This window comes from Anabrus simplex, chromosome 14 (assembly GCF_040414725.1).
Source record: "Anabrus simplex isolate iqAnaSimp1 chromosome 14, ASM4041472v1, whole genome shotgun sequence".
Taxonomy (NCBI): Eukaryota; Metazoa; Arthropoda; class Insecta; order Orthoptera; family Tettigoniidae; genus Anabrus; species Anabrus simplex.
The window spans coordinates 55887145-56031323 of NC_090278.1; the positions used below are offsets into that span (position 1 = coordinate 55887145).

General features: G+C 40.0%; 1 long non-coding RNA gene across 2 annotated transcripts; it reads left to right on the top strand.

The window, feature by feature from the left end:
• The first annotated feature begins 433 nt into the window (after positions 1–433).
• LOC136885345 (uncharacterized) lies at positions 434–80001 on the top strand. 2 transcript variants are annotated; one of them, XR_011018995.1, is made up of 4 exons: positions 434–497; positions 20945–21027; positions 70074–70203; positions 79906–80001. It is a non-coding gene; the product is annotated as an uncharacterized lncRNA (long non-coding RNA). The 2 variants fall into 2 exon arrangements; XR_011018994.1 differs by lacking the exon at positions 434–497 and adding an exon at positions 5757–6095.
• The last annotated feature ends 64178 nt before the right edge of the window (positions 80002–144179 follow it).

A 144179-nucleotide genomic window follows, 5' to 3' on the forward strand; every position in this document is an offset into this window, starting at 1 on the left:
GTGCGGCATGGGCTCATCAGTTGGATACCGCAGTTTTTCCAATTCACTGGCCGGCTAGCAACACCACTGCAAGCCATCCCCCACCTCTCCGCTTGCTATAGCAAGGTGGGGAATGAAAGCATTTGTAGTAGTAGCAGTGGTGTCTCTACCGGCGTGCTAGCCGGCCAGTGTCTTGTCCCACCCTGTTTAGATTCCCTCCGCTCCCAGTCACTTCTCCCTCCCTCTCTTTCTTCCTATCCACTACTCTATATTTTGCTTTCCTCTTGTCCCACCGCTCCTCTGTAAGACCTCCTTCTACTGATCTTCCTGCAGTGACTCGTACCAATCTCACCTGGGCCAACTCCCTAATGATAACCCTTACCTATTGTTGTCCTTGATCTTCAGATATTTGCCCACCTGTCCTCCCTTCCCTCTTGCCTACCTACCAGCTCTCTGAGTTTCCGTTGCGGGCACGTTGGTGGCCAGGAAACAAGAAAATGCAGAAGCAGAGTAAGAAGGTACCTACTCTATAGAGTAAGTGATTGAGGCCTGGATATTACCGACAATATGTAATTTCTTCAGTTTAACCCGGCTATAATTGTGGTCGCTGGACCTACTAAGTATCAACGGGGATTCGATCCTCAGCTTTCCAGGTGGGAAGTCAGCACCTAAGCCACTAAGGTATTCACACTCCCAATAATAATAATAATAATAATAATAATAATATGTAATTTCTATTATACGAAGAACTGGATCGTAAAGTTCAGTCAGTTGTGTAAGGATACGGAGTCTTGAACTACTTTTCTTTACTATGTAAGGTTTTTTGTTTTGTTGAAGTTGGTAACATATGTACATAGCAACAAGCGTGTTAATCTTGTTTAATGATGAGTTGTTAATAGTGTCAGTGTAAACATTTAAAGTAATAAAAGGTCTAGGTGGACGTAAATATTATATTGGACCACATCCAGACAATAATATTAACAAGAGTGGTACATATTGGTGACCCCGACGTGATCTAGAGAAGATATGGCGAATAACGAAAGCGTGCCCGAAGATCGACCAGAAGCAAATAAGGTTAGCGTAAAAATTCCACCTTTTCGGACAGAAAGACCGGAAATTTGGTTTTATCAAGTGGAGGCTCAGTTTAGTATTTGTAAAATTAAGGCAGAAGAAACTAAATTTAACCATTTAGTGTCTCAACTAGATCCTAAATATAGGCTATAGAAAATATATGGGACATTATTAAGGGTAGTGATGTGAACAGATACTCGTTGGCTAAGGAACGACTATTAAATATATTTAAGGAAAGTGAGGATAAACGCATTAAGAGACTAGTTACTGGAATTGAGTTAGGAGACCAGAAGCCTAGTCAGTTATTGCGCAAAATGCAAGCTTTAGCCGGAGTAGATGTGTCAGATAAGGTCTTAAAAACTCTGTGGTTAGAGAAACTCCCTGATTCCATTAAGAACATTTTGATTGTTAGTGATGAAGGACTTGATAAAGTGGCTATCATGGCCGATAAAATAATGGAAATGAATCCCCGTCATGAATCATATTCAGTTAAACATGGTGACCGGGAACAACATCCTGCCTTCCCTGTTACGATGGACGACATCATGGCTCGAATTTCGGGACTGGAGGAACAAATATCTTCATTATCCATCGGTCATCAGAGTAGATCTCAGCATAGGGGTGAACATCGCCGTCGGAGCAATAGCCGTAGTAAATCCAGGAAGAGGTTTAACCCCGGAGGCAAATATTGCTACTACCATTTTCGATTTGGACGCCACTGTAAACCAGAAAAATGTACTCCTCCATGTAGTTGGTCAGGTCAGGGAAACGGGAAATCGCAGCTGAATTAGCGGCGAATTCCGCTGCTCAAGTCAATAGTCGCAAAACTCGCCTATTTGTCACGGACAAAAAATCGGGATTGCAATTTTTAGTGGACAGTGGGGCTGATGTCTCACTGGTACCAGCTACACCGAAATCTAAAATTGATTTAACTTATAAATTATATGCTGCTAACGGGACCGAAATTCCTACATTCGGAATTGAAATACGTACTATTGATTTAGGACTTCGACGCAATTTCCAGTGGCCATTTATTGTAGCAAAGGTCAATAAGGCCATATTGGGAGCTGATTTTCTGAGTAAATTCCAGTTATTAGTGGACGTGCGTAACAAGAGATTGATAGATGGTGTAACCAAGCTCTGCACTGAGGGTGAAGTTATGCCAATCTCAGAAGAAAATGCTGTCAGTTCTATGAGTCAAAACATTAAATTTTCAGACCTATTGTTGCAGTACCCAGATATAGCTAAGCCGAATTTAATTCCTGGTGAAATTAAGCATGATATCAAACATCATATTACCACTGAAGGTCCACCCGTGTTTTCTAGGGCTAGACAGCTAGATCCAAAACGTACGGAAGAGGCAAAACAAGAATTCAAATTCATGATAGACAATGGAATTATTAGGCCATCTAAATCCTCATGGGCTAGTCCTCTTCACATGGTTCCCAAAAAGGACGGCACAGTACGCCCATGTGTTGATTATAGGCGATTAAATGAAAGAACAGTTCCAGACCGTTACCCTGTTCCCAGGATAGAAGATTTCCACTGTATCCTGCAAGGCAAGAAAATATTTTCCAAAATTGATCTATTCAAAGCATACTTTCAGATACCTATAGCTGAAGAAGATAAGCCTAAGACTGCTATCATCACACCGTTTGGACTATATGAATTTAACGTTATGAGTTTTGGCCTTCGAAATGCACCTTCAACATTTCAGCGATTTATAAATGAAGTTCTGTATGGACTGGATTTCGTGTTCCCGTACTTGGATGATATTTTAATTGCATCAGCCAGTATAGAAGAGCATAAGTCACATCTACAACTAGTCCTGGAACGACTTTCTAGGTATGGACTTCATATCAATATCTCAAAGTCAGTATTTGGAGTAAATGAATTAGGCTTCCTTGGATATTGGATAACGCCAGAGGGCTCTCGTCCCCTACCTCAGAAAGTGCAAGCAATTCTGGATTACAAGTTACCTGACAAAATCCATGAGCTCCGTACGTTTCTTGGTGTCGTCAACTACTACAGACGTTATCTGAAACACGCTGCACAAACTCAAGCCGTTCTGCACGACTACCTTAAGGGAGCAAGAAAGAAGGACAATAGACCTATTCAGTGGACTGAGGAAGCGAAGAAAATGTTTGAAAAGTGTAAATATGATATCGCAAATGCAGCATTATTAGCTTTTCCTAACCCTGACCTGCCGCTAGCACTGTTCACTGATGCATCAGATTTTGCGGTTGGTTCTGTACTCCAGCAATTGGAAAATGGAAGTTGGAGACCGATTTCATTCTTTTCACAGAAGCTGGGTCAGTCACAGAAGGTTTATAGTACCTACGACCGAGAATTGTTGGGAATTTATCTTTCTGTAAAGAAGTTCAAACATCTACTGGAGGGTAGAAACTTTATTATCTTCACTGACCACAAGCCGCTCACGTTTGCTTTCAAGCAAAGAAACGAAAAGGCATCTCCTAGGCAGATGAGACAACTGCAGTACATATCGCAGTTTTCAACCGATATTCGTCATGTCAGTGGTCAAGACAACATTGTTGCTGATGCATTATCTAGAGTTGATGAAGTATCAATAGTGGACTATGACAACATTGCTAAAAGCCAGCTTCAAGATGAAGAATTGCAGCAACTTCGGAATGACAATAAATCCCTACATTTTAAGCAATATCAGCTTCCATCAGGAGCAAAGCTTTGGTGCGACACTTCCACTGCAAATATCAGACCTTACATTCCGAAGCCATTTCGTCGCCAAATATTTCTGCATTTACATGGTTTCGCTCATCCTGGAATAAAGACTACAGTGAAGATGCTAACTACTCGATTTATTTGGCCTAGCATAAGAAGTGATGCACGACAATGGGCTAGATCCTGTATCAGCTGCCAGAAAACAAAGACCACTCGACATACTAAATCGCAACTTGAAGAATATGAGGAGCCTGATGATCGCTTCTGTGTTGTACACATTGACCTCATCGGACCACTGCCACCCTCCAATGGCATGACCTACTGTTTAACCTGTATTGACCGCTTCACTTCCTGGATGGAAGTTATCCCCCTTGAAGATGCAACAGCGGAAAAAGTGTCAAAAGCTTTCTACCATCACTGGATTGCAAGATTCGGCGTTCCGTTACGTGTAATCACTGATCGAGGAGCACAGTTCAGATCTCAATTGTTACAAAACTTGGCTATAATTTGTGGGATAAAACTTCAGCATACTACACCATATCATCCCCAGTGTAATGGCAAAGTTGAGAGACTGCATAGGACTCTGAAGTCAGCTATCAAGGCCCATAATACCACTAAATGGACAGAAATCTTATCTACTGTCTTACTAGGATTGCGGACTGCGCTTCGAGAAACGTCAAGCCACTCAATTGCACAGATGGTATATGGGAAAACTATCAAACTTCCAGGTGAATTTTTTGAGGAACCAACAGCCAAAATTGATCCTGATACGTTTGCATCTGATTTACAAGAGCAAATGCTAAAGCTAAAACCCAGTACACATACATGCACCACGTCAAGATCAGTGTTTGTTCCAAAAGATCTACAGACCTGTACTCATGTATTTCTAAGATGTGACAGGGTCAGAAAACCCTTGGAACCCACTTATGAGGGCCCTTTCCCTGTTATAACACGGCACGACAAATATTTCACCATTAAGATCAAGGGAAAACTTGCTAATCTATCAGTGGACAGACTGAAACCAGCTTACCTGTTGCAGGAACAAGATGGTTCATCTGAGAGCAACTCTATACATCTTCCAAAGGACACCCAACCTCAACACACTGTTGATAAGTCAGCATCAACCACCAGAGTGTCAAAGTCAGGCAGAACAATAAAATTTCCTGCTCGCTTCTTAGAGCAAGTTGTTCATTTTAAGAATTAGTAACTAGTATCATCAAGATTTTTTTTTTTAAAACATTGTGTTATGTGTATTTATTTTTGTGTTTCTTACAGACACACTCCTCACTATCATGAACTATAATTTGTTCGTAACACAGTTACTGGAGGGGGAGTAGTGTAAGGACACGGAGTCTTGAACTACTTTTCTTTACTATGTAAGGTTTTTTGTTTTGTTGAAGTTGGTGACATATGTACATAGCAACAAGCGTGTTAATCTTGTTTAATGATGAGTTGTTAATAGTGTCAGTGTAAACATTTAAAGTAATAAAAGGTCTAGGTGGACGTAAATATTATATTGGACCACATCCAGACAATAATATTAACAAGAGTGGTACAGTTGTCCCCTCCTTCCATGGCTGTCCACATACGTTACGACTTAAGGACCCGCTGTCGAATTATTTTTCTTCTCTGAAGCAACTGATGTCCAAAATGTGTATTCCCGTCCGTTCATACCCGTCGATATTTTCCGGAAGAGGGGGGGGGGGGGGGGGGTGCGGATGCAGCTCGCCCCGCGTGGCAATCAGCTCAATCTTCATTGTCTCCGACATGCTATTCATTTCTAAGAAGAAAAGAAATATTAGGGAAGAGTGGGAAGTGATACAAGAAGTATCTGCCGATTTCCGAGTTGGGCTCGCTACCACGGCGAGAGTTTGTGTTGGTAAGGTGTGGTCACGGCCGACTTGATGCGTCGCTCTAGCTAGCTCCTTATAAGGAGCGCAGCGAGGTATCCAGTCGGCCGTGGTGTGGTATTAAGAGTCGGAGAAACCACATAGGCAAAGGTTCCTTCTCTCTTACATTTCCTCTTTGGGCCTGACATAGCGGCACATTACACAGAGTGCTCTTTTCAAGTGTGGTATACTTCGGGGTGTTAAGTGATAATAAATCATTTTCTACATTCAGCCTGTGCTACGGAATGATAGAAATCTTCTACAAGCATTTGTTTTAAGTGCTCAAACTACATTAAAACATCCGGTTTTGTTTCGAAGTGTTGGGTTTGTTGTTATATGAGACGCGTATTAGCCAGTTGTACAGCTTAAACGTTAATTGTGTTACAGATTTTCTTCATTGAGGAATTGTGATTTCCATCATTGTACAGTGTGTTCACAACCTCTAACATATTGTAGGTAATGTTCAAGTTTCAATAATTTACTTTTGCCAAACTTATGGATCGTAATTGGGAACCGTATTTATTACTAACATAACACTAAGATTTCTCAGTTTCAGCATTCTAGCCTACATATTTTTTATATTTAATATTTTTAATTTGATAACATTTTATTTGTGGATGGTAGTTTCAGATAGAAGTTACAAAATGTAGTGAACAATTTTAATTATTGTGTCGATATGTTATTTATATCTGTGTGCGAATTAAAAGTGACGTTACCGAGCTCGATAGCTGCAGTCGCTTAAGTGCGGCCAGTATTCAGTATTCGGGAGATAGTAGGTTCGAACCCCACTGTCGGCAGCCCTGAAGATGGTTTTCCGTGGTTTCCCATTTTCACACCAGGCAAATGCTGGGGCTGTACCTTAATTAAGGCCACGGCCGCTTCCTTCCCACTCCTAGCCCTTCCCTCTCCCATCGTCGCCATAAGACCTATCTGTGTCGGTGCGATGTAAAGCAACTAGCAAAAAAAAGTTTTTCTTTACACTGTAGGCTGCAGAAGAAGGATTCTAAATCTTGAGTTGTTCCGTTTAGGATATCTGTAATATTACCGTATCTGAATATGTAGAATTCTTGGTGTATAAGTGTTGTTATGGAGATTCCTCTGTATTATATCACTACACCACAACAGCTATATCCAGTATTTAGTCCTCATGTTTTACTTAACAGTAGGCTGCCTCTCTTTTGTAACATATTTCCGATAATTATTGGTGTGTAAAAGATCTTTTTCAGGGGCGAGTGGCGGTGAGTTTGCATGGGTTAGAATGCCACGATCGGCAGCCCTGCAAATCGTTACCGTGGTTTCCCCATTTTCTCATTAATTAACCATAATCTTCCTAATTCTAGCCCTTTCCCTTCAATGTATTAGTGCGATATTATACTATTAGCAAGAAAGGGAGAAAAATCTTCAGGACTAAATTATGGATATGGAAACTGTAAAATGCAGTTACTTGAAAGTATATTAACAGGATGACCAGTGATGGCCAGAACAAGTAAATGTGGCACACTTAAGTAGTGTCCCCTATGTTGAAATATACAAAAGACAATTAACCATAGTGTCCTGAATAGATATGTTTTTACATAGAAATCGGTTTCCTGGCAATGAGTAAGAATCGATGCAATTGGCCACAGGAGCGAAGCTCGTATTACACGTGTAAGAAATTGTAGTATTCACTGTTAGTGCAGTAAGTTTACATTTACAGTAGAATATCATAAAGTGACTAACAAACACTGTTCTTGGCTGAAATGATTTCAGTGAGGCACCATTCACAGTATTCAAACAGACAAGTTACATACCACCTGGGGAACAATAAAAACTGTTAAACATTTAAACCAATTGTTTGACACTGTACTCCTTTCAAGGGGCGCTCTGGTAAGCAACCCTTGGTTGTGTCATTAGTCATGACATGCACAGACAGATAAAGATAGGACACTTAAATAAAGGTTGATGGCATTGTTCAATGAAATGAGCTGATAGCAGTGTTGTATAAATTTTAGTCTTCAGTTCAACGGATTGTTCTTCTCATTTTCCATTTCCAGTCTTCTGGGTAGAGTTGTGAATCAAGGACCTCCTCATTTTTCTATCTCTCCTCCACTCCCTTCTTCCAATATATTTTCTACATTTACACCTATCTTCTCTATACTCTCTTACACTGTATCCATCCACATCCTCCTTGGCATTCCTTGATGTCTTTCTGCTATCAGTTTCTCTGTAAATACTCAATTTGGAACTCTATCCTCTTCCATTCTCATCATGTGTCCATACCATTTGAGCTTACTTGTCTCTATACTGTCTTGCAGTTTAGGGAATCCAATTATCTGCCTGATTTCTATGTTTCTGATTTTATCCCTTCATACCTTCCCTATTATTCCTTTAAGGAATTTTATCTTTGCCCCTTGGATTCTGCTCTCATCATGGTTTGTTGTTTTCCATGTGCCCACTGCATATGTCATAATTTGTGTGGAATACAGTGGGTGCAATATTTTCTTGCATTCCTGTGGGATGTCCCAGTTCCAGACTACACTTCTCACACATTGGTAAAACCCATTGTCTTGTTCAATTTTCCTTCCACTTTCTTAGTTTATTTTCTCATCTTCTGCAATTATTCTCCCCGAATACTTGAAGCTTTGCACAACTTCAAATTTTCTTCCCTTTACTTCAATATTCCCTCTTCCTTCTCTATTACCTCTTGTCACCACTGTAACCGAGGTTGCACTGTTGTTCCCTTCGTTAACATTTTTAGATATGGCATTCTGCTGTGGAAATTTGTGTTTCCGGGAATGCACGCCTGCATGTCTGTATCTTGTGGGAATGATTTACGTATCATGGTATGGCTGTCCTATTAACTGTAAGTAACTGTAACTGTAAGCAATGCCTTGATTAAATATTGGTGTGTTTTGGCATTGAATTCGAAAATCCTTCTGGACAAAGACATCGGCTTCTCGTGGTCATTCTTTTTGAACAATGTCGCTGAGCTTGTGAATATCATGTCTACGTTGCGAATCTTTGAAAATGTTTTCTTCTTAAATTTATTTCTGGTGTAACTAAAACCTAAAATTTAAGCCTGCTAGCAAGTTATGTGATTTCCATTTGGGTCGAGTTAAACTGTCTCACTTGTGTGAAATTGATTAATTAAATTTTTTATTATTGTTATTATCATCGCAAGCAGGCTCCTCTTAAAATATTATGTAATGCATTTTTAATTTCAAATTTATGTTAAAGGTGGTTTAACTACCATGTGAGTTTCTGCAAGAGTTTTAAACTATTATCTCATCCTGTTCTTGATATTAATGTTTTTTCGATTTTCTTTATTTTATATTAACATGTATTTCTTCAAGTTGTAGGATCTAACTGATTCGTTTTGTTTCATATCGTGTGTGCTTCTCATTGTTGCGCAGTTTTTTGGGGTTGGTCGTTGCTATGGTGATGGCAGCCGGCGTTGAAGTTTTGTCTGTGGATATACATAGTGTTAGTGGCGTATTTAATGTTAATTCTTCATTTCCAAGTGATGCTTGCGCTTTTCTTTTGCTTCATCATGGAAATATTTTTCTGGTTTATTTACATTTTACACTCAAGGAAAAGGAAATTGCAACACCATGAAGGCATTGGTCGTTTGTGTTGATTTTCAAGATATGGAACGATGCCATATAGGTATGTAAACGATCAAAGTTTCAGACCCATTGGATTGTTGCTACAGGTCTCCCCACATGATTGGTCGCGGAGGAATCAGCTCCACTATAAGGACTCTGGTGTAGCGTAGTTGACTTGGAGTCTGTGCAGTGAAGTGTTCCCTGTCAAATGCCTCAGCGACAGAGAAGAGCACGCTATCATCAACTGTCGCCGTTTGAGAGGGCTCGGATAATTGGGCTGTGTGAGGCTGTATTATTGCTAAGGACGGTCGCTGCACGTGTTGGCCGACAGGCATCTACAGTACGTGTATGGCAGCAGTGGTCAAATGAAGGTACCCACACGCGTAGACCTGGTACAGGCCCAGCGCGACAGACAACCGTGAGGGAGGATCGCCGCATCATTCGGATGGCCCGGATGGAACCCCATGCAACAGCAACGCAAATTCGAGCAGCTGTGGCACCCCATGTTACACAACAAACAGTTGGTAATCGCCTGCATTCAGCTGGCTTACGAGCCTGTGTCCCTGCAGAAGGTGTTCCATTGACCGCAAAACAGCGACGTGTAAGGCTGGCCTGGTGTCGAGATCAACGTGGGTCGACGAATGGCATAGGGTCGTCTTTAGTGATGAATCCCGCTTCTGTCTTGTCCGCAGTGATCGCCGGAATCGTGTTCGCCGACGTGCCGGGGAGAGGGGCCGCCCAGATCTTATTGTCGAGAGGCACACAGGACCAAAACCAAGCATTATGGTCTGGGGAGCTATTGGCTTTAATGTGAAATCACAATTAGTGCTTGTTGAGGGCACTATGACTGCTCGACAGTACGTTGATAGGATACTCAATCCAGTGGTTGTGCCTACGATGGCGAACAATGCTAATGGGATGTTTCAGCAGGACAATGCCCGGGTTCGCACCGCACGCATTTCCAGGGAAGCTCTCCACGACATCACAACCTTAGAATGGCCCGCCAGATCCCCGGACCTCAGTCCTTTTGAGCATGTGTGGGACATGATGGGTTGACAACTGGCCAACCATCCGCAGCCACCCACAATTCTGGAACAAATGACCCGTGCAGTGCAGCAAGCATGGGCCACAATTCCTCAGGAAGCGATCCAGGGCCTTATTGACTCCATGCCTCGACGAATTCATCAATGTATTGCAGCTCGTGGTGGGCATGAGGTCAGATGGACCTGAAAGTGTAATCATCGAATCACAACCGAACACTCGTCCTGCATGTTCAATTGCAGCAACATAGCACCACTCCTTCTGGGTGTTGCAATTTCCATTTTCTTCAGTGTAATATAACTGATGTAAACTCAAACTAGTGGATTATTTTGATGATATGCCTCACGGAAACTCAGTAGGACGTCTTGTAACCAGCAGAACTTAACTAAGGCTGAGAATTAATTAAAAGAAAGATATTAAGATTGTACCTCAATTTATTTAATGTTAATTTGTGTTTCCGGGAATGCACGCCTGCATGTCTATATCTTGTGGAAGTGATTTGCGTATCATGGTATGACTGTACCATAAAATGTAAGTAATGCCTTGAATTAAACATTGGTGTGTTTTGGCATTGAATTCAAAAATCCTTGTGGACGAAGACATCAGCTTCTCGTGGTCATCATTTTGAACTATGTGGCGGAGCTTGAGATTATCATATCTACTTTGCGAATCTTCAAAATTGTTTTCTTCTTAAATTTCTGGTGTAACTTAAAATCTATAATTTAAGCTTGATACCATGTTATGTGATTTCCGTTTCAGCTATTTCCATTTTGTTTCAACTATTTTCCTTCTGCATTGGCCAATCATGTTTCAAGTAGGGTTAGTCTCCTAGTTGTTAATCTTGTTCTCATTTTCAAACTTGTTATTGATTATACCTTTTTTTTTCATTTTTATTGAAGATGACCTTAATTTTTTTCCTAAATTAAATTTTGTTGTTCATTTTTAAGAGGTGTGTTCTTTTAATGGATATTAGACTGATGCTGTATAGGTAAGTTTCCTGATCCACTCCTTCCAGGTCTCTCTGTGGGTTTTAGAGTAAGTTTCCTTCCTTGTTTTTTATAGGCCTTCCGTTTTATTTCTGTTTTTGTTATCCTTCTGTGTTACTACTTCTGTCTGCTCATTTCAGTACCGTTGCAGCGCACCACTACTATCGTGCACTTCTGCACACTTATTTTGATTCCATATTCTTGTATTTCCTGATTCCATACAGTAATTTGTTCTTCTACTTCTATATCACCTTCTCCCCATATTACTGTGTTATCTTACTATGACTCCTTGGTTTCCATTTCCGTTGTATACTCTTGTGAATTTCATCTATGACTGTAATGAAGAGTAGAGGGGATAATGCACATCCTTGTGGAAGTCCTGTTTCTACTTTGAACCAGTTTGTTAGTTCTGTCGTAGTCTTCATACAACTTATTTTCGTTTTTGGCTTTCGTAATTGGTTCTTCTCCTCTCCCTGCCTTCTTTTTTATCTGTAGAGCAACCGACGCGAAATCGGGAGGTTGTGGGTTCGGATCCCACTGGTGTCCGGCTAGCCATTTTTGTTCTGTACTTAACATCTCTTCAACACGTACTACATGTACGTAACACGACCTAATACGTTGAAAGTCTGTTTCGTTTACAATGTGGTCGTGAAAATTCAATATTCATTGACATGCCCCACAACGGGCGACTTAAACGCACTCTACAGTGTGCTAGCAGCAGTGCCAGACCTGTATCTCAGATCCTTTCAAACAGAACAAAGATGGCCTAGGCCACCATAACTCAATTGGTAGAGCAACCGACGCGAAATCGGGAGGTTGTGGGTTCGGATCCCACTTGTGTCCGGCTGACCATTTTTGTTCTGTACTTAACATCTCTTCAACACGTACTACATGTACGTAACACGACCTAATACGTTGAAAGTCTGTTTCGATTACAATGTGGTCGTGAGAATTCAATATTCATTGTAGATAACTTATTTACTTATTTACTGATCCGACGGAATAGCAGGCTTCATAGCCTGAGTCCCGCCATATAAAACAAGACAATAAATAAATAAATAAATAAATAAATAAAAATATAGATCTAGGAAGATTCTATCCAGTTGGAAGGAGACAAATAACTGCGCGAATGGAGTTTTCAGCTCACCCTCGCGATGGCTCTGACTGGGTTCTAGATAGTCATTGGCTTGCAGTTGGCTGTAAATAGATACAAGTCACTTAATGTGGCATCCTATATAGTATATAGAGTTGCCAGATGTAATTGAAAATAAACAAGCTCTAATTAATGTAGTCAATTATGATCAAACATATTTCGCATGGTGTTTGTCATCAGCGCTACAACCTGCAGAGCGTAACAAATGCAAAAATCCAAACAGACTCAGCTACTATAGAGTTAAAATGGAAGAAATTGATAAAAAAATTCAAGAGTTTGGTATCAACTATCCGATTACAATTGACTACATCCCCAAAATTGAACGCGAACTTGGTGTACGCTTACGATAATGATGATAAAGAGTGTACAATATATCCCTTAAATATTACAAAGAAAAAATTGAAGACTCACATTAACCTGCTCTACATGAAAAATAAAGTCAACTCGCACTTCTGTTGGATTAAGAATTTGTTTCGATTAGTTTCCGCTCAGAAAAATAACCATTAACACAAGATGTTTATATGCGATGTGTGCTTGCAGCATTTCAGTTCACAAGAAGAACTGAGCGCCCATGAAAATGACTGCTCAACCAATGAGCCAGTTAGAGTTGAAATTCCAAAGAAATGTGAAGAAATACAATTTAAAAATTACCAGCGCACCATGAATGTTCCAGTCACCATCTATTCAGATTTTGAAACCTCGCTGAAGAAAATACCAGGCTGTCAACCAGACCCAAAATTTATAAACAAATATGAATTAATGAAAAAGTCTGGAGTACTAACGGAACAAGATGTAGATTCGGGTTTGTACAAAGAAATACTTCGAGAAAGATAGCAGCTAACAGATGAACAACTCAACAACGTTGAATGAAAATTAAAAAGCATGTCTTACACAATCAAGTACCAAAAACATGAGGCTTCCGGCTTTTGATACTATATCAAGTCTAGCTATGGCGATTACAAAGCACCCGTAGTTTACCGAGGTCCAAATCCCCATAAAAAGTTTGTACAATTAATTAAAAAGGAAGTTGAAACAATTGGTTTTCTGTAAACGCAAATAGAGCCAATGGAGCCTTTAACACCGCAAGAACAATCCTGGCATGCGAAATGTAAAAAGTGTACGTTATGTGAATCTCTGTACACAGACAAGAATAAAAAGAAAGTACCTCACCACTGTCACTCTAGCGGTCAATTTATAGCTCCTTCGTCGTAAACCTAAATTTGTACCCATTTACTTCCATAATCTAGCTGGAGCTCACTTATTCGTCAAGCAACTCGGTTACGATGACAAGAGAACTCATCTCATAGCGAACAATGAAGAGAAATACATCACCTTTGGAAAGCAAACAAACAAAAATGAGATTTATTGATACATTCAAATTTATGGCATGAAGCTTGGATAAAATTAGAATCGAATTTATCGAAAGATCAAATGTTTAACATTAAAATATTCTTTCCCATAGACCAAGTAGATTTGTTAGCTCGGAAGTGCGTTTACCCATACGATTACATGGATAATTGGAGTAAATTTGAAGAAACTCAGCTACCGCCCGAAATAGAATTCTACAGTCGATTAATTGAAGAAGAAATAAGCGATGAAGATTATGAGCATGCAAAACTTGGGTGAATATCATGACTTGTATCTTAAAACTGATGTTTTGCTCGTACCTGATGTATATGAGAATTCTTGAGAAGACTGTATGAAGGCGTACGAATTCGATCCGGCGTGGTATTTTGCCGCACCAGGATTAGCCTTGGATGCCATGTTAAAAATGACCAGAATAAAATTAGACTTGCTGCACGACTACAAGATGATTCTCATGATTGAAAAAGGAATTCGACGTGGAATATCTGTTTGTAAAAGATATGTAAAGGCAAACAATAACTATCTTAAAGACTACAATCCCGATGAATCCAATTGTTTGATCTATTTGGATGCTAACAATCTCTACGGATGGGCTATGTCTCAGTTGTGGTCTACTGGAAAATTTGAGGGGGTAGATGTAAAAGGTATTGATGAAAAATACATAACCAGCTTACCCGACGATTCTAAATTCGGACTCGTTCCTGAAACGGATCTAGAATATCAAAAAGGACTACACGACCTGCACAAAGATATCCTACTAGCTCCAGAAAATAAAATTGTACCAGGTACTACGGAGTCAAAATTACTTGGAACATTGCATAACAAGGTAAAAAATACGTACTCCATTACAGAAACCTGAAACAGTATCTCGCTCTTGGTTTGAAACTAAAAACAATTCATCGAGCAATAGAATTCGAGCAGTCGGACTGGCAAAAGAAATATATTGTTTTGAATACAGAGATGAGAATGAAGGCAACTAACGATTTCGAAAAGGATTTCTACAAGTTAATGAACAACGGTGTTGGGAAAGACGATAGAAAATGTTTGGGACAAGGTTGACATAAAACTAGTCACTAATTGAGAATAATGTTAAAAGTTGGTGGCAAAACCAAATTTCAAAAAGAGCACAATATTCAATAGAGAGCTGGTCCCCATCAATATGAACACGATAAGCCGATTTATGTAGGAATGATCGTTTTGGATATTTCAAAAACACTAATGTATGACTTCCATTACCATGTAATGAAACCAAAATACGGCGACAATATTAAAGTATGCTAAGGGGGGACGGACAGTCTCTTTTACAACATAATAACTCTAGATGTTTACAAAGGTATAAAAACTATGAGCAATCATTATGATACAAGCGACTATCATGAAAGTAACATTTATCAAATGCCTCGCGTAAATAAAAAAGTTTTAGGCAAAATGAAAGATGAAATTAGTGGGCAAATCATTGAGGAATTTGTTGGTTTGAGATCTAAGATGTATGCCTTCAAAGTCTCTGGAAAGAAGAGAAAAATCTATGGGAATAAAGAAATGTGTAGCTCAGAAAAGGATGACATTAGAAGATAACAAAAATTGTTTGTTCGGTAACAAAGAAGAATATCGGACCATGAATTCATTTAAAACCGAAAAACATGAGCTTTATACCGTCGAAGTAAATGAAATTGCCCTGAGTCCGCATGACGACAAAAGGAAAATTCTAGATTGTAAAATAGATACTCTTCCGTGGGGTCACTATATTATTAACTGAAGATGCACATTTTTATCTACGTAAATGGAACAGCAAGTCGACTTCACCAAACAACTTAAAGATGAACTTAATAAGTGGAATAGTTCTACTTGTTATCGCTATTTGCTGAGCACCTGGTGACGTAGAGTTCAAAAAGGACAAATCTTACAGTTTTTCACCCGCAGAAAATCTTGAAAGAGTTTACATTTCAAAACTAGTGGCTTTCGACAAAAAGCACAAAGTTATTCTGCCTGACCGGTATTCGAAGTTATTTCTAAACTGCACTGCCTTACTAGTTTAAAAATAATCTACAGAGGGAAAAGACAATGAGGAGATAACTTTTCTCAGTTTTGCCATGCGGTCATCTAGCCGCAGGGTAACTTTCACTTTATATCTTTCTCCATAGTATAGTGTAGCAGCTAGTTGAGAGCCAACTAGGTAGTAGTAAAAAAATGCAAAACCTCTTGAGGACCTCAGTCATCAATCCTACTATCTTTCAGCACTCACCCATGCACTGCTGCTTAATATCCAACGTTTATAGTCGGGAGCATTTTTCGGGTGAGATCCCAACACGACCTTGCCTGCTCAGTCATTACGTCAGGCTTAAGTCGGTGATGGAAAGAAGGTGACCTTATCCCCAAGAGAGGAAATAAACGGTGCATACCACAAAGCTCTTAAATACGTCTAAACCTGTGGTCACTCAGTCTTGGAAAAGTACGTCAGCAGTCTTTACGGCTTATTTCCAATAGATGTTGTCATCTCGAGTCATGTATATATTTAGTTGAGGCGAGTGAAAATCACCTATGGATTGTTAGTATATTTAGAGCGCATAGAACATTGATATAAAGTAGCTAGACAAAAATATTTATGATGGTTTGGTGAAAAAAATTCAACAATTACTATACGTAACTATAATCACAGTATTTTGGCATTTAAAACCTATAAAATAGTTTTGAAGAGCACTGTTTTTTAAAATGTTAAATTTCTCACGACCGCTTGAGTAGTGACTAATTCAGGGAAATATGGTAGCCGCCATTCTTTGCCAACGTCAATGCAAACATGATAAAATATTAATGATGGTTTTGCGCAAAATAATTTTAGCAATGACAGTAACTATAATTACAGTATTTTGGTATCCATAGCATCTAAAATGGTTTTTAAAAGAGCAATTTTTAAAATACTAAATTTGTCAGCCACGACCACTTGATTACTTCAGGGAACCATGTTCGCAGCCATCATTTTTCCTGACGTCACGGGGACGTAGTATCTTGAAGAGAAGAAGTGACAGCACTTAGAAGTACTCATCGTAATTTATGAGCCGAGGTCATCGGAAAGACCTCAATATTGTCCCCAAAATGGTGGCATGCCGCTCTGAATTAAATAATTGCCAAATATTATTCTTTGCGTTAAATAAGTCAACTAAAATATTGTGCATTCTGTTCTTTCGGTATGCAAAATTGTTGTGTGGATTATTGGCAGCTAGAGAACAAAAAAAGCAACGGTAGCCAAGTATACTCCAAGTCGTTCAAGTCTCACATAATTCAGCTTCTTCTTCCAGTTCACCAAATATTTCGTTAGCGTAATGTAAAAGGTAAACTAGAATAGACGAAACTTATTAATTTGGCCCGACTCATCTTTGTATAACCTTTTCATTGCCTCTTCTTAGCTATCTCTCTCAGCTCAACGGTTTTCATACTGTGCAGGTTCGCCATTTATTAAATATATAATTTTCAAGTATTTTTTCTCCTCTACTAGGAAAATAGTTTATTTAATTTGGGGGCTGTCCCCAATTTTGCAAAATATTTCAGGTAAAAAAACACTGTTTTCCCAGGTTTGAAAAGTAATTGGGGTAAAAACTACTGTTTTTCTTAGGAAAACACCCAAATAAGCGCTCTTTCGTATGCATGGGGTCTGTCCCAGATTTAACAGTTATTTGAAATAAAATAAATAGTTTTTTTTAGGAAAAATGATACTTTAAAATTGTCGGTTTTTCAGTACAAAAATATATACAGGGGACAGGAGTTTCTTAAATATCTGGTTTTTCAGTACAAAAATACACAGAAGGGCAGGCTAACCAATTCTTGGAAATGGAAAATAATGAAAAGCTGTGCGCATTCCCCCAACATGGGAGAAAAATATAGAAGCAAATACACTTCGATATTCCATGACAATATCGTTTTCCCATATAAAAACATAGGGGTTTCAAATTTGGGGCCGTATCGTCATTATACCTCTCCTCCAAGTGAATGTATTGGACGATCAAATGCCCCTCTATAAATTATGCTGGTATGAGTTACGGATATAAGAAAGCGGTAACAGAAGAGAAATTTAGGCGTAGGGATTCTTAGGTAAACAGATAAGAAGATGACTAATGGTGCTGTTACTTAAGCTATTCGAGGACAATTGTAACCTGCGACGATATTCTTCCAATATCTCGCCTCTCTTGCTTTCTGCACAAGGAACAACCACGAATTTACGGGAATGATGACTGAAATGGCAATATGTTCGTTCCCTGCTGGCAAGCAGTGCAAGACTGTCTAGGATCGTTGTCGGCCTGCCGGTCACTCAATACAGAGCATGATATCCGAGGAAAATGGTAATTTTCTCTGTCATTTGAAGAGTAAGGTAAATTATGAACATAACGAAAGTTGTTTATAATTAGGAGACGTTTCACAAACGGTCCACGGAATTTACAGAAAATTAATAGTTTAAGAGAAAATGGAGGAAAACCATTCTGCTTTACCTAAGAACCCCCGTCTATTCAAATATTTTAAAATGATATGCATATAAAAACCTTCCCCGGCATGAGTATACACCAAATACAAGGTGTCCGAGTTAAAGGTATAATAATATAAAATTGAATAACATAAGAAGTAGTGGAGATATTTACTTGCGGTTTGTTTCTACAAGTAGGGTAACTCAAAATGTTTGTTTACATATTTAATAAACCTCGATATGCGCACCATTAGTGGCGCGACAGACATCTAATCTGTATTCCACTCCTCTCCAAGTGTTCTTCAGCATTGTAGGCGTAGCTGCACGAATGCGATGGCACAGATCTGGTAGATCACGAACTGGTTTCTGGTACACTTGATTCTTGACAAAGCCCCACAGGAAAAAATCAAGTGGCGAAATGTCGGGGCTTCTAGGGGGCAAGTAATTGATGGACTACCTCCCCCAATCCTGCGATCTGGGAACTCACGATTCATGATATCTCTCACAACTTCCCCATAAAGGCATGGTGCACCATCTTGCTGAAGGATCACGTCACGAGGAAGTTGCGGCACAACATACTGCTCCAACATGTCTAGGTCAGTTCCATTAACTGTAGGCTCCGCGAAGAAGAATGGGCTAATAACCCTGTCCTTTAACAATCCACACCACACATTCCCATTCAGAGAGTCCCGTTCCAACTCTATCACTATGTGGGGAGTTTCAGATCCCCTTATGTGGCAATTGTGCTTGTTTACCGTGCCGGAAGCATGGAATATAGCCTCGTCCAAGAAACAGACCTAATCGAGGAATGCCTCGTTTCCATCAATTTTTGCCAGAATTGTCTCCACGAATGCCTTCCGTAGTGGCCTCTCCTGAGGTTTGGTTTTCTGACAAAGCTGCAGTTTGTACGCCCGTAGGCGTAACCTTTTGTGGACGACATCGTGTACTGTCGAATGAGGTAACTGTAACTACCTATTTGCTTGTCGAATTGACTTACGGGGACTCCGCTTGAAGGACTCACGGATTAAATCTGAAACTGCGTGCTTGGCATGGCGGCCCGACATCGACAGCAAGGTCCCAGATTATCGAAGGCGCCTGTCCCATTTCATGAATGTTACGTAAGTGGGAACATCATCAGTTGGTAACAGCCCATACTCACGCCGAAATCTACGTTGTACAAGAGTAACAAATTTTATCTTCGCGAGCGAAGACACACAGAACACTTTCTGCTGTGGAGTCCACATGGTTACTGGCGCGCTTCTCATGAACACTGCAGTTACGCGCATGCGCATGTGGTACAACTGCCACCGCAAATGAACACAGAAAACGTTTTGAGTAACCCTAGTTGTAGAAGTAAACTGCCAATAAATATCTCCATTATTTCTCAATTTATTAAATCTTATATTATTATACCTTTAACCTGGACGCCTTGTATAACGTTTGGTCGAGATATATCCAGCCGTTTCGCCGTGATGGTGGGAAAGACGAACAGACACGAAAAATGTAAACGAATGATTCGGTCTTGAGTTGGCCTAAAACGGATAAATATCTGAAAAATTGGCTAAACAAACAAAATCACAGGCAGGTGACCCCTAGAACTTTATATAGATATAGGTGCATGGGAAGTAACAAAGAGGTGACAAGGTAAGTCATGCATAGAATGATGGGAACAGGGGAATGCGAATTTAATAGGATAAGGATACTAGGTAGTCGGTGTGGATATAGGGATGAAAAGAAAGAGAAAGAGAAGCAAGGAGTTTTATTGAGTAAGGATTTGGAGATAGTATTTGTCCTTTCATATCGTTACCTTGTCTACTGCTATTCTGTTGTATATACCTTTTCATGTTCTTATCTCTCTTATCACTTATCTGAAAAGCAGTGGAAAAAGGGGCCCTGGTTAAGACATAGCAGGTCATTATGCTAGTTAGGTTCCAAAAAGGGTAAAAATGAAAATAAATAAATAAATGGAATGTAAATTTTAATCTTGTAGCAGTTGTGTAGTATTATTTAAAGTAATTCCACATACTGTACATGAGTTGATTGTATTTATAAGTGCAGAAGAATTTATGAGCAGAATTTTGTAAGTAGTATACATTTATTAATTTTTTTGCTATTTGCTTTACGTCGCACAGACACGGATAGGTCTTATGGCGACGATGGGATGGGAAGGGTCTAGGAATGGGAAGGAGGCGGCCGTGGCCTTAATTAAAGTATAGGCTAGCATTTGCCTGGTGTGAAAATGGGAAACCACGGAAAACCATTTTCAGGGCTCCCGACAATGGGATGCAAACCCACTATCTCCCGATTACTGGATATTGGCCGCACTTAAGTGACTGCAGCTATCGAGCTCGGTATAAATTTATTAAAGTTGAGGTGTGTGATTAATAAAAAATTGTTAGTGTAAATTGTATAACACTATATTTTAGGAAAATATCTTCTTCTCTTGTCAATTTAAAGTTTAATGCTTGATAACATTGTGTTTTAATGTTCTATTTGCCACTGAGGTAGACAACTCTTTTGCAAATAAAGTGATTTTGATTTGATTCGATTTAATTTGATTGTTACTTTCCATCCTTAAATGTTTATATTTTTCATTGGGAGATAAATGAGTTATACTTTTTTATTGTGCCAATATGAAATTTATTTTCTCAGCTGTTTCTTGTTTAGGCCTGTATACTCGCATTCCTTTACTAATTTATTCTACTCTTCTTATTTCTTACTTATAGCCTTCTGAAGACATCAAGAAGGAAATATTCATAGAACAAAATACTGAGTATCAGCTGCTGGCGTACATCAAAGAAGAAACAAAGTACGTACACCACAAACCCTATACGGTATGGAATATGTTGTACTTATTCACAGTTGTGTTCAGCAGTGGTTGTTATATCTTTGAAACTTACCATTCTTATCAATTTATTACATTTAAACACTAATATCTTCAAATTCTATTGGTTAAAATTGTCTAAAATGTTCAGGGAATTTAAGATCAAATTTAGTGTTCCTTCAAATAGTTTTATTGAATATGTATCTACAAAAAGTAATCTCTACAAGAATTAGATATTTCTGAAGTATATTTGTTTACAATACCTTTGATCTTCACCCTAAGACCTACCTGTGTTGATGCGATGTAAATCAACTAGCAAAATAAAACAATACCTCTAAGCAACCGTTAAAAATGTACTCATTCTTTCACTTGTCACTGCATTATTTGTCCATCAGTAGTGCTACATCTTGGATATCAAAATCTTCGTATAAAACTTACACATTGCTGTAAGCATATAAGGATATCATTGTATTGAATTTATGCTTGTTCCAGTGTTGTCACACTTGCTGATTGTCGCCATTTCCCACTTTTCATTTTAGGGCTCATTTATTTTAATTTGTTAGGGGTTAGAGTCTTCTAATCTGTTATGTGATGCTTTGAATTATTCCTACTGTACATTCACAACTAGTGGCAAGAAATTTTCATTTCAGTCCTCAGAACTGCTCAGTATCAGCTTACACTCTCTTATTATACAGAGCAGAACCATACACACAACTGAAGAACGCCCAAATATGTAATCTCTTCGATGTTCAAATTCTGCTGCTTCTTTGTAATTCTTGTCTTACAGGACACAATAGGCTATGTTAGAGAACAATCTTGTAATATAACCACCAATAAAAATGTTGCTTATGAATACTTTTCACACACAAAATGACGATTACTATTTTTGGATGGAGTTTAATTTAGCTTTGTTCTCCCTAAACGTATCTTATGCAGAGGCACTCTCGAACCGGCAAAGTGACAAGCCTTTTGTGTATTATTTTATATCTCACCACTGGCGCTATGTTATCCTGACTCATTTCAGCAGTCTACAAATATCATGCAGCAAATTAAATGACTTCTTTCAAAATGTCTAAGAGGTTTGTTGTGTCAGTTTGGTACTGAATTACATAAGAACATGTTTTAATATTAATGGAATTTGCTAATTTCTGACTATGGAAAGACACGTATTCCTGAGCTTACCAATTAGTGATGAGGTTAACTTTCATCTGTGTAGAGACACATGGCCCTGTGTTAACCAATTAGTGATGAGGTTACCTTCCATTTGTGGAGAGACACGCCGCCATGAAGTAAATAAATAGTGATGAGGTTAAGATCCGTTTCTGTAGGAATACATGGCCCTGAACTGACCACTTTGTGCCACTCCTCCATGGTCTTCATTTTTATTGACTTGATCAGGGTGAGAATAAATTGATTGATCTGATCATCTGCTATCTATGACGGATGTAAGCAGAAATATGAATTTCTAAATTCCATTCAGCCTAGAATACACTGATGACTCCCTCTTGTTGGTACCCATAGAATTTCACTGGATATACAAACTGTCACTCTCGATTAATACAGATAATCCTGAAATTTTCTTTCTTTGAGTTATATACTTTTCCACAAAATACGTTTAATGCAGTCACTTAAACACAAAATACAGAAGCGTTTTGTCATTCGAACACTATTTTGTGAAAGTAAGTCATTTATAGATATTGGCTTTAGGGGATAGAATTGGAATGTATTAAGTCGAATGCTGGGATGTGTAACATGTATCCCATTTTTACAATAGAATATCCATCAATCTGCTTCTTGTTATTCTGCTTCTTCAGTGTTAGTCAAGGATTTGTCGTAGGGTCCGATGTTGTGATACGTTGTGTGCAGGGACAATGTCTGTATGTAGTTTCACAGCTTTCGGGTCGCTGTGCACTGTATCTGTCTTTCGCTGTCTTGTTCATCCCTTGTGCCTCTTTCTGATTCCTTTGTATGTGCTGACTTTCAAAATATATCATCCTCTGCACGCAACAATTGCGCAAACCAGTGCACACGGCTTTCCTCAATTTTCTTTTGGATCAGTGCAATGCCAAGACATTTCCTAATAACATCATTTGAAATGTGATCCACTCTAGTTTTGCCAGCCTTCCACCTAAGCATCTTCATATCCATGACGCTTAGTTGGCGTTCTAGCTCCTTTGTAGCAGGCCAGCATTCGTTGCCGTAGAAAGTGACAGGACAGATAACAGTTTGGTAGATAGTATATTTCAGGTTGTTCTTCATCCGATGGTCACAAGGTGCCGTTTTTCATTCTCTCCATCAGCCACGCTTTGTATATCCTTAAGTTGACTTCATCAGTAAGTCGGCCATCATCGGAGATTGTGGAGCCATAATACTTAAATTTCTCTACTCGTGCTATATCTTCACCGTCAGCATGCATGCTTCCAACTTCTCGACAACGTAATATCATGTATTCTGTCTTCTTTTGTTTAGGCACGGGACATATTGCGCTATTCGATTGTTCCAATCTTCTGTTTGGCGCTGCAGATAAATATTATTCTCTGCAGCAAAATGACATCATTAGCATAGAAAAGTGTCCATGGTATTCGCTTGTGCAGGTCTGATATAATGTTGTCCATCACAGGAATGAACAGCAGTGGTGATACGGCAGGGCCTTGCTGGACTCCTACAGTTATGCGGAAGTCATTAGATGCTCCTGCGGCAGCTTGAACATTACTCCTTCATTCTACGTAGAGCAATTGTACCCTATCAACAAGGGGCTCTGGAATGCCACGTTCTTGTAGCGCTGACCAGATAAGGTCACGAGGTACCCGATGTGCGGCTTTCTCAAGGTCCAGAAAGTCGAGATGAAGCCTCTTATTCTCTTCACAGTGTCTCTCAATGAACAGCAGTGCGGTGTGAATTGCTCCGGTTGTGGCACAATTTTACACAAATCCAGGTTGGCTCGTTGTAATTTTGGCTAAATCGCTAATCCTGTTGTTGAGGATTTGTTCGAAAACTATCATTGCGTGACTCAGAAGTGTGATTTGGCGGTAATTATAAAAATTGGCAGGGCTTCCCTTATTTTTGAGCGGAGGTGATTGGGACTGATAGATACAGTAATTTTAAGATTGAAATTTTGTCAAAATAGTTCCGCCAGCATTCTCGCGCTTCGCGCCAGTTGGGTAGCAAATAGTCTGTTACCTTATTGATGCCGTAAAAACGTTGGATTTGTTCCGTTTCATGATGCCTCGATTTGACTAGCTGTTAAAAATCCCGCTCGTATTCGTGCATGTCTAGTTTCACATATAGACCTGCATAGCTGTTTGGTTTTATTTTTGGCAATGACCTCCTTCTCTTTACTACTGGCTGCTTTGTAGGCATTCCAAAGAGCAAGAGACTTGTGGAACAGCTGTTCCGTCAACGTCACTGCATCCTGAATATTGTCATTTCGAAGCCACTTGTCATTGCCAATCCGTCGTCTTTGCCAACATTTAGTTTTTCCAAGAATAGGGCATGCGGCGTCTTACAGTTTAGTCCGGCTCATTTCAACTGCAGTGATTCGTGGCACTGTAATTTTAGCAAAAACGTCGGCCTCCTTAGATACCACCATTTGAACCATTTTGTCCATTCCCTGTAAAGTTCCCTACAACATCTCTGAAATTCTGTCGTCTCACATGGACCTGCCCAGATGAGCATCACGCTTTTTGAACCGTTTGTTCGCGATGACCAGTTTTTGCATTAGGAGTTCGTTGGTCATCGTCATCGTTCTTCTGTCCATAGCCATGACTGCAGTGTGCTGTGTGGCCTTCCTTTCTCCGTCTTACGTCCATTCAGATCACAGGCGACAATAAGATAGTCATTTAAAGATACAAATTTCATTGTTCCGTATTGAAAATTATCACAGTTAAATTGAAATAATAAATATGGTAGTTCAACCTATTCAATACAAGTAAATAAGATATGTAGAGATTACATTCTTATTTAATTAAAAAATGGAAATGGTACCGGTTTCGACCCCAGTCTGGGGCATCATCAGCCGGTTATAACTCGAAAAACAATGCATAAGAAAGAAGTTAAAGGTCAAATCCACACAATATCAGTTGAAGAGGCGATATAAAAATTACGGGGGTAGGCATTGTTCAATTTAGACGGAGTGGAAAATGAGTTACTTAAAAGAAGAAATGCGTTATCTTCCGAGCGTCAGCACGGCACACGCAATGTTTGCCACTGTCTCACAATGTTCACGAAAAGCAGAGAACAGTTAAATGAGCCAGACTGCATACACCGTCAGGCACAAAGTCGCAACACAATCCAAATATGAAGATCTAAAGTCATAAAGAAGCCGAAGACGAGCAGCTCAACCGAAGTAACTTGCAAGCTTCAGAAATCCGCGCAGTGTTTACAACGTCAAGTGCTGTAGTTTCATGTACGGACGGAGATTGAAGGATAGATTATTGATCAAGTATTTGCTAAGTTCACGAAAATGTACCTATATATATATATATATATATAAAATACGATTCAATGTAATTGAATACGTAATTATGATCTTGAAGATTTTTAGAACAGTTGACATGAAAAAACAATAGTAAATAGAAAAAATTATAAAAAGCGCAATATCGGAAACAAATGAAAACGTGTATGCACAGTGCGCTATTTATTGAATATAAAATATTCAGGTCGTGATTGAAGTACCGTAGTCAAAATTGGTGGACGCAAGCCATGAAATTAAATTTGAAAGTGAGGGCCTAAAATGAAGGTGGCAATGAAATTTATATATATATATATATATATATATATAGGGCGTGATTGAAGTAGTCAAAGTTGGCGGACGCAAGGCATGAAATTAAATTTGAAAGTGAGGGCCCAAAATGAAGGTGGCAATGCAGGTTTTTTTTTTCACCAGAGTGAAAGAGCACATCAGATCGGTAAAGAATGTCGCTCTTTCATCCTCCACGGAGAACGCTATAAGCCAGTCTGCCATAGCAGAACATTTCTACAGTACAGACCATGAAATCCTCTTTGACCAGGCGAAGATCATCGTGCCTGTAAAAGACTTCTATGCTCGTCTTGTGAGGGAAGTCATACAGATAGAGCTGCGCCCAAATAACATCAACAGGGAAGACGGCTTCAAGTTATCAAATACATGGAGATTTTAACTGCAGAAATATATGCCCGTACTATCCACGGCCTGCCCCACTAACTGGACTCAAGGATCGTGGCGCTGTGCTGTGGTGGTTGGGAGGGAAGTTACTGATGCACCGCCCTCTGTCGACAGTTTGAGTGCGTCCCGCTGTGCCATGGTGGTGTTTTTTTGGTGTTACTCCTAGCCTCTTGAGAACTAGTTCTCAACACCAAACAATTAAGCAGCAGAAAGGAAAATACACCAACGAGCTTTTATGGAACATTCGAGAACATTTTGAATCCAATATCGTATCAAAAAAGTGTTTTATCAACAAGTTTGTTCACGAACAATTTTACCCCATTGATAATCAAATTTAATACCAATAAATTTTATAAATGTTACTCCAGCAACGAGAACAAGTCTATTTTCCATAATGACAATTATCAACTGCAGAAGATATTCAATACTGTTATGAAGTATTAAGCAACGGGAATCAACACAACTAGCCAGATTTCAAAGTTTTTTATTTTTATTTTATTCTCATTTTAAACAATTTAAAAGATGTTCACCGGATAAGTTTCGGCGATAAAATGTTTAGACTGAAGAAGATTTTAGACATAAAGTGTTAACTTAAGACATAATTTTATTGTAGTGTAACTTTTAAAATATTATAAGATTGTCAATTAATTTTATAAGAGTAATTTCTGAACCAAAGGATTGTTTTATGATCTTACACAATCTTAGATTAATGATAGTTTGGCTGATGATGCTCACGAAAAGGAGCGAAACATGTACCATGTAAACATCATTATAAATATGTAAGTTTGTAACATATTTTTATTGTATTGAAAAGGTGGCAATTGGCAAAACTAAAGGAATTGTATCATACGTGGTATGTTCCGAACTGTCAGCGGAGAGATGGTGTGGAATGACATTAGTAGACGAATAAGTTTGAGTGGTGTCTTTAAAAGTAGGAAAGATCACAATATGAAGATAAAGCTGGTATCAAGAGGACAAATAGGGGCAAATATTCATTTATAGGAAGGGGAGTTATGGATTGGAATAACTTATCAAGGGAGATATTCAATAAATTTCCAATTTCTTTGAAATCATTTAAGAAAAGGCTAGGAAAACAACAGATAAGGAATCTGCCACCTGGGCGACTGCACTAAATGCAGATCAGTATTGATTGATTTAACAACTGTTAGTTTCACAAATCGCTCACCTGTTACTGATAAAAGCCCGTCTGTTTTATTTGCTCTAATTTATTTCAGGATAACGCACACTATCCAACCATGAAAGAGCACACTCTCTCACAGTCGGACTCCAGATGGACAGGATAACACACACCATTCAACCATGAATGAGCACACTCCAGATGGACAGGATAACACACACCATTCAACCTTGAATGAGCACACTCCAGCTGGACAGGATAACACACGCCATTCAACCATGAATGAGCTCACTCTCTCACAGGTGTACAGGGTGCTCTCACCTCGCTCAGCAGTTGGATGCCGATGGCTGGGTTTGAACGCAGGGCTGCGGGCTATAAACCACCAGTCCATTCCGGGAACATGAAATGTTATTGACCTTTAAAACCTACCTTTGGTTTGGTTCGATTATCTTCAGTAGTTTTCAAGTTGTAAGAAATACGCTTTGCACGCACCCGCTCTTAAGTTAAGTCAGATGGGACGCTCCGTTGATGATATCTCCCTTATTAATCCTCGTATCGAAATGATGCATATGAGAAAAAATTTAGAAATTAATTTCCATTAAGGCAGGTAGAATTCAATTAAGTTCGGTTGTATATATTTTGTAGGAGTGCAAAATCACGGTTTCGGTATCGTATAAACCCCCAGTCAGTTCAGAGGTTTAGAAATAATATTTTCCCTAAAACCTACCCAAGGACAGGCGGATTCTAAATATGAAGTTTGGTAGAAATATATCGAGTAGATTCTAGCATTCGCGTACATACGGAGTAATTAAGGAAGAAAATAATACAGTTAAAAAGTTGAAATAAATAGAAAATAGATTATAACTGAGGACAGCTGGATAACGACAAATATGTAAATGCCAAGTGAATGTACTGGAAAATCAAATGCCCCTAAATAAATTGGTGTAAGTTATGGATATAATAAAGCGGTAACAGAGGAGAAATTTAGGCGCAGTGATTCTTAGGTAAACAGATAAGAAGATGACTAATGGTGTTATTACATTCGAGGGCGGTTATAACCTCCAACGATATTCCGCCAATGTCCCGCAGATAGGCCGATTGACGCCTCTCTTGCCTTCTACCCAAGGAACAACCACGAAATTAAAAGCATGATGAGGAAAATGGCAACACGTTACTTCCCTGCTGGCAAGCAGTCAGAGACGTTGCCATGGTAACCTGTAGGTTCGTTGTCGGTCTGTCGGTCACTCAATGCAGAGCATGATATCCGCAGAAAATGGTAAATTTCTCCGTCATGTGAAGAGTAAGGTAAATTATGAACATAACGAAAGTTGTTTATAATGAAGAGACGTTTCACGTACGGTCCACGGAGTTTACAGAAAATCAATAGTATAAGAGGAAATGGAGGAAATCCGTTCTGGTTTTTCCTATAAACCCCCCGTCTATTCAAAGATTTTAAAATGATATGCATATTAAAACCTTCTCCGGGATGAGTATACTCCAAATATGAAGTTTGGTTGAGATCTATCCAGCCGTTTCGACGTGATGGTAGAACAGACAAACAAACAGACACGAAAAGTAAAAACCACCGATTCGGTCTTGAGTTGACTAAAAACGGATAAATATCTGAAAAATTGGCAAAACAAAAGAAATTACAGACAGCGGAACCCCTACAACTTTATTTATATACTCCAAATATGAAGTTTGGTTAAGATCTATCAAGCCGTTTCGACGTGATGGTAGAACAGACAAACAGACAAACAGACACGAAAAGTAAAAACCACCGATTCGGTATTGAGTTGACCTAAAACGGATAAATATCTGAAAAATTGGCAAAACAAAAGAAATTACAGACAGCGGATCCCCTACAACTTTATTATTTATATAGATGAAATCAATGACAGGGTTTGTTCCAGGAGGATAGCGAAAGGCTAGCAGGGTTTTATAGTGGAGACAGATCCTAGAAGACGATAACAATTGCTTCATAAATACTCCTTCGTGCCTCTCTTGTCTACCGTTCGGTACTGCGTAGTAGTCTTGTCGGAGGGCGACTCCCAACACAGAAGGCGCAGAAGGTCCCCTCGCCGAAGACTGAGATAGGCAAAACGCATGTCATCAAACTGGTCGACTGAGCTACTTCAGTGTTACGTACTGACCGGCTTCCCTCTCCTCTTCCACATCATTTATCAGCTCGGACGGGGACACACACGATTGACATCTCCGTACAGGCCCCAGTCCGTAACCTCTGCACTTAGTGGTACAGAGTGGTCAGCTCTATGCCCGGCCACCTTCGTCCCCCAGGAATCAACCGGGGACTGATGTTTGGTGTAGACTGAGTGAACCTCGGGGCCAAGTGCACCTACGAAAAGGGATATCTATTTTCTGAAATTATTCGACTTTCTGACGAGCAATAGAACCGGCGTCCATCTGGGTGATCTTGAACAAGGCTGCCCCTATTGTTAAGCTGCTTACCAGTTAACATATTGCAGGTTTAATTGTTTTCTCGACTACTGAGAGGACTGTTAATGTAATACAATTTAATAATTTTCAGCCAAAATATGGAAAATATGTCCGTCCCTCTACGAAACAGATGTATAGTTTAATGTCCCCTGTGCATGATGGCGTACATCAAGATTCAGCCATGACCCCTACTATCGTTAACAGAGCAGCTGATGTCAGAACTACCATGGACAGGTTTGATGGCGTTGATGGCATAGTAAAGGACTAGGAGCGGAAACGGAGCGTCCGTGGCCTTTATTAAAGTACAGTCCCAGCATTTGTATATTGTGAAAATGGGAAACCACAGGAAACCATTTTCAGGGCTGCGGCTGTAGGCTTTGAACCCACTACCTCTAGAATACAAGCTGACAGCTATGCGACTCAAACGATGTAGCCATTCGCCGGTACGCTGTATTTTTAATGTTTAACAGTCTTTCTAATGAACGGTGTATAACTTTTATAAAATGTTTAAGCACCGATTATGTGCGATTTGTTACTAATAAGCCGTGTATAAGCTTCCTGTGTATGCATCTGTTATGGTTATTCACAGAATTACTTTTACACACCAGGACCCTTGAATAAGCGTTGTAGGCTATAGCAGCGAGTGACTAAAAGTGATGAGTTTATTTTAGTGGCATTTACTGTCTGCCGTAATATAATAGTGATGAAATATCCGACTTATCCGTTGAGCACACATTGAAAGAACGGAAGGTAACGTTGATGATCTCCACGATATTTTTAACGTACTGGGACAGTAGAAGACAGTATATTTTGAGGCTATGGAGGTTGGATATGTTCGTGAAATGAAACACTTTAAGAGGGGGAGTGACACATTTCTCTTAGATGATGCAAGATTTAAAATTAAGTATCGATTTACGAAGGAGTATGGTCGAATTGTCATTAACACAGTCGGAAATGACTTAATGAATGATCTTAGAAGTGGCTTTATATCTTACGAACTTCGAGGTCTCACAGCACTACGGACATGATCGCGGAAAGAGGTTAGTAATTATTATCAGTGATAATTGTTATTATGGAACGTTAATTTGGGGATCCATTGAACCCACAATTCTACGATGAGAAAATTATATTTTTTTCCCAAATATTTATTCCAGCCACAAACTACTTTTTGAGAGCAGCCATGTTTTTATTTCAAGAGCCTCTCTGTCTCGTGGGAACGAACTCCCCGCGACGAGCAATCCGGGAGCTCGTGAAATACCGGGACACTTCGGTGGACTTCGAATATTGAACAATTTATCAAATTCAAGAAATTCTTCATAACGAGAGAATTTGGCGACATGGTAAATCGAGGAGTAAAGAATCTAAATTATTCTTAAACCGTGTGTGAAGATAGAACCCCCAGGGTAAATATCATTGCAGTTAAGCCTGGAGAAAAGTTTGCCTCCTTCTCGTGGATCGGAGACACGAGGCAAGGTCATTTCCTGAAGAAGATGCCGCGAAACGCCAGGGTAGAAATAATTCATTTCGCCCGTTGCGAGAATGGGAAAAATATAAAATTAACACCGTAATGAATCGTAAGTCTGTCCGAAGTTGTGGAACAAATTTCAGGAAAATTGGTCTATTGGATGTGGAATTAGGATATTGCACCTCCAAGCTTCATGGCGTGTGTAGCGTCCTCTCAGAGGTTATAAAAGAAATCCCCCTCCGTCTATTTCACACTCTCTGTCTGGTTGTTGGAAGGGCGAAGCGCACGTCACTCGTCAGCAGGAAAGTGTGGAGATTTGTTCTCCAAGTAACTTGTTACATATTCGTGTCTATGGTTCAAATATAATATTAAAGTAGAAGATGATAGAAATTTTTCTGAGCTGCCGCTAATGGAAACTTTGAAGGTTTAGAGATTTGGGTAAATAAGTAGTTGAGTTTCTTTCTGTATTCAGTGTGTGCGTCTAATACTTGTCAAAGAGAAGTCTGGAGGTTAGGCACGAGGTCTGGTTTCTTATCTGTTTGGAACACTTGGCCCTTAGTAGGGTGAACGAAAGCAGAATCTTGGGAAAACAGTGGCCGTTGCCATTTGAGAAGAGTGCTCGTCGCCTGTTAAACGTGTTGAAAGTGCGTTGTTTGCGGTGTCAATCACCCCCGAGTCTAATTTGTTGTGTAATTTAAGTTATATATCTATAAGAAGATGATGTCGAATGTAACCATGGGAGGCTAGGCACAAAGCTTGCCGCCTGAAATGCAGCCAGAATCCAGGATGATGTCTACGATTGCAGGTCTGTAAATATCTTTGTATCAATCTTGTAGTTAGAATATTGTTTGTCCCAACCAATTTTCATTGCGTGTGTCGGGTTGATAGTTAATAATGATCAGGCGAAGGTATTCCATTTCTGGCCGTCGTGCGAAACTCTTCTGGGCTGTAAAATTCACGTTCAGAAACTATAAAATGCGAAGTTTAAATATAATATTCTGTGAGATATTGTCCAAATTGAGTAAAATTAGGAAGGTGATAACGATCATGTAGTCGTGGTGACTGTCTTAATTTCGAATATCGTATTAATTCAGAAAATTTGTGTCGAAATAATAATAATAATAATAATAATAATAATAATGTTTACCGCGGGATAAAATTTTTCTATGTTAAAATTGGATTTAACAGTTATGTTCGATAAGGTTTGCGTGTGTCTCGAAATCCAGTGAAATCTGATAAAATTATGTTTTATTCAGGGGAAGTTAAATTTTGTGACATCGTGTATGTCGGTGATATATGAAATCACGGTGTGTTGTTGTATTCCTGAGGTCCGAAAGTTGTAAAAATAAAAGCGAAAAAGGAATTTTGATAAAAGTTGTTTGTCACTAGAGGATTGAGGTTTGAAAAGTCTTGAAACATAAGAAAAGGGGTTGATGGCGAAGAATTTATATATGTTGAACGTGAGGGTTGTCCAATATTGGGTACTGAGCTAACGGTGATTGAATATTTACTGCAGTTCGCCATGCGTGTTTGAGTTCAATTTAACTTCAGTATGTGGCTCAGACGGTTGAGGCGCTGGCCTTCTGACCCCAACTTGGCAGGTTCGATTCTGGCTCAGTCCGGTGGTATTTGAAGGTGCTCAAATACGTCATCCTCGTGTCTGTAGATTTACTGGCACGTAAAAGAACTCCTGCGGGACTAAATTCCGGCACCTCGGCGTCTCCGAAAACCGTAAAAGTAGTTAGTGGGACGTAAAGCAAATAACATTATTTTTAACTTGGATATTTTATTTTACGGACTTAATTGTTTTGTCGTTCTGGCGTCCGAGTGCTTTGCTATTGTGCGTGTTAACACTTAGTAACAGGTGAGACTTGAGTTACGAATGTGGGTTCGATTCGTCAGCCGGTAATATATTTTATTTTCGACTTTTGTTCTTTTTTCATTTTCATACGTAGTTGAGCGTGGTCATTTGATAACTTTGTAGGTAGTGTGTTGGGACAAACAATAAATAGATGGATCTGTGATGGTAGTCATTGTTATAAAGGAAAGAATTCTTGGGTTTTCATTTTATTTACCATGTGGACTTGTAATTTTATTAAGTGTACCGTAACCATTTATAACCTGAAAGTTGGTTTTATAATAATATTTTTCAAGTGATTTACCACTTTTTATTTAACTTCATTGTTTGGCATTTCTTCTAAATGCGTGATGAATAAGTGTTTCCTGCATTTCGCAGTTTTGTTCCTTCAGAACGACGTAAAGTAAGATCCTCTCGGATCGTGTTGTTGTTGGTTCCTTCTGAACAGCTGTTTGGGTGATGCATGTTTCAGCATCGGGATTATTTTATAACTTAAGGGTGTCATGAGATGACAATACATGGTGGAATTTTGTTTTCAATTGTGAATGCTGCTGTTAACTTATAGTGAACACCATGCTTTCCATTAATATCTCTCAACCTATCCAAAGCATCTGATAGTCAATTTGGTTCGATTAAGTGTCCATTCGGCGGGTGTTTCCATATCCGACAGGGTATTTGACTGGTGGATAACCTTAATTAAGAGTAAATCCGGCATTCTACTTGTTGAAGGTCAGATTTTCCACGGATCGTGTGGATTAATTCTCAGTTATCGTTTGGATCAAGAGATGTCCGATTTTCAGGTTTTCTTTTCACTTTTTCAGTTTCGCTGTCCACTAATCTGTGAGATTTCTACTTTTCTCCGAAGAAAATTCTTCGACATTGTAATCAATAAAAATGACGCCATGCAATGTGACTGCGTTTGAAACATTTAATAATTTTTTGATCAAGGATTTATATAAATAATTTTTTTGTGCAGTTAATTGATTCAATAAAAGTTAGTAAGCACATATTTGCTCCTCATTTCAATTAGTTAGGCTCTTCTGAACCCCATCGTTTGGTTAAGATCGTGAGCGAATTATTCCCGCAACGACCCCAAGATTTAAGAGTTAAATATTGATATAGGATATTCGAACAGTTCAAAAAAACAGCCATGGATGACAGAAGATATTCTACAGCTTATGGATCAAAGACGGAAAGTGAAACATGTAAATAAAGTCCAATACCAAGAACTAAACAAGACAGTGAGGAGGAAGTGTAGGGAAGCAAAAGAAGTATGGCTCGTGGAGAGATGCAGAGAAATAGAACTCCTCCAAGAGAAACATGACTTGTTTAATCTCCACAAGAAGATCAAGGAACTTGTAGGGAAATATCACAGGCCTTGTAAAGCTATACTGAGGGAAGCCAATGACACCATTTTGGTAGGAGTCGAAGATAGGTTGAAGTGTTGGAAAGAATATGTTGAGAAACTATTTAGCGATGTAAGGCCAGACAAACCACCTTTTATTGGCGAAGGCAGCGAAACAAGTCCAAATATAACCCAAGAGGAAGTACTGTATGCAATCAAACTCTAGAAGAATGGAAAAGCTGTAGGTCCGGACAAGATTCATGCAGAAACTCTCAAACTCATTGCTGAAGGCCATGGCAGAGGACTAGAGCTGCTAACTACATTATTCAACGCAATATATACATCTGGTAGAATTCCATCTGACTGGCTAAGATCTACTTTTGTCACCATACCGAAAAAGGCTAGTGCATCACATTGTGATGATTATCGTATGATCAGCCTAATGTCCCATGTGCTAAAGGTATTTCTGCGTATTATCCACACTCGAATCTATCTCAAATGCGAACACCAAGTTGGACATACTCAGTTTGGCTTTAGGAATGGACTGGGTACTCGTGAGGCTCTTTTCTCCTTGAATGTTTTGACCCAGAGATGCCTAGATATGAATGTAAATGTACACGCTTGTTCTATCGACTACCGAAAAGCATTTGATTGCGTATCTCATGCAAAACTTGTTGAGATTTTAAAATCTACTGGTGTAGATGTTGGTGATTTTCGTATCATTTCCCATCTGTACTGGAATCAAACGGCAGAGGTCAAAATAGAAGGAACTACTATTGAGGACATAGCTATACGAAGAGGTGTCCGCCAGGGATGTGTCCTGTCCCCACTCCTTTTCAACATCTACTCTGAAGCTGTGTTCAGAGAGGCTATGGAAGATGTTAATCTAGGTATCAAGATCAATGGCTTTGTCATTAATAACACCCGATTTGCTGATGACACGATTGTGTTAGCCAGCAACCCTAGTGATCTTCAAATCATTATAAAGAACATCGTGAGGACCAGTGAAACCTACGGTTTATCCTTGAATATTAACAAGACCAAGCTGATTGTATTCTCAAAACCACCAAAACAGGCCTCCCTTTACATCATCAACAACATCGTCCAACAAGTATCTTCTATCAAATATCTTGGAACTCTAGTTAACCAGCATTGTGATTCAAAATGCGAAATCTTATCCAGGATTGGACAAGCAAAAAATACGTTCAATACCATGAGGACCTGATTCACCAGCCGAGAACTCAACCTCCAGCTGAGAGTTCGAATGCTACGGTGTTATGTCTTTCCTGTCCTTCTGTATGGTTTCGAAGGGTGGACGCTTAGCCCTTTATTGGAGAAGCGTACTGAATCTTTTGAAATGTACTTATACAGAAGAATACTCCGAATATCTTGGGTAGAAAAGAAGACAAATGAAGAAGTCCTCAACATCTTGAACAAGAAGAAAGAGCTTCTCTTAACCATCAAGGAGCGTAAGCTCAGCTACCTCGGGCACATCATGAGAGGTGAACGATACGAACTTCTCCAACTGATCATTCAAGGGAAGATTGATGGGAAAAGATCTATGGGAAGGCGGAGAAATTCCTGGCTGAAAGACTTGCGGCGGTGGTATGGACATACGTCGATAGAAATCTTCCGTGCTGCCGTTTCGCGTGTAATCATAATAAATTGGATCGCCAACCTTCGAAGGGAGACGGCGTCATAAGAAGAAGATTGCTCTACTGCAGCAGCTGTGGCCGACCAACGATGGAATGGTAAGTCAAGGGTTCACCATTGTGCACCCTTCTGCCTTTTTCTTTGAACTAAGAACCCCCACGCACAAGCACGCTCCCGCAAATTACACAGACGTCACAAAAACAAACCACTTGTCCTCAAGAATTCATTTATCACTGATTTTTTTTTAATTTCACCGGTATTATACTACTGATAAAATGAACACTGCTGTTTGAGAGATCCCTACTGGCAAATCAGTCAGCCAGCAGTTTCACGAGATGCTCTTCCTGTCATAAGTTAAGAACTAAGCGATATAAATTCTTGACTTTTGTTTTAAATTTTACTTCCGTATTGGAAGACCAATTGCCCGGCTTTGGCCGCCCCCATGTTGGCCAGGGCTGACTTCTTCATGCTTGCACATACTGAAATCTGAACATGACTCTAAGGAAAGACTTATACTGAATGTATTAACATTCAAATTTAAAATTAAAATTATCTACGTTGAGCCGAAATATTTCTTTACCAGCAGTGACAAATTGTAAACATAGTGAAGATAAAATGGGAGTTATGACATGACAGGTTCCATGCAATCAAGATTCTTGTTATTTGACATAACTTAACCTTATATTTTCACACTCGATTACATTTTATCATTATTTTTGTTAACGGCATTAAACGCGGCTTGAAATTCTGTACTTAACTGAACATTCACCTACTTCAACCGATAACACTGCATTGCATGTAAAGATAGGACTAACCAGAAAAAGCGACCATGGACGTGAGGAAATACGTCAGTGAACTGCAGGAAGAGCTTCCCACGGCTTCGAACGAGTGCATACGTGCAGTAGAGTAATACAATGGGTATACCACGTTTATCAGAAAGAAAATATGCAACTCTTACACAGGTTTTTTTTCAATGTATAACTATACAAGTGTTAAAGAAATGTACAAGGAGTTCTTATTAGTAAGATTGTAAGTGTCTAGAGCTGAATATAACACCGTGTGTGTATTACGTTGGTAGAAATTACCTGTGGTGCTGCATAAGAAAGACCACGTATTTTGTATTAAAATTGCTCAGAAATAAAACATCTTCTCAACACATAATATTGCAGAGCGCAATACTATAGTCAGTTCAAACAGGTGATGTGAAACAACTTTTTCTCGTATGCGCTGTATTCCTGCCTTAAATACAACTGTCACCAGAGTTCGCTAGGGATGAGCATACATCCCTTGAATTTTAACTGCTGGACTCGTCCTAGCTGTGGACTACAACAGGCTGCATGTTCACCTCAGCGACCGTACGTGTACAGTGTTCCACAACAAGTTACAACATCCACAGCGAATGTGTTTCAAATGTAGGCTTATTTCACAAGTAATTCCTGAAATATTAACAAAATTTTACCAATTTCTATGCGGTCTGCAGCCAACGTAAATTTTTCTAGAGTTTCAATTTATTAATTTTTAACACGTCATCACACGCCCCCTTATTTTTGCATGACAGCTCGCCCCACGGCAATATGCTCACGCATGTTATATATTGTTGCTCTGATTTTAAGATGAAGAAAACAATCCTAAAATGTTAACAGCATTACAAGGAAGAGAATTTACTTACCAACATATCACATTTAGAATTGTAAATCATTATACAACAAGAGAACATGCTAAGTTAGCAAACTGCCGCAATTCCAAGGCTGTGACCTGACATCAAAGCTCGCTCCGTTAGCAAATTGCCGCAATTCCAAGGCCGTGACCTGACATCAAAGCTCGCTCCGTTAGCAAACTGCCGCAATTCCAAGGCTGTGGCCTGACATCAAAGCACGCTCCGTTAGCAAATTACCGCAATTCCAAGGCTGTGACCTGACATCAAAGCACGCTCCGTTAGCAAATTGCCGCAATTCCAAGGCCGTGACCTGACATCAAAGCACGCTCCGTTAGCAAATTGCCGCATACTATATGTTAGGCATTTTCAAATAAGTTGCATTAATGCAAGTCTAGTTTAATTAGTAAAAAATGATTGATTTAAGAAACATCGTAAGCATATTACTTATGTCCAACAATCAGCCAGTCCAGTCATTTTCATCTTGATCCTCTTGTGTTGAGCATCTCGAACGCATTGGCACTGCATGTTCTCGGCAGATGGGAATGTTACATACGCAACAAATAACCTTTGTTCTTCCATTTTTTTCTAGGGAAGATACCACAGATAGCATTATGACCTGGTTCCAGGGGCCTCTCATGGGGTTGTTGCTGTCTCACTTTAAAAATTTCCATGAGTCTGTCTTTCATTGGTCTGTGGATAGGAAATTCTGTTGCAGTTCTTCGTTCTGCGTTATCAACAAGAAGTTGACGAGCAAGATTGAAGAGGAAGTCCTTCCTTGGATTCGTAGCAGATCCGTCATTGTTTTGATTGTTTGCTTTCCAAATAACATGTGCATTTATTCCTCTAACATTAAGTTCAAAATAAAACATTGTGAGTGGCTACAGGTTTTAGATCCTAGCCACACTGTACTCTCTTTGCATACCGTCACACATCAACCCCACATTTGTGTCCATTATAAAAAATGATTATGGAAGGTTTGTATTCTTCGCCACTTTCTTCCTCGATGTCATCACTGTCATGCAGAGTGGAAAGCAAGACCACCAGCGTGTTAGGCTTTGACTTGTAGGAAACTAAAATTTCAGTCTGATTAAAGACAAATATCGAACTCTTTACTGGTTTTCGATTGTCTTTGTTTCCAGTGACGAGCTGTTGTTTTTCCTAATAGAGATCACGAGCGGCAGCTACTGAGGTAAAGAAATGGTCACAAGTTACGTTTCTTCCAGTATTTTGTTTCCCTGAGACTAGTCTGTTCATCAACGCACGGGTTGAGTTGTCTAAATAGAGAGGTCCTGGATGCTGATTTCATATATACACTTCCAGTTTGGACGTGTAAAATGTTTTTGAATCTGTTACAGCCCATGCCTTCATACCAAACTTTCCAGGTTCCTTGGACATATAAACCCTAAACCTGAACCTTTCACGATAGTTTTGAAGCATGTCATCAATTGTCACATAAGCAGAGTGGCTTTAGTTTCCCTAGCAATGTCGACAAAATCCTCGAAAAAATCCCGCAGGCAGTAGAACCTACCTTGTGATCGTGGTTGTTGCCTATCTTCACTGCTAACATCGTCGAAACGAAGGTTTTGTAACAGAAAATTGAACCTATTCACTACCATACTAAGCCTGCAAATTTCTACCTCTAATCTGTCTGCTCTACATAATCTTTGCTGTTTTGTTTTGCTGATTGACAAACACCAGCTATATAAAGCAATCCAACCAGTGCTTTCATTTCAGTAACATCAGTTTTCCTAGTATCCCTAGTGCGACTGTGCCTATTTTGAATTTGTCTTATTTTGATATTGGTATAAACTAGTTTCTCCATTATGTAGTCAGGGAAAAATAAGCTCCAACACTCTGATTCAGTCTTTGCCTCTTTCACCTCTCTTACTGAACCGGAAGTTGTGTGACGAGGTTATGCCTTCTGGTTCTGGATTGTTTCCTCTGTGGCGTGTTTGACCATATGGTTGGATTTGGTTCGTCCCTACCAATATGTAGGTTGTGTTGATTAGAACAGGCTTACGACGTTCAGGTTCTTGCTGAGTGCCTACTGAAAGGTTCAGTGCCTCTTCGTTGGACGGGGGTTGTGTTGTTCGTTACCAACCTCACACGGCTACATTATTTCTTCTGAAACACACTTTTCTGAGTCACTATTAACATACTCTAAAATACCTGTTTGATCAACGTCACTATAATCAGAAGTATCTTCGACGAATTCACATGAATGATGATATTTTGGAACACTGTCCACTAAATCTCTCACTGTAGCTTGTCGTACGCCGTACGGATCCATTTCCAGGTAATGGCGCAAAAAATACAACAGAAATATTACAACTGTATCATATTAAATATACGCGAGAACACGCCCGTTAGCAATCTGCTCACACAATGTGACAACACCAACACAAATGTGAACTGACGTAGAGAGGAGTCTGTGACGAACTGAATTAGGCTATGGTCATTATACATAGATGTGCGGGGAGGAATACCTGACTGCCCGCTCATTCTTGGAGACAACAAAGGAAGATATTAGCAAACGCGGCAAACTGCCGCGGGGGCGTGTGATGACGTGTTAAGAAGCTAAACCATTCTGAAGTTAAGGCTTCATCAAGTGGTGCTGACATGATTACTGCAGACAAAGAGAAAAGATCTGCAGTTGCTGAAATACGGACAAGTCCTCTTAGCGTTTGAGGTCACCATCTCAAATGATGTTGGGATTATCGTAGGGAAACGGGTATTAAACCGCGGCTATATTTACTATCAAATAACTTTTCAATTAGCGCTAAGCGGTTAGTTAGTGATGAGCGGAATTAATAAAGTTAGGTGTCATGTTTGAAGACCCACGTATTAAATTATTAATGTTCCGGGGTATTCTGTAGAACGCAGAGATGAAAGAAGGTGCTGGTGGGAATGGGTCTATCTAATGCAGTCAAAGATGAATTTAAAACTTTAAAATAAAGTCCTTACTTCTTTTTAACAAACAACCAGATTTGAGGTACAGGTACACAGTAGAAAACGCAGGAAAAATTTAGAAAATACTAGTTACAACTTGAGCTTCAAGCTCACAATTTACAAGGGTCCCAACGTCGCAACTGTTGCGTTAGACAGTTAGACAAGGAGGCGAATCTCTCAATTGTTTTAGAGAAAAATTTAAATTACACTTATTAAGAGCACTATTGCTCCCGAGGTCACAAGATATGGTCTCTCAAATACACCATTCTATATCACACAAATATATTTACATTTGAAGGAAAGCACCCCAATGCTCTACGATTACTACAAAGGAGACTGCGCTCCCAAACCCTTACAGCCTACTCAAATCAAATATTAACTTTTACAATGCGGAAAAGAGTGTTTCTGCTCAATAAAATTACACCTTCAGGCCTCTCTAGGCACAACCTACAACTTACAATTCCATATTAATTAGCTTTTAGTTTGCACAGGTGTATTTAGTACCCATTATACTGGGCCTTCGTGAAAAAGAACAGGTTAAATTACAGGCCAAAAATTCAAATATATGGAGGGGTACACTTGCACTCCTAGAAAACCACAGCAAAAACACTACTCGGGCATGCGGCCCGATGATGCTGAGGCTAATTCCAAACTACTTAGGTGGCTAGATGGACAAGTTAATTTACAATTTAAAAGAGAAAAGCAGTTACCAATTCGTAGTCATCTCAGGATTAATTGAACTGGAATATGAGAGGGTATCTCTATCCCCGATTTACAGTTTAAGTCCTTAGGACTTACATGAAATTGTACATGAGAAGGAAGAAAGTTTACAATTTAGGAAATAGGCTGTTGCATAGTTAAAGATTGGAACTTTTGCTCGAGTCAGCTTGCGGAGATAACTACTTAGACGGAAAAACTGTTGGCCATTAACTTAGCTGATGTTCTGCCTGCCGAAAATTGAAGCCTCCGCCTCCCGTCTTAACACCCACACTCAGTAAGACGACGATCAGAAAAACAAGTTAACTCGAAAAAGCGACAGCTTTTGTACCCAAGAGGAAGCTTCGAGAAGGCTTTGGACTAAATCTGGACACATACTTTCATTTTATTGGACAGACCAAAAGTTAAAAGAAGCCTATGATTGGCTGAAAAATAAATACGCTAAACTTCTGATTGATCAGAAACCAAAGCTGGCGGGATAAGGAGGAAGTGTTGCAAACCTTGAAGAATCAAAATTAATGAAAGTGAATTCAGTTGAGAAAACCTTAAACACAAAACTTCTTTAAATCTCTAGTTATTCCACTTTGCACCAGAGTGCATGACATCAGTTCTTTAATAGAGGCATCTATGGAGAAAAGTCCGAACTTCATGTGATACACCAAAACAATACAAAGAAATCCAGTGAGTTTAGGAAGCTTTAAAGTAATATATCACTCCATCATTTAGTAGGGACATCTTTTGATCAACGTCCCAACTTCTTGTACTAGATGTTTCCATTTTTATATGATAGATAGCGTTCTTCAAGGTGCTTCATTTAAACGTCCGGGGTTGAGGTGAACCTCCTGGTACAATTAATATTATTATTATGTCAGTATTAGAACCTCTTCCTGAGTTTGAATTGCCGCTCATCAGCTGTCAGTAGTTTAATCTAACGAAGTCTGTTTGAGCTCTACCATATAAAAGAAGTTAAACAAGTTTTATTATGGCGAACTTAGGGATGCACTCCCTTTCTTACACTTTGGCAATCTTATTCTAAAACACTGCCAATAATAACTACTGATGGCAATAATATGAAAACAATATTGACAATAACAACAGTAAGAGTAAGGTCTTAATAAAGGTAATGACACGTAAAAAAATCATATCGTCTACATAATACACATTGTACGTAGAGTACTTTAAAAATATATGAATAATGAGTACTATAACCACTACTTAAGGTCATGTTTAGAAAATATATACATTTCGACAATGTACCGAGATATTGCCTTCAATTGAGCGGCGAAGTGAAGGATTAGTAAGAAGAAGGAGAAGAAGAAGCTTTGTGAAAGGAAGAGAGAAATAATGATGAAGAGGTGGTAGGAGGAGTTTTTTCAGGTCAAAACTTGATGATTCATGCATGTGTACATAGTAATTCGACACAGGCATGTTTTAAAGCTGAGCTGCTGGACAGGCTTCTAACGTCCACTGGTAATAGATTCCATTGCGATAAAGGCGAATGATTTCGTGCAGATTGCTATTCTGTGTACAGGAAGGGATAAACACATGGTGCTGCAAGATCGGGTATTTCTGTTATGGTCTGTGGAGATGAGCTTGATGCAATCATGGAGATAGGCTGCAAAACGCAAAGAGTATTAAGTGTGCGTCGTTCTTTCAGGCGAAGCCACTGAGCCGAGTGTAAGACGGTGTGGCATGGTCAGCGTAACGAAGTCCACAGATAAGTCTTATACTAGCATTCTGAACACACTGTAATTTCCTTCCCCAGCCTACTCATATGTTGTTGTAAACTGTATCGCAATAATAAAATGGCGTTATGCGAGTGATTCAACAAGAATTTTCTGTAGTTTAAAAGGGAAAGTGATTTTAAATTTTCTGAGACAGTGTAGCGTTCCGTATATTTTTCTACACACCGATATAGTTTGGGCAGACCAGGACAGATGTTCGTCAAATATTATACGAAGATTCCTTACGTATTTGCTATACTGTATCGGTGTACCGCTTATAGGCAACTGTGGTAACGCTGTTCGATTTAGTTTGCAGAGTAATTTAGGGTAACCAATAATTATTGTCTGGGATTTTGATAAGTTAAATTTTAATCCGTGATTTTTGGGCCATATATCTATGGTCATCAAGTCTTCATTCAGAGCAAGTGTTCCAGACTGTATGTTTTCAGGTTTGCTGTATACATATCTGTTAGTCATCTGCGTGTTAGTGGTATTTCCACTGTTTTAATCCGGAATCCACGCCATTTATATATTATGGGCGTACTACATTGTTTTACACTTTATTTCTTTCTACCCGAATGAAGTACATTATACATCAGTAGTTACATTCACCTTTTCAACATGACCTCCTTGCAGCTGTATGCGCTTTTGCCATCGATGTGTCGGTTGCTCCAGACCTTACTGAAACCATTCCTTCGGAGAGCCTTGACAGCTGCGTCCAGTTCTGCAAAATACGCTAAACGGCGACTACGCAGAAGTTTCTTTATGTTCCCTAACATGTGACAATCACTTGATACCAAGTCGGGTGAGTATTGTGGGTATGGCAGCACGGTGAATCCCATTTGATCAATGGCAGCGGCGCTCTCTCGGCTAGTGTGGGTCCGGGCATGAAGCCATGAAGAGGGCTCGATCTTCATCGCGGCGTTGCAAAGTTCTCTGCACACGTCCACACGCCTCTGATTTTCGTCTGCAGACAGGAGTCCAGACACCCACGTGGATGACTCTTTACCCAACTGTAAGTGACCGTGCACGAGACGCTGCAGGGTGTTTCGGCTAATTCCCGTGACTTTCTCCATTTCCGTAAATGTGCTGCATTTGTTTCCTTGGATGGCCTGTTCGATCCGGGCAAAGTTGGCTTGTGTTGTCACTGTCACGTTCCTTCCAGAACTGGTTCCCTTGTCCACCGATGTGCGCCCTGTTTTCTAACCTTCACCCAATTGTAAACAATTTTCCGTGACGGCGCATGCTCTCCACTGACTGCCACCAAGCGCCGATGAATTTTTGCAGTGCTCACGTCTTCCTTCCATAGGAACCAAGTCGTGTAGCGCTGTCCCTGACGGTTGTTTTCCATGGTATCTGCTCCTACGCTGACAGTGTTATTACATGGCTATGATGAGTGCATTCGTTGGCCCTTCTTCGTGTGCTGGTACCAAACGGTGGAACAAGGCAGTAGGTAGACGTCACCACCTTCAAAAGTGAAATGTGAACCATCCCCGGACGAACAAAGAATAAATTGTAAAACAATATACTACGCCCCTCGAACAAAGAGAAAAATGGCGGGCCCAGTACAGATCCTTGTTGTATTCTCTCGTTACCGTACGCCAATCTGAATATTCAATGTTGTTATTAAATACACACTGCCGGCGGACGAGGAGATAGGAAATGATCCACTGGAGGGCAATCGCGAAGAAATTTAAACTATTTAATTTGGGTGTAAGTATGTCTCTGTCAACAGTGACGAAAGTTTTACTTAAGTCCAATAATGCTAGAACTGTCAGGTGTTTGTTGTCCATAGCTTGCTTTGGGTCATCAGTCACATGTGTCTCGGTCTAAAGCTGGACTGGTGGATACCGACGAGACTGTGTTGAGTTAGTTGGTAATCTGCTTGTGAACTATGAATCCTAAACCTTTTGACAATATGCATAAGATGCTAATCGGCCGATAGTCACCGACGTCCTTTGCCAGCCTTATTTTCGGAAGCAGGCGAACTATGGCCATTTTTCCATATTACCGGATAAGTCCCCTGTTGCAGTGAATAATTAAAGATATTCGCCAATGGATAAATGATGTGATGGAGAATTTCATGAGCATTTCGTGGCCTGTATTATCTAAGCCCCTATGTTTGGTTTTGATGCGTTTCACTGAGTCAGTCACTTCGTGCGGTGTGACGTGACTGAAGTAAAATTTATCTCTGTGTGGAGATGGCGTATTATCATATGTATTAATTGTTTTCTCTTTCACGACCGGGTTAATTCCCGTTGGCGAGGTGAAATGGTCATTTAATTCATCTACGCTTCTTCGTTAGATTTCTGGTTATTGATGCCAAAATATTTCATAGATTTCCACATCGTCGCAGGGCGTACGTCTGGTATAATCAAGTTATAGTCATAACGCAGTCTAGCGTTTCGAATTTTAGTGGTCGTTTAATTACGCAGTGTTTTATAAGTCTGGCGGTTCACTTCCGTTGGGTAGTGTTTGTGTTGTCCATGAGCAGTGTCTCGCCACCCTTGTTCCTAAGTGCCACCTAGTGGATTGAATGGTCACCCTCCGCTGTTGTTGAGTTTATAAACCAGTTAGGTACCGGCCTTATGACGCAATGTTTCATCTAAGAGACCGTTTAATTACGTCATTTTCTAGGACAATTTCCCAGCCCCCATTACATAGCTGCAAGTTTGAACCTCAAACTGTCATTATTCATCGGGACCTTCCAGAGTGCTACGTTAATTGGGGAGATCTCCTCGGGAGCCTAACCAGTAAAACTGGCATAAGGTAAAGCAGAACAATCACCTAACTATGTGAACTTGATCTACTTAAGCCAAAAGGGATATTCCAGCGTTCCCCTTTAGTTTGTAACCGTTAGGTCAATCTGCGTTTTCCCAAATTTAAATGCAGGGTTTCTCCCATTCACGTTGGGACTTAAAATGTAAGTTTTCTACGGACTAAATGTAATACTCATAAAACTGACACACGAGTGTGTACACTCGTTTCCTTAAGCCACTTCATTGTTTGGTGTCTGAGTTTTCAAATTGTAAATTTTCTTCCCTTCTTCTCTGACTTGAACTTTTCTTATCTTATTGTGACCGGGCCTTGTACTAGGAGAGCCTCCATTTCATTTTGGTTCTCGGCTCTTCTTGGCCGCGTGGCTCCTGTATTTTCAGGCTCCCCTATGACATTAGGGTAGCGTTTAAGAGCAGAATTCAGCTAAATATTACTAGAAGTGTTATGGCGTTAAGTGAATTCGAGGGCCATTACGCCATTTTAAAATATTAATTGTGAATTGTGGTTCAGGGTTCGAGACCCATCTGATATGTAACTTTAAATTTGAAGATTCGATTCCCCTTTTGGTAACTTTATTCTAGAACCCTCTGCGTCTTCATTTTTGAACAAAATAAGATTCTACACTCCCTCTGACGGGGACTTCATTTGTAAAGAATAGTGATTCACTCTTTGTAAATTTATAAGACTTATAGGCCTGGTTTCGACTGAAACTAGGGGTGAAAACGGGAGTACCTTCTCTCCCGATTGCGAATTAACGAAGCTTGTCCATTTTTTATCTGTTATTAAATATCTATCATTGTTCTTCCTGTTGTTTCTCGACATATTTTTCTTCGGTAAAGAAAAGAAAATGTTCAATAAACCAATTTTCAAACTTTAAACCTTGGTTCCTAATTTTTCCAACCATTTAGCCCTAACATTTTCTTCGCTCTCCGCATCAAGGAAAACCCCGTAAGAGTTATTATTATCATTATCATTAATTCAAAATGAACTGCACACATGACCCAAACATGAGAATACGTCGTTGCTAGTGGTGGCTTGCATGACTTTCATTGCTTAGTTGATCATCCATGTTTAGAGTCATGTATGTATGTATGTTTGTTTAGTCCTCAGCCCGAAGGCTGGTTTGATCCTCAACAGTTCCGCCATCAGCTGTCATAGATGGCCTAGGCATCACTGAAGAGGCATACTAGGGAACTGAGGAGTGAGGTGGTTTCCCGTTACTTTACTCATTGAGCCAGAAGTTGCTATTACATATCAGTCTGCCAAGCCCACTGAAATGCATGCACCAACTGACCCCATGAGCATTATTTTCACACCATTCATAGCAGGGACTGGCTGCAGAAGGAATGGCATTACTACCATCACTCATACCTCAGTCACTTTCATTTTGTCAAAGCCAAGGATAAAGCTGAGACAGATTAATGAAAGTAACAAAATTGCTCTAGCCCATACCAGAAGACATAGTGAACTGTAAACACTAGGTCCGGCCAGCAAAGACACGTTTAGAGTCATATAATTATATAATGTAATAGGAACTCGTAAATGTTTAAAGAGTTTTCTTTCGTATTATTTATCTATGAAAATATCTAATTAAGAATGTTTAGTGGAATGTTGATAGCCGTATAACAATGAGAATTCTAAACACTTTAATATTCATGAAAATGTATGGAACTGTAAATCTTAGTGTGGTTCTCACTTCTCGCTTTACTGCACAATGTAAATTCGTTGTGTTCCTTGTCACGTAATTTTTACAGAATATGTTCCTCTCCCCTTAAGGAAATCATGGATACGCCTTTGATCACCACTCCCTAGTCCACCGCATTTACCTGAATGTACCTCCCTACAACTGTCCTGAACACCCTCCCCCCCCATAATTTTCACGTAGGTCTACCATTGCAGTTCAAGTGAAGGCCATCTGAGTGCAAATCCCTATCTCCTACCCACCCTTTAGGATCTCCAAGTCTCACTTCCAATTCGCCTCATACCCATTCCATAGTCTCATTCATATCCCCAATCATATTCCATTCATTATCCCTCCTACAGTTTATACCACTGATAACTATCTCCGCTTCCTTAAAATTCTTCTGTTCTGCAGTAACCAGATCCCACAAATCTGCTACTTGCCTTAAGTTGAAAATGACCACTTTCTGGTTATCCTCCACCCACACTTCCACTTTCCTCAACATCTGCCATAATTCTTCACTCTAGTTCCCTTTCCTTCACGATTACGACCAGAGCCTCAACCCCACTGTCTTTGACACCCTCCTCTCCCGGTCACTTCTTCCTCTCTTCTCACTCCCATCTCCTTCTTCCCATTCACTACTCTACGTTTCCCTTTTCTCCTGCGCCGCCCAACCTCTGTAACACTTCCCTGATCTCCATCTTCCCTCTGCTGATTTTCCTGCAGTGACCTGAACATCTCCTGGGTCCAGTCCCTAAAGATAACCTTTAGCCGTCTTTGTCCTTGACCTTAAGACATTTTCTCTCCTCTCTTTCCTCCCCTTTTGCCTACCCACCTGCTCTCTGAATATCGGAAGAGCCAATCCGGGAGTGTCCGTTACGGGGAAACAGGAAGTAGGCACTTTATTGAGTAAATGATTCAGACTTGAACATTACCGACATTGTGTAATTTCTTCCGCTTAACCCGGCTATATCTGAGGTCGCTGGAGCCACTAAGGCCGGGGGCTAAGGGCTGGATGCCGCGTGATACTTGAGATGAAAATCCCAGTCCAGTATCGCCGAGGATCCGATCCTCAGCTTTTCCAGGAGGGAAGCCAGCAGCTAGGCCACTGAGGTAATGACTACTACTACTACTACTACTACTACTACTACTACTACTACTACTACTACTACTAAGATGAATTATAAGGAATGTATTATGTCCTCTAATAATTACAGAGTTTTGGAAATTAAGAAGTAACAGTGAAATTTACCAGAACATAGAAAACATATCAGAAACAATAAGAAAAAGGAGATTCCTATTTCTTGGACACATTTAATCGAATCTTCGAGTACCTTTGGGAAAAGCAATCAACCACCACCTGAATTCAAGAAGTCAAGAAAGACCTGAAAAGGAAGAACATACGAGAAGGAGAATTATTGGAAAGAAAGATTTTTAGGAAGAAAGTCTTACAAATGGAAGGATTCCAAGGGAGGAAGGAAAAGAAAACAGGCACAAAGTGAACTGAAGACAGGAAAAAGAAGCACAGTGAAACAATGAAAGAATACTGGAAGAAAAGGAAAGAACAACTAAGAAGGAAGGTTTGAAATTGTAACATGGTCCTTAGAAGGCCGGAACGCAATAATAATAATAATAATAATAATAATAATAATAATAATAATAATAATAATAATAATAATAAACTGTACGATTTAATTTCCATTATACGAAGAATTGAACTGTAAAGTCAAGTCACTTGCACCCTCCTTTCATGGCTGTGTCCACATACGTTACGAATTATGGACCTGTTGTATTCTTTTTTCCAATAAAGTAACCGACACCCTTCTTCTTCTTCTTCTTCTTCTCTCGGTGCCTATCCGTTTCGGATGTTGGCGATCATGATGGCTATTTTCGTCTTGTTTGTGGCAGCGCGGAACAGTTCAACTGATGACATATTGCACCAGCCTCTATTGTCAAGCCAAGATATTCCTCTTCTTCCAGGACCTCTTTTGCTGTTGATTTTCCCCTGGAGTTTGGAGTAGGTTGTATCTACCTGTGTTGCGCATTGTATGTTCCAGATACTGTAGCTTTCGGCATTTCACTATCTTGATCAACTGAGGTGTTGTGTTCATCCTTCTCATTACTTCCACGTTTGTAATTCTCTGGGTCCAAGATATTCTCAGGATCTGCCTATAAAGCTATGTTGCAAAGGCCTCCAGCTTCTTCTCTGTGTTTTTATTGAAGGCCCATGTCTCTACACCATATAAAAGAACAGAAAATACATAACAGTTCAGAAGTCTGATTTTAGTCCCTAAAGTTAGATTGTGGCTTTTAAACACATTACTCATTTTCTGGAATACACTTCTTGCTTTTGCAATGCGTACCCAATTTTTGTATTCCCGTCTGTTTATAGCAGGAGAGATCCCTTCTCTCTTATATATCCTCTTTGGCCACAGTCCGTTCGTGTGTCTCGTACGGTGCGGATCGTTCTTTGGTTGCAGTCTTGTGTTTGCCTGCGGTGACAAGTAGTGTGTGAACGGTTGGTGAGTGTGTGTCTGTGTATGCTTTGGTGATGGATACTGATAGTGGAGGAGATTTAATTTCGTGTGGCTATTTCTAGCCGAGCGCAGCCCTTGTAAGGCAGACCCTCCGATGAGGGTGGGCGGCATCTGCCATGTGTAGGTAACTGCGTGTTATTGTGGTTGAGGATAGTGTTGTGTGTGGTGTGTGAGTTGCAGGGATGTTGGGGACAGCACAAACACCCAGCCCCCGAGCCATTGGAGGTAACCAATGAAGGTTAAAATCCCCGACCCGGCCGGGAATCGAACCCGGGACCCTCTGAACTGAAGGCCAGTACGCTGACCATTCAGCCAACGAGTAGGACAGTGGAGGAGATGAAGCACCGGATCCCTCATCTAATGCCAATGTTGGTCGTGAAGAAACTGTGCCGATGCAAACCGATTTGATTAATCTCACTTCAAATATGAATTCATTACAGCAGCCTTTACAACCTCAACAGTCTAATGACGCTCAGCCGCCTCCTCCACCTCCCCCACCTCCTGAAGAGTTGGAGGTTTATCAACAGGCTCATTTTGGTCCATTTATTGTCTTTGTTGAATCAACTAAGTCGAAAAATATTGGTGGGCTACATCCCATGGCGCTTGGGCGCTTGTTTTACGATTATGATATTTTTGTGAAAGGTATAACGCCCAAAGGACGAAATAGATTATTGGTGGAATTTAGTTCCGCGATCCAAGCTAATTCCTTTCTACGTCATTCAATACTTGCAACTCACTCATTGAAAGCATATATTCCCAGTTCCAATATCTTTCGTGTTGGACTTATACGCGGTGTGGAAAAGAATGTTTCTGATTCTGACATTCTTAAATAGGTACCTCAAATCTGATGTTCGGGTCAAATCGGTCAAGCGGCTTAACCATAAGGTCGTGGAGCCCAGTGGAGTGACCTACGTTCCTACTGGAACAGTTAAGATTGTTTTTCGCTCACAGACTCTTCCTCAGTACGTCTCTTTGTTTCAAGTGCATTTAGAGGTTTACCCTTTCATATTTTCTCCGATTATATGTTCAAAATGTCAGCGATATGGGCACACGATTAAAAACTGTCAGGCTAAGTCACCCCGATGTGGGCATTGTGCGTTACATCACCTTACATCAGAGTGTCAGGAAAATATTCGCTGCTGTGTTCACTGTCATCAGGAACATTATACTGGCTCATCAAACTGCCCTTAAAAAGCTTATGTGTACAGAAAATCTATCCTTTTTTGAGGCGTCTGCTAGAATACCCTCGACCCAATTTGACATGTCCAATAATACCCATAATTTTCCACTTCTTCCTTCTACTAGTTCCTCTTCATCTGTGGAAACCCTGAGGAAACGTAAATTTACTCAGGTGGTTATGAAAGAGCCCCGTCCCATTCCAACACCTAGTTTCGATAAGTCTGGGTATCTTAATCTCATCAGACCCACTCCAGTGTCTTCACATACCTCGGTCTTTCCATCCACTTCATCTTCATCCTCCCCGTCCCCGATTCCGTCTACGTCCCGTAATTCTCAGTGTTTACCTTCAGCTTCTTCTCAATCATCTAGTTCCCCTGTGCTACGCCAAAAGATGAATACCACTTTGGAGATACGCCAACTATTTCTACAACTTATTCAATTATTAGGGGACCAGCCACATGTCGCACATACACTTTATAAGCTTCGTGACTGTGTGCACACTATGTTCTCTTTAGATGCTACGTATCCTGCAGTGGAATGCTAGGAGTATTCCTTCTAAACGGTATGAGTTACAATTTTTGATAAATGAAAACTTGGTTTTCCCCATCCTCTGAGTTTTATTTAAATGGCTTTAATGTTGAACGCTGTGATGGTGTTGCTTTATTTATTCACCATAGTTTATCCTATCAACGTCTTCATATCTCGTATTGTCTACCCCATACGTTTGTTATTGGTATCTCATATAATCGCCTTTCCATTATTAACCTTTATTGCCCTCCAGATTTTTCTATTTCTCATATTCAATGGTGTCGATTCTTGCAGCAATTTTCTTCTCATAACGAGCTTCTCCTCTTAGGGGACTTCAATCTTCATCATTCTATGTGGGGAAGCAGTAGTGATACTTCCCTGGGTTCTTATTTCCTCACTGCTTCCCAATCGCATGACTTTGTCATTTTAAACGATGGTTCTCCCACGCGCCTCACTTCCCCCGGGTCTCCTCCCAGTGCTGTGGATTTATCATTATGTCGTCCTGCAATGGCTGCGATTGTAACTTGGCACCGTCTTACTGATACACATTCTAGCAACCATTTCCCTATTATTCTTACGTATGGTCTTGGTAGGTTTCCTAGTTCTTCTTCCGCTCCTACATGTATCACTAATGTTCGCTCCCTCCGTCACTTTGATAGAGTATCTTTTATTTCTTATGTTACCCATCGTATTGAGCTTATTTCGGATACTATTTTGTCCTTTTCTACTCTCTTTCAATTTATACAAGATTATCTCGATCTTTACCATCCCTATAAACCTATTTCTTCTCACTCTGCTCGCCCCTCTTCCTTTTTACGATGGTGGGACTCAGAGTGCCATAATCTGGTTCTTAAACGATGCCGTTTATTCCGGATATATAGGAAAACACTAGCCCCCATCATTATTTCCGTCTTAAACAACATATTGCTTACGCTAGACGAGTTTTTCTTTCTAAACGCCGTGCTGCCTGGCGATCCTTTATTTCCTCCCTAAACGCTCGTACTTTGTCTTCTCATTTATGGAGTGCAATTCGCTCACTTACCCGAGCTTCTCAATACATTCCACCCTCTGTCACCCCTCCACAGATTCTATCCATCTTTCCTAACTCACTCACTCCTGATTATGGCGTGCCCGACTTTACTATCCCCCTGTCTCCATGCTCTTCCCGTTTTTCTGTATGCCTCCAACCTATACACCTTTCTGAACTTGAGGCCACCTTGTGTAATGCAATGAGTTCGTCTCCAAGCCCTGATTATATATCATATGATATGCTCCGGATTCTCCCTCTACGTGCTAAACAAGCTTTATTAGCTCTCTGTAATGATATACTTCTCACTACTTCTGTTCCTACCTCTTGAAATGATTTTTTTTAGTGCCTCTCCCCAAACCTGGTCAACTTCACACTGACGCGAACAGCTTTCGAGGGATTGTCCTTGGTTCGTGTATCCGCAAGACGTTTTTAAAAATTCTCCTTCAACGAATCCTGTGGTCTCTTGAATATTATAATTTGGTTCACAAATATCAATTCGCCTACTTTAAAGGTCGTTGTGCTCAAGATGCTATTGACATTTTACTTATAGATATTTTATTAGTGCAAATTCGTAAGGATTGTCTTATTGCTATTTTTTTGGACATACGAGGAGGTTTTGACTCCATACTACTTCATCTTCTCTGGACTAATCTCGCACAGAAAGGTTTTCCTGCTCATTTTCTCCACATCTTGCATAATTTGTTTACGTATCGGAAACGTTCACTTAAATCCGCTTATTCTTCTCTTCCTTGTCGTCTGTCATCTGTCGGTGTTCCTCAGGGAGACATTTTAAGTGGTCTGCTTTTCGCCTTGTATATGAGTAATCTTGAACAATTGGTTACCCAAAAAGCTCGCATTCTCTTTTATGCTGATGATATAGTTCTTTATTACTCTCATAGTAATGTCGATGTGTGTCGTCACCATTGCAACCTTATCAAGAAAAACACCAAACAGCAACGAAAACCAAACACAATACTTACCATAAGGGCAGTAGCACCAAATACGAAGCGTGGAGGGCAAAATAGGGAATGGAAAGGGCAGGATCTTACGTTAACATTTGACAAGTTGGCAGGTCAACATTGTTAACTACTAAATGACAGACGAAATAAATTGTAAATAAGATGTTTACTTAAAGAGAAAAAAAGAAAAAAAATTCATAGCATTTATAGTTAAATAAATACCTTCTTTCTTAAAAAATAAATAAAGGGTAAATAACTTTATTTCAAAACACTTAACATTTAAATAAATGAACTGAATTCATTAAAACCAAATTGTACTAACTCAGACCAGTAACAGAATTATAATACAGAAGAGGATTACAATCTTATTAACAAATACCTTTTGTAAAAATATTATTTTTAATATTAGACTTTAAACTTTAAGCTTTAAGGTATACCTTTGTAAATTAATTACTGGCCATAGATAATGAACTTGTTGCAACAAGGATTCAATCTTCCTTTTGTCAATCACTAGGCAATACACACCATACACACGAACCCGAAATATGTGGCAAGCAGAACCAAAATTACCAAAATAAATTAAAGAAACGAACGAAAAGTTAATAACTAGGAACCAGAAAAATATTCCCCAAATTCATACAGTATTACAAGGGAAAAAAAATTATGTTCCACAATGTAAACAGGAACAACAACACACGCTAAAGGTCAGCTAGCAACTCACGACCCAAGCTATTAAAATTTTATTTAATAATAGGCAAAGCCTGCCAAAATTTTAGCGTTAACCAGATAATAAATATTTAGGCTAGTGACGTAACAAAACTACGTAAGAATAAGGAATGTGAGCGTTAATCACCTCGAAGTATATGAACCGGGCAAAGAAATTTCAGATTTCTACAACCGAGAAGTACTGACATGACTAATAATAATAATAATAATAATAATAATAATAATAATAATAATAATAATAAATAATAATTACATGTATCATGAGATTAAATTCATAGGAAGTGGCATTTCCTATAAGGAATAATTTTACATAAGACCAAGATGGTCGTTATTAAATTAACTACGAGGTGGCCTTGGAACCACAACAATGAGCACATGAGATAAGACTGAACGCGGGAGACATCGGCAAAAAAGGGATTACATAGCCACACGGCACAATTAGGAAAATTACACGAAATCAGATACAATCAGAGTACGCATTTCAAAATCAGAGAAAACAGGCAGAGAGAGAAACACACGGTGCAATAATAATAATAAAAATAACAATACGAACAACCGAAACAATACGCACACCGTATATGGAGCAGAAAATCAAAAACATACAACAATCACAATAACAGCAAGGAAGGAATGACATAATGCACATATGCTCACCGCGAGTTTCCAATTCGCCTCGTAATTAAATTTACATATCACTTTTACATGAGAATTTTATCAATAGTGATTTAAATTTTTCAGTCGGCTACTAAATTTCCAAATACCGGGTATAGAGTTCAGATTCAATTCACACTACATTGGCGATAACTCGAGGTAGGCCTAAAATTAAATAACAGTGACACACTGGTTCGTAAACGGACAAGATAATGTTTTCGAAAATTCCAAGACGACGGTTGTAAACAATATCTCCTCCAAGTAATCCACTGAAGTTGACGTTGCTCCAAAATAATTTTTGAATAAATATTACTTACATGCTGGTGGTTTTGTATCCAAATTAGTGTAATCCTTTATCACAAACTTACACCAGAAACATGTTTACAGAGGTAATCTGCCTGCCTTGGCATGCAGGCTCACACTCAACACTCACATAGTAGAATTTAAAGAATCAAATCACTATCAATAGAGGAACATAAGATTAAAAACGTATTTAGGCATCTTGCCTACAGTATCTCCCACCTAACCGGGAGTATTCAGCTCCATTTCGTTGCTTTTCAAAGTCTTTTAAGGAACAAGGCTAATGGCGTCCATCTCACAGCTCGCTCAGAACAAGACTCCTTGCTCGCTAGTTGACGAGACAGAAAAACAACTGCAGAGCGCTTCGTTCAAGAGAGACACTACGCATGCTCAAGTCAAGGATTAGCTTATTGGGCCAATAAGGAAAATCAAAATTATTGACGTAATAATGGATTTTAAATGCACTTTAAATAGCCACGGTACCGGCGCATAAATTAACGGCAGTTCAACAATGGCCGATAATTGCAGATAAAAGTCCCCACACACAAATATACATGTCGAACAAATGAGGGTATCGTAAATTATTGTCTCAACCATATATATCAGCTAATGGAGCAAGTGATTACATGGCTTACTTTCCATGGTCTTCAACTTTCTACCTCCAAATGCTGTGCAATGTTTTTTACCTCTAAGCGTAGGTTTAACTTTGAGCCACTTGTTTTCGATTATCATGTCATTCCTTTTTGTTCCTCCCATAAATACCTTGGTGTTATGCTAGACCGCCCGTTATCTTGGAAACATCATATTACTCAGTTACGTAATCCTGATACCGTACGTATATTAAAATTCTCCAAGTGGTTACTAGACGATCATGGGGTGCTGACCCTGGCACAGCTCAGTTGTTATTTTCCGCTACTATTCGCTCTAGACTCGACTACTGTGCGCATGTTATACTCGTAGATACTGCGCCGGATTCTGTTCTTAACCACTTAAATACTTTACAATTTAAAGCCCTGAGAACTTGTGTTGGAGCATTGTTGTCTACCCCTACTAATGCTCTCCTTGTCGAGACCGGTGAGCTCCCTCTTCCAATTCGCCGTAAAATGATAACATCTAAATATTTACTTAAATGATTTGCTCTGGCTCAACACCCATTGCTTCCTAAATTGCAGTTATTAGATGAATATTCTCTTCTTTCACAGGCCCGTCGTCGTAAGATGCCTGCTTTGTTGTATGCATATCAATTTCTTCTCTCCTATAAAAATACTATCTTACGCACTGCTTCTTCCCCCGTTTATTCAGTAAATTTTGATTGTTTATTTTTTGTCCCTTCTATCATTATCTTCCCTACATCTTCTTTTTCCTCTTCTATTCCTGGTTCTTCGTTGACTGGCCCTCTTTTTAAGAAGCTACGTTTTGCTCTAAGTGATTCTGGCGCCCACATATATACAGACGGCTCAAAAAACTCTTCTGGCGTTGGAGCAGCGTTCTATATTGTCAATACCAATGTTGCTGAACTCTATCGTTTACCCAGTGACTTTTCTATCTACACTGCGGAAATTTTTGCTATTCGTCAAGCTCTCATGTCCATTAAGCATCATTCTATACCTAAAGCAGCTATTTATACGGATTCTCTCAGTGCAGTTCAGTCGCTCATGTCATCTCATCTTTCTTTTAACTGGTATTTGTATCATGTTAAAAGTCTCATTTATACTTTGCATCAATCTGGGGTGGTTCTCACTTTTGTCTGGGTCCCTAGTCATATAGGTATCTATGGGAATGAACAGGCGGATTTATTCGCTAAGCGAGCTGCTCGTGATGGAAAATCCCTACTTAAACTTGCAGTTCCTCTACCCGATTTTTACCCTGTTCTTAAACATTCCGCTTATCGTCAGTGGCAAGAAGATTGGACTCGATCAGCTTCTTATAAAGGTCGCTATTATTACAATATCCAGCCTTGTATTCCTCCCTATCCTTGGTATTTGAAGGGTAACTATTCTCGCCGTCACATTACCAACATTATTCGTCTTCGCTTTAATCATGCTCTTACTCCTCTGTATAAAATAGTTTTAACCTCTCCCCCCACTCCTCCTGTCTATGTGGTACTCTGAGTGCTGATGTACGGTAAATCATTTATTATTCCAATGCCCTGTGTATGATTCTTTTCGTCCGGCTTTTATTTCTCGTCTTCTCATTCTTCAGAAAGCTCTCCCCACCAATGTCTCCTGTTTGCTTACCGATATGTCTCCTGCTATAATACATGCTATCAATCAATATTTGAATGACTCTCATATTCATTTGTAAATTACTGTCTTTTTATTGTTCGCACGGTTACATACTCCTGCTTCCACTGTTTTTTTTGCTTCTACGCACTTCCTTTGTTATGTTACGCGCTACTTAAGATGTGTAATAGAACTGATGCTCAACTCTGTTCTTGTGACCTTCGTAGTGAGATTCATTGCGTGTGACCTTCGTAGTGCGACTAATTGCGAGTGATTTCGCATTATAAGTGTAATATCACGATAATAAGTGTAGTGGCTGGGTGAAATAATAGAACCCATAACCTCTCCAACAACAACAACAACAACAACAACAACAACAACAATCCTCTTTGGCCAGTCAGTCACGCAGTGATAGTGGTACGGTACACTGCTCTACTTGTGCGAGTCAGTGGTGCGCGGTAGTGGTAATCACTTGTGTTTTCGTTCAAGTGTGGTGCGGGAGTGACAAGCAATGGAGACCGACAGTGGAGGAACGTCGGCGGTAACCGGGAATTCCTTACGAGTGGAGCGTGAAATTGTCGTACCTATGGAAGAGGAACCCATAACTAATTCATCTAGTAATACGACACGACAGCAAGGTTCTCAGTCAACTGAGTCTGATGTACAGAGGCGTAATACGGAAGTGGTAGACCGTTCTAATTCCGAACAATCTAACAATCAATCCGAGGCGTCCCAAGTGGCTTCTACCCCGGAATATTATAATCGCTTTCATCATGGACCTTTCTTTGTATTTGTTGAATCTGTAAACGAGCAAAACATCGGCAATTTACACCCTATGGCACTTGGTCGCCCATTTTACGAAACTAAACTCAATGTCAAATCGATCCAACGTAAAGGACGTAATCGACTACAAGTTACTTTCCATACGGCTTCTCAAGCAAACGCATTTTTGAGTAATCCTATGCTTGAAACCCTCAAAATTAAAGCTTACATTCCATCCTCACAAGTGTCAAGAGTAGGCATTATTCGTGGAGTTGAAAAATGTATATCGAATGATGACATATTACAGTACCTGGAATCCGAGGCACCAGTTAAAAGCGTGCAACGACTTAATCGCCGTGCAATTCAAGATGGAGAAACCCAATACCTTCCTACGGGTTCAGTAAAAATTGTTTTCAGATCACAAACATTACCCTCCCATGTCGCCTTATATAAGGTGTACATGGAAGTTGAACCTTACATCTTTTCACCCATTCGCTGTCGCAAATGCCAGCGCTATGGGCATACAATTCGGCAATGTCAAGCGAAAAACGCTCGTTGTGGGAAATGTGCGCAACAACATGAAACCCAGGCGTGTACTGAGCAATTTACACAATGTGCGTACTGTAAGAAAAACCATGTCACAGGTTCCTCAATTTGTCCTGAACATAAGTATCAGGTCACCATTAAAAATTTAATTAGTACTGAACACACATCTTTTCCCGAAGCTAAAGCCCGAATCGCCCTTCCAATTTATCATTCCGAGCAACAAGAACTTCAGTTCCCTCCTCTATCGTCGAATCCCCCATCCCCTTCGACTCCAAACCCGCGTAAGCGTAAGTTCACCCAAGTAATCATGCAATCTCCCCCTCCTACACCCGAACCCGGTTTCGACCGACAAGGATACATGGCCATTCTGCGAAACGAAACTTCAGTTCCAGTACATTCGATCCCGTCAACGAGTGCCATGCAACAACCTCTGCAACTAGCATATCCCTCAAGTGCGCCCACATCTGCTAGGCAGCAACCCCTCAAGATATACATTATCCTCCTTCCAAGGAACGCCTTCAACAAGAAATCCAGCAATTGCTGGTAATGTTAATCCAAAGTTTGGGTCACGAGTCTCAACTTCACCATGTATTGTATAAACTACGAGACTCTATTATGAACATACTAGCATGATTACTTTACTCCAATGGAATTGTCGAAGTGCCGCCTCTAAAAGACATGAGTTACAAATATTGTTGAATGAAACACGAGCTCATTTTATCTGCTTGCAAGAAACGTGGTTTCAACCGCATTTCATTTTTCGATTACGAGGTTATCAAGTTTTCCGACATGATGGTAACGGCTTTGATGGAGTTGCCACATGTGTTCATACTTCCTTATCAGTTACACATTTCTCTTTACAATATATCATCCCGCACACTTATGCTGTAGGAATAGTACACCATAATACTTGTTTCATAAACATCTATTGCCCTCCCCACATTTACATTACTCAGAATCAATGGATGCATTTTTTTCAACAATTTGACACATTTCCACATCTTTTCCTTCTTGGTGATTTTAATTGCCACCACACTGAATGGGGATGTATGGTGGATACAATCAAAGGTTCTAATTTACTTACTACTTCAACTCATCAGAATTTGTTCCTTTTAAATGACGGCTCCCCGACCCGTTTAACTCCGCCTGGATCTCCACCCAGCGCAGTAGACCTTACTTTCTGCCGCACAACTATGGCCCCTGTCACCACCTGGCATACATTATCTGATACTCACACTAGTGACCACTTCCCAATTTTCATCACATATGGTATTCACCCACCACATTCCCAGTTTCAGACACCCTCCTGTATAAAAAACGTCCGATCTTATAAACATTTTAATGTTTCTATCAATAATACCTCAATTATATTTTGCAGCAGAAACACAAATCCCCTCTTTCCTTTTCCCTCTTACTCCCTTATTTAACCCAATATTTAAACATGTTTCATCCGTGTCGACCATTAAACGTGACGACCCATCCACAGGAATATGAACTAAAATGGTGGGATAAAGAATGTCATGATCTTATTCATAAGTGCAAACATTTATTCAAACAATATCGCCAATCAATGACGCAGCAGCATTATTTTCAATTGCGAAATCATATTTCGAAAACAAAGCTCGTCTTTAATGAAAAAAAAAAAAAAAACGAAAAGCTTGGCAATCTTTTATTTCTCAATTAACTTCACAACTTCCAGCAACGAAATTTTGGAACGCGATCCGCATGATCACGAGAACTTTCCAATACCAAACTACTTCTACTTATCCGCGACAAGTTCTAGAAGATTTTTTATACACCCTTGCCCCTGTTACAGTAAATCCATTCTTTCTACCTAACTCACAGAATAATTCTTGTTCTTTTATTTCCCTTTTGAATCCAATTACATATAATGAATTACACTCTGTATTATGTACCGTTAATAGCTCATCACCAGGACCTGATGCCATTACTTATCAAATGCTCAAGGCCTTACCCCCCCATGTCCATATTTATTTACTCAAATACACTGACTGACAGAGCAAATGCAACACCAAGAAGGAGTGGTTCGAAAGGGATGAAAGTTGGGGAAAAACAGAGACGGCACGGACGAATAATTGATGTTTATTTCAAACCGATATGCAGGTTACACAATGCGCACGGCATCGACTCAGTAGGATGTAGGACCACCGCGAGCGGCGATGCACGCAGAAACTCGTCGAGGTACAGAGTCAATAAGAGTGCGGATGGTGTCCTGAGGGATGGTTCTCCATTCTCTGTCAACCATTTGCCACAGTTGATCGTCCGTACGAGGCTGGGGCAGAGTTTGCAAACGGCGTCCAATGAGATCCCACACGTGTTCGATTGGTGAGAGATCCGGAGATTACGCTGGCCACGGAAGCATCTGTACACCTCGTAGAGCCTGTTGGGAGATGCGAGCAGTGTGAGGGCGGGCATTATCCTGCTGAAACAGAGCATTGGGCAGACCCTGAAGGTACGGGAGTGCCACCGGCCGCAGCACATGCTGCACGTAGCGGTGGGCATTTAACGTGCCTTGAATACGCACTAGAGGTGACGTGGAATCATACGCAATAGCGCCCCAAACCATGATGCCGCGTTGTCTAGCGGTAGGGCGCTCCACAGTTACTGCCGGATTTGACCTTTCTCCACGCCGACGCCACACTCGTCTGCGGTGACTATCACTGAGAGAACAGAAGCGTGACTCATCGGAGAACACGACGTTCCGCCATTCCCTCATCCAAGTCGCTCTAGCCCGGCACCATGCCAGGCGTGCACGTCTATGCTGTGGAGTCAATGGTAGTCTTCTGAGCGGACGCCGGGAGTGCAGGCCTCCTTCAACCAATCGATGGGAAATTGTTCTGGTCGATATTGGAACAGCCAGGGTGTCTTGCACATGCTGAAGAATGGCGGTTGACTTGGCGTGCGGGGCTGCGCCGATCCTCGCGTGCTGACGTCACTCGGGCTGCGCCTGGACCCCTCGCACGTGCCACATGTCCCTGCGCCAACCATCTTCGCCACAGGCGCTGCACCGTGGACACATCCCTATGGGTATCGGCTGCGATTTGACGAAGCGACCAACCTGCCCTTCTGAGCCCGATCACCATACCCCTCGTAAAGTCGTCTGTCTGCTGGAAATGCCTCCGTTGACGGCGGCCTGGCATTCTTAGCTATACACGTGTCCTGTGGCAGACGACAACACGTTCTACAATGACTGTCGGCTGAGAAATCACGGTACGAAGTGGGCCATTCGCCAACGCCGTGTCCCATTTATCGTTCGCTACGTGTGCAGCACAGCGGCGCATTTCACATCATGAGCATACCTCAGTGACGTCAGTCTACCCTGCAATTGGCATAAAGTTCTGACCACTCCTTCTTGGTGTTGCATTTGCTGTCAGTCAGTGTATTATAATAGTATTTTCGAGACATTACATGTACCAGCATCATGGAACGAGTTTTTCATCACACCCATTTTGAAACCAACGAAACGACCTACCGAACCTGAAAATTTCCGAGGCATAGTTCTGGGATCGTGTAAACGCGAAGTCTTTTGTAAAATCCTTATGAAACGAATGGCGTGGGTATTGGAATATCACTCGCTATTACCCAAGTATCAGTTCGCCTTTCGACGTGGTAATAGTACACAAGACCCTATCATTATTTTCTTACTCGACATCTTATTAGCAAAATGGCGGAAACAATCTATCGTGGCAGTTTCTTTAATATTAAAGGTGCCTATGATGCTGTGTTATTGCATATCCTCTGGGAGAAATTATTTAGTGCTGGAATCCCCATTCAATTCCTTTCTATTTTAAATCAACTATTTACTAACCGCCGGTTAACTATTAAATCTCCCCAACACACAATTGATAGCCGTTACACATCACAAGGTTTACCACAGGGTTCGATACTCAGTGGAATTTTGTTTGCCCTTTACATGAAAGAGCTCGAATCTCTTGTGATTCCACACGCTCGAATTCTAGCTTACGCGGATGATTATGTTATTTATTGTTCTGACTCCCACATTGATCTTTGTAGAGCCACAATATCTCGGGTTTTAAGTTTAGTCTTTCAGTGGCTAACGGCCCATGGACTTTCACTTTCTATACCTAAATGTGCAGCGATGATCTTTACACATAAACGAACCTTTCATAAAAGTCCTATTAACTTTGACACTTATAGCATTCCCTTGGTTTCACAACTTATATTTAGGAATATATATCCATCAAAACTCACATGGCAAACTCATATACGGCATCTTATTAGGAAATCTGATCGTTATATCACCATCTTACGAACGGTAACGAAACGTGCATGGGGTGCTGACCCCTTGTCAGCACTACAGCTATATCATGCAACCATTCGGTCCATACTTGATTATAGCGCCCACATTATTGATTTAACCTCTAAACATAGTTTATTAGCTTTGGATCGTCTCCAATTTTCAGCACTACGTATCAGTGTGGGTGCCCTCCGCACAACACCAACTAACGCTTTATTAGTAGAAACTACGGAAGAACCACTGTATATTCGCAGGATAAAACTTTCCAAAAAATTCCTACTTAAACATATTAGTAGAACGAACTCCCTTATTGTCCCTAAATTACAATTATTATATGAATATTATCAACAGCGTCCTCCTCCCAATCATCGGTATCCCGCCATATACCGGTATATGGCTTATGCTGAAATCTACCATCTTACTGAGACTATACTTCGTACACCACGCGTTAATACGTATTCATACCACTATGATATTCAAACATTCCGTCCTTCTATTATCATTGCCCCTTCTGATGCATCAAACCCATCAATGTCTGCACCTTATCCCACATTATACGCTCATAAGAAATTTAAAAGTCCCATAACCTCATCAGATTACCACCTATTTACCGATGGGTCAAAATCAAATACTGGAGTCGGAGCAGCATTTTACGATCCATAACTACACACTAGCTTTAAATATCCGTTAGCTAATAATTTTACAGAAGAATTAGATGCCATATACCAAGCCCTCGTATATGTTCAACAGTTGCAATCCAAAAAAATAAATATATTCAGCGATTCTCAAAGTGTTTTACAAGCTCTGCAATCACTCGCCCCTCATACAAATACATATGTCTACGAAGTTAAGTCTCTTCTATTTCGACTTGAAACATCCGGTTTTATTATAACGCTAATATGGATTAAAGGGCATAATCGGCACGTAGGTAACGATATGGCCGATATAGCTGCGAAAGACGCCAGTGCAGATACCGCGAATATATTACAAATCAAAGTTCCGATTCCCGACTTCTTTCCACATATCAAAACTGCAGCTCAACACACATGGTGCACACAATGGCGATTATCTGCTCGTACGAAAGGCCAACATTACTATCAAATTCAACCGAGTATTCCCACACTGCCGTGGTTTGCAAATGGTACGTATACACGACGTCACATTACCAATATCATCCGACTACGTTTTAATCATGCCTTAACCCCAGTATATTTAACTCGATTTCACATTACGAACGACCCAACTTGTTCCTGCGGAGAATCTCAGGGCGATAGTGACCACTTGTTTCTTCATTGCCCCCAATATGCACATCACCAGGCCATTTTAATGCAGAAATTACTTAAAGTTCAAGTACCTTTCCCTACACGACTTTCAGTTTTGTTGCACCAACCTTCGCCTACGATCATTACTATTTTAAACGAATACCTTGATAACACTCACATCAAATTGTAATTGAAGACATGGATGGAAGAAGGGCGCAACTCAAAAAACACACTTTTGAGATAAATGAGTTTAAAGAATTATAACATCAAACACTTCTCTCAGAAATACAGAATTCTGGGATATTATACATAACTACATTCTTGATTATTTCATAATATGTACATCAAAAATATTTATAAATTTTGTGGTTTGTTGTCTGTTTTGTATTTTGGAGTTACGCCCTTATTCCAATTTCAAGAAACATTTTCATTGAAAATCAATGTTATTTACATTGTTGGAAACATGTAGACAAGTTTAACAGGTTAGAACATGTTATTAGGGGAGCCACTATATCGAGAATTTCCTACTCCCACAGATTCAGCTCCTTGGAAAATATTTTCAAACCATGCACGTGCATCTGCGCATATAAAGCTTACTAAATCCTTAACATCTTTTAATTTCCCGGCTTCAATACCTACATGAGGGACTGGGATACCATTCAAAGTATCTACAGACCTTATATCCTTCAATAACTGAAACTTGTCATGAAACGTAATATTATAAGTCTGGCTTCGTGATACAGTTACTTCAGGAGAGTAACATAATATGACATACTTTTGAATTGAAAACTAAAATCCTTTTGTTTGTGTTGTTGCAAATGACACTGGACTGAGAACGGCAGAACATTCGGATTTGGTATCCGAATCATCTGAGGTTTCACTTGGTATATATTCACTGTCATCTGCTGAAATATCAGATGTTTCTCCTCCCGACATTATGTTACTCCTGCGTCAGCCGATTCGCTTCTGATGAGTGATGAGTGCTGGCTCGCCGTAAGTCAGCATTGGAGTGTATTTTAAGTCGGGCACGAGCAATATTTGGAAGAAGGGCGCAACTCAATATAGTACATCACACGCCATCTATTGACACTACCGAGAAGCCATTTAGGTAGTATCTAGAACAGCCACCAAGGAATGTATATATGCAATTTACCGAATAACGACACAACCTGACTTAAGCCCTTCTTCCATCCATGTCTTCAATTATGATCTAGTTTTTCAGTTGTTTTGTTCCGACATGTTTGTGAGGTGGCACTTCTATATGTTCCTGGTGAGTGGATACTGTATCAAAGTTTTTATTACTTTCCGATCTTGTACAGTGTAACACGTTACTCCTATTCCAGCTTACTACGTTATTTGTGTCTCTGCTCAGTACCGAATGTAATACTTCCATGAACCTACTTATACCCGATATAATATTGCTTCTTTAAGTGCATCTATCTACGTGTGATCATGCTAAAATCGGGCATTAGTGATGTAATCGTGTGCTTTTGTGATATAAGTGTAATATATTAATGGTCTCGTGAATGGGAAAGAATTTATTGAATCCCAAATAAATATCCGCAAGACAAGACAAGACTCTTTGGCCAGGCATAGTGGGACATTGCTCCCAGTGCTCATTTCAATAAGCGTCGTATACTCAGTAGTTGTCACTGGTAATACATCGTTTCCGAAATTCAGCCCGTTGTACTGCCTGGTACAAATCGAATTTGTTCTCGAAGAGAAACTACACTAAAATATCAGGTTTTGTTTCGAAGTGTCGGGTATGTGGTAATATTAGACGCTTGTTAGCCAGTTGTACAGATTATTTCCTTAACCCGGGGTTACTCGCTAGGTCTTTACGTGCGCCGTTACTCGCTGGTGAGCGCAGCGCTCACCTTTATGTTTAAAGGCTATAATATGTCCATATAAAGATGGTGGTATTTTAATATGTCCATTTGAGATAGTTATTTATTTAGGAACACGGCCGAGGGGAGTGGCTATGGAGGCAAGCTCCACATTCGGGAGACGCGTGCGTTCGATCCCCACCGTTAGCTGTCCTGAAAATGGTTTTCTGTTTACGCTTCCAGGCAAATACCGGGGCAGTTTCTATTCATAGACTACAGCCAATTCCTTCCTCCTATTCAGCCAACTTCGTTCACCATCATTTATTTCATCTTTATTAGCTCTACAACTGAGGTCTGGGTCAGGAAGGGCATCCAGCCGTGAAACAAGCTATGTACATTGATATCGCAGTTTGCTATAAACGAAAGTTCCTGTCATTCCCCAGAACTTGAAGACACTCTGAAACACAGTTATGATCACTTCCGTAAACCTCATCTGTTTCATTACCATCAGTCTCGATGTTCAAGACCTTTCCTTCTTCATTTCACACAACCACGAAAATATCTGATCACTGGATGCCACAATAACTTGTAAATATTGTCTAACAACAGCCACAGTATAAACATTTCGCATTAAACACAAGCATAAACCAAACCCTGACTTATTACAATGAGCGAAATATAAGTAGCACAGTTCCTCGCTACTGAGCGCACCGCTCACCAAACATACACTGTCGTGCCTAATAATGAAATGCGGGTATTTGTTTTCAAAGATAATGAAAATGACTGACACATCCCCTTCATAATAATCTGGTACAAAGGTACAGGGACTTTCAAAGGTAACATTCCAACAAGAAGCAATATACTACGAAGGTGAGCGCCGCGCTCACCATGCGAGTAACTGCGGGTTAATTGTGTTGCAGATTCTCTTCACTGAGTAATAGTGTGATTTCTATCATTTTACTCTGAGTCCACAACCTCTGACATATTGTCGGTAATGTTGAAGTGTCAATAATTTACTTTTGCCAAACTTACAGATCTCAATTGAGAACCGTAAGAAGTTAATACCGGTACTAATCTTTCTCAGTTTCAGCATTGGACATATTTTTAATATTTAATATGTTCAATTTTCTTACATTTTACTTTTAATTAAAAATGCAAAATGAACACGCAAATAACTAAGCTTTCTTGAAAACTTGTAGCCTTTGCGTTGCAAGTGCCAGCAGGTCGTGTGTTGTAACAATATATTGTATAGTGAAATTTAGTGAAATGAGGATTTTTCCTGAAGAGCTACGCAGGTGAAGAAATGCGGATGATAGTTTCAGAAAGAAACTACATGCAGTAATGCATAATTTTAATTATTGTGTTGATGAGTTATTTACCTCTGTGTGGGATTTAAAAGTGACGCTGTGAATGTTCCTTACACTGTCGGCTGTGAAAGATGGTAGTAGGTTTCGAAATCTTGAGAGTTGTTCCGGTTAGGTTTATCTGTAACCTTATCATTTGTACAATTCTTGGTACGTATATCAGTGTTGTATTATGGAGATTCTTCTGTATCATGTCATTACCCCACAACAGCTCTATCTGGTATTTGCTTCTGATGTTTTAGTTAACAGTAGGCTACCTCTCTTCCATAAGATATTTCCTGATTTATTGGTGTGTAAAAGATCTTCTTCAGGGATGAGTGGTGGTAAGTTTGCATGGTTGTAAATCCCAGGATTGGCAGTCCTAAAAATAGTTTCCATGGTTTCCACGTTTTCTCATTAATTAATGTTAATTAATGCATCTACTTTCCTAATCCTAGCCCTTTCTCTTCAGTTTGTTAGTGCAACATTAAACTATTAGCAGGAATGGAAGAAAAGTCTTCTGGAATAAATTCTGGCTCTGGGAACTGTAAAAGGTTGTTAATTTCATGTAAAACCAGTAATACATCTTTGTTGACGTCCAGTTTCTACTTTGAATCAGTTTGTTCTTCCTATCGTAGTCTTCCTACTACTTATCCATGGCTTTATGGCTTTTATAATTAGTTCTTCTCCCTCCCTGCCTTCTTTTTATCAATGTCCACAGGACCACTTGCCGTGGTAACCTGTTATATGCCTTCTCATTATCTATAAATATCATCACTAAATCCTGCCCAAACTCTCGTCTTTTCTCCATTATGTTCTTTGAATCAACTGACCGAAAACTTTAAAAATTATGTTTACACTGAGTGTAGAGTACGGCACTGTACGTAAGTGATACATGGATAATAACTGGTGCAGATGAAAACAGAGTTGAAGCGTTTTAAATGCCGTCTTATCGGAAGTTGTTGAAGATCAGGTGAATATAACATGCCTCCAATAAGGAGATAGTGAATTAGCTTGATGAGAGGAGAATGGTTTGTCAGAATTTGATCCTAAGAAGGAAAATTTTGATAGAACAAATCTCAAGCCACTGAAGCGCAGTGCAAAGGAAAAAATGGTGGGAATATTTCAAGATATGGACCTGGGTGATCAGAGTGATATGCAAATGGAGTAATCACTGTATTTTCAGAAAGAACGGTGCATTTCAATCATGATCAATTAACGTTGGATTATTAAAAAGTCAAGTCATCTTGCTGTGGCTTCAGTTTCATATAAAACTATATGTTATATAGCTGTGAATATGACAGAAGGAGTCATGTATAACTAGGGTTCCTTTGACTATGATCTCGATATCAAAAGATATGTTAAATTAGATTTCTTCTGGAAGTGATCACTGTATTAGAAGTCATGTAAAACTGGAGGTCCTTAGCTATTATTGTAGTATGTCATAGAAAACATGAGGTCCTATAAGTAAGATCACGATAACAGTCATGCAAAATTTTGTGTCTTTCCAGTATCATCATGTCAGATTTGTGACACAAAGCTAGAATAGGTCGATAATTTTATGTATTTAGGTTGTGTGTTCTCCGAGAATGGTAATGTAGTAAGTGAGATTGAATCAAGTTGTCGTAAAGCTAATGCAGAGAGCTCGCAGTTGCAATCAACAGGATTCTGTAAGAAGGAAGTCAGTTCCCAGACGAAACTATCTTTACATCGGTCTGTTTTCAGACCAACTTTGCTTTATGGGAGTGAAAGCTGGGTGGACTCAGGTTATCTTATTCATAAGTTAGAATTAACAGACATGAAAGTAGCAAGAATGATTGCTGGTACAAACAGGTGGGAACAATGGCAGGAGGGTACTCAGAATGAGGAGATAAAGGCTAATTGAGGAATGAACTTGATGGATGAAGGTGTACATATAAACCGGCTTCGGTTTTGGGGTCGTGTGAGGTGAATGGAGGAGGATAGGTTACCTAGGAGAATAATGGACTCTGTTATGGAGGGTAAGAGAAGTAGAGGGAGACCAAGGTGATGATGGTTAGACTCAGTTTCTAACGATTAAAAGATAAGAGCTATAGAATGAATTGTGGCCACAGCACTAGTTGCAAACACAGTAGAGGATTGTGACGATGTATAGTAAATTCACAGAGGCTTGCAGACTGAACGCTGAAATGCGTAACAGTCTATAATGATAATGTATGTATCATCATAATATTGACGGTCATGTAAAATTATGAGCTTGCTGCTTAGTTTGTTGACAAATAACCCAAGTAGCAATGACAGCAATAAGGTATTATATTTTTCTGGCCTGTGTTTCAGTGTAAGGTCATTACAAGTAATCAACAACCCCAGTACCTTATAACTACTTCAGTTGCAGTGTGAAATGGACCTGGAAGTGAACATCAAGGAGGAACCAGCCTGGCTTGAAGGAACAACAAATTCATCACTTGTAAGTCTCATTCAGATAACTGTATAGAGATAAGAATTTAACCCTTAATAGCTGAATAAGTTTTGCAGGGTATAAAATGCTATGTGTTTCCCCAATATTAACAACAGCAGTCACCATTTGCTGCATGGGCATCGAGGCGTGGTATGTCTGTTTTGTGTCTTTGTCTGGGAATGGTACACCACAGCGTGCTATACAAAGCTGCCAACTCTTTGGAACTACAAACAACAGAATTGATGTGCATCTAAGGGTCCATCTAGTGACAAAAGTGTTGTTCATGGGACAAGTAAAGGGTTTCTGGAGGCATAAGCCCTGAAATATGGCCACCAAACGGACAATTGGCCTCTACCGTTTACTAGGGAGACGGCAGTGCATTCTATGTTTGATAGTGGCAAAAAGCTGAATTAATGTTGTGAGCATGATAATAAGGGAACCTTGCTTAGGTACAGATAGTGAAGAAGATGTGACAGGCAGTAATTCAAGATCAAGACATCGGGGCATTTTGTGTGCTAAGTACTCATCAAATGACTGTGTATTGTTTATTGATTACCTCTGTTGGTTATTGAAACGAATTTATGGAGAGTGTGTAGTTATGTTTTTATTCTGTATGGTTTGATAATGGTATTATTGTGAAATTGACAACATTTCCTATCATATGTAAGCCAGTTGCAGTGCTAGTAGATGCTGAACTCAAGGATAATTGTAGGCACTAGATTGAATTAAGTTATGGCTGGTTGTCCCTGGCTCTCATAGTGAACATATTTTTCCTCCAAAAGAAAAACCAGGGGAGATTAACATCATTTTAACTTACTTACAGTGTTACTAATGTTAGGTGTGCACGTAGCAAAATTCTGCCTTGGCAGTTTACTGTCAGTATAGCATGTCTAAAGCAAACACTCGTATGAAGGGGGAGAAGCAGTGAAAGATTTTTGAGAAGAAGCAAGATATTTTCATTATCTCTCCTTGCTCTGTCTGTTGCTGCTGTAAACACAGTCCATTGCAATCTTTTGAATGTGTGGCTGATAGCTTAGAGGGTGACATGATAACATGCTAATTTCATGTAGGAGAATGGTGTTCACATTAGGTCTAGAGGTATTTGAAGAAGCTGAATTATCCAAACACATATCTGTATTTATACTGGCATGAAAGTGAATTCCTGAACATCAATGTTGAGTCATTGAAAACCTTGCTAAAAATAGATGTGTGCTTGTCAAGTTCTGAGTTACAGGCAATACAGAAAAGAATGGTGTCTTAACATATCAAAGATGCAAGCAAACTGCTATTCAAGATCTCTACCTTTGATATTTCTTATTTCGTTCTGTGTCAACCTTGAACCTGACCTGTGAACACACTCCTGATCAAGAACTGTAGGTTTGATATTTCTGTGTCAAACTTATATGGATATCTAAGTTATGTCATAGAAATGTGCGCCAATATCGTAAACGGATGCCTCCTATTGGATGTTAAAATCTAATATATTGTACTCTGGATTTGGGAGGATGAAATAGGGCAGAGGGAGTGGAGTGATGTGGAACATTCTATCAACACTGGAGAGTGGAGAGAATGCTAATAACCTCCTTCATGATATAATGTACCTTTATATAATATGGATGAATACGAATGAATAATTTTAGGTAAATAAAGTATGGAATTGAAATGGTGAATATCTATTGGATATTATTATGATCATTGCTAATTTAATGAGTTCGGTGCGACGTGAAGCCCCTAGCAAAAAAATAAAGAAAATAAAAAAAATAAAAAAAATTTAATGAGTGAGTTTTGTCCGGATATTGTGTAAGCTAACTGAAGAGGGCAGAATTTTTTAAGTGTGTATGTTCATTTATGTTAGTTACATTAGCATTTTTTGCGATGTAAATTTTGATGTCTTCCTTTTTATTTAAAGATTTTTTTTTTTTCGATGTGTTAAATTTTTAGATCTGTGTTGCTGTCTGTGAAATGGTGTGAAGTGTCGTATATGTGCTCCCCTAAGGCTGAATGCCGATTATATCTGATTGTGTTTTTGTGTTCATTGTAGCTTGTGTGGAAGTTACTGTTCGCTTGACCTATCTGTATACGTGGCATTGCAGTTAGGTTCAGGGCACTTGAGTTCATAGAATCCTGACTTTGAGAAAGGGTCTTTTTTGTTTAGGTTGCACTTGCTGACGTGTCTCCGTTGTGTGTTGTTCATTCTAAAGGCTACTTTTAGTCATAGTTTCTTGAAAATATTAGCTACTTTGTGTGTGTGGTTCTCAGGTACGTTAATAAGAACACATAAAAAGTAGCTGATATTTTCAGGAAACAAGTAGCCTTTAGAAAAAACAGCACACTGCAGAGACAAGTGCAACCTAAACAAAGAAAGCCCTTTCTCAATGTCAGGAATCTCTGAACTGCAATGCCATATATGTAAGTAAAACTAACATAATATCCACACAAGATGTAAAGAACTCAGAAAACATGATCAGGTATAATCGGCATTCAGCCTTAGGGGAGCATATACATGACAGTTCAAATCATTTCACAGACATCAACACAGATCTAAAAATTTTACACATAAGGATAAAAGTAAATCCTTGAATATAGAGCAAGCAATCATAACCTACATTGCAAAACATGGTAATGTAACCAGCCTAAATGACCATACACACTTAGAGAATTCCCCATTCTCCGCCCTACTCACATACTATCTGGACAACACTTACTCATTAAATTCTCCACTTCAATTCCGTACTTTATTTACGTAAAATAATTAACTTGCCCTTATCCATATTACGTAAAAATACATTATAACATGAAGTAGGTTAATCACTTTCTCTCCCCTCTCCAGTGTTGAAAGAAGGTTCCATAACACTTCACTCGCTCCACCCTATTTCTCCCTCTCCTCTCCATGGTACCCTCAACTGCCCCCTTTTTACCTGGCTAACCCAGCCACTGAATGAGAGATCCCACGTGGGAGCGCTCGTTCAAAGGCTGACCGAAGCAAATACTTTAATACGATAATACCGGACAGCTTGCTGTTTTCAGCGAGAAAGCCGATAGTGCTGCTACCTACATGGCTTGGTGTGACCAACTCTTCAAAAACATATTGCCATTTGCATGATTCTTGGCGCACTGCCGTGTTGTTTATAATGTATCAGTGTTTGTCACTAAATAATCTTACATTGCAGTTATATTCCAAGAAAAGTGTTATGCGCTGAAAAAATTACCCAGCAAGATAATGGGCGTGAGAAATGATAAGGACCGCAAGTATTACAAAAAGTAATGACCTCGCATCTGTGTTGAGGTTACATTCTATGCTCCTTATATTAAGAAATTTAATCAAATACCCTACTGAAATGTTAGTAGGACGTAAAACCAATAATATTAACAAATATGCAAATCTAGTATACTCAAGCTTGAGGGTCCATATTGTTAAACAGTGCCATAAATTTCACAATCGAAAACTTGTGGGTCTGTAGCGTAATGGTTATCGGGTAGTCTTGAAATCGAAAATTCAAACCCATGAGTTTCGAACCCAGTCACCTTTTCTTTTACTGTAAGAAAATAATAATAATTTTCTTTACGTCCCACTATGTACTTTTACGGTTTTTGGAGACGCCGAAGTGCCGGAATATAATCCCGCAGGAATTGTTTTACATGCCAGTAAATATACCTACACGAGGCTGACGTATTTGGGCACCTTCAAATACCACCGGACTGAGCCAGGATCGAACTTACCAAATTGGATCAGAAGGCCATCGCATCAACCGTCTGAGCCACTCAGCCCGGCGTAAGAAAATTATTTCAGTGCATTATTGGCATAGGCTTGAGCACCAGTCCAATTAATTTAATACATGTATATGGTAATTCTTCATGCACTAATTTGTGAAAGAGACTTTAGGAAATTCTGGACCCTTCATCTTTGTCAGGAACATCGTAGTTCACTCACGTAACCCCAATATGTGTTATATATTATGTATCTTTGTCTTCAGAGGTAAAACAGAAAATTCAAAGAACGGCAAAAACGAGATAGCAGCGTGAGGTTGAGTTGCTCTGTAGAGTTCGGGAAGATCGGCCGTACCGAAGAAGAAGAAGGAGAAGAAGAAAGAAGTCAACATAATGGACCAAACTACTGTTTCTTAATTACAGCTTCTTTTCTTTCCCAACATCTTAATAAATCATGAATGGAGTGTTGGACTTCTTCCATTACCCTTCTAAAACCAAGCCCCTTGGCACGACAGCCCTTGAAGGGCCTTGGCCTACCAAGCGACCGTTGCTCAGCCCGAAAGCCTGCAGATTACGAGGTGTCGTGTGGTCAGCACGACAAATCTTCTTGGCTTTCTAGACCGGGGCCACTATCTCACCGTCAGATAGCTCCTCAGTTCTAATCACGTAGGCTGAGTGGACCTTGAACCAGCCCTCGGGTCCAGGTAAAAATCCCTGACCTGGCCGGGAATCGAACCCGGGGCCTGCGCGTAAGAGGCAGACACGCTACCCCTACACCACGGGGCCGGCCCATTTCCATTCTGATTAGTGTTAATAGGGGATTGCTGGCCAGTTTTGCTTCCTTTTAAAATAATCACCACCACGGAATGGTCAGCGTAATGACCTTCGGTTCAGAGGGCCCTGGTACGATTCCGGGCTAAGTCGGAGATTTTAATCGCGTCTGTTAATTCCTGTAGATCAAGGGCTACGGGTTTGTGTTCGTATTCATACGCATCTTCAAGTATATACAACACATCATGCAAAAAACAACCACAAAAACACTAGTGAGTACGGTATATATCCCTCCAAATATGATTGCTGTTATGAAAGGCATCCGGCCGGAAAACTAGGCTAAGTCCATACAAAATCCTGCGCTAGGTAATTGAGAAAAGATTAGAAAGAAGAGGAGAGTGTAGTTATTAAATATTTCCCCAGAGGCTGGGTGGATCCTCAGACAAATTCTGCTTTATAATTTTTAAGACATAGCAAAAGGCACGGCTAACATACTGCTCGTTTGGAGGTTTATGGAGGAGGAATTTATATTTTAAAATTTCATTCTTAATTACTATGGTTATTCAATTATTTTAACAAAAATATTTCCAATGAGTGTAGTGCATTCCTCTCAGCTGTAGCACAGACAAGTACGCAGTTCACACCAACACGCTAGATGTCACCACCGTCGCTGTTCGCACTCCACTCAATGCTGTTAAGATACAGCTGTCCGGTATTGGTGTATTAAAGTATTTGACCGAAGTTTAGAGCCATTGATGGGAATAGGATTGGCGACCAGGCAAAAAAATAATTAAAACCACATTTCTGATATTTGTTCAATATAAGCATTTGCGGAAGAACACAACAATATTCTAGCTGTGACAAAATTTAAATTGTTACTTCATGTTGTTGAATTTCCTCCAGGAGTGAGTGTACAAAATTCATTGATGTAGACGAAGGTTGGGCTCTGAAATATAACAAATTCCAATTAGGTCTTCATCAGCTTCAAAAATTGATTAAAAAAATGTGACAGCCTCTCCCAATTTACAGTAACATTTGCAAATCAACTGGCATCTAACCTTCTCCCGTTATCACAATAGCGAAAATTAACACAAAAATCCCACTTGTCCACGTGGTAACTCTCTGATTGAAATCTAAATTAATAATTTTTTACATTATTCCAAGGTATGTAACACTAGTTTGTGCAATTCATGAAAATCCTCCTATCAATCGTGAGTCTTATTTCAATGGCACAATTAATTAACATCGCTGTTGCCGGGCTGAGTGGCTCAGGCGGTTGAGGCGCTGGCCTTCTGACCCCAACTTGGCAGGTTCGATAGTGGCTCAGTCCGGTGGTATTTGAAGGTGCTCAAATACGTCAACCTCGTGTCAATAGATTTACTGGCACGTAAAAGAACTGTGGGACTAAATTCCAGCACCTCGGCGGCTCCAAAAACTGTAAAAGAGTAGTTAATGGGACGTAAAACAAATAGCATTATTATATTATTAACATTGCTGTTAATTGCCATCAAATTATTTCATTACAGTTTCCATTCAATAATCGTGTTCACGTAAGCTAATGTATTCCACCTATTAAATTCTTAATTCAGTCATGACTCATCTGGTAATCAAATTAATTAATTCATTATTATTAATTATTTCCCCCTTGATTTACTTTTTAGATATGCAATCTGGTACAAATTAATTTTTATCCGCTCAGTATTTGAAATGTTTGCCTTTGCTTTTTTCTGACTGCATGATCTCTCATCTGAATCAAATTTAAAAGAAAAGAAATCTAAATCTAGTCTTTACGTTGTTATAATCTCAGTAATATTTCCGTAAGCACTTCCATTGAACCAACACTTTGACAAAAACAATGCAGCAATAACCTGAGTCATCGCGGTAAACTCATGACTAGATTAAAACATTGTGAAAAATGAACATCTGAAAATATTGCTAACTACTCCATTCATTCATATCATTCACACAAGGGCAACACAAATTTTTATGTACATTATTACATGCAAATCCTGGGCGTAGTTTTATCAGTTCATTATTTTTTCATACGGATGGGTCAGTAGAGTCAAGTCTGATAACACACTCGACTTAGCCTATGATCTCTGATCGAATTAGAGTTATCACTTTTATTGAGTAAATTATTTAAGAACGACGACAATCTATCCTAGTTTCAGAATATTATTTGAAGATTTGATAGAAATAAGTAATCATCACCAACAAGTGGGTCATCTCAGGTTACCAACACAGGGTCCATGAGCCTCAATTAATTATTATTAATTCCAACACATAAGACATGTATCCAACACGTGCTCCAAATTATACTAACTCACTGTGTTCCAAAGACACAAGCTACAGAATTATAATAATTATATCCCTTGGGATCACCAATATTCCGGGCACATTCACTGATAGAGCACATTAAACATCTCACTCCAGAATAATCTAACACTGTTTATGGCTCACGATATTAAGTCACTGTTTAACCAGATCTCATACTTAAATTTCAATATTATTATTATTATTATCAATGATTTATTAAATCTATCAGCAATCTTGAAATTATCTTGAAAATGGATGACACAATCCTAAAGAATTATAGGGTGATATATAGATGAAACTCAAAACGAACTCTAATCATTGAAATCACAAACAGTTCCATTTCACAGTATCTCAAGTATCACATGTAATTCAAGACAAATTTTAATGTGAGGTCAATTATTTTTAGATGTAGACCTGCAATTCAGAATCCATTCAAAAGAACAACTACAGTAAGCTACTCTAATAGAGTTCAAAACCTTTGATCACTCAGGTAACTTGTCTACCTTGCCACCTTTAAGAATGGAAATTATAACTCTAAATACAGCAAATACTAACAGAACTACTAACTAGAGAAGAAAGATCATTTAGTTCTACGCAGATAAGAAAGATATTGTACAATAAATGGATACTTAAACGTTAGATGCTGTTCAATTCCTGGTTGATGTCTTCACCATTTTGACACCTCCACCTCGTTTAACTTCTCCATGCCAGTATCACCTTACATACTTAGCAATTCATGGTGACACGGCAGTTGACGTCCCATGGTGAGAATGATGTATTTCTTGATAACACAGGATCCATCTTGTGGTTGGCGACGATATCCGTTGAGCTGGGTCTTCATCACATGCGAGTTAAGCTGTAACTAATACAACAGGCATTAAAATGTGCACAATCCAGTTGAAATTCTATTAGCGCACTTAACTTGTGTCTTTAAATTCGGATTACCATCCGGTAATGTTCAATTCTCAATAACTAATGTCTCAAGTATGAGAGTAGGCTGCTGTCATGAAATTTAAGACAAGTACGATGTACTTCATGATGCATTCACCTGGCCAGGCGACAAAAAAGTAAGTATGTAAGAGAGTGTTTTAATGTGCACACGAAGTCGTATAATTTCTGGCTCGGGGTTGTGTCGCTTTGAATGACGATTATTGTTTCACCAGTATCTCCTTTTATTGGCTGTGTCTATTCTAGAATTCTGTAGAATGTACGTGCTCGCTCTGTATGCGCGCTGCTGGCCTCGGGAAACCTGTTGGTCACAGGGGCTCCCCCTTTCTCTTGATCGAACATCAGATCAATACTTGCAATGCTCAGAACTGGTAAAATCCAGCTTATGCACACGGAAAACAGCTCGCTGATGACAGAATCCAGCCCTTCACAAATAATAAAATTTCTTAAGGCTGGCTTGGAACTTTAAGCTTTTTATTGACCAGATTTGATGGAGACAATACTAGATTTTAATATCCAACATGAGGCATCCACAATGCTCCACACACCCCTCCTAAGCTTCCCCTCCCCTCTCTGCGAGCAGTATGCTATACCCAAAACTTTGCATTTGCCTCTACAGGGTCACAGTCCTGACAGAGTATTTGGTGACAAGTGACTTAGCATTGGCAGTCTAGATAATACAGAAGTTTTTTGTTATATTAATATTTGTAAAAATATTATTTGTTAATACTGGTTCATATTATCACTAACCTCTCTATCACTGACATTATGTGCAAATTAAACAATGCTGTACATATATGTACATGTCTTAAGTGATTTGATAGAATCTGAGGATGTTCCTGTAGAACAATACACGTCATTCTATGTGTAAGAGTGTGTATTTTTAACAAGTATATTTATAGTGTTACAATTTATGTTATAAAGTTTGTGTGCTTGACAGACTTCAAAGTTTTTATGTTAGATTTAATTAAGTCTACAACGGAAAGTATGGCTTCATTCTTAACCAGCTCTCCGTTTTGTGCATCTTTTTTTCTTCCTTTCCTTAGTTTGGCTACTCTTCACTTTCTTTCTTTCTTTCTTCTATATTTTTATTGGTAAATTAACTTCTATTGATCACAGTCCCTCTCGCACCCCTTTAGTGCCAGTGAGGTTTTATGAGTCCAGGTGAGAAATTTTAAGGCCTTGTAGTAGATCACGAAAGAGCTTCTGAAAAGCAGATGTACTTTCCAACACTGATGGTTTACCACTGATGGTGTTCTCACCCCCAGAGTTCATTACAGCACACCACATAACATCCTTGTAGTAGTAAAACTTTTCATTTATAGTTGCTGTGTGTTTGACGTACATCACACCCTTCCCTCATATATGCCTGTGATAAGCTTGCTTCATTCATGTTCATTTATTAATTTTTATATTTGGAAGCATTGAAATATTCTGTTTGAAACAGAACTGTCACAGTGCAGTATGTAGCCCCTGCGAGCTCTACAAAAGCAGAGTAGAGAATGTGATTAAAATATTTCAAGAGATTTTAATGTCTTTAAACAAACTTTATTCATATTTTTCATTATATGGCAAAATATTTAGAACAGTCTTAATAATTGGAAGTGTTCAAACAACCTCTATGATTTGTTTGATATAATTGGACATATGAAACAGTTAGGCAGCTTCCTTCCAAAATTCTGTGCGAGGTGGTGCCAATTCCATCTCTGGTAGGTTATCTTCTGATATAGCTAGAAAATGTTTCTCACTTTATATTTGGTTCTCAGTCTCATCCTTTCTCTGACATTAGGTGTGAAGGAGGATAGTAACACCATTCTCAGTACAACCTTTGGTTTTAACACTCCTCTGCTGGTAGAAATCTTCCTTATACAATAGTGAAATTTCAAAAGTAACTGCATGCTCTTTTGTTGATGACAATATTTGAAGATGTGTTTTATGTGCATTCATAATATATATTATTTTCCACAGGAAGATATTGAAACCTCATCAGAATTGATACCCCTGAAAGAAGAAGTTAAATCAGAGTTAACAGAGCCAGGACCAACACATGAAAACTCGCTTCAGGTAATGTACATATTTTGATAAGTCATCATCAGGTAATGAGAATAGTTATAAAATGCCTCAACAGATATCAGTTGTTGACCCTTCATTTTCATGCATACAGTACAATTGATAGTCCTACAAAAAATACAGCTTTTCCTGCAATTCACTGTTTTTTACCTAATTTTCACTTTTCCTTCAAGTTGTTCTGCAATCTTGTGTTATGTATTGTGTAGCAGTTAAGATTGCTCCAGAGACCTCTACTGTATATCATTTGGGGGCTGGTATCACTGCTACTAATACTTTTGACTTCGTAAATATTTTCGAACACAGAGTTGCTATAAGATGCATTCTCTTGTTACTGTTCCTGGGTATTTTACTCGTTGCTTCCAAATGAAACACCTTTGTAATCTTATTGATTATATTAATTATTTATTTCTAGATAATACAATTGTTTGTGTATACAAGTTGCAGATATTATGCTTCCTTACTGTGAGTGTTCACTTATATACTACACACATTGTTGCATCTTTTGCGAAGTGAAAAACATTCTTATTCTTCGTAATGTGGTCTGTTGTGGTATTAGTCTGTTGTGACTTATAATATTACTTAAACTTGCAAGAGATTAACAGGCCCTTCAAAAGTGATCTTGTCTTTCTGTTTCATACTTTGTAAGGGACAATGTTTGTGAAAAGGCCTCGTATGTTCACTGTTACTCACCTGAACTTTTGTTACATGAATTAATCCGCCACCACTAGTATACACATTTCATCATTACCATCGTCCACTGCATAGCATGTGTGTCGTCTTCCTTCAGTGTGACTATGTGCCTATGGGGTATTTCATTGCCCATTTATTGAGATATTCAATTGATGATCTGTTTCAGAAATTCTGGGTTACCTGCTGAATATATAGTCATCTGGGTAATGGGAAAGGAAATACAGTCGTGATCAGGGAGTGTAGTAATTGGCTCTCCTATAAGTAAATAGGATATAGTTATGTAAGTTGTGTCGAAATGGTCATTATTTAACTTTAGTGAGGCCATGAGTATGTGTTGTAAGAGTGGTCTATTCTCTGTTGGTGAAGCAATAAGAATCCATCACTCTTCTGAGGAGATATATCAGACTCTTGACTGCTGCATCGCAGATTGCACCATAGTGTGGTGTTGCAGGAGTGGTGAAATGCCCTGTCAGTCCCATGTCTGCAGTTTCAGTGAAGAGTTGGTTTTTTAGGGTTGTTTTGCAGAAAGGCCTTGATTTCTTTAGCTGCTCCAAAGAAGTTATTGCCGTTATCACTGTAAATTTTCAGGAGTTGACCTGTATGAGAACTAAGTCAACAAAGAGCGGCAAGAAATGTAGTAAAAAAATAAACAGATCAGATGTAAGGCTTTTCAGGCGTTTGCTCTATTAACCAGCGTTTCGTCTTAGGTCTGACACTACATTCATCAGAGTGGGATGTGTTGGACTCTACCCACTGACGCTGGGGTGTATGCAGGCACACCCTGATAATGAAACGCTGGTTAATAGAGCAAACGCCTGAAAAGCCTTACATCTGATCTGTATTTTGACATGCTCTATTGGTGGAAAAATATCTAATTCCCTCCTTGGGAACTTAGAATTTCCATTAAGAAATGTAGTTGTGTTCAGGTCAGATATCATGTCCATGTAGAGAGACTTGGTACCTACGCGGTTTGGTCTTGTTCGATCTGACACCAATTTTTATAAGAATTGGGCCAGCATAGTCTATTCTAGTTTTATGGAATGGGTACATCAGGGATACATGCACTCTTGTTGAATTTCGCATTAATTGTTCAGAAGTATCTGCATTCAAGTTACAACACTTAAGATGTGCATGAATGTGGCTTTTTTACCATCCCCTTGCTGATGGGATCCAAAACTTGTCTCTTAGAGTTGTGATGAAGAGTTGAGTGCCAGAAAGAAGCAGGTGAAGGTGTTCCAGTATCATAATTAGATTTATGAGATGATGATATAGATACTGAATGATCTAATGTTTCCACTCTACTAGAATTAGGATATTGTGCAGTCGTCCACCGACATGAAGATTGCCTTCTTGATCTATGAATGGGTTTATAGTCTTAATATCAGTTATAGTTTCCTACATAATATTAACGCAACTTTTGAGTGCAGGTTCAACTCCAATATGTACAGTGGATTTGAATTTCACTCCGTGGGGAGTTTACAGTAATTTGAGATAAATCACAAACAACATGCAGCTTACTCTCTGTACCTTGTTTAACACGTTGACTGAAATTCATGGGATTTCCATCTAGTGCCATGGGCTAACAACATTGAGTTACTCCCTGCTGCCAAAATTTTCACAGGCTTAACCAAGCAAGTGATCGCTGAAATGAGGATATATTTATGATATATTCAGTTAACTTCTTATGTACATTAGGCGTTAATATTGCAAACACGTATGGGATCATATTGGTCATTATGAATTGTATACATACATGCTCCCCTATATGGAATAGCACTTATACAGTAGTTAATGTCCCAACACTCAGCCATACTTACCTTTTCCTTTGCAGTGATGATGATTATGAGAGACATGTTAGCTTGTTCATACTGGAGGCGTCCAAACGTACGATCCCCGATTTTAAATTAGGATATGTTTGTGAATGACGATCTCCCGATTGAATATGTATATAATTATGTTTCTATAGCTTTTAATTTGGGTAAAAAAAAACCAACCAGTGATTATTGTGCAACATGGGAAACCAGTGACACTGTCAATGAGGATGGTTGAAGTTGGTCAAGTTGATGAAGTGTTGCAACAGGTGGCTTGGAAACCCAGTGTCCAGTGAGGAAGTGTATGCTGAAGATAGTAATTCATCAAAGTGGATGGACTTGCAAGATCGCTGTTTGCTTTATACTAGTTGCAAAATCACTCTAACTATATACTTTGTCTACATCATCATTGTCCGACTTCCTCAATATATCGTCCACTCTATCTGCACTAAGACTTCTACTGCTCGATTTACTCATAGTGACTTAAAGAAAAGGGAAACTCACAGTGTTTCACACTTACATAAACAATCCATGCGTGAGATAAACAATGACTTTGTTGCCCTACAAAGCATATGGGGTCGCACCAAAGCAGTAATTGACGAATGAAAGTTGGACTATGCACGTACATAAATAGACGGCCAACAGATTGCAGGGAGATACTTTATACAACTTTGAAACACACAGTTACTGCACACCCAAATGGGTTTGCACAGTTCAGGATTTCAAATGAACATGCGACCCCATAGAGGGATGAGAAGTTCAAAACTTGACCAGTCTCACATGCCCAAATGGTTTTGCTTGGGACCCATTGTCTTAATCTTGAGACTTTTCTTATGAATAGATATTCATGCATGGCTGTAAAAAGCATTAGTGGCTTTTGTTGAGCTCTGAGATAAATTTGAACATCATATTTTCATTTTGGCCTACTCAAGAGATCTTGATTCAACCATCTAGGACCGTGCAAATGAGCTGAATTATTGACGATTATGTTCATTTGTAGTCATGTGGATACTAAGTCAGCGTGTTTCTCCTCAGACGGCACATGGTGCTACTCATTTGTATCTTTACCAAGTTCAAACTCAGAGCCTTTAATGTTTTCTTGAGTAGTCTTGTCAAGAGAAAGGCTCTGCAAAACTCAGACGTTGAAAGGAGAGGTTTTTAGCTGTGCTACCTTGCATTTTACACAGAGCAACATTTTTGTCACTCGAATTTCATTTCTAAATGATGTGACATACACACGTAAATGCTATTAGTTGAGCCTGCAATGAGATGGTAATGGAGAAGAAATGTTCTTGAATAGATGGCTCTACATGGGGATGTAGTTGAGACTTATGCTATTGTCTGTCTTGACACCGAAGCATTGAAATTAACAAGGAGATGAGCTGGATTGCAATTCAACTACACTGGGCAGGTAGAGTTCCACATCCGTAAGTTGAAACCTTTACTCGTGAGAAGGTTTAGTAGTTCATCACAAATCTTGATTGTTTCCTGTAATTCACCCATGCCAGAAATAAAGTCATCTACACGGAAGTCTTGATTTATGATGATTCTTGCATGAGGGGAGCTTGTACCTTAGTTGAATTTCTTTGTGCATCTTGTGGAAAGGAATGTTATTCTGTAGGTTACCATTGTGAGTCCTTATATTTTAATTGGCTGTTGCGCCTTATCTTGCCAGAGTATACATAATGAATTGTAAATGTTAGATTTGATGTTCACCTCATGATACAGTATCCTATGTCTGCTGTAAATGCTATTTTTTCAGCCCATAATCAGGTGATTATATAGAAAAGATGTTTTGAATAGATGGCCCTACATGGTGGATGTAGTTGAGACTTATGCCACTGCTAGTTTGGACCAAAGCTTTGAAATTAACAAGTGTTTTTTGTTGAACTTCACTGATATATGACAATATCGTGTGGAATTTAATAGTGAACTTCTTCCTGCAAGGGTTTCACATTCATTTCCTTTCATGTGGTCTAGTGATTTGAGTTCACACATGAATTCAGTGTATTCTCGGCAAAACTTCTTATTTCATTTCAGTTTTTCTTTCTAAGGACAGGAAATGCTGAATTGCCATTTATTTACATCTACGAAGTTTTAATGTATTTGTTAATAGGGATTTTGACAGTATATCTGCCTGATGTGTCTCTCATCGTGTGTTGCTGGCCGTCTGCTTCACACTTTTTTCCGTTGGTGTTGTCGTCTTATATTATCCAAAAGAGTTGAATTTTGTTTTTTAGGTTGCGTAGGAATAGAGATTGATGAGGCGCAGTTTTTGTCTTTCTTTGTTGATTGTAGATAGCTACAACTGATTACTTTTTAACAATGTCAATTTACTCTGCCATGAGTTTAAAGGTGACTTGCTCTAAGGTTATCTGATCTTTGCCTTAACAGCAGATGTTACAAATGACCCACTGTTCGAATTAAATTAGGCTCCTTTGACAGTCTGAATTTTTAACTGCAATTATACCGAAATGTACGGGAATAATATGCTCTAGATGAGAGATTTCTTACTATAGTATATATATATATATATATATATATATATATATATATATATATATATATATATATATATATACACAGAACCCTTTGGTCCACTCAGAAGGATACCTACCTTCCTTACCTATCAGCAGAATTTCATGAGATCTGTCTCTTGGGTCGTTTTCTTCGTCACTTGGTGAGGTAAAGGTAGGGTTCATTAATTCTAATCTATGTACTGAAATGAAAGGTCTATTTAAATCATTGAGTGCCGAGGCGATTTTAGCACACTATTGCACTGGTGCCAGGCAGGTTTTTGAATTGCATTCCGCTGCTTCCAAAGCAATTGTATGTGTTGTAGGCTGTTTATATAATGTTGGGATGTATTTATATGATGTACTAAGTAAATTTCATCTCACCATACCAAGCTCATGTGTGACGCCATATTGTGTCACATCTATTTTTAGGAAAGATAAAATAATGCGTGACGTCATATGATGTCACAGAATTTAACATGGTATGTGCAGTATGAATTTCAAATATGGGAGATTTATTAGATAATTTAAATTAATGAAATATTTATGAAAACCCTGTAAAATGCAAAACAACTACTTATATTACATTACATATTGTTGTGAACAGTTTTCTGATAACTCTAAACAATGAAAATATGAGTCTCGGCACGATTGGCAGGCAGTGACACTCACATTGCAACATAAGCATTAGATTTAAAAACTACAATTAACCTTCAGTACCTCTTTGTTGTGAAATGATTCAAAGTACTTCAGACAAAGGAAAGGTGTGTCAGGACAGGTTGTGCAGACAGTTGACACCCTTTTTGCACCAGAAGCAGCAGCCTTTCTGCCCATGACCTTGCATAGTTGCTGATAGCAGCTTCAACACTGACCTCGAGCTTTCATGCAATATTGAAAGGAAGAAATAAAAAATAATTTTATAATTAGTATTGACATCCTTTGGAAGTGCAATAATGTTGAACTTGATAACACTTACCTGGTACTTTTCTGTCCTTCGGTCTTGATGGCTTCCACAAGGTCATGGTTCTCTCTTTTAGGAGTACATCTAACAGGCTTGTTAGTTAGACAAAGTAGAGTGCTGACCACGTTCCTTCGAAACTCCGCAAGAGACATTTTCCGATGTCCAGTAACCCACATCTTATTGTACAGAAGCAGTGCATTTACAATGGCAGTACCAAAAAGAATGTCATCTGCAATTTTGTGGTACCATTGGATGGTTTTTCTCATTGCAGTGTGATACGAAGAAAATGTCTGCAATATCTATTCCTCCTTTCATTTTATTGTACGTTATTACCTTTTTCGGTTTAACCACATCTTCGTGTTTCCTGTTCTTTTTGCCTGTAGCTATTACATCATTAGAACATTTTGTTGACATAATCAGCACGTCCGTCTGATCTCTCCACTTCATCACTGTCAATCCATTTCCATTCTCCGTTGTAATGAGTTCTCCCTTCTTAAGCTTTGCATTTAAAACATCCTTTGGTAAACCTTTTCTATTTTTCCTAAGTGTGCACGTAAAATGTGTCTTACGATCCAGTAGCACCTCAGCTAACTCAATTGATGAGTAATAATTATCGGTGCAGAGAAAGCGACCACTGTCCAGATATGGGTCCAGAAGTTGCTTTACAAGTTGAGTAGCCATGCTCAGTGTATTCTGAGCATTCAATGTACATTTACCAGCGTATAGTTTAGTTTTGTAGGTGCAGCCCCTGTCGTCGCACAGCTTAAATTGTTTAACGCCGTACCTGTGTGCCTTACCAGGCATAAATTGCGGGGATGATAAGCAACCCCTCCACGGAGTAATTGATTCATCAACTACAAGGTTTTCACCTGGAGTTTTGACACTCTTGAAGTTCATATGCATTGTATCTAACAGTGGCTGAATCTTGTGCAACCTTCTAGCTGAAGCATTGTTGGGACCAAAGTAATCGGGAGATAGTGGGTTCGAGCCCCACTGTCGGCAGCCCTGAAGATGGTTTTCCGTGGTTTCCCATTTTCACCCCAGGCAAATGCCGGGGCTGTACCTTAATTAAGGCCACGGCTGCTTCCTTCCACTTCCTAGGCCTCTCCTATCCCATCGTTGCCATAAGACATATCTGTGTCGGTGCGACGTAAAACAAATAGCAAAAAAAAAAAAGAATCGATGTATTAACTGAAAATGATTTCTTGGGATTGCCTTAACAGCTACGCTATTTCCATATACAGAAAACTGGCTCCAGTGATTTGATAATGAAGGCATTCTTACAAGACCCATCCACAATCTCAAACCTGTAAAAACTTTAATTTCCCTTTTTGTAGTATCTACCCACTCCTTCAAACGACTACACCTCTTAACATGCATAGACGCTAGTGTTTGATTTGCATTGATAATAGTTTGTGTACCATCAAATAAAGAACTTTGTCTGTTGGGAACAGTTGGTAAAACTCATATGGTGTGGCTCTAGAAGTATCAATTTGAAGATTTAGATACTCCTGGCTTGTAAATGGAATATCTTTCTGTGCCCCTATACAAGGACCCCAGGCATCATTGTTCACATGATTGTCTACACCATTTGCACCAGCACCGTCCCCAGTATTGCCATCGTCTTCATCACTCCATACATCCGTCATACTGTCACTGCACTCATCATCACTCGCGTTATATTCACTGCCATCAACACTTACATCTTCCTCTCCATCAGAATCCATCAGTAATTCACAAATATCCACTTCACTAATTCTTTTCTTTGCAAGTCGCTTACCATTTCTACTAAAATATCTTCCATTTTTTATATTTTTGCACAACTACACAAAGTGAGTGATAATATGTACGTAAACGAGGAATAAACAATGCCTGGCGCGGTTTCACCTGTGACAATGGCCACTGGCCAGTCAGTGACTTCGGAAGATTACTGTGGCGCCATATGGTGGCACACAGTAAAAATACATAGCTGGAATAGACCCTGAAGTTCGCCCTTCATATAGTACCAATTTTATGTGCATAGATGTCACAGCTGATTATCTACGGCACATCGCCTGAAACTCTACTGTGCCGTTGTATGACCAACTCTGATTTCAAGATCGGTGTGCTGCCATATGGCGTCACGCCATCTCAAATTTGAAGACCACTGTGATGCCATATGGCAGCACATGACACCAAACGTTAAAAATATTCCTATTTATTTTGGAAACATTTATTGAAGAAACTAATAATTTGAAATTCATGTATAATTCGGACTCTCTTGTCCACTTAACACCACAATTATTTTTCACAGAGGAGCCGAACACTAGTTTGAGCCTTTGACTTAACTGTCTGATGTGCATCCTTACTAGAAACCATTGCCTCAATTATTAAATAAAGAAAGGAAAGTCTGGAAACCCTTAAATTCGGCTTCCATGTGAGACTACATGTACCATCATAATGATTCTCGATAGTCCGGCCCTCATAACATGAACTGTGGACTCTGGGTATAATTAAGGCAGTCCAATCGGTGTGTGCCACACAGTGGTTGTACGGCATGGACCCTTAATTGAATCGATGCGACCTGCGACTATGTCATGGACCGACATCTAAATTTCTAAGTTACTTTAGAGTCATTGTGGATGATGACCGCAAAGAAAATGATGCTACAGTGGCAGATGGACCTAATCTAAGTCACTGAGGTTGATGATCCCATGACCATCCAAGTTTCTAAGCTGAAGGCTAAACACAATTAAATTACATCGGTTGATGACCAAAGTTTCCACTTTACTAACCCCAGGACATTTACTGCTCTATCAATTAAAGTCAAATAATGAAACAACAGCAACGCTCACAATACTTTGTGGCAGTGAAATCCAATACCTTCGGATATGTCCCTCTTAATCGTTACGTTAACATTTAAATATTCCCAGAAAAATAAACTAAGACATGATATCACATCGAAACCCTCATTAATAACTTTTTACAACATTACACGGAGCTCGCAATACTTTAAAAATGTATCCAAGCAGAAAATAAAACAAATGACCTATTCGTCATATTCTGACATTCACAAAGAAACATATGGATGACCAACTGCGTCATAAATACCCAGCAAAGTTGGTCTGAAAACGGGCCGATGTAAAGATAGTTTCGTATGGGTGCTGACTTTCTCCTTACAGAATACTGTTGATCGCAACTGCGAGCTCACTGCATTAGCTTTAGTACACCTTGATTCCATCTCACTATATTACCATCCTGGGAGAACACACAACCTAAATACTTGAAATTATTGACGTGTTCTAGCTTTGTATCACCAGTCTAACATACAATTCTGTTGAATTTCTTACCTACTGACATTATTTTTGTCTTCGAATTGCTAATTTTCATACCATACTCATTGCAGCTCTTTTAAAGTTCCAGGCTATTACACTCCAGGCTTTCGGCACAAGCTGCCATTAAGACCAAGTAGTCAGCATAGGCCTGACTACTTACTACATTTCCACCTAACTGAATTTCTCCCTGGCATTTTATACCTTTCAGCAGATGATCCATGTAAACTACGACCAGCAAAGGTGAAAGATTACAGCCTTAGCTAACCCCTCTAAGTACCCTGAACCAAGAACTCATTCTACCATAAATTCTCCCTGAAGCCCAATTGTCAACGTGAATTTTAAAAATCTACCTTCAATTCCATAGTCCCCCAGTATGGCGAACGTTTCTTCTCTCGGTACCCTGTCATATGCTTTCTCTAGATCCATGAAGCATAAACACAAATGCCTATTCCTCTCGTAACATTTTTCAGTTACCTGGCGCATACTGAAAATCTGATCCTGACAGCCTCTCTGTGGTTTGAAGCCACACTGGTTTTCATCCAACTTCCTCTGAATAACTGATTGCACCCTCGCTTCCAAGATGCCAGTGAATACTTTGCCTGGTATACTAATTAGTGAGATACCTCGATAGTTGTTGCAATTTTTCCTGTTCCCTTGTTTATAGATAGGTGCATTTATAGTATATAGTACTGTATAAATGATACAGAAGTATTGAAAATGTAATATTTTGTTATATTGATATGTTGTTAAATTAGTAAGTTTGATTTGTAGAAATTCTATTTCTGGTGTGAATATCTCATTTTCAGTATAAATCGTTGCGTAGAACTTTAAGGCAAGACTATCTGTAGATTTGTACATTACTTATGCAGGGTCATTCTACATTATTAACAGTTAACTTTCCTGAGCTGCCCAGCTCACTTTTACCTGTTAATTTAAAACTATAATTGGTTTTGCAGTAAAATAATGATGATCAATTACTTTAGGATTTGTTCATTGATCATTCACCGAAGTGTCACTGAATGTGTTTGATCCAACCTAATCTCTTCCCTTTGGAGATAAATTGAGCCATGAGCGTTTCTCTACACCCAGGTATCTTTGATACATGATTCCCTTTACAGCATATACCCTGCAATTTACTATTGTTTTCATACACTCCTCTGAGTATTAGCTTCAAAATATTTAGTGGGGTGATGGTTTAACTTCAAACAAGTGTACACTTCATTTCTTAATACGGATAGATCTGTGTTGATATTCGGCAGTCAAAATTCATAGAAATACTGGGATAAAACTATTTCTTGATTATTGTCTCCTTTTCTCTGTCCTTCAGTGAGAGAATTTGTTTGTTGCTTTGTGTGGTACTGAATGTTCACATTGTCAACGAATGTTACTTGAAGTGAATTGTTTTGAGTGTTTTACACCAACTGAAGTTCTGTTAGGATCAACTTGCGTTAGCTTGATCACCTCAAGAATCATGTCTTTGGCAGTTTTTCTGAGTAGGGTGCATTCGTGGGGTACTTCGGACAGTGCTGCAGGAATATTAGCATAAACTTGGAAGTATGGTCTATTGTAATTACAATGCCGATATGTTTGATAAATCTCTTAAAGGGATTTTTGGTGAAAGTCATACGGAGGAGCTGCGAAGAAGTAAGGGCTACCTCAATCCTAGATACAAAGAGTGTAGTTAAGCAGCCCATCTTGACTTCAAGGGAGGAAAGCATGCTCTGCATGGAATTTTGAAAACTATGCGTTGGGAGTTCTATTATACTCTTTACTTTTCCAAAGTAGCCCCATTTATCGTAACATTTTGGACATGAATAAGAAAACTTATGTCCGAATGTGCATGTAAACCTGGGTAACTGTGAACACCCAAATTTTAAAATAATAACTTACTTTTAACATATTGTTTGAAACTCTCACTATAAGTACTGGATGAGGGGGGGATTGAAGCAATTGCAATTGCTACTTGTGGTACTGAACAACTATCTGTGTAGCTATCGGCCAGCATTTTGGAGATGGTGGGTTCGAACCCACTGTCTACAGCCCTGGGGTTCTGGGGTTTCCCACTTTTACAGCAAGCAAATGGTGCTGCTGTACCTTAATTAAGGTCACACTTGCTTCCTTCTCACTCCTAGCCATTTTTTAGCTCATCGTCGCCATATGATTTATCTCTGTCGGTGTGATGTAAAACAAATAGTAATAAACAGTTTTTTGTTGAAAGAGAAATGGCAGAAGTAATAAAAAGCCAATATGCCGTAGGTTATGCTTAATTAACTTTCATTGGTAAGGCTTAAATTGTCCAGTCCCGCGGCGTAGGGGGTAACGCGTCCGCCTGTCATCCGTTGCCCCCGGGTTCGATTCCCCACCGGGCCAGGGATTTTCAGTTGTAATGATGAATATCCCTGGCCTGAGGACTGGGTGTTTGTGACGTCCTTAATCTTCCTTTCCTCACATACCACATTCCACACTACCGCCATTCCAATTACATGCAGGATCATACAGTATGGTGCCAGTAGGGAGCAACAGATCCAGGGGTCCACGCCCCGAACAAATAGCATTATAAAAGGCTTATATTTATGATTTCAACTGGCCACTGTTCTTTGACTGATAATTACATTCAAACTTTTCACCTTTTTGTCTCTTTCATAAACTAAGGAAACTAAATGTTGTGCACATAGTCAATGAAAATTTAAAGGCTCATGAGTTCCATAGATTCATTGTTTAAAAATATTTGTTGTTTCAGTCAAACTATTGTAATTAGGATACATCTAAATGTAGCTTAAAATTATTGTAGTGTAGTTATTTTATTAGTAAATATCATGCCTTCTTTATTATTACATAATCCTTTCTTTTTTAGGGGAGATATCACCCTGAAAATGTAGTTCTAACTAAAATTCTGTGTTTCAGTTAACCTGTTGTAATTAGGATAATTATATCTGGTTTACCATTGAAGAGAAGCTATGTTAATTAGATTGTAAGTTGCTTGCTTTGGAAAAGCCAGAAATCTCATGACATCAGAGATGTTTATAACCTTATTTACCAGGGTTCATCGAGCAGGAATAGTGTTGACCTCATTGTGTGTGCAAGCCTGCAAGATTGAGTTGCTGAAGTTCAGTGCCATTCAGACAGCCTTATGTCAATTACAATCGACATTGCATCCTCTTGAACTTGTGTTTTTTCTGTCACAATCTGACTGTGATGAGCTAGATAAGGAACAGCATTGGCAGGAGCTACGAGATCATGTTTCAGCATGTCCTGAAGATGAGTTCCCACTTCTCTGTGGTGATCTTAATGTGCATGTTGGTCACACTAAGATTGTTATAGCTGCCGTGCTGTTAATACCAACAGTATCTGATACGATGATGTAACTCATATTTTGGATTTCACCGAGGGAAATGACTTGATTTCTGGTAATACATTCTTCGGAAGTGCATCAATCACTTCATCACCAATACCAGTGGTGACAGCAGCAACCAAATTGACCTTATCGTTGTTCAGCACCTTGATCTCCAACTAGCAAAGGGTGTGAATGTGGACTACCTCAGCATAAGGTAGTCATAGCGGATTTAAAGACCTCTATGCATTGTAGATGTGGAGGGATAAATGCTCCTGAGAAGATCAAGTGGAGGAAGCCTAAAGACCAGAAGGAGATCCTAGCATCCAGCATAAATCTTCTTCTCGCTTACCTGAATGCAGTTGACAACATGTGAACACATCCTACAGATCTTTCACTGCTACCATCACTTTAAATTTGGGTACAACAAAACCTAGTTCCTACCGGATTGAAGATCAAACATTCTTAAAGATGATTTAAGTCCAAGAAGAGGTGTAGGAAAATACTGAGACATACTATATATAAACTGGGTTTCACAAAAGACTTCAGAACACAGGGAAAGAATTGTCATTGCTAAATGTGTGGCTAAGAAATCTGTCACTGAATCGAGGCGCACTCACTGTAATGACCTGTGTACACAGTGTATCAGAACTGTACCGACAAATAAATCATGCATGCTCTTCGTGTGATGTTCAGAATGGTGGTGTACGCAGATTCCTGGGGAAATTTTCTTTTTGGGGAAATGGAATGACCTTTTTACTTCCGGGCACGCCATTCAAATTGACGAACTTGCTGTATTTGCTATGCCAGAGAGTCAGCCCTTGCCCGTTGCTGTGTATCAGAGGAGTGAAGGGAGTGGGCGTAGAAAGGGTGAGAAAATGCTCGGTGCAAATGCATAAGTTTCTCGTTCATTTTGCATAGTCGCTTCTGAGCTCTGGTAGGCAGTGTACGGTTTGTTCTACAGAAATTGAATACTATGTGAACTCCATAGAAAGGGAAGACATACTTGTACCAAGAGTACAGGCAGCTTTCCAAGTCGTTCGCGACACACCACACATCCTGAACGGAGTCTGAAGGTCAGTCACCACTACACCAGTGTGAACTATGCACCAGAGTAGGAGGGGGCCATATTGAACATGTACTGTAATCAAACCATTGGGCGTATTGATTCCTTCCTTCATTATATCATTGAATTTGCAATGTTGTGAGTGAAGGAATACACAATTGCCACGTGGCAGCACTGCATCTTTTGGCACGTTAAATAATACACAATGTTACTGCGACAAGCAGACGAGAGGAGAAACAGTCTGGTGCTTTCTTTGTCTGAAAAGTGTTTCTTAAATACAGTGTTTTTGCACTGTGTGTGCAGTTACGGCTATTTAATAAATGAACTGTGGATATTGCCTGTTAGATGCAATCCTATCAAAGTCGTATGAGAACATTTTTCATACGCGCGAAGCATTACCTCTGCCTGCATCATACACCCCACCACCCCTCCCTTCCCTTGTCTTCCCTGAAACATGGCGGCAGCTCGTGAATTAGAATTGCGCACCCGGAAGTAACAATTTAACCTCATTTTCTAAAAAGAATTGTTCTTAACTAAACACGAAGAGCATCCTTGATTGTTTTGTTGGTATTGTTGTAATAAACAGTGTACACCACTGTACTCAAAGGAAAGAGAAAAGAACTATTTTCCAGCAGACCAAAATTGATGCAATATTGAACACTCTGTGCATTAGAGGTGAAGATGACCAGTGCTTACATGTAGGATAGGACATCATCAAACATTTGTAACAACATTTGTAGAGATTTCCTGCATTGATTTCCCACACCACCATACTCCAGATGGTAAGGCCTATCGTATGCATCACATCAAAGGAAGTCAACAGGGTCATTATGAGTATGGGGAACCAAGAAGCGCTAGGACAAGATTACCTTCAAGCAAACTTGTAGCAATTTAAAGAACTCATTATCAACTGGCTGAACAGCTTGTTCAGTGCCAGAGTTGACTTTGGCTCTGTTCCCAGTCATTGGGCAACAAACATCCTTGTGCGTACCTTTAAGTAGAATGACGATCCACTTTTATGTGCAAATCACCATCCAATTTGCCCTCAATTGCATACAAGATGATCTTTGAGACAATCCGTCATTATTGACTGGCTGAAACAGTCTGGCATTATTGCTAAACAGTTCATCTTCGTTAAGGGTGCTGGAACAACTCATGCAATTTTCGCTGCCAGAATGTTAATTGAAAAGCACTGAAAGAGTCAGCAGCCAGTGTATATTGCTTTCCTTGACCTTGATATGACTTTCGACCGTGTTCCACACCGTCTGGTCTGGTCTGCACTCGTGGCTATAGTGTACCAGAAATGCTTAGAATTAGGATCAAGATGTTATGCACGAACGCCAGAGGTTGTGTACGTTGCGCTGTCAACGTCCTCGAGAGTTCCTCAGTGAATGTTGGTGTGTACACCATTGTTCCGCTCTGTCCTCATTGCCCTTTGTCCTCAGCATGGACACCACCACATGGGACCTGCAATGGAGTGTTCCTAGGACTCTCTTATATGCAGATGATGTTGCACTTGCTAATAGAGCAAGATGGGACTGCGGCATCAAGGTGAAGATTGGAATACCTTTTTCTCACATTGCAACCTTAGAATGAACAAAAAGAAGAGTGAATACCTGGAGTCGTCTGAACCATCTAATGGCTCGATCTAACTTGATTCAGGTATCTAGGATCTCGCCTACAGACTGATAGTGAGATAGGCGTTGAAGTGCAATTTATGATAAAGGCAGCATGGACGAGATAAAGGGAACTCATAGGCATACACTTTGACTGAAACTGCCACTACATCTGAAGTCCAGAATATACTGCATGGTACTACGTCTTCTTGCTGTGCACGGTGTTGAATGTCGACAGACAGTGAAAGGCATGGAGTAGCATTATACAACATGGGATGTGTATACTCCTTTAGTTGATGGGCATCGCAGTCCTGCATCACGTAAAAAAGACACCATTCACCAGCAGGTGGGCATCGCACCCATCACTCGTGAGGCATAGGACGTGTCACCAATGGTATGGTCATGTCCTTTTGCAGTACCTGACGCAGTTGACAGTTTTATCCAATCCTTTGAAATCGCTTTGCAATGACCACATGGGCCTACGATTAAAAAGAAGTGAAAATGAGATACATAAATTTAACACCAGAAATGCTGTTGGGACTGGTAAAATTTCCGGCATATACAAAAGTCAATTGTTTACTGCTTAATTGACTGGTGTATGTATGAAGCAGGTATACCAGATGAATGAAGAATTAATATAGTAGCACCCTGTGAATAAAGAAAATGTGATAAACATTAAGTCAATAATTACACAGTACTCATCTTGACTTTTGTTGCATGCAAGCTCTTGGAATGCATTCTTTCTGATTATATTATACACATTTACAAAATTACCAACTGGTTTGACAGAAGGTAGTTCAGGTTTAGGAAACATTATTCTACTGAAGCTCATCTTGTAGATTCCAGCAAGACGTAGCAGATATATTAGATACAGGAGGTCAAATGTATCATGATTGACATATCTAAGCCTTTTGATTGGGTGGATCTTGGGAGACTACTGACAAAATTTAGTGCAATTGAGCTAGATAAAGTAATAACTAAATAGCTGGCTAAGATGTATTTCTAGAAAATAGAATTCAGATTGTTGGAGCAGGTGAAGCTTTACTTAATCCTGTAACAATTACGGGATTGGGTGCCACAGGGCTGTATTTTTGAGACCTTTATTTTCTGATGTATATAAACAATATGAATAATGAACTGGAATCAGAGATAAGGCTCTTTGTAATAAATAAGTTTCAGGATTGTGAGTGACTGCAAAAAGACCTTGACAATATTGTAAGATGGACATCGGACAATGTTATTATGGTAAACAGGGTGAAAAGTCAGGTTGTGTGTTTCACAAAGAGAAAGAGTCCTCTCTGTTTTAATTATTGTGCTGATGGGGGTGAATGTTCCTCATGGGGATCTCTCTAAGTACCTCGGCAATCATAATAAGTTTTGATCTTCATTGTTGTAATCACATACACAGGATTGAAAATAAAATGTATAGATCTCTTAATGTGATTATGAGGTTATTTAGGGGTTGTAAAGGAGAGGCAAATAAATCTCCAGCAAGGCCACAATGAGAGTATGAGACCGTCACCATTGTTACTTGATTAGAAAACGGGAAATAATCTACAGAAACAGCTCCATACCTTGTGAGTGATTTCTGACAAAAGAGTTGTGTTACACAGATGTTGCAAAGTTTCAGCTGGGAAAACTTGGAGAAAGGAGACAAGCTGTTCAACTAAGCAGTATATTCTGTGATGTCATTCGAGAGATGGCTTGGAATGACATTAGTTGATAAATAAATTTATGTCATGTTCTTTAAATGTAGGATATGTTGGAATACAAGGGGACAAATTTTGGCAAATGTTCACTTATAGGAAGATGATTTAGTGATTGAAATAATTTACCAAGGGGTTGTTTCATGAATTTCCAAATTATTTCTGTAGATAAATGATTGATGAACATGCTGCCTCCTGGGTGATTCCCCTAAATCCTGTTCAGTGTTGTTTGATGGATTATATGATTGTTTGATTGATTGATTGATTGATTGATTGATTGATTGATTGATTGATTGGGGCCGATGGCCTTCGATGTTAGGCCCCTTAAAACAACAGGCATCAGATTGATTGATTGATTGATTTTTGCTTGTTTGTCTTAATGTCATGTACAGAGAGGGATGTTGGATATTTCTATGGTTATAATTTAAGCATTGTCCACTTGTTGGGAAAGTGGTAGGAATAATGCAGGCTTATTTTATATTACAGTGAGGTCTTTTGGGAAGGAAAGTATATAGGAACATGGAAATGAACAAAGAGGCAACAAGTCAAGTCATGTATCCACGAACCTACTATGCTGGCGTAGCAGGGGGAGAGGTGATACTCCCACGTGGCGCGTCCCAATTGGCGGATAGGGGTGTCCTAACCGGCTTGCCGGCAGACTTGAGAGAAATAAAATACCTCTCGCGGACCAAAAACACTTCCCCTGTGGGTGGGGGACGCACATGCAGAATACACCCGCGGTATTCCCTGCCTGTCGTAAGAGGCAACTAAAAGGAGCCCAAGGGGCACTCAACTTTTGAGTGTGGGTTGGTGACCACAAGGCCCTTAGCTGAGTCTTGGCATTGCTTCCACTCGTGCCAGGCTCCTTACTTTCATCTATCCTGTCCGACCTCCCTTGGTTAACTCTTGTTCTTTTCCGACCCTGACGGTATTAGAGCATTCGAGGCCTAGGGAGTCTTTCATTTTCACGCCCTTCGTGGCCCTTGCCTTTCTTCGTCCGGTACTTCATTTTTCGAAGTTATGGATCCCTTCTTTCTTCTCTCTGTACCCCCTGTGGGTGGGGGACGAGACGAAAAATACACCCACGGTATCCCCTGCCTGTCGTGAGAGGCGACTAAAAGGGGCGATCAAGGGATGTTTATCTTAGAACCATGAAACTACTTTTGATTAGTACCATCATGCCGGGAACACCATGGGTCGCCTTTACTTACGAGTAGTACCACTATATTAGGTACACAATAGGTTTGTGATTAGTAGCAGCAGTGTGTGTGGTCTGTGGGTTTCCAGTACCTGTGAGTCGTACCCATGTGAGCAACACCACGGGTCTGGGCGTTGCCTGTGAGTTGTACCACTATAGGAGCGACACCGTCGGTCTGCGTTGCCTGTGATTAGTACCCACTATGTGAGGAACACCACGGGAATACCGGCGCCCGTGATTAGTACACCTAGGTGAGGAACCTCATCGGTTTGCGTTGGCTATGAGTGGCGCCATTGTGTGAGAAACATCATAGGTCTGCGTTACCTGTATGACGTACAATACTTGCGAGTAGAACCATAATGTTTCGAACACCGTGAGTTTACCCTACCTTTGATTAGTACCACAACTACCGAGCTCGATAGCTGCAGTCGCATAAGTGCGGCCAGTATCCAGTAATCGGGAGATAGTGGGTTCGAACCCTACTGTCGGCAGCCCTGAAGATGGTTTTCCGTGGTTTCCCATTTTCACACTAGGCAAATGCTGGGGCTGTACTTTAATTAAGGCCACGGCCTCTTCCTTCCCATTCCTAGGCCTCTCCCATCCCATCATCGCCAGAAGACATATCTGTGTCGGTGCGACGTAAAGCAAATAGCAAAAGAAAAAAAAAGTACCGCATTTTGAGAAATACCATGGTTCTCCTTTACTAGCGATAAGTGTCATTATCCGGGATCGTTGACATAGATATTGACCCATTTAGACAAGCATCATTGATTCAGGATTGGGCTTTGGAAGCAGTCCCTTGGTCTGTAATATTGTTTATGGGAATGTGAGGCATTGCACATCTTATTATGGACAGATTTTGTAAACTTTCTCTTAAGTAGTAGTTATAGTACTCATTATTCATATATTTTTAATGTACTCTACGTACGATGTGTATTATATAGATATGATTTTTTAAGTGTGATTACTTTTATTAATACTATTACTGTTATTATTGTTAATATTATATTATTGTTATCAGTAGTTATAATTAAATGTTCTGGGTTGAGACTGGTTAAGTGTAAGGAATGGAGTACATCCCTAACTTCGCCAGAATAAACAAAACATATTATTATTATTATTATTATTATTATTATTATTATTATTATTATTATTATTATTATTATTATATTTATATCTTACTTTTCTTATTTCTTACTTATAGCCTTCCGAAGATATTAAGGAGGAAATATTCATAGAAGAACATACTGATGATCAGCTGTTAGCGTACATCAAAGAAGAAACAAAGTACGTAACTACAAACCCTATACAATATGGAATATTGACAGTTGTGTTCAGTAGTGGTTGGTTTATCTCCAAAAACTGGCCGTTTTCATCAGTTTAATCCTTTCCTTACAAGCTTACATTTAAATACTAATATTTTAAAATTCTAAAATTCAATTGGTTCAACTTATCTAAAATATTTTGGAACTTTATGATCATATTTAATGTTCCTTAATGTATGAATATATGTTTACAAAAAGGAATCTCTAGTAAAACTAGAAATTTCTGAAGTGTGTTTGTTTACAATACCTTTAAGCATCCATGAAAAATGTGTTCTTTCTTTTACTGTCCCTGCATTATTTGTTCATCACATTCTTATCATCTGTAATGCCATCTGCAACTGTTACCTCCAGATATTCTCAGTAATTTTATAAGTTTGTACCAAAGTGACACAGAAAAAGCCATGTTTGTAGATTGTAAACTACATCTACAAAATCAAAATTGTTAAGTTTTATGTACATTGTAAACAATATAATAATTTCAAACTAACATAATTAGGTTCATTAATCAGTATAATGATGGCTGATTTAATAGTGCGATAATTGACTAACGCCCAGCGGAGTCAAGGAATAAAAGCCATAGAAATCACTCCACATCGTCCTGTCAAGATATTAGATGGACCACTGTTAACAAATTGCAGCCAATTGCTGTTCATGGAGCATTGTTAAATGATACATTTTAAATTCCACACATACTAACAGTCGTAGATGGCAGTAGCTATACCCATCTTCTTTAAATTATACTGCCACAATCTGACGGTCCCAAGGGCACCCGTTGTCAATCTTCACTTCATCGAGGCTTTGTATATCCTTAAGTTGACATCACCTGTGAGTCAGCCATCATCAGAGATTGTGGAGCAAAGGTACTTAAATTTCTCTATTCGTGCTATCCCTTCACTGTCAACATGCATAGTTCCATCTTTTCAACGGTGTAATATAATGTATGTTGTCTCCTTTTTGTTGAGGCCTGGCCCATATTGCGCTATTCGATTGTTCTAATCATCTGTTTGGCGCTGCATGTCAAGTTTATTCTCTGCAGCCAAAATGACATCATTTGCATGGTATTGACTTTTGCAGGTCTAATATAATGGTGTCCATCACAGGAATAAACAGCAGTGGTGATAAGTGAGGGCCTTGGTGGACTCCTACAGTCATTAGACGTTCGTGCAGCAGCTTGAACATAACTCCTTGGTTCTTCATAGAGTAATTATTCCCACTCAGCAGGGTGCTCTGGAATGCCATGTTCTTGTAGCACTGACTGATTAAGTTAAGATGTACCCAATGGAAGGCCTTCTCTAGGTCCAGAAAGTCATGATGAAGCCCCTTATTCTTTTCACAGTGTCTCTCAAGTGACAGGTGTGCAGCGATGTTTGCTCCTGTTGTGCCACAATTTTACACAAATCCAACTTGGCTTGTTGTATGTTTGGCTAAATCGCTAATCCTTTTGTTGAAGATTTGTTCAAAATCTGTCATTGCGTGGCTCACAAGTCTGATCGGGCGGTGATTAGAAAAATGTGCAGGGATTTCCGTATTTTTGAATGGAAGCTCCGTCACCAGTCTGTTGATTTTTGATGTTCTTTGATGATCTGGTTGACAAGCTTGCTTTAGCCACAGTACTGCAGCCCACAATTGAGAGAAACTAAACTCTTCTGGAAGATCATTGGGGCCGATGGCTTTCCCTGGTTTCATTTCCTTCAACGTAGCCTTGACTTCGGTGATGTCCAATTTTCTTCGTCGGACCTTCAACAGCAGAGGCGTGCGATTTGTAGGTACGGAAATTCCTAGATTGAATTTCTTAAAATTAGTTCCGCCAGTGTACTCGCGCTTCCCGCCAGTCCAGTAGCAAATCGTCTGTTTCCTCATTGATACCGTAAAAAAGTTCTATTTCTTCCATTTTGCGATGTCTTGATTTGACTAGCCGTTAAATAGCCCGCTCGGTTTTGCGCGTGTCAAGTTTCACATATAGACCTGCATACCAATTTGCTTTTGTTACAGCAATGACCTCCTTCACTTTACTAGTGGCTGCTTGGTAGGCATCCCAACGAGCAAGAAACTTGTGGTACAGCTGTTTCTTATTTAACATATTTAACATCGTCATTCCGAAGCCATGCGTCATAGTTAATCCTTCGTCGTCGTCCTGACTTAGCTGTTCCAAGAATAGAGCTTGCAGCGTCTTTCGGTTTAGTCGGGCTCACGTCAAATATGGTAATTTGTGACACTGTAACTTTTGCAACAACGTTGGCCTCTTTCTTCAGGCGCTACCATTTGGTCCATTTCCTGCAAAATATTGGACTGTTAGTGACTTTATCCGCAGCTTACAGATGACTGCTCGATGTTGCATTGTAACGGTTTCGTAAGGAACAACTGTTGTCTGAAGAACACCTTTGAGATTCCTTCGTCTCACAAGGATGTAGTGTCTCCGTTTCTACCATCAAGGTAATTTGCCCCAGACTAGTCAGTCGATCCCAGGCATACTGAGTTCGAACTATTATAAAAATAATGGTCTAAAAATGTGTACACCCTGGATCTGATGGGAACACATAACTGTATATGGACACGGTGAGGTCAACTAAGAACTGCAAGAAAAGCACTGCGAAACATTGTCAGTTTTGGAGGAAAATCTGTTTATTAAAATAAACAAGCTAAATATGAAAATAATAGCAAAAGTATCACATGATCCAAATTTTTTAATACGACTCAGAATTTTTTCTTTCAGCTTGATAAAGTCCATCTTGAGAATCAAAAATATATTACAAATGTACAATGTATGTCGACACACATACTTAGCATATCCAATCAAATCTATAAGTTTGATTAATTCTAATCATTGGGCTTACCCACTCGCACCACGCTCCTGGCTTTACTTTTTGTTAACACTTTGAACTGTAGACGAGTACATTCCCCTTTCCTGCACACTTGACATTACAGTGGGAGTCCCTAACCTTAAGAAAATACGTGATTTAATGCACAGAAAAGGGGGCAAAATCTAATCTAACTGTACGAAATATAACACACTGAGTGGTAAAATATCCTATGCACAAATATATACAACCCGAATCATGAACAAACTCATGAACACAACAAACAAAGTATGGGGATCGGTACCACACAAAATCAAAATCACATAAATGGCAAATATACACATTCAAAGAAACAAAAACATGTCATCCTATTTTCCAGGGCTTACCAAGAACAGCATAGGACATTCATGCAACTCCCATTCACTCAAAGCCTCAAAGGAAAACATAAGGAAACAAATTACACTTTAAGTAACACTTCATATTCAGCGCAGGTTCCTGAAATAAATTACATGGCACAATGAAAAAAATAAGAGTAGGCTTTAACTTTCAGCACATAATTCAACGTTGTATCCTGAAATAAATCACATGACAAATCTCTCAGTGCGGTTATATCCTGAAAGAAAATCCAAAATAAACTTCGTGATATATAACTCGTCTACGTCAACACATAGGGACGTGGACAAAACCCAACAAAATCTTCACGAAGTGTAGGCCGCTCAAATGTAAATTTTTCTTGGGAGACAAACATAACACCCTCGCCAACACTATGCAGAATGACTCAAAATGGAGATTCATGTCTCCCAAAAATAAAGGAGCAAATACCAAAAGCACAGAGTCCAGCCCTTTACACACACTGCTCAACAGTCTACCCAAGGCAAGTCACAAAATCATGAAAAATGCAGGCCTTTACTCAAAATCACACTAAATAATATGTTATGTCCTAATGTTGCCGAATCTGGAAAAATATATAAAATGACGTCGTATAACATACGCTCGCATGAAATGAAACAAGACCGTGCTGGTCACAAATCAGAGCACTCGCGCTCAAAGTTAAATGTGAATAATAAAGTGGCCAACCCTGTAATAAATATAATAACCTGAAACGAAGGAATTGCCTCATTGACAGTCGATCATGCGTGAACATCGGAAAGTTACTGAAATATCTCAATTCTACAACTCGGAAAACTCATTGATAATAATTTTACTGGGAGGTACACCTCAAACTCGCACATTTAAACGAAGCACCTTGAAGAACGCTATCTATCATTGAAACATCTAGTACAAGAAGTTAGGACGTTGATCAAAAGATGACACTACTGAATGATGTAGTAGTATGTTATTTTAAAGTTTCCTAAACTGACTGGATTTCCTTGTTTTGTTTTGGTGGATCACAGAAAGTTTGCAATTTTCTAAAGAACTGCTGTCATGCACTCTTGTGCAAGGTAAAATTACTACAAATTTAAAGAAGTTTTGTGTTTATAGGTTTTCTGAACTGAATTGACTTGCATTATTTTTGATACTTTAAGGGTTTGCAAGACTTCCTTTTCATCCTTCCAGCTTTGGTTTTTGACCAAACAGAATTTTTTTTGTATTTATTTTTCAGCCAATCAGAGGCTTCTTGTAACTTTTGGTCTGTCCAGTAATATGAGGGGGTGTCCGGATTTAGTCCAGAGCCTTCTCGAAGCTTCCCCTTTGGGTATAAAAGCTGTCGCTTTTTCGAGTTAACTTGTCTTTCTGATCGCCGTCTCATTGAGTGTGAGTGTTAAGACGATAGGTGGGGGCCTCATTCTTCGGCAGGCAGAACATCAGCTAAGGTAATGGCCAACAGTTTTTCCATCGAAGTAGTTATCTGCGCAAGCTGACCCGAGGAGAAGGTTCCAATCTTTAACTATGTAACTGTCAATTTTTCAAAACGTAAAATTTCTTCTTCTTCATGCAAAATTTCATGTAAGTCCTAAGGACTTAAACTGTGAATTGGGGATAGATAATGGGTTACCCTCTCGAATTCACATTCAATTAATCTTGAGGTGACTACGATTTTGTAACAGTTTTTCTCTTGCAAATCATAAATTATCTTGTCCTTCTAGTCACCTCAGTAGTGTGGGTTTAGCCTCTGCATCGTCGGTCTCCAAGCCCAAGTAGGGTTTCAATCTTGGTTTTCAAGGAGCACAAGTTTGTGCCTCCATACACGTTTGAGTTTGGGCCAGTAATTTAACCTGTTTTTTCACGAATGCCCAGTAGAATGGGTACTAGATACCACTGTGTAAATTGTAGGTTGGGCCTAGAGGGGCCTGAAGGAGTGATTGTATTGAGCAGAGACACTCTTTTCTGACTTGTAATAGTTAATGGTTGCCTTGAGTAGGCCGTAAAAGTTCCGGAGCGCTGTCTCCTTGGTAGTATTGGTAATCTCTTTTGTGGTTAGGTAATAGATATTTGTGTACTATTGAGTGGTGTCCTTGGGAGGCCATATATTATAACCGTTGGAGCAAAGTGCTCTTGGAAATTGTGTTATGGGAGATATCCCTCCTTATCGGTCTGTCTAAATGCAACATTTGTGATGTAGGGATCTTGTAAATTAGGAACTTGAAGCTCAAAAAATTGTAAATTACCAATTCTTGGTTTCTCTATTTTTGTACCAACTACCTATGTATCTGAAAGCTGTTATTTGTTGAAATTTAAGATCCGAAAAGAAATATAGCCTTTATTTTAAAATTTAAAATTCTTCTTTCACCTCCACGTTCCACAGTTAACCCCAGAATAATAATAATAATATTAATAATAACAAATTTCACAGAAAATTTATTCTAATATTCGCAACTCGAAGTACGAAACTGTGTTCGCGGAACTCGTGAATCCATTACTAATTTACAATCTTGTTAAACAAAATAGTCGTGAAGATGACGCTATCAAAATTTGTGGATTCAAACTCCACCGTCTCACACACTCTCATTCACACATCTTGCAATTAATCCCAGAAAACATGACGGTATGTTTCCGTACACTTTGAGCTCCCAAATACGTTAATCTATATGTTCCTGACTTTAATTTGAATCCTTATTTAAATTCACATTTAAGCCCCGAGATATACGCTGCGTCTCAAACATCAAATCAAAACAAATCAAGAAAGTATATGAGGCTAAAATAAGAAAATGAATCGTAAAAGAAATGGCTCTAACCACTCAGCTAAATAAATCAAAATAAAATGTAAGGAAGCAATCTGCCACCTCGTGCAAATTGTCCACATTTACGTTACAATTATATTTACATTATCAACCTTCGTAGCATTTACTTTAAATAGGACGCAGTCCTCCCAAACAAAGCATAATTTACTGTAATTAAATATTAACGCTAACCTATCCCGTTTTGCATGTTCACACTCACACAGTTACATTGAAAAATCTGTACTGATCTATTTCATTGACTTATGGCCGCCACCCTTTACAGGGCAGCTGGGCCCATCGTGTTTTAGCCAGCCACATCTATGATGATGATGCCTTCAGAAAAGATTTCGATCAATCCTTTAGTCTCCATTCAGGGATCGAAAAGTGATGTCGTATTTTCCGTCGCTGCTTCTGAATGTCGTCTAAAACATCCTCTCTTTCACGATGTGAACCAGCCACTTATTAGAATACTACAGCCGGGGTCATTTCCATTGACCGTGAAACCAGTTCCCATTCATTCACTGAACAACTTCTCTTATCTAATCCGGTAACTAGGTCAAATATTTCCTGTTTAAAAGCTGGACAGGAAATTGTAAAGTCTATGCCATCGGGAAACTATTTACGCAGGCAGGCTACTGTGCATTCAAAATGATTAAATGGAAATCGGAAGTTAAATGCCATTCTCCCAGTACTAGAAAACTTGAATAGATTAAATGCAGACTGAGCGTCTTCCAACAAAATTTCAAGTCTACCCACGATCAACAAATTTCCTATGGGAATCAACATCTATATAACTAACTGACTCGATCATCGTTTATATTAACTCGGCCTCTAAGACACCGTTGTATCCTTGATCGGGGCCATCACGTACATAGACCAGTGCCTAGCCAAGATGACCGTGACGTTATCATATCACTGGTCCAGCACATCGCGCTCTTGATTCTTACTTCAAACTTCTCTAGCAGGCTTCTCCTGCCTCTCGCCGGCCTTCCGAAATGTTGTCCATTGGAATTCTATTGTTTCCTGTTCTGCTTTGTGTACGTCATGTCGAAATTCCACCTTATAAACTCAGCTGGTGAGCAAACAAACCCGATCTCCAAGCTCCCTGCAGAAATTGCGACATGTGCTGCTGAGTGTAGATGTTTCCCGCCAGTTACTAGTACTTAATAAAATGAAATATTCTCCGTAAATTCAAATAAATGATTAATTAGCACTTCAATAAGGGCCTAGTAGTCAATGCAAGTTGGATGGGAGCCACTGTAGCATGTGACAAGATGAATATCATTCTTTTTTGAACCGTGTGTTCGCGACGATCAGTTTCTGCTTAATCGGCAATTTGTTGGCCATCGTCGTTTTTCTGGCCATATCCATGTCCGCCATGGACTGTGTGTTCTTCTTTCTTCCGTCCGACATGTCCATCCGGATCACCGGCAACAATACAGTAGTCAGCGGTTTTCTTTTCAGGCAGTGCCCACAAGGGATATTTGGTCTACATGCTCAGGCCAGTTTATGGAGCGTTCCACTGAAAATTTTGAATTTCTTTCTCTCCCCAATGTAGACGAGTAACATAAAGCGATTGTCATACTTTTGCACCTTGGAGACCGATCCGTCAAATTTTTCTGATATAACAATGCCAACACATCTAGTTGTTCTTTGGTTTCCGTTGAACATCAGTTAGTAACCGCACCCCATTTCACATAACTTTTCTCCATTCCATCTTTTCTCCTCCACCTCACAGATGGCTATATGCCTTCTCTCAAGCACTGCGGCTAAATTGCTACTCCATCCAGATAGTTCAGTGATGCAATACAGAATGGGGGTACTCGCTTGCTTAGCCGTCACTGCCTATGCGACGGTAACCGTTGCGTATACTATTCATGCTTACTGGGCCCTGCCAATGTGTGACCCTTCCAGAGGACGGCCTAACCTTGGTTCCGATTCCATAAGACATATTTCCATAATGATGTGGCGGTGTAATTTTACGGCCGGCTTGTCTTGAAGCATTTTACAGCTCATGACAGCAGGTAGTTATTCCGCTCCAGACATGGGGAATAGACACCTTTTGCAGACACTCCTCTAGACAAGGAATGCTACGCTCCTTTCGGCATTAACTTTCAAAAAGGTAGTGTGCCTCTTCTGTCAACTGCTCCGTACTGAACGCCTCCATCTCTGCCAAAATTGCCATCAAAGACTTTGTGCATGTTTGTTCGTGGAGAGCTATTATATTTAGCTCAAGTCTGGTGGCAGGCCAGTGGAAAACCCATATCCGTCACCAATGTAGCAGTGTAGCTGGTTCGTGGTGGATATTTATCAATGCACAATAAAGTACCATTTTACTGAAAACTACCTGTGCACCTGATGAATCACTTGTCAAAAAATCATGTAATCATGTAAAGAAGAATGGCCACAGATTTCTGAACATTTTGCTGGGCATGATATGCAACAAAACGGATGACATACAATCCAGTGTTTTATTTTCTACACCATGTTGTCTGGTGTGATGATCAGGAAGACTATCTCGTCCTATCTGGAATCAAAGTCCCCCATTCATTTGTCCACTTATTTTCTTCTAAGAGTGCAGTAACAATACCTCGTCAAGCCTCCCACTACTTTGCTTGTGAGAAAGTCATGCATTCGACTCGGCCATGTGAATTAAGTGCATACAGCATGACATACAGCATGAATTGGGAAGTGCCACATCATGATTCATTGTATTTTGGCCTGCGTGATCAACTTTTCCCATATGCCTGCTGTAAGCAGATCTCACCTTTGACCAAGAAATTAGTATTTCTCGCCTTTCTTTCCTAGAATATGTAGAACCTCTCTGTGGTGGGCAGACAGGCACAGATCTGGATGCTATCCAACGATGTTATTCCACTAACAGTAATCACCTTTACCATGACATTTGAAATAAAAGGAATCTCAGCCTTTCCTTTATAGAGCAGCAATATCCACTATGGTGCAATTCAAGTCCTGTCAACTAATTTTGGCTCAAGCCTTGATTTTTATGATCCTTCCAGCTATAGTGTTAAATGAACACTTGTAAGGATATTCAGGGACATGCCAGCTTGCATTTGGGTTCAAATTGACGATATCAGAACATTGTAATAAATCACTGCTACAAAAGCCATATTCTTTGTTGCCTTCATAATGTCTATGACAGTAGTGTCTGGAGGAGGAAAGAAAGCGTCTGTGTTAGGGAAAGAGCCGTCATCTGCTTGTTATATATCAGCTCTTCGAGGATTTCATCAAGATTAGCGGTTTCCATGTTGCATATGGCCTCTGTTAAAGACAGCAATTAAGACGTAGACTGACATAATAGATTGTAAGTATGACCTTCCATGTATACACTTACCATCCTGTATGTAGGTCGGCTCTGTTTGATTGCTCATCAAAGCTATGTAATTAGATATAACCACTCTGTGACGTAATAAAATACTACACTGTTGTTATAACAATATACAAATACAATATGTATGTTTGCATGACGGTAAATGACCTTCATAAAAATTAGCCGTGGTTCAGCAGATCTTGCTCACTCTAGGCAAATAATGTTCTCAAATTTATTAACATCTCCAACACTAAGATTCTCTAAAAGAAGATGAACAACAAGGGCTTTCACAAAAATTTGATTCACCTGCCACAAAGCGTAGAGTGGTTGAACAAGATCAAGACTGAAAAGCATATGCCGTCAGATACGGATTTCAATAGATAAAATGTGTGCCGTTTAAAGAGATTGTATATATTTTTAGGCTGGACCTCTTCTTCTCGTGCATTGTTTAAATCAGTTTGCCTGTGAGCTCATACATTCCTAAATCGTCAGAAGTTTCTTGCGCATGATATTGTGATTCGAGAGAAAAGACGCAGTACATCCTCGTAACAATTGAGACCTCAGATGATTTTTACCCTCAGGAATGTGATGTTTATTAGTAACGAGTTCTCTGAACAAGATATCATTGAGTAGAATGTTCAGTAGCAATTCCTTTGTGTGAGAGTTGTAGTGGTGTTTACTGTTGAAACATTGATCACATGGGTTTAATTTGTTACTCTAGATCGAGACCCACGGTGAGCTTTGCAGATTATCAACCTCGATGCGAGAAGCCACACTGTTGCAACGTCTGTGGCAAAACCTTCAGGTTGAAACGCATTTTAACTAACCACATGGGAATTCACACAGGAGAGAAGCCTTATTGTTGCAATATATGTGGCAAACTCTTCAGGTTGAAAGGCATTCTAACTAACCACATGGGAACTCACACGGGCAACAAGCCGCATTGCTGCAATGTATGTGGCAAACTCTTCAGGCTGAAAGGCAGTCTAACAACTCACATGCGAAATCACACGGGCGACAAGCAAATCTGGTGCGATGTATGTGGTAAATCCTTTACTCATAGCAGTTACTTGGAAGTTCACTTGCGGACTCACACAGACGAGAGACCTTATCTTTGCGATTATTGTGGGAAATCCTTTCGCAAGGGGGGAGATCTAACAGATCACATGAGAGCTCACACGGGGGAGACGCCATATAGCTGCGATGTCTGTAGGAAATCATTCAGCCGGAAAAGTTCCTTATCAAGACACATGCAGTCTCACACGGGCGAGCGGCCACATTGGTGCAATGTCTGTGACAAAACCTTCAACCTGAAAGTTTGTCTAAAAGATCACATGCGAACTCACACAGGGCTGAAGCTATCCTGCTGCGACTTCTGTGGCAAATCGTTCAGCCAAAGAGGTAACTTAAAAGTACACCTGCGGACTCACACAGGCATGAAACCGTACACATGTAATTACTGTGGAAAATCTCACAGCCAGAAAGACAACCTAACAAATCACAGTTTAAGTCACACAGGGCAGAAGCCATATTGTTGCAACGTTTGTGTCAAATCTTTCAGCCAGCGGGACAGATTAATACGTCACATGAAGACCCACATAAGCGACAGGAGTTCACATATTACCCCACACAGGGGTGAGGCCGTACTGGTGCAATCTCTCTGACAAATCCTTCACTTAGCACGTCACATGGAGACTCCGACGTGCGAGTAGCTACACGATTACATTATCTGTAGTAAGCTCTTCTGCTGTTGTATTGCACTCTCGTGCGTGCGTGCGAGAACGTTGTCATTCCCCACCCTGAAGGGGTGGGGCGGGCCACCTGAAGGGTTACGCTCTCCCTCTGGCCGTGAGCTTGGGCGGGGTTGAGGTGATTTGATAGACGAAGGAGAGGGGAAAGGAGATGTGTAAGTAAGGAGTGGCTCAAATAGGAGCCTGTTAGTTAAGTAGTTAAGTGTTTTTTTAATAAAAGGGATGAGTCTTTATTGTGCAGAGATATCATACAAAAATCTGTGGCGCTGTTACAATTTACAGGTTCGGTGGGAAGGTATAGTAGAGACGTGTAATGTAGGGTTGGGAAAAGATGAAATGAAGGGAAGCTGTGATGTGAGTGATGGAGGTTGCTAGAAGACGGAATAGGTCTAGTATCAGCTGATGGGTTGGGAGGAGGGGTGTTTTGGGAGCAGGGGGTGGGGTGGGTGGCCGGGGGCGGCGTTGCGAGTTAGTAGGAGGGGGCGCATGTAATGGGGTGGGGAGCGAGAGTGTTCCAGTCGATGGTGCTGATTGCGAATTCGGACGCCGGTGGAGATCAGCTGACACACTACTTCTTCTGAGGGGAGTTGTAGCCGCACCATGAATGTTGGTCCTTTGACGTTGTGGATGCGATAAGCGCGGCGGGCTGGTATTCCTGCTGTTTGAAGTTTTCGGATTATTTCTGTTTCTGTGATGGCTGGATCTATGCCTCGAAGAACACAGCTCGGTGGTGGTAGTTGCTGAGGTATCGGTGTTGCGGTGGTGGCTGCGTTTCCTTGTGTGGCTTGTTGTGTTGCGCTGGTTGCATCTGGAAGTTTGGTTGCTGGGTACTGTGTGGTGTGGAACTGAGGGAAGTGATGTAGGATGACATTAGAGGAGAAGGGTGGCTGGACGTGGTACTAATGGTGGTCGTATAAGAAGGAGTAAAGGCCGAAGTGATGATGGTGGTAGTAGTGGTCGTAATGGTCGTACGGGTGGTTGTGGGAAGGATGGATTTGGGAGGTGGTGGGGTCTGTTGTTCATTGACATAGGGATTGGTGCTAGGATCATCGAAGAGCTGCTGCGCTATGTACTCCGGAGTGGGCTCCAGTTTGTGGCGTCTGTTCTGGATGGTCACGCCGTTGTTTACGATGTTGACCTCGTCTTCTTGACTGTGTGGAGATGCCAGGACGTGCGTGGATGGTGAGTAGGTGGAATGTTCTAGGAGCCTGACGACATCGTGGACTGGGGCGCCGGTGATACGGAGTTCGTTGAGAATGTCCTTTTCAGTAAGAGCGGTGTCCACACCTGAGATAATGCAAAAGAACATGTTGTAGGAGAGGCGACTTCCAACGAGGCGTCTGCCTATTTATTGTTTATTGGGCTGACTGAGTTGCGAATACAGGTGAGGGCTACCCAGCCGAAAAAATGTCGAGGCGTATTGCTTATTTCCCACTTCTGAGAGGTCGATGAAAGACCCTGCACTCCAACACATGCAGACGTATATAGACGAGAAGCCACGCTAGGGTAATGTCTGTGGCAAATCTTCAACCAGGAAGTCAACCTAGCAGTTCACATTCGAGCGCACGCAGGTGTTAAGGCGCGTGAAAGCTCAGTAATGCTATAATTTGTTCCGAGAATCATGTATCCATACCATGCACATTTGGACCACACTGGTGGGGTGCCGTTGTTTTGTGACAATTCATTCGTACGCAGTACCACGTTGTTGGTGCACACAGGCCAGGTTACGCACGGGCGTCCCGTCACGCTTGGATGAAGCCGCGCGTGATTTAATATTATTGTTATATTGCTTTATGTCCAACAAACCACTGCACGAGTGTTCGGAGATGTAGCCAGGCACGTGCGATCTCACGCAGCGGAGAAGTGATACAGTCGAATCGAGTTTGGAAGCCTTCCCCAATTATATTTTCGTTGTGGCCTCTCTGCTGTAGATATCTGTGTCACGTTTGTTTATTTCCCAACTTGTCTTCCTCCAGTTATTTCTCTACACGATTGAACGTCATGTTTTTGAAATTCAATAGCCTACTCAGCTGGAGCGACTAATTCGCACGTTTTAAAATCCTTCAATGTTCTATTTTGCCTTCTAGGCACTAGAGAGAGCAATTCTGGCTGGGATGTGCTCCTCTCGGTGGCAAGTGGTGTAACTTGCTTCTGACCTTGCTGGCGCTCTCCGGCCAGTGAGAGCTCACTTTATTGTTGGCATGCCTTCTTCTTGCTTGCCTGTAGCATCCATTGGTGAGATTCTGTTAGACTACTGTGAGTGAAAGATGCTTTCTTGGTCGGCGTTCAGTCCTGGATTGGGATGAGATAAAGTTTACGGGCTACCCATGTTAGCGTGAGGATGTCTTCATCCGCAGAAGTGTTTTAAATATTGCTCCTTTTTACTCCTTTTACTACATTCTTTTCACCTTGGAATTAACTCACCATGAAGGACATGGCCTTTGTGGAAAACCATAGTTTTCAGCCTAATCTCTCGTGTGCGGTGCCTACTAGAAATTAGTTCTTTCGGTTTAGACTTTAAAAAATCACATATCTTTGACCTATGTAATTGTCATCGTGTTCTAAATTTGTACTTTTCCATCAGTTTATTACCGCAATATGATTGTTATTCATAATTTCAGAAAAGTTACGTTATGATAATATCGTTAGCCTGAAGGAAATCTGTGAATTTGATGTTAAAACAACCACGTGACTTTTTCAATGTTTTAAATATTTGGGTTTGTTATTTTCCATATATTCGCCTTTGATTATATTTATTTGATTCTATTTTCCTTTGGTGTTTTTGTATATTTTTGGGCCCTGTTTGTGGATGTAAACTATGCTTGCTTCTTGCCATGTTAGCATATTTATGTTGCCGTGGAAGTTAACGAGGCGAAACTTCACGCCAAAGAAGAGAATCTAGTCTGAAGAAAATGGAGAAACTTAAACATATGTAAAATACCTTTAATTAACCCGGGAGAGGCAATGCGAGGTGTTGCCAGAGCCGCATGGTGAAATCTGGAACTACTGCTTCCTTGTTTGGTTGGTTTTACTGTGAATAACCTGTCTAACTTCATTCAGGTGTTCTCTTAAAAAGCTGTTACATGTATCCCCAGTGTTCTTTACGTTGGAGAAAGAAAACAGCCAGTTAATGTGACTGGGGTGCCCGCGGACCCTCACGCCACCGTTTGTGGAACTTTTAACTTACTTATGACTAGGCCATTCTGTTGAAAGTGATTACGGTATATTTTCATGAACCACATGAAAAATGTTTGCGAAACTTCCATAGATTCTGGATAACACATAACAAGTGAATCTGAATGAATCTTACAATGAAACAGAATTGTAAAAAAAAAATTTAAATGATAGCAAACTGTGTTGTAGGGTATTGTTTTTGTATTTGTTTCTTGGCATGACAATGAAGTACTTTACACAATATCTCAGTTTCATTATTGTTAAAAGCCCGCTTACTGTTTATTTATATAACAAAATTTGGTTTTGCTTTCATTCCAGTATCGCAAAAAGACAAGTAACTGACGGGGGTCCGGGGATACCCCACTTTACTACTGGCGCTACAAAATGTCATGTTACCTCTCTCTGATTAACTTTGGAAAATGGTTACTACAAAAAGTGTTGTATAATCAATCTGTCGTTATGATTTTGAATTTATTTTCTTAAGCAAGTCAGCTGGCTGCATTTGATGTTACATATGTAATTAAATATCTTTTAAACAGTTTATTTCTTAAGTTCAACCCAGAAGGACGGATACATTAATTTGTTCACGTGTTTTATGAAAATTTCTTGAATAAATATTAATTCAATTTTCTGAAATATGTGTGCTTCCTTTGATGGTATAAGCATTTTGATACCAGGTACATGTTTATTTTAGTATCCGTGAGTTTTATTTTAGTATCCGTGAGTTTTGTCATGACACCTCTCCACCAGTTCAGGTAAATTCTTGTTTGTTTGTTAGTCTGATTGTTTGGGTGGTGTATTATGGTGTCTGTGTGTGCTGGCAGTTTTGTTGTTAATGAAATAGCGCATTTGTGTAACAGTTGGTTCGAGGTTGGACTGCCGTTAGCTTAGTAGTGGTGTTGACTGTGTTAACTGGTCAGTCAGTTCCTCAGCCAGAGAGGCACCTTCTCGGCCCACCTCATGATGTCACTGTGTGAAAGGAGCAAAGGACATTTCATGAGTTATCTCCTCATCAATCACAGATATATGACACCGGCTTGTTCTCAACCTTGGACGACACGTTTTGTTTTCGGACTTCAGTAGAAATGTGCTCAGTAGCACTCATTGATGGGCCGTGCAGATGCGAGGATAAGAAGTAATACGGATCAACACAGAAGAATCATACGACAAAGACAAGTGGTAAAAGACTAGAAACGCAGGAAAATATATTTGAACGTTTGAACAAACACTTCAAGGGAATAAATACGTGCCGAATCAAGTCAAAATAAGGTATGCAATTCAAGATATTGTCCTGAAGACTGAGCACACATGTACTTCCTACATGCCACTTTCCTTTAATTGTGAGTAAACCAGTAGCTCGAAACTGTACCTGCTCCCTCGGCTCTTGTACGATAACATTGTGTCTGTCAACCTGTTCTGAATGCAAATTTAAAGTTCTAATTCTGTGGCCGTTGCTATTCATGAAGATCACGTAGTTCTCCAGGAGGCGTCTGTAAGTGAGGATTCGTACGTCGACAGCTGCAGTATACTCGCGCTTACTTTTCTCCATTTTTGTTTACCTGGTGGCAGAGAATTGGCCACTCGATTTTCTCTGATAAAACCACAACTGAGTCACTAAAAATCTCTTATATCTCAACGTTGGAAGTGTTGAAGAGACTTACCGAGTACTGGACATTTTTCGTCATGTCAAACTGATATTTGCCTGTTCAAGGTCATCAGCATGAATTGTTAACTCTTGTGTCTCAGCGGGTGTCAGTGGCTCTTTATCATTTCCAGACATGACTATCGGGTATATAGAAAGGCTTACGTACTTAGATTAAAAGCTTAAATAATCTGAATATATTTAATCGATCAAAAACAGTAAAAAATAATGGCAGGTGTGTTTACAAATATGGCCATAAACAGTGGTCTGCGGTCAAAGACTATATAAAGCTGCGGCTGGACGATTTGAGGATGAAATTAATATCCACCATAAAAGAAAGCCTGAAATGCTATTTACAGAAAACAACATTGTGGTTAACTAGAACGCAACAACAGGACATTCAATATGTTCGGCCCCATAAACAGCTGTGCGTTATGCTTCCGATTTCTCGAACGTCTAAATATCAGGAAGTGATCTGCAGACCTTTTTAATTTAGGCTGTCCATTAACTGACCGTCAGCCTAGCATGAGTTACCTCAACCCTCAATTGAATCTGAGTAACCTCCAATTCACAGCACTGAGCTATAATGGTCATAGAATAAAATTAATGTTTAAGGTTAAGGAAACGTGCCTGATAACCAAAGTGACCCCTCATTGAAGTTAACTTATATGAACGTGGCTGATGACCAAAGTGACCCTTCTCTGAAGTTTATTGAACGTGCCTGGTGACCAAAGTGACCCTCCAAAAGAAGAGGATTTCAGGTGGCAGTGAATTAATTGCGTAATGTTTCACAAAAAAAGAAAATAGTATTATTTATATTAAATGAATGGAGTTATTTCAAGAACCAAGACAACAGATTGGAGTCGGTGATTGGAACAAATCTATGAAAACCTGTGAAAGAAATCCTGTGCTACTGCAATTTTACCCATGCTATCATTTCTTATAACGTTCAATCAAACCCCAAAATTAACTCGACTCATGGGTAATATTTGAATATTATTCGTCGCGGAGTTGAACTACATCCACATCCTACTAAAATATAAACATGCAAAATATTACAACTCCTTTATTAACAATATGGCGGTAAATCATCGGTATCCCATTCTAATGGCAGTGTGCTACTACATCTTACGGAATACCATGTGCTACAGACTTTGTGCCAAACTAGAATCCTCACCTCCCATCTTGGAGCAGTTGGCTGGCTACATCATTTCATGGTCCCTGCATGGACGAGCAATCCCAAGAATCCCTCCCGTGCACTTCAGCCAGCATGCTACGTTTCCACTGGAGGACATGCCATCGACAATCCTTAACACCTAGCTGCACTACGAGCATATCAAGAAATGGAAATCCTAAATATCTAAGGGCATCCTTCTAACTGACACCATAGTAATTATTTAAATTCTTGGTGCGAATACGACCTATGACTGTGGTATGGAAACATTTAACCTGGACTACAAAGTTAAATGTTCGGAACTGTTACTGAGAATCCACTCTATCATTTGCCTATGCAATAGAATTGAAATTCAAATAACTCCCCATTCATTTTAACATGAATAATTTGTATCACGCCCTTCTATTTCCTCACATAAATGTGAACACCTCTTATCTAAAGCAGGTTTATATATGCCTCTCTCGACTGGCTTACAAGTGAGAAAACAAATCTCGCCACGGACGGCCTATTACTACAGCACAAATCTACGCCCAAATCCTTGTATTATCAGAAAATTTATTACTGCCATCACGAATAAACTCAATTCTAATGGGATCTCTGGAACATACAATGCGTTTCGCTTGTATTAATGGAGTTATGAGATGAACAAAGGATCCTTCTGGATATAGGATCGTATTCAATATTCAAACCATGGTCCTTAACCATACTTCAAAACATTCTGTCCAGACGATTTCACCTTGGGCCTTTCTACAAATAAATCTCGGTATTATCTACAGTATTACCTGTGGAATATCTACTAGGAGCATGTCTCACTAACTGAGTCGCATGGTTTCATAACTACATGGACAACAGAACATATCTACCACCGACAGTTATGGACAATTGCTAAGTTTCTCACTTCACTTGGAAATAAAATACTCCAGACCCATAAAACTGACTTCAACATCGACCCCAAACCTCATTAGACCGAACCCCGTGCTATCACCTCCCGACTAATTTATCGCAGACTGAATTTACACAAAACAAAGCATGCCACACAGATAGTAATTATTACTCATTCCATTACTTATTATTTCTACATATCGTGCCCAACTAAGGAGCACAACTATACTTATTTTGCAGATGAGTGTGCTTTCTTCTCCTCGCAGATTGTCTTCTTCCCTCGCTGTGTTTTTCATCCGTTCTTCCGTCCACGCTCTGTTTTGGGTTTTAGCAGAACGATGCTTGTTCACGAACGTTCTATAGCTAGGCATGTCCCATATAATTTCACCTGGCATGCTGATTTTCTGAAGGTCTTTTTCAACTTCGATTATTCAATTGTTCTTGACTTTTAGTGAGGAGGCATAATTAAATACCTTTTCAGTGAGTCTTTCATCAACCATTCTTTGAATATGGCTATCAAATTTCAATCGCCTTTTTTTCAATTGTGTTTGATATTTTCTCAGTATGTTGGTATAATTCATCCACACTCCTTTTATGCATACTGCACCAAAGATTATCCTGAGGACTTCTCTTTCTTGTTTTCGATAGTTTTAGATAGTGATCTTTCTCCTGTGATCAAGGTGTGTGACACATGTAATGCTTCAGGCTTAATTACTGTGTTATAATGTTTTAATTTAACGTCCCCGGATATTGATGTTTTGTTGTATCTTTTCCATGTGATTCTATGGCCTACTTGTAATATAGAAATCTCTCTTTGCTTATTTCGTGATTTAGTGAAGATTGTTGGATCATTCCCCCAAGTATTTGATATTATTTTCCTGAGGAATTTTGCCAAACTGTGTTACCAAATTTTGTTTTTTAAGTGTCAAATAGATCCTTCCATATATCTGGTTTTCTTAAATGATATTTGGATTCGTTTAAGATGCAATTGCATGAAGTTTTTCCAGGCTCTGAATTCATTCTTGCTATTTTTGGATAGAATAATTAGACCATCTGCAAAGGCCAAACATTTGATACGAATTTTATAATTATCTAGATTTACAGAAACCTCTAGTGCTAAATACCTTATTTATACTGCTGAGGTAGATTAAAATCGAACTCTCCCCTGTCTTCAACTTACTAGCGCGATGTAATCAATTATTATTATTATTTTAATATTATTGACGTTTACAAATTACAAGTTGACCAAAACTTTCGAATTTGCATACACAACTGATTCTACGTCTGTAGACATGAAATCTCGCAAATTAACGTACTTTAAATTCCTCTAAATTTCACTGCACTACTGCAAATATGTTTCTCATTACGTCTGAACGAATTTGATAAGAAATGCACTAAATTTATCGTCCCATCATGAAGAAAAATATGATAAAATTTCTGCTATAACACAGTGACACTTCTAACACACGCAAGCCTCGTGTCTTCTCAGCACAAAAATTAATAGTTGAAACAGTAATAAACTTCCACTAAAATAATAGGTCAAATCAGCCGTACACACAACAAAAGACACAGGACTTCGTTGTAGAAGTTACTGTAATACACAGATATTATTTAACTGTTATCAGCTCCCATGTTCTGCTCATCATCGTCCCCTGTATGTATGGATTTACTGGTAAATTTTACGCAAGTTTGCAAAATATTTTTCATTTTAAATATTTTATTTCTATTAGTAACTTCATTCTAAAAATATGAAGGAGAACACAAATATATATATACCCTGAAAATATTCTCCACACGCTAATACTATGCATTCTGGAAAATCACCGGGCCTAGAATCTTTGCCGTCCAAAAATCAAGGGCATGCGCTTAGTGGGTGAACATCCTCGGTGCTATCCAACATCCAGATCCTCTCCCGTGATGACATTGAAACTCTAGTAGAGCTCAATTAATAAGCCATCAGGTAGAGTATTTAGATTTGCGGAGCCTTCCAGCATCAATATGTGAAATCTATGGTTGGTGATTTCAACAGTCATAATAACATGGGTGCCAACAAAAGCGGAGAGGCCTGGGTAGAACGGGCTGATTCGTGTGATATAATTCTACTGTATGATAACAAACTTCCAGCATCATTCAACACTGTGAGATGGAAGCATGGATGTAATCCAGATATTAACTTACAGTATGTGAGACATATCTCAGTTACCAGTGGGGCAAGAAATCCCTCATCGTCCTGTTATATGCCAGATATATCCGACCGCGGACAGTTCATTTTCATACGTACATCTTCATTAGAGACTGTTATGCCTTTCAGCGTTCAGTCTGCAAGCCTCTCTGAATTTACTAAACGCCACCACAATTCTCTATTTGCAACTAGTTCTGTGGCATCGTCTCAGTTCTATACGTCGTACCTTTAAATCTTTAGAATTTGAGTTCTTTTTCGAAAAAGATGTCATTTTAAGAACGCTGATAGGGAGAAATGTACCATTTCACTGGACGAGAACACGCTGAATATAGAGCCTTTTCCTGAATCATGTGATGATTTTGTAAATATCGTGAAGCATTGTTCTCGTATCTCAGTTCCTTGAGGCTGCACACTATATACAGAAACTGGGAAAATATTGAGAAAATATCGCGATCTCTTCGACAACGCTAATTTAAGCTCAGATACCGTCCAAGCTGGAGAAAATTTCTTAAAAACTATATCTAATAGGAGGAGCGTTGGAGGAGACTGATCTAAGGAAGAGTAGGCAGAAAGCCTGGAGATTTCGTAAGCGTCTGAGTCGTGAACCGACAGTTAGAGAGGGTCATGCGAATGTAAGAGCTAAACTGATTTCCCGCCAGGTCGTGGAAAATGGTAAACCTTACCATCAGATTTCAAAATTTTTCGGTCATAAGTTAGGGTCTAGTCATCTTACACGGCTCTTCTGCATGACAGCCATTGACAGTTGTAAGAGCGGTAAGCCAGGATGGATAGACGATATCACCGAGCTCGATAGCTGCAGTCGCTTAAGTGCGGCCAGTATCCAGTATTCGGGAGATAGTAGGTTCGAACCACACTGTCGGCAGCCCTGAAGATGGTTTTCCGTGGTTTCCCATTTTCACACCAGCAAATGCTGGGTCTGTACCTTAAATAAGGCCACGGCCGCTTCCTTCCCACTCGTAGCCCTTTCCTGTCCCATCGTCGCCATAAGACCTATCTGTGTCGGTGCGACGTAAAGCAACTAGCAAAAAAGATAGACGATATCAGATAACAGCCGATTAACCACGAACCCACTACGCTGTCGTATCAGGGGGAGAAGTGATACACCCAGGTGGCGGGTAGGCGTCCCACCCGGTTTGCTGACCGACTTGAACGAATATCTCGCGGACCAGTCACACAAACACCTGTGGGTGGGGACAAGACCAAAGGATGCTGAATTTTGAACCAAATTTCCTGTCTTTAGTACCATTATCCTTGTGATTAGTACCACAAACTGAGGAATACCATAGGTCTGTTCGAGGATCACTATGGTTTTACTGTACCCGAGTATAGTACCCACCACTATGACGGAGGCTAACCCTTTGCCCAGATTCGGTTGGAAAAATCCCAAGGAGATAAAAGAAGCTATGCTCGCTCGGGTGTTTCAGCGTCTGGTTGTGGACATCATGGGTCTGCGTTCCGAGGAACACTAGGGGTAGTGTGGGTCCCTGTGATGAGTACCACTGTGTGAGGAATACCACGGGATAGTACGGGTCCTTGTGATTAGTACCTACTATGTTAGTAACACCATGGTTTTGCGTTGCCTATGAGTGGCGTCCTCTAGTGAGAAACACCATAGGTCTGCGTTACCTGTGCGTAGTACGGCAATGTGAGGAACATTGTGAGTCTACGTTACATGTGATTAGTACCGCTACATGAGAAATACCGTGGTTGTGCTTTACTAGCGATACGTACCTTTATGAGGGGCCGTTGACTCGGGTTTTGGACCCCTTTGGACAAAAAGCATCATCGATTCGAGGATTTGCTTTGGAAGCAGCCCCTTGGTCAGTATATACCTTCCAGGAAGATGGGTCATTGCGGATCGGATGCACTGATTGTTTCAAGTTCATAATCATTATTCATCGTTGTGTTTTTGAATTCTAGTCGGAAGATTGATTTGTAAATGTTAATACTGTGAGCTGGATCTGCTGACAATTTTACATTCATATTCATAATCAAGATCTGAATTGTGGTCGGTGGATGAATTTTTGGACTTTAAAATTGTTAATACATTTCGTACCATTAGCGGCCGATTACGTAGATGCTATGTCGCTTTAAACAAAATCATCATCACCACATCACGAAGGGATGGAGTAGACTTGGCTTATTGTTACACACGTTGTAGTTCCGTCATGACGAAGGTAATCACTATACAGCTCAAGAGATTTCTGCGTGTGGCTGTTGTATTTGAGTGCACTTCGAAATATCTACACATGGCCGAGTTGAAAACAGTCCTTCCTCTGTTTTACATGACGGACAGGCGAGGTAAGCTGAGCCCAGCTTGTAGGAGCACGTCCATTCCACACGTCGGCCACAAGCGTTTCCCAATCCTCACTTTTATGGCAGTTTCAGTCTGCTACGTCTTCGGAGCTACACCAAAAGAGTGCTTTTATGTTTCCTTTCAGAGAAATTGTTTGCCACTTCGGGATACTCTTCCATTTACTGGATACCACACCTTGAGTACACTACTGACCTTCATACAAGAGGGGTTCCTGAGAATACTGTGCTCAGTTTACGGCGAAACATAGGCAGCTATTAACGCAAATCGACCACGGCATACAGCAAAGACACCGGCCGTGAAAGATTAAACCGACAATGTCAAAGAGTTCAGGAAGCTCTCGAGAATTAGGAGCGGGCACTGGTAAAATGGCGACCCGCATCACCAAAGACATCTTAAAAATATCTTCCTTACAACACATTTATTCAAAACTCTACATTCTCTTGGTCTCTTGCCTGTAGCTCCACATCTCCTTTGCTAGTGTTCTCTGTCATTCGACCATCCAAAAGGTGCCTTAGATGGTGACATCCAAGTGCTGGCCCATTTCGACCAAGTCAGATGTTTCCATCATAAGGTTCTTGCTGACATAATCTGAGGATAAAGATCGGGGGCATGATAGCCTAGTATCATTGTCGCTGATCTGGCTGTGGTTGGAGTTCCGGCCACGGAATGTGGGAGTTATGAAATGAAGACATCCTTCTGGCTCGGATTCCACATTAAACTAGAAGCCCTTGGTCATGATCAATGTATCTATGTTCCTGAAAGACAGCAAGTTTCCTTTCAGAAGAGACCAATTCGTCTTGGTGTTGCTTTATTCCCAGTTGTCCAGAGACTTTTTGGCTACATAATAAATTGACCAAACTATATGATATTTGTCTGGATAGAAAAGACATACGAACCGTTGCCCACCTGTATTAAAATCAGTCCGCATCATTTAAGGTTGATAACACCAACACCTGTGCTATAGAGCAGGCGATGAGGCAAGACTCTGTCATAACTCCACTCCTCTTCAGTATCTACTGGTGAAAGGGTGTTTTTATTAAGCACTGCAAGGAAAGCAGGCTATCATCATTGTTAATGGAATCGTAAGAAATAATCTGCAATGTGCAGATGATGCTTTTCTGTTTGCAATAATTGCTGAAGATCCACAGATATTAGCAAACTGTGTGGTCAAACACAGTTGTGCGTTTAAACACGAAAAATACTAACATAGTGACCGCAAGAAAACATCATTCAACCTATAAACTTGACAGTACCTGGCACATCACTGGAGCAAGTCCAGTGCTTTATGTCTCTGTCTCCTGCATACTTGATCACAGTATGAGCAGTCCTGTTGAAACTGGGTCCCAAGGACTGCTTTCAAGAGAATGATTTAAATCCTCTGTCTCAGGGACTTCATTTTCACCATTCCTGTTTACTTCGCTGTTGTGTATGTCCTGTCTTACTTTATGTTGCTGAGGCCTGAACACCATCCTTCGAGATATAGGGTTACAGTACTCCCAGCTAGAGGTCACGCACAATATCAAAAAGTAGAGTACTTTGGTCATATCATTTGTAGTGGAGTGGTTTATAAAGAAAATAGTTTCAAACGAAATCCATAAAAAAAGCAGACGTATGCGTTTCACGTGGGGAAAAAGGGCATCATGAAAGTTGCAGTTGAAGTGAATGGGAAAAGTACTGGCACACAGTGATACGCCTAAGTATCTGAGATTACTCTTTGCACGTGTCACTGCGCCAACACCAAGGGAAATGTCCTCTCACAATGCTTTGACATTATCAGGTTGGGTTGCTCATCCAAGAACAGTGACAACTGCCACAGCTGTATGGTATAAATCTGTACATGCTAAGAAGTCCTACATTGCATTCATCGTGACGTGAAGTAGCCGCAAATGTGGAGAAGTATAGCTCGCCCTCTCCGTAGACATCACCTGCTCTAGTTGCAGACCCAAAGGAAACCATGTTTGAGCCAGGAACTGTAAATTCGCAGATCGCTTGGAACTTGAGAAACTTGAATAGAAGCTGCTCTGTGACTACGAAGAGTCCTGGACGACATGGAAGTCTTTAAACTGACTGCGAATTGGGAAGTCTAATTACCACATAAAGAAGAACATCCACCTGATACTACTGCTAGTACCGGGCGAGTTGGTCGTGCGGATAGAGGTGCGCGGCTATGAGCTTGCCACGGGTCATAGTGTGTTCGAATACCACTGTCAGCAACCCTGAAGATGTTTCTCCGTGGTTTCCCATTTTCACACCTTAATTAAGGCCACGTCCGCTTCCTTGCAACTCCTAGGCCATTCCTATCCCATCGTCGCCATAAGACCTATCTGTACTGTTGCGACGTAAAACCACTAGTAAAGAAAACTACTGCCAGTATCTGGAACTAGGCAACACCATTGTATTATGTATCATCTTTCTTGTTATTTTTACTGTATTATGGGACTGGCTCAAATAAATAAGTGACCTCCTTCAGTTTATCATAGATGGCATTTAAGGAAAGGGGAGTAGGGCAAATAGGAGAAAATCTTGCATACGTAATATATGAGAATTGAATGGACTAGGTTCCCCCACACTTTTCCGACTTGCTGAGAACAAGAGTCAGATCGCCCTGATGACAGCCAGCATGCGATAAGGATATTGTAGAAGAAGAAGAGGAAGAAGAAGAAGAATTATTGCTAGTTTTATAATATGAGTTTGTCTGTACAAGCTAGAATGCGATAAGCCTGAATTATTCCGCCTCGTGTACACTTAAATACAGTTTCAAAAGTAGATATGGGCAGACTGTTTCGAGACATTCGATGTGGCACAGCGAGTGTCGACACACAGCGCACTTCCATCTCGCACTGCAGGGGAACATGAAGCTAAGTCCAGTTCACTGAATAAAATGTTGGTCGTTCTGAAAACGATAACATACGGAGTTCATGAAATATTTAACTAGGAAATGTACAATGAACAGTACTGTGCCATTTCACTGTGTACAAAGTTTTATCCGGAGCAAAAATTGCTGCTATGTCGTACGAACGCCAGACATAGAACGTCATCGTGTGCTTGAATGATAAGAAAATGATACTCCCGTCAGGTAAAAGAAGGGAAGAAATTACAGAAGGCGGTGAGAAAAGATGACATCAATATATTGTTAAAATATGGTGATTGAAAGAAAAAATCGTTGAGGAATACACAGAGCTTCTGGTGAAAGACTGATTGAGAACAGGAAAATAGATAAGAGTTGGAGATAAATAATAACAAACATCTTCACAAGCAGCAGAAGTCACCGGCGAGATCGAATTTGTAACATTTCTTAAAATAAAGCTACACAGTTTAATTGGCAGAGTACCGTAGTACTACATCACGGGAGACCAGCAAGAACTTGTATACGACGGAAGGAATTCAATATTAAGAAGTCGCAGAAGAATAATAATTGTAGCGCAAGAAATAGAAATAATTATATTGCGGTTTAACTGAAGCTTTAACAGACGTTGAGAAAGATACTAAAATATCATAAACCATACAACACGCAACAATCAGACTAATAAGTAGCTCATAGTAGGCTTTTTTCCATCAGATGACGAAATCGACCATGTTGATCTGTTTTTCCATGTTCACCACGCAAGAAACAGGCTACGTCATGTGCTAGACGTACAGAGGCAGAGGCTACTTAGATGATGGTATCACGATCGACAAGTCTAGCCCATGAGAGCCGGAGACGAGCGAAGACCATGCCAAACGTTCCCGACAGGCTAATGTGATGCCGTGGACCCGGAGACCACATGTCCTAATCAATTAGACATGTGACAGCAGCAACGAGAGCGGGAGGAAAAGAAAAGTCTTGTCAATTCTTTTAGTAAGTGGTTTAGGTATTTGTTATTTGGAAAGTGCCATTTATATTTGCATTCTTTACTCGAAAGTGCTATTTTAAGTGTCCTATAAGAGTGATGTTACGTGAATGGTTATCTGAATTCACAGTATCAGATGTTAATCGGTAATAATAATAATAATATTAATAATAATAATAATAATAATCGTATGGCCTCAGCTACCGTGTGCAGACATTTAATTTTGACGCCATCTGGCTGTCTGCTCGTCAATTTCGACGTTCCGTTTTACTCTAGGCCCCCACTAGATGGCAGACCGAGTAAACCGAAACTCTCTTGGGCGTCTATGGCTGAGATTTAATGAATTTTGTCGGGTAAACACCAAATGTGTCACCAGAGATCTTTTACATGCCGACATTGTACGACATGGAGTGTCGAATGGACTTTTTTCCGCCCTTCAAAAGTCCGACTACCTCTGCCGGGTTTGAACCCGCTATCTTGCGATCCGGAGGCCGACACTCTACCGCTGATCCACAGAGGCAGCTGAGTTAGTCGGTAATCATCTAACATGCAAAGCAAATCCATTCATATAGGAAGTGATTATCCAGTGATAATTTATTTTCTTTTTGCGTTCGTAATATTGCCCTTGGGGAAGGAAAGGAGGTTAGTTCATGTAAATGCGATATTAAGCCATATTGTGTTTGACATTAGGTCTATGATAATGCAAGTACAATCAAGCTGAGGTAACATATGATCATGGAAAGGTTGTTATAACATCGTTGTTGGATGAATAACGGCGAGGATGATGATGACGATGATTATTATTACATCGCAAATGAAGTGATAGATAGTTTCTAGAAATGAAATGAGGTCTGTTGATGCTATTCGAGATAAATAATAATAATAATTGGTTCTCAAACATACGGTAATCTTTCAGGAAGCTTTATACAATGTCAATTACAATCCAAATATCGTATCTAAATTAGCAACTACTTATATGATCATCGAAAATGATTCCACATATAGATGATATTAGGAATGCATCTTACGTCTGTAGAATTTCATAGCCATAGGTATTTTTACTCTGGTAAACTAACCTCAGAAGTTTATTACATCATATGGTATCACTGGTAATATTCATAATTGAAGGTTGATGATAACAGTTAGTCTTCTCACAAACCCGATTGCCTAATATTTAACTGAATTAGTTTAGATGCTTGTTAGATGTGAGTGATAGTTTGAATATTAGGACACACATAACCTCTGAACCTTCAGTTAAGGTATATGCTGTATATATATTGAAATTAATATTTCTTTAACGAGCAACTTAATTAATAATTATTATAATATTTTCATTATTTATGTTAAATAGAAGAATGACGTAGAGTTATCATTTTCTCAATGCCTACAAGATACTGTATCGAAAGCTCAGGAAAGTTAGACAGGTGAAATGCTTGGGACACTTGGAAAGAATGTTTTCTTTGATACTTGATATCCCTGATAACTGAATGTGAGTAGTATAATAGGAGAGTTCGGGCGCCGCCTCCGCCTTAGGGCTCCCAGGGGCCCCTCCGCCTCCGTCTCCGCCTCATGGGAGGCCCTCCCAGAGGCCCCCTCCGCCTCCGCCTCAGGGGGGCCCTCCCAGAGGCCTCCTCCGCCTCCGCCTCCCGAGGGGCCTTCCCAGATGCCTCCTCCGCCTCCCGCGGAAAATTTGAATTTGTAAACAAAGCCACGTGCTTTTTGACAGCTGTCATCGACAAAAACGCATCGCTAACCTCACTGCTGCCATCTTGGCGGGCCTAAACCTCAGTGGTACTAACTTAACCTAACTAGCGCGAGGTAAACAAATCCACGCGTTTTTGACAGCCACGTGCTTTTTTGACAGACAACAACGCGTCGCTAACCTCAGTACTGCCATCTTGACGGACCTAAACCTCAGTAGTACCAACTTAACCTAACTAGCGCGAGATAAACAAAGCCACTTGCTTTTTGACAGCTGTCATCCGCCATCTTTAAACTACAGAGCACCGTGCTGCTCTCTTTATCGCAGTAGCTGTAAATTCGTCACCTGTCATCCGCAGTGCTGCCATCTTGACGGGTCTAAACCTTAGTGCTACCAACTTAACCTCACTAGCGCGAGATAAACAAATCCACGTGCTTTTTTGACAGCTGACATCCGCCATCTTTAATCGAGAGAGCACCGTGCTGCCCTCTTTAGCTACTTACCTTTGAAATGTGGTACGTCACAGCTGTCATCCGCCATCTTGCATCGCAAACCTCAGTGCTGCACTCTTTAGCTAGATACCTTTGAAATGTAGTGGCGGTAATTTGAAAAATTCTTTATGCTCTTGTTTGGAAACAAAGCCACGTGCTTTTTTGTCAGCTATCATCCGCCATCTTTAATCCAGAGAGCACCGTGCTGCCCTCTTTAGCTACTTACCTTTGAAATGTGGTACGTCACAGCCGTCATCCGCCATCTTGCATCGCAAACCTCAGTGCTGCACTCTTTAGCTAGATACCTTTGAAATGTAGTGGCGGCAATTTGAGAAATTCTTTATGCTCTTGTTTGGAAACAAAGCCACGTGCTTTTTTGTCAGCTATCATCCGCCATCTTTAATCCAGAGGGCACCGTGCTGCCCTCTTTAGCTACTTACCTTTGAAATGTGGTACGTCACAGCCGTCATCCGCCATCTTGCATCGCAAACCTCAGTGCTGCACTCTTCAGCTAGATACCTTTGAAATGTAGTAGCGGCAATTTGAAAAATTCTTTATGCTCTTGTTTTGAAACAAACCTATGCGCTTTTTTGTCAGCTATCATCCGCCATCTTTAATCCAGAGAGCACCGTGCTGCCCTCTTTAGCTACTTACCTTTGAAATGTGGTGGTGGTAAATTCTACACACTCTTGTTTGGAAACAAACCCATGTGCTTTTCTGACAGCTGTCAACCGCCATCTTTCATCCAGAGAGCACCGTGCTGCCCTCTTTGTGGTGGCGGGAAATTCCACGTGCTCTTGTTTGGAAACAAACTCACGTGCTTTTTTCTGACAGCTGTCATCCGCCATCTTGCATCACAAACCTCAGTGCTGCACTCTTTAGCTAGATACCTTTGTAATGTGGTGGCGGCAAATTCCACGTGCTCTTGTTTGGAAACAAAGCCACGTGCTTTTTTGACAGCTGTCATCCGCCATCTTTAATCAATAGAGCACTGTGCTGCTATCATGCGGGTAATTTCGTCAGCTGTCATCCGCCATCTTTAATCCACAGAGCGCCGTGCTGCTCTCTGTAGTAGCGGGCAATTTGAAAAGTTCTGTTCCTTGTCATCCGTCATCTTTAATCAACAAAGCATCGTACTGCTATCTTTAGCTACATACATTTAACATGTGGTGGCGGATAATTTGAAAAAAACTTCCGTTAGCTATCATCCGCCATCTTTATTCAACAGAGCATCGTGCTGCTATCTCTAGCTACATACATCGAACATGTGGTGGCGGCAATTTGAAATTCTATCTAGATGCCATCTTTAATCAACAGAGCACCGTGCTGCTATCCCTTTGAATTGTGGTGACGGATAATTTGAAATTCCGTTAGCTATGATCATTAAACATTAGTGCATTCGCTAACCTAACCTCTCATCTACTATATTGAAGGAGACTATACGACACCTCCTCTACCTCCTGCTCTTCCTCCTCCTCCTCCTCCTCCTCCCCTACCACCTCCGCCTCCTCCTCCTCCTCCTCCTCCTCTGTCAAGGCATAGCTTTATCGAACACGCATCGCGAAGGCAAGAGTGTGCAACGATATGCATGTTTAGACTTGCGGATTACGAAAGAAACATAACAAGACTTGAATCGAACACTGCACTCGATGTCGTTAACTTCAACATGTGATTAAAACATTGTCTGGTGTGTTCAGAACACTACATAAGTGATCAAGACTAGAATCGAACGCTGTACTTAATACAACATGTTAGGGGATACCTTTGTTCTAAGAAGATCAGATTGAAACATAACAAAACTAGAATTGAACACTGCACTCGATGTCGTTAACCTTAACATGTGATCAGAACATTGATTGATGGGTTCAGATCACTAAACAAGTAGAACCGAACACTGTACTCGATACAACATGTTAGGGGATACCTTTGTTCTAAGAAAATTAGATTGAAATATAACAAGACTAGAATCGAACACTGCACTCGATGTCATTAACCTTAACATGTGATCTGAACATTGATTGATGTGTTCAGATCACTAAAGAAGTAGAACCGAACACTGTACAACATGTCAGGGGATACCTTTGTTCTAAGAAAATTAGATTGAAACATAACAAGACTAGAACCGAACACTGTACTCGATACAACATGTTAGGGGGATGCCTTTCACTTTGTTCTAAGAAAATTAGATTGAAACATAACAAGACTAGAATCGAACACTGCACTCGGTGTCGTTAACCTGAACATGTGATCAGAACATTGATTGATGTGTTCAGATCACTAAACAAGTAGAACCGAACACAGTACTCGATACAACATGTTAGGGGATACCTTTGTTCTAAGAAAATTAGATTGAAACATAACAAGACTAGAACCGAACACTGTACTCGATACAACATGTTAGGGGATACCTTTCACTTTGTTCTAAGAAAATTAGATTGAAACATAACAAGACTAGAATCGAACACTGCACTCGATGTCGTTAACCTTAACAAGTGATCAGAACGTTGATTGATGTGTTCAGATCACTAAACAGGTAGAACCGAACACTGTCCTCGATACAACATGTCAGGGAATACCTTTGTTCTAAGAAAATTAGATTGAAACATAACAAGACTAGAATCGAACACTACACTCGATGTCGTTAACCTTAACATGTGATCTGATACAACATGTTAAGGGATACCTTTGTTCTGAGAACATTAGATTGAAACATAGCAAGACTAGAATCGAACACTGTAAGAACATTGTTTGATGTGTTCAGAGCAAAAGTACAACTTCAATGATTTACCTAGTGTAAATATCAAAAACACACATTGTGCACATATCGCATAGCTATCTCGCCTATCACTCGCCTAGTACGAAAATCAAAAACACACTGTGCACATATCGCATAGCTAACTCAGCAACACTTCAATTGATTTGCTTAGTGCGAAAATAAAAAATCTATACCGCGTAGCTAACTCGTTCACCGCACTGCTAAGACGCTTAGTAATTGCAAATACACTGATATATGTCATACGAAAATCAAGAAAGCAGACTGCGTAGCCAACTCGCTCGGTCACTCGCTTAGTAATTGCAACACGACTAGAACGCTGATACACGTTACTCTTTTTTTTCGAAACACACACACACGGATAAGAATGTTGCGAGATACTACATACTTACATGTTTTAAAAAAAATAGGGGGATGAAAGATCATAAATTATATGTACACATGTTGTCTCCTCCAAGTTGTAAGACGAAATAGACGTAGTACTGCGAATTTCCGCTATAGCTGGCGAACGGAATAGCATGATATCTCAGTAAAAATATACGCGTGAGCTTGCATACACGCAAGTCAGACACAATGATGATTGATACCGCGATTCAAATCCTGGCTACTTATGCCGTCAGGAAGGGCATCCGGCTAGATCATGTAATTACACGTTATGACGATCGCGCAGGTCCCTCGCCTAGCATTTGCTATTTTTTACGGCTTCCGACAGTAGGAGTTCGAACCTGCTATCTCCCGAAGTAGTGAGAATGATTGCAGGTACAAGAGTGTTGAGGGTGATTCAGTTGTCGGATGGAGGTGATAAGCCTTGTGCAGGCTTCTTCGGTAGGAGTAGGCTATGTGCCCGTACCGGGACATCTAGTTATAAAACCCGCTACAACGGATTTGTCGCGTATAGTGCGATTTAAAATCCTAGTCCTTTAACGTCAGGAAGGGTAACCGGTCGTAAAACTATGGCGTATGATGTAAGAGGCGGGGTGTGCATAAAGCCAGCATTAAGTAAGGGCTGTTGATGGGGACGTTAAACCATGTGCAGACTCCTTCGAAAATGATTGTGAGTACAAGACGTTGATGGTGATTCATCTGTCGGATGGAGCAATAAGCTGTGTGCAGGCTTCTTCTGTAGGAGTAGGCTATGTGCCGGCGCCGGGTTTTACCCTCTCCCTACGGTAGTATATTATATTCTTAGGCAGTTTCGAGGGTGTGCAAAAAGGCAGCATTAAGTAAGGGCTGTTGATGGGGGGCGTTAATCCTTGTGCAGATTCCTTCAACAGGAGTAGCCTATATGCCGGCACCGTACAGGGTCTTTCGATAGGGGTAGGCTATGTGCTGGTACTGGGTTTTAACCTCTCCGTACAATCATAATATTTTATGTTAGGAACTTACACAAGCTAAATGCTACACGGTTAAGAAAACGTTCCGCGAGTTACAAGTAGCTTATCAGCACGCAGTGTCCTCGTTCAAGGTTAGTACAGCCGGAAGATGAGTGTACAATTTCAGTCAACACATGCATTCCGCACTTCGCTCTGACTGACTGCGCCGATACAACTTCAAAGACTGTGGAACAAAAAAATGTAACCTATAGCCTACAGTTTGGTTTAGTGTACTTGCCTCTCACCCGGCAGTCTCGGGTTCGATTCTCTTTGGATTAAAAATATGTTTTACAGCCGAGTGCGCCCCCCTCCTGACGCAAGAGTTTAAATCACAAGAATCTGTTTTACAGCCGATTGCCCTTCCTGACGCGAGATTTTAAATCACAAGAATCTGTTTTACAACTGGATGCCCTTCTAGGATTTTAAAAAGCAGTATCTAGCCTCTTACATCATACACTGTCGTTTTACGGTACGGCCGGTTGCCCTTCCTGACGCGAGATTTTAAATCACATGAATCTTTTTTACGACTGGTTGCCCTTCCTGACACAAAACTAGCAGTATCTAGCCTCTTACATCATACACTATTGTTTTCTACCGGTTGCCCTTCCTAACGTCAAAGAACTGGGATTAAGAATCTGTTTTACAACTAGTTGATCTTTCTAACACGAGAATCGGGGTTTTATAGCTAGATGCTCTTCTTAGTGCAGGAACTAAGATTTTAAACCTCTGTATCATGAACTATTGTTTTACAGCCGGATGCCCCTCCTGACGCAAAACTAAGATTTTAAATCGCAAGAACTTGTTTTAAGACTAGTTACCCTTCGTGGTGCAAGAAGTAGGATTTTAAATCATAAGAATAAATTTTACAGCCGGGTGTTATTTTTGATGAGAGAAACAAGATTTTAAATTGTGTCCCACACCACAAACTATTGTTTAATAGCTACATGCCCTTCTTGACTCATAAACTATTAGTATCTAGCCTCTTACATCATACACTATTGTTTTACGGTCGGTTGCCCTTCCTGACGTCAAAGAACTCGGATTAAGAATCTGTTTTTCAACTAGATGCTCTTTTTAACACGAGAATCGGGGTTTTACAGCTAGATGCACTTCTTAGATATTAAATCGCAGTATCTAGTGTTACACTTCACAAGAATCTGTTTTACGACTGGTTGCCCTTCCTGACACAAAACTAGCAGTATCTAGCCTCTTACATCATACACTATTGTTTTCGACCGGTTGCCCTTCCTGACGTCAAAGAACTGGGAATAAGAATCTGTTTTACAACTAGTTACCCTTTCTAACACGAGAATCGGGTTTTTACAGCTAGATGCTCTTCTTGGTGCAGGAACTAAGATTTTAAATCGCTGTATCACGAACTATTGTTTTACGGCCGGATGCCCTTCCTAACACAAAACTAAGATTTTAAATCGTAAGAATTTGTTTTAAGACTAGTTACCCTTCGTGATGCAAGAAATAAGATTTTAAATTACAGTATCTAGCCTCTTACATCATCCACCATAGTTTTACGGCTATTTACCCTCCTTGACGCGAGGACTAAGATTTTAACTCACGATAATCTGTTTTACTGCTAGATACCCTTCCTAACGCGAGAACTAAGATTTTAAATCACAAGAATTAATTTTACAGCCGGGTGTTATTTTTGATGAGAGAAACAAGATTTTAAATTGTGTCCCGCACCACAAACTATTGTTTAATAGCTTCATGCCCTTCTTGACGCATAAACTATTAGTATCTAGCCTCTTATATCATACACTATTGTTTTACGGTCGGTTGCACTTCCTGACGTCAAAGAACGAACTCCTACTGTCGGAAGATGTAAAAAATAGCAAATGCTAGGCGAGGGACCTGCGCGATCGTCATAACGTGTAATTACATGATCTAGACGGATGCCCTTCCTGACGGCATGAGTTGCCAGGATTTGAATCGCGGTATCCATCATTGTGTCTGACTTGCGTGTATGCAAGCTCACGCGTATTTTTTTTTGCTGAGATATCATGCTACTTCCGTTCGCCAGCTATAGCGGAAACTCGCAGTACTGCGTCTATTTCGTCTTACAACTTGGAGGAGACAACATGTGTACATATAATTTATGATCTTTCATCCCCCTATTTTTTTAAAACATGTAAGTATGTAGTATCTCGCAACATTCTTATCCGTGTGTGTTTCGAAAAAAAAGAGTAACGTGTATCAGCGTTCTAGTCGTGTTGCAATTACTAAGCGAGTGACCGAGCGAGTTAGCTACGCAGTGTGCTTTCTTGATTTTCGTATGACATATATCAGTGTATTTGCAATTACCAAGCGTCTTAGCAGTGCGGTGAACGAGTTAGCTACGCGGTATAGATTTTTTATTTTCGCACTAAGCAAATCAATTGAAGTGTTGCTGAGTTAGCTATGCGATATGTGCACAGTGTGTTTTTGATTTTCGTACTAGGCAAGTGATAGGCGAGATAGCTATGCGATATGTGCACAGTGAGTGTTTTTGATATTTACACTAGGTAAATCATTGAAGTTGTACTTTTGCTCTGAACACATCAAACAATGTTCTTACAGTGTTCGATTCTAGTCTTGCTATGTTTCAATCTAATGTTCTCAGAAAAAAGGTATCCCCCAACATGTTGTATCGGATCACATGTTAAGGTTAACGACATCGAGTGTAGTGTTCGATTCTAGTCTTGTTATGTTTCAATCTAATTTTCTTAGAACAAAGGTATTCCCTGACATGTTGTATCGAGTACAGTGTTCGGTTCTACTTGTTTAGTGATCTGAACACATCAATCAATGTTCTGATCACATGTTCAGGTTAACGACATCGAGTGCAGTGTTCGATTCTAGTCTTGTTATGTTTCAATCTAATTTTCTTAGAACAAAGTGAAAGGTATCCACCTAACATGTTGTATCGAGTACAGTGTTCGGTTCTAGTCTTGTTATGTTTCAATCTAATTTTCTTAGAACAAAGGTATCCCCTGACATGTTGTACAGTGTTCGGTTCTACTTGTTTAGTGATCTGAACACATCATTCAATGTTCAGATCACATGTTAAGGTTAATGACATCGAGTGCAGTGTTCGATTCTAGTCTTGTTATATTTCAATCTAATTTTCTTAGAACAAAGGTATCCCCTAACATGTTGTATCGAGTACAGTGTTCGGTTCTACTTGTTTAGTGATCTGAACACATCAATCATTGTTCTGATCACATGTTAAGGTTAACGACATCGAGTGCAGTGTTCAATTCTAGTCTTGTTATGTTTCAATCTGATCTTCTTAGAACAAAGGTATCCCCTAACATGTTGTATTAAGTACAGCGTTCGATTCTAGTCTTGATCACTTATGTAGTGTTCTGAACACACCAGACAATGTTTTAATCACATGTTGAAGTTAACGACATCGAGTGCAGTGTTCGATTCAAGTCTTGTTATGTTTCTTTCGTTATCCGCAAGTCTAAACATGCATATCGCTGCACACTCTTGCCTTCGCGATGCGTGTTCGATAAAGCTATGCCTTGACAGAGGAGGAGGCGGTGGTGGTAGGGGAGGAGGAGGAAGAGGAGGAAGAGCAGGAGGTAGAGGAGGTGTCGTATAGTCTCCTTCAATATAGTAGATGAGAGGTTAGGTTAGCGAATGCACTAATGTTTAATGATCATAGCTAACGGAATTTCAAATTATCCGTCACCACAATTCAAAGGGATAGCAGCACGGTGCTCTGTTGATTAAAGATGGCATCTAGATAGAATTTCAAATTGCCGCCACCACATGTTCAATGTATGTAGATAGAGATAGTAGCACGATGCTCTGTTGAATAAAGATGGCGGATGATAGCTAACGGAAGTTTTTTTCAAATTATCCGCCACCACATGTTAAATGTATGTAGCTAAAGATAGCAGTACGATGCTTTGTTGATTAAAGATGACGGATGACAAGGAACAGAACTTTTCAAATTGCCCGCTACTACAGAGAGCAGCACGGCGCTCTGTGGATTAAAGATGGCGGATGACAGCTGACGAAATTACCCGCATGATAGCAGCACAGTGCTCTATTGATTAAAGATGGCGGATGACAGCTGTCAAAAAAGCACGTGGCTTTGTTTCCAAACAAGAGCACGTGGAATCTGCCGCCACCACATTTCAAAGGTATCTAGCTAAAGAGTGCAGCACTGAGGTTTGTGATGCAGGATGGCGGATGACAGCTGTCAGAAAAAAGCACGTGAGTTTGTTTCCAAACAAGAGCACGTGGAATTTCCCGCCACCACAAAGAGGGCAGCACGGTGCTTTCTAGATGAAAGATGGCGGTTGACAGCTGTCAGAAAAGCACATGGGTTTGTTTCCAAACAAGAGTGTGTAGAATTTACCACCACCACATTTCAAATGTAAGTAGCTAAAGAGGGCAGCACGGTGGTCTCTTGATTAAAGATGGCGGATGATAGCTGACAAAAAAGCCCGTGGCTTTGTTTCCAAACAAGAGCATAAAGAATTTCTCAAATTGCCGCCACTACATTTCAAAGGTATCTAGCTAAAGAGTGCAGCACTGAGGTTTGCGATGCAAGATGGCGGATGACAGCTGTGACGTACCACATTTCAAAGGTAAGTAGCTAAAGAGGGCAGCACGATGCTCTCTGGATTAAAGATGGCGGATGATAGCTGACAAAAAAGCACGTGGCTTTGTTTCCAAACAAGAGCATAAAGAATTTTTCAAATTACCGCCACTATATTTCAAAGGTATCTAGCTAAAGAGTGCAGCACTGAGGTTTGCGATGCAAGATGGCGGATGACAGCTGTGACGTACCACATTTCAAAGGTAAGTAGCTAACGAGGGCAGCACGGTGCTCTCTGGATTAAAGATGGAGGATGTCAGCTGTCAAAAAAGCACGTGGATTTGTTTATCTCGCGCTAGTGAGGTTAAGTTGGTAGCACTAAGGTTTAGACCCGTCAAGATGGCAGCACTGCGGATGACAGGTGACGAATTTACAGCTACTGCGATAAAGAGAGCAGCACGGTGCTCTGTAGTTTAAAGATGGCGGATGACAGCTGTCAAAAAGCAAGTGGCTTTGTTTATCTCGCGCTAGTTAGGTTAAGTTGGTACTACTGAGGTTTAGGTCCGTCAAGATGGCAGTACTGAGGTTAGCGACGCGTTGTTGTCTGTCAAAAAAGCACGTGGCTGTCAAAAACGCGTGGATTTGTTTACCTCGCGCTAGTTATGATAAGTTGGTACCACTGATGTTTAGGCCCGTCAAGATGGCAGCAGTGAGGTTAGCGATGCGTTTTTGTCGATGACAGCTGTCAAAAAGCACGTGGCTTTGTTTACAAATTCAAATTTTCCGCGGGAGGCGGAGGAGGCCTCTGGGAAGGCCCCTCGGGAGGCGGAGGCGGAGGAGGCCTCTGGGAGGGCCCCCCTGAGGCGGAGGCGGAGGGGGCCTCTGGAGCCCTGAGGCGGAGGCGGCGCCAAAACTGTCCTATTATACTACTCACATTCAGTTATCAGGGATATCAAGTATCAAAGAAAACATTCTTTCCAAGTGTCCCAAGCATTTCACCTGTCTAACTTTCCTGAGCTTTCGATACAGTATCTTGTGGGCATTGAGAAAATGATAACTCTACGTCATTCTTCTATTTAACATAAATAATCAAAATATTATAATAATTATTAATTAAGTTGCTCGTTAAAGAAATATTAATTTCAATATATATACAGTATATACCTTAACTGCCAGTTCAGAGGTTATGTGTGTCCTAATATTCAAACTATCACTCACATCTAACAAGCATCTAAACTAATTCAGTTAAATATTAGGCAATCGGGTTTGTGAGAAGACTAACTGTTATCATCAACCTTTAATTATGAATATTACCAGTGATATCATATGATGTAATAAACTTCTGAGGTTAGTTTACCAGAGTAAAAATACCTATGGCTATGAAATTCTACAGACGTAAGTTGCATTCCTAATATCATCTATATGTGGAATCATTTTCGATGATCATATAAGTAGTTGCTAATTTAGATACGATATTTGGATTGTAATTGACATTGTATAAAGCTTCCTGAAAGATTACCGTATGTTTGAGAACCAATTATTATTATTATTTATCTCGAATAGCATCAACTGACCTCATTTCATTTCTAGAAACTATCTATCTCTTCATTTGCGATGTAATAATAATCATCGTCATCATCATCATCCTCGCCGTTATTCATCCAACAACGATGTTATAACAACCTTTCCATGATCATATGTTACCTCAGCTTGATTGTACTTGCATTATCATAGACCTAATGTCAAACACAATATGGCTTAATATCGCATTTACATGAACTAACCTCCTTTCCTTCCCCAAGGGCAATATTACGAACGCAAAAAGAAAATAAATTATCACTGGATAATCACTTCCTATATGAATGGATTTGCTTTGCATGTTAGAAGATTACCGACTAACTCAGCTGCCTCTGTGGATCAGCGGTAGAGTGTCGGCCTCCGGATCGCAAGATAGCGGGTTCAAACCCGGCAGAGGTAGTCGGACTTTTGAAGGGCGGAAAAAAGTCCATTCGACACTCCATGTCGTACAATGTCGGCATGTAAAAGATCTCTGGTGACACATTTGGTGTTTACCCGACAAAATTCATTAAATCTCAGCCATAGACGCCCAAGAGAGTTTCGGTTGACTCGGTCTGCCATCTAGTGGGGGCCTAGAGTAAAACGGAACGTCGAAATTGACGAGCAGACAGCCAGATGGCGTCAAATTTAAATGTCTGCACACGGTAGCTGAGGCCATACGATTATTATTATTATTATTATTATTATTATTATTATTATTATTATTATTATTATTACCGATTAACATCTGATACTGTGAATTCAGATAACCATTCACGTAACATCACTCTTATAGGACACTTAAAATAGCACTTTCGAGTAAAGAATGCAAATATAAATGGCACTTTCCAAATAACAAATATCTAAACCACTTACTAAAAGAATTGACAAGACTTTTCTTTTCCTCCAGCTCTCGTTGCTGCTGTCACATGTCTAATTGATTAGGACATGTGGTCTTCGGGTTCACGGCATCACATTAGCCTCTCTGGAACGTTTGGCATGGTCTTCGCTCGTCTCCGGCTCTCATGGGCTAGACTTGTCGATCGTGATACCATCATCTAAGTAGCCTCTGCCTCTGTACGTCTAGCACATGACGTAGCCTGTTTCTTCCGTGGTGAACATGGAAAAACAGATCAACATGGTCGATTTCGTCATCTGATGGAAAAAAAAGCCTACTATGAGCTACTTATTAGTCTGATTGTTGCGTGTTGTATGGCTTATGATATTTTGGAATCTTTCTCAACGTCTGTGAAAGTTTCAATTAAACCGCAATATAATTATTTCTATTTATTACGCTACAATTATTATTCTTCTGCGACTTATTAATATTGAATTCCTTCCGTCGTATACAAGTTCTTGCTGGTCTCCCGTGATGTAGTACTACGGTACTCTGCCAATTAAATTGTATAGCTTTATTTTAAGAAATGTTACAAATTCGATCTCGCCGGTGACTTCTGCTGCTTGTGAAGATGTTTGTTATTATTTATCTCCAACTCTTATCTATTTTCCTGTTCTCAATCAGTCTTTCACCAGAAGCTCTGTGTATTCCTCAATGATTTTTTTCTTTCAATCAGCATATTTTAACAATATATTGATGTCATCTTTTCTCACCGCCTTCTGTAATTTCTTCCCTTCTTTTACCTGACGGGAGTATCATTTTCTTATCATTCAAGCACACGATGACGTTCTATGTCTGGCGTTCGTACGACATAGCCGCAATTTTTGCTCCAGATAAAACTTTCTACACAGTGAAATGGCACAGTACTGTTCATTGTACATTTCCTAGTTAAATATTTCATGAACTCCGTATGTTATCGTTTTCAGAACGACCAACATTTTATTCAGTGAACTGGACTTAGCTTCATGTTCCCCTGCAGTGCGAGATGGAAGTGCGCTGTGTGTCGATACTCGCAGTGCCACATCGAATGTCTCGAAACAGTCTGCCCATATCTACTTTTGAAACTGTATTTAAGTGTACACGAGGCGGAATAATTCAGGCTTATCGCATTCTAGCTTGTACAGACAAAATCATATTATAAAAGTAGCAATAATTCTTCTTCTTCCTCTTCTTCTTCTTCCTCTTCTTCTTCTACAATATCCTTATCGCATGCTGGCTGTCATCAGGGCGATCTGACTCTTGTTCTCAGCAAGTCGGAAAAGTGTAGGGGAACCTAGTCCATTCAATTCTCATATATTACGTATGCAAGATTTTCTTCTCTTTGCCCTACTCCTCTTTCCTTAAATGCCATTTATAAGATAAACTGAAGGAGGTCACTTATTTATTTGAGCCAGTCCCATAATACAGTAAAAATAACAAGAATGATGATACATAATACAATGGTGTTGCCTAGTTCCAGATACTGGCAGTAGTTTAGTGGTTTTACGTCGCACCAGTACAGACAGGTCTTATGGCGACGATGGGATAGGAAAGGCCTAGGAGTTGCAAGGAAGCGGACGTGGCCTTAATTAAGGTGTGAAAATGGGAAACCACGGAGAAACATCTTCAGGGATGCTGACAGTGGTATTCGAACACACTATGACCCGTGGCAAGCTCATAGCCGCGCACCTCTATCCGCACGTCCAACTCGCCCGTTACTAGCAGTAGTATCAGATGGATGTTCTTCTTTATGTGGCAATTATACCTCCCAATTCGCAGTCAGTTTAAAGACTTTCATGTCGTCCAGGACTCTTCGTAGTCACAGAGCAGCTTCTATTCAAGTTTCCCAAGTTCCAAGCGATCTGCGAATTTACGGTTCCTGGTTCAAACATGGTTTCCTTTGGGTCTGCAACTAGAGCAGGTGATGTCTACGGAGAGGGCGAGCTATACTTCTCCACATTTGCGGCTACTTCACGTCACGATGAATGCAATGTAGGACTTCTTAGCATGTACAGATTTATACCATACAGCTGTGGCAGTTGTCACTGTTCTTGGATGAGCAACCCGACCTGATAATATCAAAGCATTGTGAGAGGACATTTCCCTTGGTGTTGGCGCAGTGACACGTGCAAAGAGTAATCTCAGATACTTAGACGTATCACTGTGTGCCAGTACTTTTCCCATTCACTGCAACTGCAACTTTCATGATGCCCTTTTTCCCCACGTGAAACGCATACGTCTGCTTTTTTGATGGATTTCATTTGAAACTATTTTCTTTATAAACCACTCCACTACAAATGATATGACCAAAGTACTCTACTTTTTGATATTGTGCGAGACCTCTAGCTGGGAGTACTGTAACCCTATATCTCGAAGGATGGTGTTCAGGCCTCAGCAACATAAAGTTAGACAGGACATACACAACAGCGAAGTAAACAGGAATGGTGAAAGTGAAGTCCCTGGGACAGAGGATTTAAATCATTCTCTTGAAAGCAGTCCTCGAGACCTAGTTTCAACAGGACTGCTCATACTGTGATCAAGTATGCAGGAGACAGAGACTTAAAGCACTGGACTTGCTCCAGTGATGTGCCAGGTACTGTCAAGTTTATAGGTTGAATGATGTTTTCTTACGGTCACTAAGTTAGTATTTTTCGTGTTTAAACGCACAACTGAGTTTGACAGCACAGTTTGCTAATATCTGTGGATCTTCAGCAATTATTGCAAACAGAAAAGCATCATCTGCACATTGCAGATTATTTCTTACGATTCCATTAACAATGATGGTAGCCTGCTTTCCTTGCAGTGCTTAATAAAAACACCTTAAATGATGCGGACTGATTCTAATACAGGTGGGCAACGGTTCGTATGTCTTTTCTATCCAGACAAATATCATACAGTTTGGTCAATTTATTATGTAGCCAAAAAGTCTATGGACAACTGGGAATAAAGCAACACCAAGATGAATTGGTCTCTTCTGAAAGGAAACTTGCTGTCTTTCAGGAACATAGATACCTTGATCATGACCAAGGGCTTCTAGTTTAATGTGGAATCCGAGCCAGAAGGATGTCTTCATTTCATAACTCCCACATTCCGTGGCCGGAACTCCAACCACAGCCAGATCAGCGACAATGATACTATGCTATCATGCCCCCGATCTTTATCCTCAGATTATGTCAGCAAGAACCTTATGATGGAAACATCTGACTTGGTCGAAATGGGCCAGCACTTGGATGTCACCATCTAAGGCACCTTTTGGATGGTCGAATGAGTGAGAACACTAGCAAAGGAGATGTGGAGCTACTGGCAAGAGACCAAGAGAATGTAGAGTTTTGAAGAAATGTGTTGTAAGGAAGATATTTTTAAGATGTCTTTGGTGATGCGGGTCGCCATTTTACCAGTGCCCGCTCCTAATTCTCGAGAGCTTCCTGAACTCTTTGACATTGTCGGTTTAATCTTTCACGGCCGGTGTCTTTGCTGTATGCCGTGGTCGATTTGCGTTAGTAGCTGCCTATGTTTCGCCGTAAACTGAGCGCAGTATTCTCAGGAACCCCTCCTGTATGAAGGTCAGTAGTGTACTCAAGGTGTGGTATCCAGTAAATGAAAGAGTATACCGAAGTGGCAAACAATTTCTCTGAAAGGAAACATAAAAGCACTCTTTTGGTGTAGCTCCGAAGACGTAGCAGACTGAAACTGCCATAAAAGTGAGGATTGGGAAACGCTTGTGGCCGACGTGTGGAATGGACGTGTTCCTACAAGCTGGACTCAGCTTACCTCGCCTGTCCGTTATGTAAAACAGAGGAAGGACTGTTTACAACTCGGCCATGTGTAGATATTTCAAACTGCACTCAACATACAACAGCCACACCCAGAAATCTCTTGAGCTGTATAGTGATTACCTTCCTCATGACGGAACTACAACGTGTGTAACAATAAGCGAAGTCTACTCCATCCCTTCGTGATGTGGTGATGATGATTTTGTTTAAAGCGGCATAGCATCTACGTAATCGGCCGCTAATGGTACGAAATGTATTAACAATTTTAAAGTCCAAAAATTCATCCACCGACCACAATTCAGATCTTGATTATGAATATGAATGTAAAATTGTCAGCAGATCCAGCTCACAGTATTAACATTTACAAATCAATCTTCCGACTAGAATTTAAAAACACAACGATGAATAATGATTATGAACTTGAAACAATCAGTGCATCCGATCCGCAATGACCCACCTTCCTGGAAGCTATATACTGACCAAGGGGCTGCTTCCAAAGCAAATCCTCGAATCGATTATGCTTTTTGTCCAAAGGGGTCCAAAATCCGAGTCAACGGCCCTTCATAAAGGTACGTATCGCTAGTAAAGCAGAACCACGGTATTTCTCATGTAGCGGTACTAATCACATGTAACGTAGACTCACAATGTTCCTCACATTGCCGTACTACGCACAGGTAACGCAGAGCTATGGTGTTTCTCACTAGAGGACGCCACTCATAGGCAACGCAAAACCATGGTGTTACTAACATAGTAGGTACTAATCACAAGGACCCGTACTATCCCATGGTATTCCTCACACAGTGGTACTAATCACAGGGACCCACACTACCCCGTAGTGTTCCTCGGAACGCAGACCCATGATGTCCACAACCAGATGCTGAAACACCCGAGCGAGCTTAGCTTCTTTTATCTCCTTGGGATTTTTCCAACCGAATCTGGGCAAAGGGTTAGCCTCCGTCATAGTGCTGGGTACTATACTCGGGTACAGTAAAACCATAGTGATCCTCGAACAGACCCATGGTATTCCTCAGTTTGTGGTACTAATCACAAGGATAATGGTACTAAAGACAGGAAATTTGGTTCAAAATTCCGCATCCTTTGGTCTTGTCCCCACACACAGGGGTATGTGTGATTGTTCCGCGAGATATTCGTTCAAGTCGGTCAGCAAACCGGGTGGGACGCCTACCCGCCACCTGGGATGCAGCACGTGGGTGTATCACTTCTCCCCCTGATACGACAGCGTAGTGGGTTCGTGGTTAATCTGCTGTTATCTGATG